Source organism: Anomaloglossus baeobatrachus, chromosome 12, assembly GCF_048569485.1.
Source record: "Anomaloglossus baeobatrachus isolate aAnoBae1 chromosome 12, aAnoBae1.hap1, whole genome shotgun sequence".
Lineage (NCBI taxonomy): Eukaryota > Metazoa > Chordata > Amphibia > Anura > Aromobatidae > Anomaloglossus > Anomaloglossus baeobatrachus.
In genome coordinates this window covers 38,123,424-38,267,602 of record NC_134364.1, presented here as the reverse complement: position 1 = coordinate 38,267,602, position 144,179 = coordinate 38,123,424, and the positions used below count along the sequence as shown (strand labels likewise).

The window sequence follows — 144,179 nt, the reverse complement described above, 5'->3', positions numbered from 1 at the left end:
TGTAACCACTGTAAACATCGGGTAACCAAGGGAAGACCTTTCCCTGGTTACCCGATATTTACCTTCGTTACCAGCCTCCGCCGCTCTTGCTGCTAGTGCCGGCTCCTGCTCTGTGCACATGTAGCTGCAGTACACATCGGATAATTAACCCTATGTGTACTGTAGCTAGGAGAGCAGGGAGCCAGCGCTAAGCAGTGTGCGCGGCTCCCTGCTCTCTGCACTGTGACATGTAGCTGCAGTACACATGGGGTTAATTAACCCGATGTGTACTGTAGCTAGGAGAGCAAGGAGCCAGCGTTAAGCAGTGTGCTCTGCACATGTAGCGACGTTATGATCGCTGCTGCGTCGCTGTGTTTGACAGCTAAGCAGCGATCATAACAGCGACTTACAAGGTCGCTGTTACGTCACAGAAAATGGTGACGTAACAGCGATGTCGTTGTCGCTGTCGCTATGTGTGAACCCAGCTTAAATGGCCCTTCTCCTGCACAGGCGTTAGTCCGACTCCAACACCTCACACCAGCACTGCAGGAGAAGGAGGGAGTGTACTGCTATGGATGTAGATAAGCAGAGCAATTAAAGGGAACCTGTCATCAGAAATTTTGCTTTAAACCTAAAAGTTTCCCCCTCTGCAGCTCGTGGGCTGCATTCTAGCAAGGTCCCTGTACTTTTTGTGCCCCCTTTGAAACCAAATTAAACACTTTATAAAGTTGTACCTTTTTGTCTGAAATTCTTGTAAATTATCCATGGGGGCGGGCTCTCTTGCGTCCGTTGCTGTCCCTCCTGCAGATTGACGCCGTCCCCCATTGCTCCATTTCATATCTCAGGACGCCGCCCACTGTGCCCGAGGTCCCGTGCACGCGAGGGCCGCTGGTGACGTGGTCGCAGGCACGAGATTATGGGCGGCGCTGTGATTGCATCGCAAGTGCCCGCCTATAATCACATGACCGCGATCTCCTCTCTGCCTCCAGTGTTCTGCGCAAGCGCTGGAAGATGACCCGACGTCCCTCCTTCCCATCCTGCCCTGCAGCAGGAAATAGATGGGAGGAGAGGAGCAGCACAGCACAGGTTACAAAAAAAAAACCAAAACGTTTAGTGCTTTTCACTTTTCAGAAGACAATGTGTCTTTGTTTGATTTTACATGTTTTTTTACTGTGTACGTCGCTCAGATCCTCTCCGCGTCTCCTCGTATCCTGTGCTGTGCTGCTTTGCTCCTCCCATCTATTTCCTGCTGCAGGGCAGGATGGGAAGGAGGTGACGTCGGGTCATCTTCCAGCGCTTGCGCAGAACACTGGAGGCAGAGAGGAGATCGCGGTCACGTGATTATGGGCGGGCACCTGCGATGCAATCACAGCACCGCCCATATTCTCGTGCCTGCGACCACGTCACCAGCGGTCCTCGTGTGCACGGGAGCTCGGGCGCAGTGGGCGGCGTCCTGGGATATGAAATGGAGCAATGGGGGACAGTGTCAATCTGCAGGAGGAACATCAACGGACGCCAGAGAGCCCGCCCCCATGGATAATTTACAAGAATGGCAGACAAAAAGGTACAACTTTATAAAGTGTTTAATTTGGTTTCAAAGGGGGCACAAAAAGTACAGGAACCTTGCTAGAATGCAGCCCACGAGCTGCAGAGGGGGGAAACTTTTAGGTTTAAAGCAAAATTTCTGATGACAGGTTCCCTTTAATAGCTGTGCTAGGATAGAAAGGGGAGGAGTCTTCCATCTCCTGTCAGTGATGGCTCTGCAGTGGGGCCCACCGGGAGATTCCCCGATTTCCCGGTGGGCCAGTCCGAACCTGCAGTTGAAATTGATGGGGTAGCCGTTATGTAAAGCATAAATGAGGCAAGCAATGGCAGATACATTAGCAACATATGTCAAATGCATAGATTATTTAGATGCAAATCTCCCCTATTCTCCTCTGCGATGTAAGAGAGCAGTAATGACAATCCATCAGTAACTGTACAGTTTTTTAATGAGATGTTCATGTGGCGCCCCTGAGGCTTCCGTCGCCACAGGTCATTGCACCCCATCTGCGGTGTGATGCCCCATTCTGGGAGAGGAAGAGAGTGAACTCCGGTCCCCTGGTAAATTCACACTACACCCATTGCTAGGGACACACAGGACCAGGGAAAGTGGCAGGCAACCCTCCCATGCTGCATGCTGAGAGGGGCTGTAAGACCCATCCCTGCTCCCATAGGGTGGTAGCTTAGCAACTGGGGAGGTGGGAGGAGCCAAGGAGAGTAGATAGAGAAGGGAAGGTCAAGTTAGTTTCAGTTTACCTCAGGGAGTGAAAGAGTGAGGAGCCAGCATGTAGTTGGAGAAGAAGAACGAGAGCAAGGAGGGAGGAGGAGGCCTGCTGGAGGCAGGCAAGGAGAAAGAAAGAAGAGAAGGAAAGAAAGGGTCGCAGGGCCGCGGGTAGTCCTGTAGGTACCACGAGCTGTCCTTGTTGGGTACCGAAGCCGAGGGCCCAGAGGCGCTACGAGTAGCTGCAGGCTGCGGTGGCCTGGTCCACAGTGATATCGGTGGAGTGATTAGCTGCGACAGGGGACGGTCCCTAGAGACTGGAGGAGTGAAAAGACAATCTCCAAACAGTAAAAACCGAGGCCCAGGGAATTGCAAGCTCCCAGGGCCAGAACCCAGAGCAGACCTTCAGAACAGGGGTAATCAGCCGACAGGTGACCCCCCAGCCTGGAGGCTGTAATGGAGGCCAAGTCAAGTCCATCTAACTAAGGCAAGGCTAGTGAAGACAGCAGAGAAAGAGACACTAAGAGAGAGGGTACCGGATTTCACACTCTGAACCTCCCAGAAGACGGAGGTCCCTGACAGCGGTCCCAGCAGTCCAAGGGTTCTGCCTGCCCTGACAAGAACTGTGAGTAAAAGAACTTGAACTGCACCTCTGAAGTTGCCTCAGTTATTTCATCTGCATAGACATTTACAAGCACCAACTGTGCCCGGGCATTGCTCCACCTGTGGGGAGCAGTACTACCATTGCTGCCATAACATCATCCCGGAGGCCTCACACAGCAGCGGCGGCTTATTAGCCGCATACCACAGGTGGCGTCACGAACACAACCATTAACAAGCAAGCCACATATTCTACTGACACCCACCAGGGCCACGGAGCCGGGCCCAGCCACCACTGACTGCCACCGGACTGGTCCGGCCCGGCACCGGGTGTCCCATAGCCCTGGGGTGGGCGAGTCAAGTTTGGCGTCACGAACAGGATTTCGTGCCCGGTCTAACCGGGTACTGTGCGCCTGAAGAACCGTGTGACAGACTGTGTACTTTACTGAGAAACCGCCGCCATTAGCGCTGCTGAGCGCGGGAAGAAGGGGGGCGTGAAAGAAGAAAGGGCGCGAAGAGAAGCCCCGCCCCCTTGTCCAAGAAAAGAGCGCGAAGCAGTGCCCGCCATGGAAGGCGGAGGAAGAAGAAATGGCGACTAGATAAGCTGGCAGGCTGGCAGAGAGAGTCTAAATGCCAGACCAGCAGATAAAGAAAATGTACCTTATCGCAGCGAAGGTGATGCAGCAGATCCGGCAAGCGACGCGCGGAGCAGCGACCGCCAGAACACCGGAGATGCTACTGAGGGGTGAGTCATTTAATGCCCCTGCCGGCGCGGGTGCCCCAACCCCCGCTGCCATGCCCGCGGTCCCTGGAGAGACGCCCGGCACGGCGACGCCGATCCAGGCCGCAGCCACGCCAGGTGCGGCCCGCCAAGATTTTGCCGCCGGAGCGGCGCCCATCCACACCGCAGCAGCGACTCCAATACAGGCCGCCGCCATGCCAGGCGCGGCCCGCCAAGACCAGAAGACGCAGACTGTGCTGACCGCTGTCTACCTGCTGCCAGGTGGGGAGCCAGAGAAGAATCCCTACATGTAAAGAAGTAAGAAGCAGCTGAACTGTACATAGCCCCTAATTCTTTTTGAAGAAGTCCCTCGTGTTTTGCCCCTTATTCTTTTCGAAGATGACACCCTTTCCTGCTGTACTGCCCCTGATGTTTTTTGAAGACGTCACCCCCCCCATGTTATGTGCTACCGGGCCACTGAACTGGAATGTGGGCCCCGGTGAATGTTTAGGTGTCCTGTCATACCAAGCCACTGGACTTAGTGGCTGGTGTGTGGTGTATGTGTTTTATGTCCTACCAGGCCATTGGACTTAATGGCTGGTATGTTGTTGATCTGTCTGATGCAACCAGGCCATTGGACTTAATGGCTGGTCGAAGATGTTACTTTGTTTGTTTGAAACGAACTGACGGGCTACTGGACTTGTAGTAGCCAAAAATGTAATTAGTTGCACCCGTTGTGCCCCCTACCAGAATTATGGGGGATTTGCCTGAACCGTGCAATGGACTGGAAGTGCACACTTAGAGTTTTCTTTATAAGAAGTTCGCAACGTTCATGATATGTGCCTCCCATAAAGGGAAGAAATGTTTTACAGTTTATGTTATTGCATACCAAAAATGTTTTGCAGTGGTCCATATGTTTTTGTTGTTTTTCAGCCCGAGGACGTGCTGGGATTTGCTGTGGGGGAGTGTGGCGCCCCTGAGGCTTCCGTCGCCACAGGTCATTGCACCCCATCTGCGGTGTGATGCCCCATTCTGGGAGAGGAAGAGAGTGAACTCCGGTCCCCTGGTAAATTCACACTACACCCATTGCTAGGGACACACAGGACCAGGGAAAGTGGCAGGCAACCCTCCCATGCTGCATGCTGAGAGGGGCTGTAAGACCCATCCCTGCTCCCATAGGGTGGTAGCTTAGCAACTGGGGAGGTGGGAGGAGCCAAGGAGAGTAGATAGAGAAGGGAAGGTCAAGTTAGTTTCAGTTTACCTCAGGGAGTGAAAGAGTGAGGAGCCAGCATGTAGTTGGAGAAGAAGAACGAGAGCAAGGAGGGAGGAGGAGGCCTGCTGGAGGCAGGCAAGGAGAAAGAAAGAAGAGAAGGAAAGAAAGGGTCGCAGGGCCGCGGGTAGTCCTGTAGGTACCACGAGCTGTCCTTGTTGGGTACCGAAGCCGAGGGCCCAGAGGCGCTACGAGTAGCTGCAGGCTGCGGTGGCCTGGTCCACAGTGATATCGGTGGAGTGATTAGCTGCGACAGGGGACGGTCCCTAGAGACTGGAGGAGTGAAAAGACAATCTCCAAACAGTAAAAACCGAGGCCCAGGGAATTGCAAGCTCCCAGGGCCAGAACCCAGAGCAGACCTTCAGAACAGGGGTAATCAGCCGACAGGTGACCCCCCAGCCTGGAGGCTGTAATGGAGGCCAAGTCAAGTCCATCTAACTAAGGCAAGGCTAGTGAAGACAGCAGAGAAAGAGACACTAAGAGAGAGGGTACCGGATTTCACACTCTGAACCTCCCAGAAGACGGAGGTCCCTGACAGCGGTCCCAGCAGTCCAAGGGTTCTGCCTGCCCTGACAAGAACTGTGAGTAAAAGAACTTGAACTGCACCTCTGAAGTTGCCTCAGTTATTTCATCTGCATAGACATTTACAAGCACCAACTGTGCCCCGGGCATTGCTCCACCTGTGGGGAGCAGTACTACCATTGCTGCCATAACATCATCCCGGAGGCCTCACACAGCAGCGGCGGCTTATTAGCCGCATACCACAGGTGGCGTCACGAACACAACCATTAACAAGCAAGCCACATATTCTACTGACACCCACCAGGGCCACGGAGCCGGGCCCAGCCACCACTGACTGCCACCGGACTGGTCCGGCCCGGCACCGGGTGTCCCATAGCCCTGGGGTGGGCGAGTCATTCATACTTTATGTTCCAAGATCTGCTCACTTCCAGGCTTCGCTGCTCATGAGAAGTAAAACCTGGCAAACATTAGAGAGCACTGGCACCAGAACAAGGAACGTGTCAGTAATGGATTCCATTAGCAATCATTGTGATGCAGAAGTGCTACATTACACAGTACAGTATGGAGGCATTTTAAAGTAAATGAAATCTGAAATTTTAAGAATTGTTCTCAGGAACAGGAAACACAAAGACTCTTCTCCTTCGGAGATTTCTTGTTTTTGTCTGTTGAGGTATTGCACAAGAAATCTAGGAATCACAGATTTAAGTTCCCATAGGGACAATAATAAAATAAAATGTAAAACACAGTTAAAAAAATACCCCAATTATTTGAAATTATCCTCTTTCCCAACATGAAAATAAATAAAATCTTCAAAATAAAAAAATTACGAAGGAGGCAAAACTGAGGATTCCCTGGGGGAAGGGGGGGGGCCTTAGATTACAATGTATTGTTACCCTGTGAGGCACGCCCTCTTGGTAAAGACCATAAAAATCTGCACTAAGTTAAAAGGCCCATATATCTGGGACCATATGAAGGATTTAAAAAAAAAAGCTGAATATTAGGCTAGTTTCATACTTGCGTTGGACGGGATCCGTAGCATTGCGTTGTGTGACGGATGCAACGGATGCGTTGCATATAGTGGCACAACGCAATGCTACGGATCTTACAAAATAACGGAAAGCTTTTTTTTTTTTTTTTTCTTTTCTTCTTACAGTTTACCGGCAGCCGACTATTGTGAACGATCAGCTGATCGCTCTAAATAGCCGGCGGCCGAGCGCTCTCACATGCCGGCGGCTGAGCGCTCAGCTGAGTGCCCTGACATGCCGGCGGCCGAGCGCTCAGCTGGGCGCCCTGACATGCCGGCGGCTGAGCGCTCAGCTGGGCGCCCTGACATGCCGGCGGCCGAGCGCTCAGCTGAGTGCCCTGACATGCCGGCGGCCGAGCACTCAGCTGGGCGCCCTGACATGCCGGCGGCTGAGCGCTCAGCTGGGCGCCCTGACATGCCGGCGGCCGAGCGCTCAGCTGGGCGTCCTGACATGCCGGCGGATCAGCTGAGCGTCCTGACATGCCGACGGCCGAGCGCTCAGCTGGGCGCACAGACATGCCGGCGGCCGAACGCTCAGCTGGGCGCACAAACATGCCGGTGGCCGAGCGCTCAGCTGGGCGCCCTGACATGCCGGCGGCCGAGCGCTCAGCTGGGCGCACAGACATGCCGGCGGCCGAGCGCTCAGGCGGCCAAGCGCTCAGCTGGGCGCACAGACATGCCGGCGGCTGAGCGCTCAGCTGGGCGCCCTGACATGCCAGCGGCCGAGCGCTCAGCTGGGCGCACAGACATGCCGGCGGCTGATCGCTCAGCTGGGCGCCCTGACATGCCGGCGAGCGCTCAGCTGGGTGCACAGACATGCCGGCGGCCGAGCGCTCAGCTGGGCGCCCTGACATGCCGGCGGCCGAGCTCTCAGCTGAGTGCCCTGACATGCCGGCGGATCAGCTGAGCGCCCTGACATGCCGGCGGCCGAGCGCTCAGCTGAACGTTCGGCCACCGAGAAATAAAATAAAGTTTGTGATAAAAAAAAAAAAAAAAAAAGAGCATGCGCAGTGAAAAATAAAGGTTTCCGCTGCTCAAAAAAACGTTACATGCAGCGTTCCATCCGCCCGACGCTCACTGACGGTCAGCGTCAAAACAATTGATGCGCTGCGGGGCGGATGCAATGCAAGACCATCCGTTGCTATCCGTAGCTAATAGAAGTCTATGAGGAACATAACGGTTTCCTGTAACGGTTACCGTAATTCCTCAAGGCTGCGGATAGCAACGGATCCCGTCCAACGCAAGTGTGAAACTAGCCTTATTGGAACAATCCGACCTCAACAAGAGTAAAGACTGGACACTTTTGACCTTATTTGTTTCTTCAAGTTTGAGAATTTTTGCTGGAAGAAAAGGCCCAACATAATGGACTCCCAAACAAACACCATAAAGACCCCATCAATATATGATTTATAAATGCAGTCTGCAAATATGGTTATATGAGGCTCCTAAAGGATAGTACAGTGTTCAGCATAAATATGTACACCCCACCTTTAGTTTCCTTTCAGAATTAACATTTTCTATGGGATACCATACTACAGAATACGGTACTCCCACAAAAGTGGGCCATTGATTGCAAACAAGATTTCTTATTTTGCACACCCAACAAACTTAATTTTCTGAACAAATTAATTCAAGACCATGTTGCAAAACTGACTACACCCCAATGAAAGTCTTAAGGGTGCTTTACATGCTGCGACATCGCTAACAATATATCGTCGGGGTCCCGTCGTTCGTGATGCACATCCGGCGCCGTTAGCGACATCGCAGCGTGTGACACCAAGGGGCGATGATCAACGATTGCAAAATCGTTCAAAATCAATGATCGTTATACGAAACTGTCACAAGGGTCTGGGAGACCAAGAGATAGAGCAGATAAACTAGCAAACCCTAAATAAAGTATATATTGGTCTGTAAGTGTATTATGAGGGCTATATATGTACCAAAGGCAGTGGCCCACCTAGGGAAACTGTAGTGGCAAATCCTCTCTTCTCTTTTCTGTATGTATTGTGAGGTAGCACGGTCGGCTGCGCAGCAGAAGACACGGGATCCAGGCATTAAGGTTCACAGCACACGGTTTTAATGTCCAAACAAAAGTCCATAACACAATACATGTGCCTCTCCAGCAGAGAGCTCAGGGAGTTCTGTTCACTCCCCCACACCCGGCACACCTGCCCTTGTTCCTGTTTCCATTTAACCCTTCCTTCAGCCTGTAGGGAAACAGCATTAACCCTAGAGTGGATTTACTTTCTATCATGGAGTGAGCACAACCGGGGTGAGACATACCGGCCGTCATAGATAACCCCGGTCACAGTCTCACATACCCCCCCCCTCAGTTCAAGCGTGCGGGGTTGAACTCCCGCCATTAAACACGGGCCGCGGGACAAGGCATCGGCGTTGCCCTGCAACCCACCGGCCCTATGTTCAACCGTAAACCGGAAGTTCTGCAGAGAAAGGAACCACCGGGTAACCCGGGCATTCCGTTCCTTGGCGGACCTCATCCAGACCAGTGGAGAGTGATCCGTCACCAAGCGAAACTGCCGTCCCAGCAGGTAATAGCGTAGGGACTCCAAGGCCCACTTGATCGCCAGGCACTCCTTCTCCACTACGCTATAATTCCGCTCGGGAGGGGTGAGCTTCCTACTTAAGAAGGTGACGGGGTGTTCCTCCCCCTGAACCACCTGAGACAACACTGCCCCCAGGCCGACCTCTGAGGCGTCAGTCTGTACTATGAACTCCTTCCGGAAATCAGGGTGTACAAGAACGGGCTGTCCGCACAGTACCCCCTTCAGGGCCCGGAAGGAGTCCTCGGCCTGCGGAGTCCAGCGCACCATGACGGACTTCTTGCCTTTGAGAAGGTCCGTCAAGGGGGCTGATAGTCCCGCAAAATCCTTTACAAACCTCCTGTAGTACCCCACGATACCCAGGAAGGCCCTAACCTGCTTCGTGGTCAGGGGTCTAGGCCACTTCTGGATCGCCTCAACCTTGTTAATTTGGGGCTTAATCACTCCTTGGCCTATCACGTAGCCCAAGTAGCGGGCTTCCGTGAGTCCCAACGCACATTTCTTGGGATTGGCTGTCAATCCGGCTGTTCGAAGCGCGTCCACCACCGCTTGTACCTGTTCCAAGTGGGTCTGCCAATCGGAGCTGTAAATAATGATGTCATCAAGGTACGCTGATGCATACGCCTGGTGGGGTTCCAGCACTAAGTCCATCAACCTCTGGAACGTGGCCGGAGCGCCATGTAACCCAAAAGGCAAGACAACATAGTGGAAGAGACCCTCCGGCGTAACAAAAGCGGTTTTCTCCTTGGCGGACTCCGTCAGTGGCACCTGCCAGTACCCCTTGGTCAGGTCAAGCGTGGTAAAATATCGCGCCTGTCCCAGCCTATCAATCAGCTCATCCACCCGGGGCATGGGGTAGAGATCGAACTTGGATATTTCGTTCAATCTCCTAAAGTCATTGCAGAACCTTAAGGAGCCATCGGGTTTTGGTATTAGGACAATCGGACTAGCCCATTCACTCCAGGATTTTTCGATGACCCCCAGGCGTAACATTGTCTTTACTTCCTCCGATATGGCTTGTCGTCGAGCCTCCGGTACCCGATATGACTTCAGGCGTACCTTCAGGTGGGGCTCGGTGACAATATCATGTCGTATCAGACTGGTCCTACCGGGCAGCTCGGAGAAGACATCGGGGTTCTGCTGAACCAACCGTCTGGCCTCTCGCCTCTGAATCTTGGTGAGGGCTTCTCCAATCCTTACTTCCGGTTCGTCCTCTCCGGAGGTCGCTGGAGCCGGAGGTGAACGACCTGAAGAGGAGGGAGATGGGGAAAAACAGCCATCAGCCTTTCCCGTTCCTGCCAAGGTTTTAATAGGTTGACATGGTATATTTGTTCAGGTTTCCGCCTACCGGGCTGCAATACTTTATAGTTAACCACCCCGACTCTTTCCTTTATCTCGTAGGGGCCTTGCCACTGAGCCAGGAATTTACTCTCCGCCGTGGGGATTAATACCAACACCCGATCCCCGGGTTTAAAGGTCCGCACGGTGGCTTGTCTATTGTAGCGGCCGCTTTGCGCGGCCTGAGCCTCCTGTAAATGCTCCTTCACAATTGACATGACCGCGCTTATGCGGTTCTGCATACCCAAAATGTGTTCAATCACACTTTTATGGGGGGTGGGCTCTTGCTCCCATGTTTCCTTTGCCAGGTCCAACAATCCCCGGGGATGTCGCCCGTATAACAATTCAAAAGGCGAAAACCCCGTGGAAGCCTGTGGCACCTCACGGATGGCAAACATCAAATAGGGAAGCATCATATCCCAGTCTTTCCCGTCTTTTGAAATTACCCTTTTGAGCATGGTTTTCAGGGTTTTATTGAAACGCTCGACTAAACCGTCCGTTTGAGGATGATACACAGACGTACGCAACTGCTTGATCTGGAGTAGCCGGCATAGCTCTTTGGTCACTTTAGACATGAATGGGGTCCCCTGATCCGTAAGGATCTCCTTGGGCAACCCCACCCGGCAGAACACAGCAAACAACTCCCGAGCTATAAGCTTTGCTGCAGTATGTCTGAGAGGTATCGCCTCGGGATACCGGGTGGCATAGTCAACGATCACTAGGATGTGTTGGTGCCCTCGAGCGGACTTTACGAGGGGCCCCACCAGATCCATCCCTATCCGTTCAAAAGGGACTTCTATAATGGGTAACGGCACCAACGGACTGCGAAAATGGGTCAGGGGTGCGGTAAGCTGACACTCCGGGCAGGTTTCGCAGAACCGTTTTACCTCCCCAAAGACTCCGGGCCAATAGAACCTTTGCAATATTCGCTCCTGCGTTTTCTTGACCCCTAGGTGGCCACTCATCAGGTGTTTATGAGCCAAGTCGAGGACCCGCCGACGATGCGGCTGGGGCACCACCAACTGCTCTACCCCCACGCCCCGTATTTCATCTACCCGGTAGAGTAAATCCTGCTTAAGAGCGAAATGGGGGTACCTTACCTGGGCACCGGGCAGCTGTGCCACCCCGTCAATTACTGTCACCCGACTCCGGGCATGTATTAATGTAGGGTCCTGGAGTTGGGCAGTCCCAAACGTATCCGGGGACGCCTCCAACTCCGGGATGGGTTCTACCATCTCAGCCTCTCCTGCCAATACCTCTAGGGGCGACCTATCGGGTTCACATTCTGTCCCTATCATGGGGACCCCTACGGCAGGTGTCCCGGATTCAGGATTGTAGGGCTCAGGTCCCGGACTGACCAATATCTGAGGAGACTTAGGGGGTCCCTTCCATAAAGTCCAAAAATAGGGCAGATCCCTTCCTAGGATCACGTCATAGGGAAGAGTGTTAATAAGTCCCACCTCATGTTGCACCTGACCGCAAGGTGCTGTGATGGTGACAATCCCCGTGGGATAGTCTCGGCGGTCCCCATGTATGCAAACCACCCCCACGGTACGTCCTGTGTCCTTTACTTTAGCCCTCAAGGTGGATCGCACAAGGGTCACTAAGCTTCCGGAATCCAACAATCCTGTAACCGGACATCCATTCACCTGTATTTGGCACAAGTGGGGCTCCGTCTCTGGGGAGACCAGGTCAGTGGTATACACCACCTGAGCATACATTGAACCCCGCCGGGTAACCCCACAATCCATGGGCTCCGTGGTGAGTGGACACTGGGCTTCCATATGTCCCACCCGCTGGCACCGCCAACATCTAATGGAGACGGAAACCCCCTTGATGGGTTGTCGTTTAGGGTACAGAACCTTCCGGACCTCAGGAATGGCGGCCGCGGCCTCAGACGGGACGGTAGGGGACTCCTGCACCGGTGTCAGCGGTGGGTCCTTGGCCCTAGGCTTGGAGGGGCCGGACCGACGGGCGGTACGCAAAGTCTCAGTGTCCCGTATCAAGTCCTGCGTAGCCACATGCCGCTCTACCAGGGACACTAATTGGTCCAGGGTACTCGGGTCACCCTGTCCTACCCACCGTTGAACGGTGACGGGTAAAGTGCGCACAAAACGATCCACTACTACCCTTTCCACCATTTGCGCCGGGCTCAGAGTGTCAGGCTGCAACCATTTTTTTACAAGATGCAACAAGTCATAGGCCTGGGAGCGTACGGGTTTGGCTTCCTCATAGAACCACTGATTTACCCGCTGAGCCCGTACATAGGTATTTACCCCCAACCGAGCCAGTATTTCGGCTTTCAGGGTCACATAGTCAATGGCGTCCTCGGTACAGAGGTCCAGGTACGCTTTTTGGGGTTCCCCCGTCAGATAGGGCGACAATACCTCAGCCCACTGGGGGGTCGGCAGCTTTTCCCGCTTGGCCACTCGCTCAAACACCGCCAGGAACGCTTCCACATCATCCCCCGGGGTCATCTTTTGTAATGCTTGTCTCACCGCTTTCCGGACGCTGCCGTCGTCACCCGGTCCCGGGGTTGTTGCTGCCGGTCCGGCACGGATCGACTTGGCCAGGAGAACCATCTGTTCTTGGTGCCTTTTTTCCTGCGCTTGTAAGGATTGCTGCTGACGTTCCAATGCCCGGAGCAGGTGTGCATTGGTTTGTTGCTGCTGTGCATTAGCCTCTTTTTGCTGTGCATTAGCTTGTTGTAGCTGTGCATTAGTCTGTTGCTGCTGCCTTAGTATGTCCTCCATGGCGTCGCCGGGTTTGGGCTGTAGTATAGCCGCTCGAATCCAGGACATGTGCTGCTGGGTCACCAGGGATGGATGCTACACCTCACCGGCTGTCATGCCCGCCGATTCTCCACCATATGTGAGGTAGCACGGTCGGCTGCGCAGCAGAAGACACGGGATCCAGGCATTAAGGTTCACAGCACACGGTTTTAATGTCCAAACAAAAGTCCACAACAAAATACATGTGCCTCTCCAGCAGAGAGCTCAGGGAGTTCTGTTCACTCCCCCACACCCGGCACCCCTGCCCTTGTTCCTGATTCTATTTATCCCTACCTTCAGCCTGTAGGGAAACAGCATTAACCCTAGAGTGGATTTACTTTCTATCATAGAGTGAGCACAACCGGGGTGAGACATACCGGCCGTCATAGATAACCCCGGTCACAGTCTCACAGTATGTTATATATTCTTCTTTTGAAAAATTTCAATAAAAACGGATTGGTTAAAAAAAACCATTAATGGTCGTTGACACGTCGCTCCTTTCCTTAATATCGTTGCTGCTGCAGGTACAATGTTGTTCGTCGCTCCTGTGGCAGCACACATCGCTATGTGTGACGCTGCAGGTACGACAAACATGTCCTTACCTGCGTCCACCGGTTATGCGGAAGGAAGGAGGTGGGCGGGATATTCCGCCCGCTCATCTCTGCCCCTCTGCTTCCATTGGACGCCTGCCGTGTGACGTCGCTATGACGCCGCTCGAACCGCCCCCTTAGAAAGGAGGCGGATCGCCGGCCAGAGCAATGTCGCAGGGCAGGTAAGTCCGTGTGACTGGTGTAAGCGATGTTGTGCGGCACGGGCAGTGATTTGCCCGTGTCGCACAATCGACGGGGGCAGGTACGCTCGCTAGCGAGATCGCAGCGTGTAAAGCACCCTTTAGGAGCAAAGATAAAGATTGACTGCAAAATTCTAATTAGCAAAAATTCAACTACAGGTAAGTCTAATTATTCATTAGCCCCTTCACGACCAAGGATGTTCTGGTATGTCCTTGGCTGTGTCTGTCCCGTTACCGCCGGCAATCTCCGCACGTGTCGGCTGATCTGATGAGCAGACATGTGTGGCTAACAGGTGTTGGTGGATCAGAGATCCACCTGTGTCTGATAACCCCTTAGATCGCGCTGTCAAACTCTGATAGTGCGATCTCATGCACTCTGGAGGGGATCGTGTTATTCTCCGCTGCCATCAGTGGCCCAGTGACGCGATCCTGGGGCACCAATGTGTTGCCATGGCAGCGTGGGGTCAGATGATGACCCCTGTCGCTGCCATGACTTACTTCCTGTGAATGCAGGCAGATCACCGGCTGTGATGGTGGGATATTGTGGGTCATGTACCATTTTGTGTGGTTTCATGTTTTGGGCGTGGTGGTCTGCCTATTCGATGTATTGTTTATCCTATCTGCAGAGTTATAGCTTCTTGAAGCGCTTCTGTCCCTAGGTCTGGGGGAGGGGGCCTGGAATCGACCTAAACTCTCTGCTTATGGGGGGGGGGGATTGGTGATAGTGATTCTGGGTGAGACTTACAAGAGAAAAGAAGCAAAATTGATCCTCTGAGGACAGGCTGACACCCCAGAGAGACTGAGACACCTCGATTTCCCTGGAAAAGGACTGCTGGAGGATTGTGACTCATCCCCGGGACATTTATGCCATTACTGGAATATTTTACCCTCTGTGTGGTGGATTATTTGATGGTCATTCTGTACTGCATAGAATAAATATGCTTTGGATTGTTCACTCATCTCTCGCTCTGTTGATCGTGTGATATTGGAGGACCCCGTCACCCCAGCACTCACAGGAGAGCAGCATTTTTGCTGATCAGAGCGATGCTAAAGAACTTAGGAAATTAACTTTTTTCCTACCAACAGCATTCGGCTTTCACTCACTGTGGTGGCACCAGCGCGGCTTCAGTCACCACTCTGTGAATGGGGTGCGGCGATTGTAACCGCACCCCTGACACACTGACAACTGGCTTTGCATTAGATCTGGCTGTCAGTCAGTGCCGGGGGCGCGGTTATAGCCGCCAGTCACTATACACTTAGCGGTGACTGAACCTTCGTTGGCACCATCTCGGTGATTGGAAGATGCTGGGGGGGGGGGGGGATTAATTTACTCCTGACAGCAGGGCACTAAGTGCGGGCGCCAGACATGTTAACATTATTTCTTGACAGGTTCATTTGAAAGTCTGTGTGGCACACAAGAAAAACATGCTGCAGATCCAAACTGAAAATCTGCAGTGAAGTTGAAGCAAAGCGAGAAATGAGTTATATGCTGATTTTGCTGTGGAATTACTTTGGTTTTGAGATCTGCTGCAATAAAGGGAATTTGTCAGCAGGTTTTTGCTGCCTCATCTGAGAGCAGCATGATGTAGGCAAAGAGATCCTGAATCCAATAATGTATCACTTACATTACTGGATGCATATGTTCTGACACAATCAAAGGTTTTAGATTTAGCATGCAGAAGAAAACTGCCTCTGCCCACCCCAGGCTCTCTATATACAATGTCTATACACATAGATCTGCAAATCCAAAAAGGTTGAAGTCGTACAAGTGCCTGTGCTTAGCTAGTCACAGCAATGACAGTCCTAAAACAAACGTTGCAAATAAAGAATAAATTGGACATTGATAAGAGACACATTCTTTAATTCTGTGTTAGCCCTTACAGCATTCTGTCTTTAAATTACTTAGAAACTACCTGATAACAGCTTCCCTTTTTTTCAGGCATTTCTGGAGACATTATTTGTCACACACTTTCAGTGAGTTGCTTTTTTTCAGTTTTTAGTTTTTTCCCTTTACAGGAATCTATGGATGCCTAAAAAATGCCACACCAATATGGATACTCAAGTTATTATTATGACGCTTCGGCCATACACTCTTGGCCTTTATCAAATAAATGTACTGTAAGAACAAAAGAAAAAATACAATATCAAATCACATATATATGTACAATCGATTTTAAACATGGCGCATAGAACAAAAACATGGCGATTTGTCTTTAACATTGAACAAATAAGAGAAGACATAAACAAAAACCTTAATGCACACTTGTGTGAATAATCAATGATTAATAGATTGAGAGACCCTTGTATTTATTATACATATGTACAAAGTAGTCACAATGTAAAAATACATACCACAGGAAACATATACGAAGTTAGACTGGTGAAATTAGGTTCACATGTGCTGACCAATGGTACATTAGTGATCAACCTGAAGTAGAAAACAAACTCATCTTGAGAAAATTATATATACTTCATGTATAGGTGTATGCAGGGGACCATAGGGGAACTTAACGTCAGAGACGAAAGGTGTGTAGACTACAGAGAATTTTCTGTGAGATTTACCTTTGCTACTGTCTATATGGTATATCACATGAAGACCCAACGTTCATTGGAATACTGCGGTGTATAGTCCGCTGAATGGCATAAGATACAGAGAAAGCGGTAAGAGTTAGGTTATACCATCTATCCAGCGGAGGGGGAGGGAGAGGGGGGAAAAAGAGAGAGAGAGGAAGGGGGGAAAAAGAGAGACGGGGCAACCTACAGATTAGGTTACCATATAAGGTAAAAGGAGCAATATTACCTTAATTATTGTCTATGGAATAGACTTTGCAGAGGGCTTATGTTCAATAAGTGGCTGTATTGTGGGACCCACCAAGTTACTTCAAATATAAGAAATAAAAGTCAAACTGAGCAACATGGAAGAGATGAAACATGTGCAAAGAATGAGACATTTGTCACTCGCCACTATGTGTGTCAGAATAAATACAGCTTGTCGTCCTTTTTATACTGTTAAAGATTCCTTAGGTTATGACGGCCCTGTGTCTATTACCCCCTTGTGAAATTACGTTAGCTTTTACTAAAGGGATATATATAGGTCCTTATAGATTACCTGGATATGCCAGATGCAGTGGTGATTCAGTGGGGATTACACTGTCAGTGTTCTCATTATGGTATAAATACCCTGTGTCTCTATTTGATTCCTTCTTTTCTAAGCTTATATCTGTTCTTTTTTTTTTTCTAGTTTTCTACTTTTTCTTAAATGTTTATTCAATAACTTAAAAGGGGATTGTTTTATGCTGAGAGTGGTCTTGTCAATTATCAGGAAGACATGTTTAGCTGGAACTCTGATTTCTAGTGTATGGTTTGTCATGGAGTGTTAGCATAAGGATAGTTTATAGAGTTCCAATGAAATATACAATGTGATGTTATTTTTGTCATTCTGAAACTGAGAGATCACTGTTTATGTTTTATAATCTTTATAAATGTTCAAGATGTAAATACCCTGTGTCAGCGTTAGCTTTTACAAAAGGAATATAGATAGGTCCTTATAGATTACCTGGGTGAGCCAGATGCAGTGGTGATTCAGTGGGGATTACACTGTCAGTGTTCTCCTTAGGGTATAGATACCCTATGTCTACAGCCCCCCTATGAGGATCTATAGGATTAACATAATCAATAACGATATCACATAGATCATTCTAAGAGGGATAAATCCCTTGTTTGTTACCTGAGTATGCAAATGCAGTGGTGATTCCGTGGGGATGAAGGCTGCGTGGTGACCGGAGGTGCCGGTGAGTGTATGGCGGCCTCCATTTAAAGCTATGGCACATGTACAGGAAATCCTGTGAGTGGAACGCAGCGCCGTCCGTGGAACGCACCAACGCGCACGCGCAGGGGGAACCCCGGCTAGGAACGCCCCCCGCGCATGCGCACAGGCGGACCACAGGCGGCGTGACGCCGGCCGTGGAATGCGAGCGCGCGCACACGCAGGAGAACCCACACGCGCGCGCGCCCGCGCCCCACACACGGCGTAAGGAGGTGAGGGACGTGACTCCCGCGTGTGGCTGACGCAGGCGCGGGCACGGGTCTAGAATCCCCGCGGCCGCGCACGCATGCGCACACACATAGGATAAGTGCACTAGGTGATACAAAGGTGATCCCAAGGTAAACGTGATGTGATGGTGTTGTGACTTCCGTGCTGACGTTTTAAGGTGCCTAGGGAATAAAGAAGAAAAATAATTAGTCCTATGGAAGATCAAAATAATACGTCCACAATATTATTGGGCTAATAATATCTATATACCATCAGTCTTAACTGTTTAGGTGCCCCTTATAATCTCAATAAGTTTAAGTTCCCTTTGTCCCCTGACATATACATGAATTTACTGCATAAAATATTATTATTCTAGTATGATACCTCATATTCCCGATTGAGGCCATTAGGCTCGAGTGTCTGTAGGGTATAAATCCAGAAGGATTCCCTTTCCTTTAATTTCAAGACCCTATTGCCTCCCCTCCTACTTAATGGGATGTGCTCAATTACTTGATAGCGTAGTTGTGAAACAGAGTGGCCTGCCTTCATGAAATGTGCTGGGATGGGTAGAAGCTCATATTTACATCGGATAGTAGACTTATGTTTACTTATCCGGTCTCGGATATGTTGGGTGGTCTCCCCAACATACCCGAGACCGCAAGGACACTTTATGAGATAAATCACGTAAGATGAATCACATGTATAGAAATCCTGAAGATGAAAAATTCTACCAGTACGTGGATGGGAAAAAGAGCTACCTTTCGTCATATTCGAACACTGCATGCAATGTAAGCACGGGAAATTGCCCTTACGTGCAGTGTGGAGGAATGTTTGACGGGGCTCCTTCTTTTGGGAACCCACATCTGCTCTAATTAATGAATCCCGCAAATTTCTCGGTCGTTTGTCACAAAACAATGGTGGATTCTGGAAGGCTGGCACCTCGGGGTAAGATTTACCCAGCAAAGACCAGTGGCCAAGGATAGCCTTCTTTATCTGGGATTGGAAGGGATGGTATGTAGAAACATACGCAACCCTAGGGCCCTTAATCACCGGTTTTTCTCTATCAGAGGGGCAAGGGACTGCAATACTTTGTGGGTAACCTCTATTGACAAATTTTTGGCTAATTTCTGCACAACGTTCCATTTGGGTGGCCGGATCAGACACTATGCGTTGTACCCTTCTGATCTGTGACAATGGTAAAGCCTTTTTCACGTGTTTTGGATGTGCACTTGTAAAATGCAAAAGGCTATTTTTGTCCGTTGGTTTCACGTATAGATCAGTAATTAGTTTGCCATCCGGGCATTTTGTTACCATAGTGTCTAAAAAACTAATGTTATGCAGGTCATAATGCAGTGTAAACCGTAAGCCTTCCAAGCAGCTATTGAGATCATTGTGAAAAGAAAGTAATGAGTCCAAATCGCCGTGCCAAATCAGGAATATGTCATCTATATATCTGCCCCAAGTGGTGACATGGGAAGCATATAGATGATGACTGTAGACAAAATTGTCCTCGAAATGTGCCATGAATAGATTAGCATACGGCGGCGCCATATTAGAGCCCATTGCGGTTCCTTTCTTCTGTATAAAAAATTGATCCTCAAAGAGGAAAAAGTTATTATACAATATAGTCTCAAGAAGGTCTAAACTGAATTTCCTTTGGTGTGGTGAAAGTACAGTTTGCTTATCTAGAAATGTGGTGACGGCCTCTATACCCCGCTGGTGACTGATGCTTGTATAGAGACTATTTACGTCAAGAGTTACTAAAATGTCATCTGGAGAACTGTTCTGTGTTGTTCCGAGGAGTCGAAGAAAATCAGTTAAGACTGATGGTATATAGATATTATTAGCCCAATAATATTGTGGACGTATTATTTTGATCTTCCATAGGACTAATTATTTTTCTTCTTTATTCCCTAGGCACCTTAAAACGTCAGCACGGAAGTCACAACACCATCACATCACGTTTACCTTGGGATCACCTTTGTATCACCTAGTGCACTTATCCTATGTGTGTGCGCATGCGTGCGCGGCCGCGGGGATTCTAGACCCGTGCCCGCGCCTGCGTCAGCCACACGCGGGAGTCACGTCCCTCACCTCCTTACGCCGTGTGTGGGGCGCGGGCGCGCGCGCGTTCTCCTGCGTGTGCGCGCGCTCGCATTCCACGGCCGGCGTCACGCCGCCTGTGGTCCACCTGTGCGCATGCGCGGGGGGCGTTCCTAGCCGGGGTGCCCCCTGCGCGTGCGCGTTGGTGCGTTCCACGGACGGCGCTGCGTTCCACTCACAGGATTTCCTGTACATGTGCCATAGCTTTAAATGGCGGCCGCCATACACTCACCGGCACCTCCGGTCACCACGCAGCCTTCATCCCCACGGAATCACCACTGCATTTGCGTACTCAGGTAACAAACAAGGGATTTATCCCTCTTAGAATGATCTATGTGATATCGTTATTGATTATGTTAATCCTATAGATCCTCATAGGGGGGCTGTAGACATAGGGTATCTATACCCTAAGGAGAACACTGACAGTGTAATCCCCACTGAATCACCACTGCATCTGGCTCACCCAGGTAATCTATAAGGACCTATCTATATTCCTTTTGTAAAAGCTAACGCTGACACAGGGTATTTATACCATAATGAGAACACTGACAGTATAATCCCCACTGAATCACCACTGCATCTGGCATATCCAGGTAATCTATAAGGACATATATATATCCCTTTAGTAAAAGCTAACGTAATTTCACAAGGGGGTAATAGACACAGGGCCGTCATAACCTAAGGAATCTTTAACAGTATAAAAAGGACGACAAGCTGTATTTATTCTGACACACATAGTGGCGAGTGACAAATGTCTCATTCTTTGCACATGTTTCATCTCTTCCATGTTGCTCAGTTTGACTTTTATTTCTTATATTTGAAGTAACTTGGTGGGTCCCACAAAAAAGCCACTTATTGAACATAAGCCCTCTGCAAAGTCTATTCCATAGACAATAATTAAGGTAATATTGCTCCTTTTACCTTATATGGTAACCTAATCTGTAGGTTGCCCCGTCTCTCTTTTTCCCCCCTTCCTCTCTCTCTCTTTTTCCCCCCTCTCCCTCCCCCTCCGCTGGATAGATGGTATAACCTAACTCTTACCGCTTTCTCTGTATCTTATGCCATTCAGCGGACTATACACCGCAGTATTCCAATGAACGTTGGGTCTTCATGTGATATACCATATAGACAGTAGCAAAGGTAAATCTCACAGAAAATTCTCTGTAGTCTACACACCTTTCGTCTCTGACGTTAAGTTCCCCTATGGTCCCCTGCATACACCTATACATGAAGTATATATAATTTTCTCAAGATGAGTTTGTTTTCTACTTCAGGTTGATCACTAATGTACCATTGGTCAGCACATGTGAACCTAATTTCACCAGTCTAACTTCGTATATGTTTCCTGTGGTATGTATTTTTACATTGTGACTACTTTGTACATATGTATAATAAATACAAGGGTCTCTCAATCTATTAATCATTGATTATTCACACAAGTGTGCATTAAGGTTTTTGTTTATGTCTTCTCTTATTTGTTCAATGTTAAAGACAAATCGCCATGTTTTTGTTCTATGCGCCATGTTTAAAATCGATTGTACATATATATGTGATTTGATATTGTATTTTTTCTTTTGTTCTTACAGTACATTTATTTGATAAAGGCCAAGAGTGTATGGCCGAAACGTCATAATAATAACTTGAGTGCCCGAGTTGACTTTTTACACAATTGACTCTTTTCTCGGTGGCACCTAACCTATATTTGTGAGCCAGATTCTATTCTATATATTACACCAATATGGATGCCTAAAATACCATACAGGTGTGTCAATTTTTAGGTATCCATATAGGTGTGGCAATTTTTAGGTATCCATATAGTTGTTCTATTTTTAGGCATCCATATAGGTGTGGCAATTTTTAGGCTTCCTATATGGATGCCTAAAAATTGCCACAGCTATATGGATGCCTAAACAATGCTACGTCTCTATGGATGCCTAAAAAATACCACACCTATATGGATGCCTAAAAAATGTCACACCTATATGGATGCCTAAAAAATGTTACACCTATATGGATGCTTAACAAATTCCACACCTATATGGATGCCTAAAAAAATGCTACACCTATATGGATGTCTAAAAAATGCTACACCTATATGGATGCCTAAAAATTGCCACACCTATATGGATGCCTAAAAATGCCACACCTATATGGATGCCTAAAAATGCCACACCTATATGGATGCCTAAAAAAATGCTACACCTATATGGATGCCTAAAAATGCCACACCTATATGGATGCCTAAAAATGCCACACCTATATGGATGCCTAAAAATGCTACACCTATATGGATGCCTAAAAAAATGCTACACCTATATGGATGTCTAAAAATGCTACACCTATATGGATGCCTAAAAATGCCACACCTATATGGATGCCTAAAAATGCTACACCTATATGGATGCCTAAAAATGCTACACCTATATGGATGCCTAAAAATGCTACACCTATATGGATGCCTAAAAAAATGCTACACCTATATGGATGCCTAAAAATGCCACACCTATATGGATGCCTAAAAATGCCACACCTATATGGATGCCTAAAAATGCTACACCTATATGGATGCCTAAAAAAATGCTACACCTATATAGATGTCTAAAAATGCTACACCTATATGGATGCCTAAAAATGCTACACCTATATGGATGCCTAAAAATGCTACACCTATATGGATGCCTAAAAAAATGCTACACCTATATGGATGTCTAAAAAATACCACACCTATATGGATGCCTAAAAATTGCCACACCTATATGGATGCCTAAAAATTGCCACACCTATATGGATGCCTAAAAATTGCCACACCTAAAGCATTGTATGTTTTGAAAAAAAAAAAAAAAGCAAAAATGTTGACAATTTAGGATGCATGGAAAGAAAAACAATTGTATTTGGCCCTTTATTAATTATTTAATTGTTCATATAAAAACTGGATGTTGTACAGATGCACACACCGGACATTTGGGCTACAGATGGCTGACAATACAGATAAACATAATTGTCCTATTTGTGGCCGTTGTCTGCTGCCATTGTTCCATAAGTTAGAGATGAAGCTATCGAGGGTATAGAGGTAATAGAAGCACTGTAGCTCTGGGGGTGTCACCCTTGCTGGGTAAGACAAGTGTGGTGGGAGAGTTGAGACCTACATGCATCTGACGCGCAACAAAACACATCTAAGAAAGGGCACACCGGGGGACACAATAATAGTGGGGGTCCTAAAACTAGTGAGAGGGGTCAGTGGGACACCTCCTATCCCTACCTGTAGCTGTCCCTACTCTCCTAGCCAGTCCCTATACAGTCTCTGCAACTGTCGCCGAACAGGAACCTGAAACCCTGAAAAGACTCTATAGGTGCCCTGATTAGTGGAGGGCAGGTGAGGTACACTAGACCTCACCGCTGCACTAACAAGACACAAGGTAAGGTAAAAGAAATGGGGAAAAAGCAACAAATATGATACAGCCTGAGAGCAGGAGCCTTCCACAGCAGAACCTTCCTCCAAGGTGGCCAGAGACGAAATGAGTTTGTATCTTCAGCAGGGATTGCTGGGTAACACCACTATTTAAGCCTGAAGGGTGTGACTACAAAGTAAGTGCAGCTGAGCATTCAGCAAGGAGCTGCTTGGAAAAGCTGCAAGAGAAAAACTGACATTTAACCATTTCAGTGCTAAGACAAACAAAACCCATTTAAATGTAAAGAGCCAGATGAGAGGCTCCAGTCCAAGGACTGTCACTAAAAACAGGGAGACGAATGTTACAGGGGGTCCTAAACACAGTTATAGACATTAGATATCTGATGGCTCAACTATCATTTGGGTGATCGCTATCTTTCCCCACTCCCCCATACATAGGAACCCTTGCCTTGGTCAAGCATCATCTGGCAGTGGTTTCTTTACCGACCAAACAGAAGGATCAAGCAATTCAATTCCAACATAATCTGTTGGGGATCAGTCATGAGACCCTCATAAATAGTAGATGTTTAGTCAATCCCGTTGACGTCATCGGATTCGGACAGATATCAGTATAATAAATGATTCACCACAATGGGGGTGGGGGTCCCTGTAACAGATTTTGCACTGGGACCCTGGAGCTTCATGACTATACTCTTTTATGTTCAGTATTTGCTGCTTTCTCTGGTATTTTCAATCTCCTTTGAGGTTGCTGCCCATGCCGGTTACCATGTCTAGAGTCATACCGCAAGTAATCACATCTGAACTGCTCTCCATCTTACAGGCTCATTGGAAGTGACAGTGGATGTCAGGACACATATCATCAGTTTACCTGACTCTGAGCAGCAGCTGCATGGACACCACATGTGGCAAAACCAGCGACCACAAAGATCAGATGATTGTTGTGGGGATCGGAAACTGTGACTAATCTGTGGTTTAACGGGGTGATCCCCAAATGAACATTAATAAGAAAATGCCCAAAACTGAAAAAGCCCTAGTAGCAGTGTTTACAATGATAGGTGGACTTTAGGGGGGACGTGAATGTGTCAGGTTTCAATGCAAAGCAGCCTCCTTATTTATTCTTTATATACGGAGCGTGAAATAAGTATTGGACATGTCATTAATTTTCAAAGTAAATACTGTATATTTGTAAACAGGGCTGTGGAGTCGGTAAGCCAAACCTGCGACTCCGACTCCTCATTTTCCCTTGCACCAACTCCGACTCCCACATATATTGCTTATATTTAAGTGAAAAATGTATTGTAGTACAATGTGAACATCAGACATTTAATCATTTTTATGATACAATATTCAAGATATTTAGATAGAACATAAAATATATTTATTGGAATACAACTTTAGAACACCAAAAACTGTAATAAATTGTAAATATGTAATACACTATGTAATATAGATTACACACATATATATTGTGTGTATATATATATATATATATATATATATATATATATATATATATATATATATATACACTAGCTGTATTACCCGGCTTCGCCCGGGTTAATAACTGTTAACAAAATAGAATGTATTAACAAAAATGTATTCTGCACACAAACACCACAAAACAAATAGATAGAAATGTAATTATAGTGTCTGTCTTCCCTCTGTATATACAGTCATATGAAAAAGTTTGGGCACCCCTATTAATGTTAACCTTTTTTCTTTATAACAACTTGGGTTTTTGCAACAGCTGTTTCATTTTATATCTAATAACTGATGGACTGAGTAATATTTCTGGATTGAAATGAGGTTTATTGTACTAACAGAAAATGTGCAGTCTGCATTTAAACTAAATTTGACAGGTGCATAAGTATGGGCACCTGAACATAAAAGTGACATTAATATTTTGTAGATCCTCCTTTTGCAAAAATCACAGCCTCTAGTCGCTTTCTGTAGCTTTTAATGAGTTCCTGGATCCTGGATGAAGGTATCTTTGTAGGGGTGCCCAAACTTTTTCATATGACTGTATCTCTCTCTCTATTTCTTTGTCTGTCTGTCTCTTTCCCTGTCTGTCTCTGACTGTCTCTGTCTCTTTCTCCGTCTGTCTCAATCTCTTTCCCTGTCTATCTATCTCTGTCACTTTCCCTGCCTGTCTCTTTCCATGTCTGTCTCTTTCCCTGTCTTTCCCTGTCTGTCTCTTTCCCTATGTCTGTCTCTTTGCTGTCTCTTTACCCCTGTCTTTGTCTGTCTCTTGCCCTGTCTGTCTCTTTCCCTCTCTTTCCCTGTCTGTCTGTGTCCCTGTCTGTCTCTTTACCTGTCTGTGTCTGTCTCTTTCCCTGTCTCTCTCTTTCCCTGTCAGTCTCTTACCCTGTCTATGTCTGTTTCTTACCCTGTCTGTGTCTGCCTCTTTCCCTGTCTGTCTCTTTCCCTGGTGCATTGTGACATGCCAACATTCCATTTAAGGGCGTGGCTGCGCATTCTTCTGAAGTTCTGGCTGCACTGTGGCTCCCAGCTCCATTCACTTTAATGGAGGCAGGTTTTTTGGTGAATAACTGTAAAGCGTGGGGTTAAAATTTCCCCTCAAAACATAGCCTATGACGCTCTCAGGGTCCAGAAGTGTGAGTGTGCAAAATTTTGTGGCTGTAGCTGCGACGGTACAGATGCCAATCCCGGACATACACACACACATACACACACATTTGTCAGGGCCGGGAGGACTGGTAGGCCCAGGAGGTGGATCCACTGGACCTTGCACCCCACCGGAGGGCAGGGTACACGGCAGCCGGAGCACTGACGAGGCAGGGACAAGTATAAGCAGGTCACCAGAGTCACAGAGTTCTTTAGGACAGTAATGTAATCAGGCACAGGTACCAAGGACAAGAAGTCCGCAGGACACGGTACCAGGGGACCTGAGCACCTAGCTCATAAGACTAGCTACAAGACACGTTGATCAGGCCTCGCCCACATGGAAAGGCAAGTCTTATATACCCAGCACAGCCCTATGTCATTTCCTGCTTCAGGTGTGCTGGGCCTATAAGACCAGGAGAGTGGGCGCGGCCTGGTCCTATACAGAACCATGAGGCCAAGACTCAGAGTCAGACTCCTGAGACCAGGAACAGGACTCAGGGGAGCAAGAGCGGGAGCGGCAGCCATGACTGGTGATCACATGGACTGGATCAGTGGGTAAGGAGTGGTGCTGGGACACGGGGAGCGTGACAACATTCAGCTTTATATATTAGATTATATATATATATATATATATATATATATATATATAATCTAACACTGTGTAATGAACTATGCAAGTGGCAAAAAACAGTTTTCAACAAAAACATACTAAATAACATTTGTGCAGTCTATGAATTTGTTGTAAGAAATAGAATTGCCTCCATCAGATCCTCCTTCGCAGATGACCTCAAATCTGACCTAATAATTTTAAGGCTGGAGAACAAACTCTCTACAGTAACTTGGGTTGGAGGCAAAGCCGTAACCACATGGGCAACAGCTCTAACAATTTCCGGGTATAAAGGAATTGTCTCATGCACAGTCAGTTTTGATGAACGGTGGAAGTTTTCTATTTCTTTGAGAGCAAGTGAAACATTTTGCTGAAATCTGGTCAATCTGCTGCTATAGGAGACGGAGTGAAATCTTTTTCCTTGCGGCAACGCTTTGCCTGCTCCATGTCATCCAAATACTTGTCAAAGTTAAACTCCTTATCTGATGAGGATGATGATATGGCAGCAGTAGCACTGTCAGGCCCCAAGTCCTATTGCGCCTGGCAGTCCTGTAGGCCGCTCATCCTAACTGCTACCTCACTCAAAGCTTCTTTTCCTTTAGTAAGTTGTTGATCATCAAGCAGTGTACGATGACTTGGGTCCACATAAACAGCTGCCAGAAGAATGTTATTTTCCAATAGCTGTGTCTCTCTCCGTTTCATTTAAGCAGAAATGCCATCTGCGATTAAACCTCCTCTTTGGGACAGGCAAAATAGCAAGATCTTCAACTCGCTTATGAAAATGCCAGGAGTTAAATCCTCAGCCTGTAATTTTTTAGTCACGGTAAATGGGTGATTAAGCAAATCCTTCAATTCAGCCACCTGTGTCCATTGACCTTCATTTAGGGTTACCTGAGTATTCGCCATATCTATAAGAAACGGTTTTAGTTCAAGCAATCGCTCAATCATTAAATAAGTGCTGCCCCACCGAGTGGCTTGATCGACAATTGCCCCTTTCCCAGCACATCTCTTCTAGATGGAATCAATTTTAGGGGTTCTGGCGGCAATAACCAATTTCCTCACTTTTCCAATCAGATTTCCAGCATGTCCCTCTTGCAGACTATCTCTTATTGCCAGCTGCAGCGTGTGCACAACACAGCGCGTGTGATGAATATGAAAGTGTTTTGAAGCAGCTTCAGCAAGATCATCTAATTCTAAAGTATCATTTTGCTGTTCTTCTGTTGTAATATCTGTTTGTTCCTCAGTTACATGAGCAGCGCTGTGGCTCCATCTCCCACATATGAATCCTAAATTTTCGTCTAGCTGTTGTTCATTACTCTTATTCATCAGTTTAATTGTAGTTATCATGTTTGAAGCATTGTCCGTTATTTTTCTAATGTGCTTTTGCTATTGAAAACATTATCTATGAGCTCAAAAACCTTTCAGGTGATGCGGTTTTCTAAAAAGCTGATCTGCTTTTGCAGCTGAAAAGCGTATCCTCAAAAAACGCTGCAAAAATGCTGTGTGTGAACGTAGCCTTAGATCAGGAATAGAACAGCCATTTATAGGACATTTCATAAATTTCTATGAAAAAATATTCATTACATTCTGCATTGAACTACTGTATCCAATTTATTATACACCGTGTGCAGAATTTTTAGGCAAGTTGTATTTTAGAGGGTTTTTTTTATTATTGATCAACAACTATGTTCTCAATCAACCCAAAAGACTCATAAATATCAAAGCTTAATAATTTTGGAAGTTGGAGTGTTTTGTTTTTTTTAGATTTGGCTATCTTAGGAGGATATCTGTTTGTGCAGGTAACTATTACTGTGCAGAATTATTAGGCAACTTAATAAAAACTAAATTTATTCCCATCTCACTTGTTTATTTTCACCAGGTAAAACAATATAACTGCACAAAATTTAGAAATAAACATTTCTGACATGCAAAAACAAAACCCCAAAACCTTCATGACCAATATAGCCACCTTTCTTTATGATGACACTCAGCAGCCGACCATCCATAGATTCTGTCACTTGCTTGATCTGTTTACGATCAACATTGTGTGCAGCAGCCACCACAGCCTCCAGACACTGTTCCCAGAGGTGTACTGTTTTCCCTCCCTGTAGATCTTACATTTTATGAGGGACCACAGGTTCTCTATGGGGTTTAGATCAGGTGAACAAGGGGGCCATGTCATTATTTTTCATCTTTTAGACCTTTACTGGCCAGCCACGCTGTGCAGTAGTTATCCAACTACTGCACAGCGTGGCTGGCCAGTAAAGGTCTAAAAGATGAAAAATAATGACATGGCCCCCTTGTTCACCTGATCTGCATGTGATGGAGCATTGTCCTGCATGAAAATCATGTTTTTCTTGAACGATACCGACTTCTTCCTGTACCACTACTTGAAGAAGTTGTCATCCAGAAACTGGCAGTAGGTCTGGGAGTTGAGCTTCACTCCATCCTCAACCCGAAAAGGTCCCACAAGTTGATCTTTGATGATCCCAGCCCATACCAGTACCCCACCTCCACCTTGCTGGCGTCTGAGTCGGAGTGGAGCTCTCTGCCCTTTACTGATCCAGCCTCTGGCCCATCCATCTGGCCCATCAAGAGTCACTCTCATTTCATCAGTCCATAAAACCTTTGAAAAATCAGTCTTAAGATATTTCTTGGCCCAGTCTTGACGTTTTATCTTATGTTTCTTGTTCAAAGGTGGTGGTTTTTCAGCCTTCCTTACCTTGGCCATGTCCCTGAGTATGGCACACCTTGTGCTTTTTGATACTCCAGTAATATTACAGCTCTGAAATATGGCCAAACTGGTGGCAAATGGCATCTTGGCAGCTTCACGCTTGATTTTCCGCAATTCATGGGCAGTTATTTTGCACTTTTTTGCCCAACACGCTTCTTGCGACCTTGTTGGCCATTTGCCATGAAACGCTTGATTGTTCGGTGATCACGCTGCAAAAGTTTGGCAATTTCAAGACCGCTGCATCCCTCTGCAAGACATCTGTTAGGGCCAGGTGGACGGCAGACCCAGGAGGTGCATCCACTGGGCTGAACACCTCACCGAAGGCAAGGTGCCCGGTAGCCGGAGCACTACGGGTTGTAGGACAGTCCGTTCAGAGGAGTGGAGAAGTCCCTGGGACCACGGAGTCACTGAAGGTAGTCCGGGTGACGGAGCTCAGGTTCGGAGGCCGAGATGACGTCAGGCAGAGTCCGGAACCGACGGAGCGAGAAGACGGATCACCACAGGGATCGGAGATGGTATGAACTGACGGGATGGCAGACTGTCACCGTTCGGGGTTCGGGTATCGTCAGGACCGGTTGGCGAGGCAGGAGCGGCTCTAGGAGAGAGATAGGTAAGTATACCACAAGACACAAGGAGACCTGACTCCTAGCTTAGCAAAACACGAAGAAGAGGCCCCGCCCACTTGGAAAGGATCTCCCTATATACCCTGTACCTGATTCTTCAATATCCTGTTGGAGTACACTGGCCCTTTAAGAGAGGGTCAATGACCGCGCGCGCGCCCTAATGCGCATGCGCGAGGCCTGGGTGCCAGAAGCCAGAGCAGGGAGCGGTGAACAGGAGGCAGGAGAGCCGGGCTGGAGCAGAGTTGCCGACGGGCGCCGGGAGCGGGGACCGGGCTGCCTGGGGACCGCAGGTGATGGGGCATGGAGGCCGTGGAGCGGGGGACGCCTGGCAGAGGAGCCGGGGAGCGAGGCAGGAGAGCCGGGGAGCGTGGCAGGGGAGCCGGGGAGCGTGGCAGGGGAGCCGGGGAGCGTGGCAGGGGAGCCGGGGCGCGTGACAGGGGAGCCGGGGAGCGTGACAGTACCCCCTCCCCCACGCCCCCCTCCCCGCAACCGGGTCAGGAAGGCACGGATCAGGGGAGTACCCACATTCTCCCGGGGTTCCCAGGACCTATCCTCAGGACCATACCCAGCCCAGTCCACCAGGAAGAACTGTCGGCCCCGCACGGTTTTCATGGCCACGATATCCCTTACCGCATAGATGTCATCATCAGCAATAGGAGGAGGAGCAGAACTGGCAGCAGCGGAGAAGGGACCAAGGACAACCGGCTTGAGCAGGGAGACGTGGAAGGAGTTGGGTATTCTCATCGTGGCCGGGAGCTGCAGCTTGTAGGAGACCTCATTTATTTTGCCAATGACTTTAAACGGCCCGATGTAGCGAGGACCCAGCTTGTATGATGGCAGCTTCAATCGGACGTACTTGGAAGCAAGCCAGACCAGATCTCCTGGAGAGAAACACGGAGGATCCAGACGCCTCTTGTCTGCGTGTCTCTTCATCCGCAGGGAAGCACGTCCAATGGACGTCTTGACAGAGTCCCAAATTGTTGTAAAGTCACGGACTACAGCATCAGCAGCAGGGACATCCAAGGAAGAGGATACAGGTAATGGGACGGAAGGCTGAAGTCCGTAAACGACATGGAAGGGAGAGCTGGAGGAGGACTCACTGACGTGGTGGTTATGGGAGAATTCAGCCCAAGGAAGAAGCGTGGACCAGTCGTCGTGATGGGCGTTAACGTAGTGACGTAAGAAGGAGGTCAAGATCTGATTGACTCGTTCCACTTGGCCATTCGACTGAGGATGGTGGGCTGAAGAAAAGTCCAGAGTCACTCCCAGATGTCTGCAGAGAGCCCTCCAGAAGCGGGAGGTAAACTGAGTTCCTCTGTCGGACACAATGTGTGATGGAAAGCCATGCAACCGGAAGATGTGCTGTATGTAGGCGTCAGCGAGTTCCTGGGCAGAGGGCAGTCCAGCCATAGGGACGAAATGAGCCATTTTGGAGAACCGATCCACCACGACCCATATGACTGTGTGTCCGGAGGACAGGGGCAAGTCTGTAATGAAGTCCATTGCAATGTGTTGCCACGGAACGGAGGGTATAGGCAGAGGCAGAAGACGACCATATGGCAGGTGTTTGGGCGTCTTGTTCCTGGCACAAGAGGAGCAGGCTGAGACAAAAGAAGCGACGTCCGTGCGAAAGGATGGCCACCAGTAGTGACGTACAATTGTACTCCATGTTTTCTTCTGACCAGCATGGCCGGCTATTTTCGAGGCATGGCCCCAGTGCAACACTTTTTGCCTGTCAGTCTCAGAGACATAGGTCTTCCCGGGCGGTATCTGGGCCAGGGTGACAGGAGCCACCGGAATGATTTTACTTGGGCAGATGATGGGCTGGGATGCCTCCTCCTCCTGTTCCATGGGCATGAATGACCTGGACAAGGCATCTGCTCGCACATTCTTGTCCGCGGGTCGAAAATGGAGCTGAAAATCGAACCTGGCAAAGAACAAGGACCACCTGGCTTGCCGTGGGTTCAGTCGCTGAGCGGACCGCAGGTATTCCAGGTTCTTGTGGTCCGTGTAAATGATCACGGGGTACACTGCTCCCTCCAGAAGCTAGCGCCATTCCTCCAGAGCCAGTTTGACTGCTAAGAGCTCTCGTCACCGATGGTGTAGTTGCGTTCAGGCGCTGAAAAGCCCTTGGAGTAGAAACCGCAAGTAACCATCTTCCCGGAGGAGGACTTCTGCATGAGCACTGCTCCGGCTCCCGAGGAGGAGGCATCCACCTCCAAGGTGAACTGTCGGTTTAACTCAGGACGGTGGAGCACAGGGGAGGAAGCAAATGCCTGTTTCAGGGAGCCAAACGCGGCGTCGGCCGCAGGTGACCAGTCCTTTGGATTAGCCCCCTTCTTGGTCAAGGCGGAGAGAGGTGCAGTCAGGGCAGAGAAGTGAGGGATGAACTGACGGTAATAGTTTGCGAATCCAAGAAAGCGTTGGATTGCCTTCAGTCCGGAAGGAGGGGGCCAGTTGAGAATGGAAGAGACCTTCTCCGGGTCCATCTGCAGGACGGTATCGGAGATTACGTAACCCAGGAAGGGAAGAGAAGACTGCTCGAAGACACACTTCTCTTGGCGTACAGCCGATTCTCTCTCAGTCTTTGTAGTACCAGCTGCACGTTCTCTCTGTGGGTCTGGAGGTCTGGAGAGTAGAGATGAGCGAACCGGTCCCGGTTCGGCTCGAGGCCGGTTCGCCGAACGGGGGTCCCGTTCGAGTTCGGTTCGTCGAACGTTCGACGAACCGAACTCGAACGTATAGGCTATAATGGGAGGCAATCACAAACACATAAAAATGCATTATAAATGTACACAAACAGTTAATAAACATTGCCATAACACTTACCGGTCCTCGCGATCCCTTCTGCACTCTGTCTCCTGCCGCTATTCCATCCGATGATCGCTGAATCCTCCCGGTGACCTGCACTGCCAGCAGAGAAGCAGGACCTATCGTGACGTCAAAATAGCCATGTGACCAGTCACGTGGCTATTATCTCATTGGCTACAGACTGGTCACATGACTATGACACGTCATGTAGGACCTGCGAGTGCATCTCTCCGGTACACGGTGCACATATGTGTATCGCCGTGTACCGGCGACATGCTCTAGCACACGGTCGACTCCCCGTTCCGTTAGGGACCGGCTGACACAGCCGGTCATTAACGGAGATCACCGTTGCCATAGCAACGCAGTTAGCGGTGACGTCACCGCTAACCGCGGCTCCGGGAGCACCGTTGCTATGGTAACGGGTCTGTCAGCGTTACCGCTAGCAGCCAGCACTGATCACTCACAGAGTGAAGGCTGCACGCTGCTTCCTGATTGTAGTGAGCATTGTAGTTAGGATGGAGGTTCCCCAGCCCCAAGTGATGCCCCTCACTACAATCGTCACTACTACTACACTAGAAAGAAAGAAGACAGAAGAGCAGGATCGTGGAGGGCTGACAGGGGTAATAAAGATGGAGTCTCTAATGTGTCTGTGTATTTATTTCTATTAAAGTATTTTTTCTCTGTGTGGTGTCTTTTTTTAACCCTTTATTGGAGATTCTTAATGGCCGGGTCAAACGTGCCTGACATTAAGAATCTCTGGCTTAATACTGGCTGGTAAAACAAAGCCAGTATTAACTCATGATTACCCAACAAGCCACCCGGCTCCAGGGCTGTTGGAAGAGTTGGATACAGCGCCAGATGATGGCGCTTCTATGAGAGCGCCATTTTCTGGGACGGCTGCGGACTGAAATCCGCAGCAGAGGCGCCCACAAACCTCGGGCTAACCTGTGCTGCGGATTCCAATCCCCAGCTGCCTAGTTGTACCCGGCTGGACACAAAAATAGGGCGAAGCCCACGTCATTTGTTTTTTAATTATTTCATGAAATAAGTGAAATAATTAAAAAAAACGGGCTTCCCTATATTTTTGGTTCCCAGCCGGGTACAAATAGGCAACTGGGGGTTGGAGGCAGCCCGTGGCTGCCAGCTGTACCTGGCTAGCATACAAAAATATGGCGAAGCCCACGTCATTTTTTTGGTGGGCAAAAAACTTCTGCATACAGTCCTGGATGGAGTATGCTGAGCCTTGTAGTTCTGCAGCTGCTGTCTGCTCTTCTCCATACAGACAGACAGCAGCTGCAGAACTACAAGGCTCAGCATACTCCATCCAGGACTGTATGCAGAAGTTTTTTGCCCCCTGAAAAAATTATGTGGCTTCGCCATATTTTTGTATGCTAGCCAGGTACAGCAGGCAGGTACGGCTGCCCCCAACCCCCAGTTGCCTATTTGTACCCGGCTGGGAACCAAAAATAAAGGGAAGCCCTTTTTTTATTATTTCATGAATTTCATGAAATAATTAGAAAACAAATGACGTAGGCTTTGCCCCATTTTTGTGTCCAGCCAGGTACAACTAGGCAGCTGGGATTGGAATCCGCACCACCGGTTGGCCTGAGCTTTCTGGGCCCCACTGCTGCGAATTGCAGTCTGCAGCCACCTCAGAAAATGGCATTTTCATAGAAGCGCCATCTTCTGGCGCTGTATCCAACTCTTCCAGCACCTGCCTGCTATACCTGGCTAGCATACAAAAATATGGCGAAGCTCACGTCCTTTTTTTGTAGCTTTTTGGCAAAAAAAATAAAAATGCTTCCCTGGATTTTCCATTGCCAGTGAAGGTAACACCAAGCAGTGGGGGTTAGCAGCCAGTAGCTGCTTGGATTACCCTTAGCTAGCAATACAAAAAATGCAGTGGGAGCTAACATATATTTTTTTAATTATTTATTTAAATAACTAAAAATAAAATGGGCTTCCCTGTATTTTGATTGCTGGACATCACAGTGCTGTAAAAATAAATCTTTAAAAAAATGACGTAGCGCTCCGCGGTATTTTTGATTCTCAGCGCAGATAAAGCAGACAGCTATGGGTTGCCACCCCCATCTGCCTGCCGTTACCTTGGTTGGCAATCAAAATACAGGGAAGCCCATTAATTTTTTCTATTTAAAAAATAGTTAAAAAAAAAAAATTACGTTGGGTCCCCCCATTTTTGATAGCCAGCTAGGGTAAAGCAGACGGCTGTAGCCTGAAAACCACAGCTGGCAGCTTTACCGTGGTTGGGGATCCAATGTGGAGGTCCCCTCAGGCTCTTTTTTATAATTATTTTATAAATATTAATAATTACACAATAAAAGTAGGGGACCCCCCAAATTGGATCACCAGCCAAGGTAAAGCGGACAGCTGTGGTCTGGTATTCTCAGGGTGGGAAGGTCCATAGTTATTGGGCCTTCACAGCCTAAAAATAGCAGGCCGCAGGCACCCCAGACGTGGCGCATCCACTAGATGCGCCAATCCTGGCGCTTCACCCCAGCTCATCCCGTGCCCTGGTGCAGTGGCAAACGGGGTAATAAATCGGGTTGATACTAGCTGTAAAGTCACCTGAGATCAAGCCCAGCAGTTTGTGATGTCATGGCGTCTATTAGATACCCAACATCATAAACTGTCAGTACTAACAAAAACAAAAAATCGACAAAAGAAATTTATTTGAAAAAACAGTCCCCAAAACATTTCCTCTTTCACCAATTTATTGTAAGAAAAAAAATAAAGGGGTCCCACGACGACTCTGGACCGTCTAGAATATGGGGGGAGACACTCAGGGAACGTATCCCCCATTTTCTAGGAGTGCGGACCCTTCATGTGAGGAGTGTGGGTGCAATGAATCTGCACTCACTCTCCCCGGGTCCACAGCAGCAGAGTCCATGTCGTAATGGTTGCTACCAAAGCTGCAATGCCCTGCTCATGAGGTAAGGGCATGCCTAATCAGGAGAACTACTGTAGAGGAAGCTCTGCTCACTGGTATATAGGTGCTCAGAGGTAATAATAGATAAAAGTAGTGAGTAACCTCGGCACTCTAAATCTCCCAGACTAAGTCAGTAAGTCACAACGGATAGTAATGCAAAATCACTCTTTATTGGTCCGTATTAAGAAAATTTTTTTTTCATAAGCATATATGTTTTTGTCCAAAACAAGTTACAAATGACGTTTCGGCCTGAGCCTTCGTCAGATTGGACTTATCTGCATGTAATCATGAAAAATGACAATAATCAGTATCACATAAGAGTGAGAGAACAATAACATAAACTCGAACAATGTAGAGGTACAATTGGGATGCAGCAAAAAAATTGCAACACAGCAAGAAATGAAACACATGATACAAATGTCATAATACAGTACAAGGACAATATAGTAATGACAAATATGGGGTCAGAGTAGACTTAGACAGCTCTGGTACGAAAGAGATGTCAATCATAAAGTAACATGTGCAGTAGGTGTAGAGCTACACTATGCATGGCAGAGCTAATGGGTAGACCGACCATAGAAAAAGTAGAGAAAAAGTGGAGAAAAAGTGGAGAATAAGTGGAACATAAGAGGAGAAAAAGTGGAGAAAAAGTGGAGAAAAAAGTGGAGAAAAAGTGGAGAAAAAGTGGAGAAAAAGTGGAGAAAAAAGTGGAGAAAAAGTGGAGAAAAAGTGGAGAAAAAGTGGAGCATAAGAGGAGAAAAAGTGGAGAAAAAGTGGAGAAAAAAGTGGAGAAAAAAGTGGAGAAAAAGTGGAGAAAAAGTGGAGAAAAAGTGGAGAAAAAGTGGAGAAAAAGTGGAGATTAAGAGGAGAAAAAGTGGAGAAAAAGTGGAGAAAAAGTGGAGCATAAGAGGAGAAAAAGTGGAGAAAAAAGTGGAGAAAACGTGGAGAAAACGTGGAGAAAAAGTGGAGAAAAAGTGGAGCATAAGAGGAGAAAAAGTGGAGAAAAAGTGGAGAAAAAGTGGAGCATAAGAGGAGAAAAAGTGGAGAAAAAGTGGAGAAAAAGTGGAGAAAAAGTGGAGCATAAGAGGAGAAAAAGTGGAGAAAAAGTGGAGAAAAAAGTGGAGAAAAAGTGGAGAAAAAGTGGAGAAAAAGTGGAGAAAAAGTGGAGAAAAAGTGGAGATTAAGAGGAGAAAAAGTGGAGAAAAAGTGGAGAAAAAGTGGAGCATAAGAGGAGAAAAAGTGGAGAAAAAAGTGGAGAAAACGTGGAGAAAACGTGGAGAAAAAGTGGAGAAAAAGTGGAGCATAAGAGGAGAAAAAGTGGAGAAAAAGTGGAGAAAAAAGTGGAGAAAAAAGTGGAGAAAAAGTGGAGAAAAAGTGGAGAAAAAGTGGAGATTAAGAGGAGAAAAAGTGGAGAAAAAGTGGAGAAAAAGTGGAGCATAAGAGGAGAAAAAGTGGAGAAAAAAGTGGAGAAAACGTGGAGAAAAAGTGGAGAAAAAGTGGAGAAAAAGTGGAGAAAAAGTGGAGCATAAGAGGAGAAAAAGTGGAGAAAAAAGTGGAGAAAACGTGGAGAAAAAGTGGAGAAAAAGTGGAGAAAAAGTGGAGCATAAGAGGAGAAAAAGTGGAGAAAAAAGTGGAGAAAAAGTGGAGAAAAAGTGGAGATTAAGAGGAGAAAAAGTGGAGCATAAGAGGAGAAAAAGTGGAGAAAAAAGTGGAGAAAAAGTGGAGAAAAAGTGGAGCATAAGCGGAGAAAAAGTGGAGAAAAAGTGGAGAAAAAGTGGAGCATAAGAGGAGAAAAAGTGGAGAAAAAGTGGAGAAAAAGTGGAGCATAAAAGGAGAAAAAGTGGAGAAAAAAGTGGAGAAAAAGTGGAGAAAAAGTGGAGCATAAGAGGAGAAAAAGTGGAGAAAAAAGTGGAGAAAAAGTGGAGAAAAAGTGGAGAAAAAGTGGAGCATAAGAGGAGAAAAAGTGGAGAAAAAAGTGGAGAAAAAGTGGAGAAAAAGTGGAGATTAAGAGGAGAAAAAGTGGAGCATAAGAGGAGAAAAAGTGGAGAAAAAAGTGGAGAAAAAGTGGAGAAAAAGTGGAGCATAAGCGGAGAAAAAGTGGAGAAAAAGTGGAGAAAAAGTGGAGCATAAGAGGAGAAAAAGTGGAGAAAAAGTGGAGAAAAAGTGGAGCATAAGAGGAGAAAAAGTGGAGAAAAAGTGGAGAAAAAAGTGGAGAAAAAGTGGAGAAAAAGTGGAGAAAAAGTGGAGAAAAAGTGGAGAAAAAGTGGAGATTAAGAGGAGAAAAAGTGGAGAAAAAGTGGAGCATAAGAGGAGAAAAAGTGGAGAAAAAAGTGGAGAAAACGTGGAGAAAACGTGGAGAAAAAGTGGAGAAAAAGTGGAGCATAAGAGGAGAAAAAGTGGAGAAAAAGTGGAGAAAAAGTGGAGCATAAGAGGAGAAAAAGTGGAGAAAAAAGTGGAGAAAAAGTGGAGAAAAAGTGGAGAAAAAGTGGAGATTAAGAGGAGAAAAAGTGGAGCATAAGAGGAGAAAAAGTGGAGAAAAAAGTGGAGAAAAAGTGGAGAAAGTGGAGAAAAAAATGGAGAAAAAGTGGAGAAAAAGTGGAGAATAAGAAGAGAAAAAGTGGAGAAAAAGTGGAGAAAAAGTGGAGAATAAGAGGAGAAAAAGTGGAGAATAAGTGGAGAAAAAAATGGAGAAAAAGTGGAGAAAAAGTGGAGCATAAGAGGAGAAAAAGTGGAGAAAAAGTGGAGAAAAAGTGGAGAAAAAGTGGAGCATAAGAGGAGAAAAAGTGGAGAAAAAAGTGGAGAAAAAGTGGAGAAAAAGTGGAGCATAAGAGGAGAAAAAGTGGAGAAAAAGTGGAGAAAAAGTGGAGCATAAGAGGAGAAAAAGTGGAGAAAAAGTGGAGAAAAAGTGGAGAAAAAGTGGAGCATAAGAGGAGAAAAAGTGGAGAAAAAGTGGAGAAAAAAGTGGAGAAAAAGTGGAGAAAAAGTGGAGAAAAAGTGGAGAAAAAGTGGAGAAAAAGTGGAGAAAAAGTGGAGCATAAGAGGAGAAAAAGTGGAGAAAAAAGTGGAGAAAACGTGGAGAAAACGTGGAGAAAAAGTGGAGAAAAAGTGGAGAAAAAGTGGAGAAAAAGTGGAGCATAAGAGGAGAAAAAGTGGAGAAAAAAGTGGAGAAAACGTGGAGAAAAAGTGGAGAAAAAGTGGAGAAAAAGTGGAGCATAAGAGGAGAAAAAGTGGAGATTAAGAGGAGAAAAAGTGGAGAAAAAGTGGAGAAAAAGTGGAGAAAAAGTGGAGCATAAGAGGAGAAAAAGTGGAGAAAAAAGTGGAGAAAAAGTGGAGAAAAAGTGGAGAAAAAGTGGAGATTAAGAGGAGAAAAAGTGGAGCATAAGAGGAGAAAAAGTGGAGAAAAAAGTGGAGAAAAAGTGGAGAAAGTGGAGAAAAAAATGGAGAAAAAGTGGAGAAAAAGTGGAGAAAAAGTGGAGAATAAGAGGAGAAAAAGTGGAGAAAAAGTGGAGAAAAAGTGGAGAATAAGAGGAGAAAAAGTGGAGAATAAGTGGAGAAAAAAATGGAGAAAAAGTGGAGAAAAAGTGGAGAAAAAGTGGAGCATAAGAGGAGAAAAAGTGGAGAAAAAGTGGAGAAAAAGTGGAGAAAAAGTGGAGCATAAGAGGAGAAAAAGTGGAGAAAAAAGTGGAGAAAAAGTGGAGCATAAGAGGAGAAAAAGTGGAGAAAAAGTGGAGCATAAGAGGAGAAAAAGTGGAGAAAAAGTGGAGAAAAAGTGGAGAAAAAGTGGAGCATAAGAGGAGAAAAAGTGGAGAAAAAGTGGAGAAAAAAGTGGAGAAAAAGTGGAGAAAAAGTGGAGAAAAAGTGGAGAAAAAGTGGAGATTAAGAGGAGAAAAAGTGGAGAAAAAGTGGAGAAAAAGTGGAGCATAAGAGGAGAAAAAGTGGAGAAAAAAGTGGAGAAAACGTGGAGAAAACGTGGAGAAAAAGTGGAGAAAAAGTGGAGAAAAAGTGGAGAAAAAGTGGAGCATAAGAGGAGAAAAAGTGGAGAAAAAAGTGGAGAAAACGTGGAGAAAAAGTGGAGAAAAAGTGGAGCATAAGAGGAGAAAAAGTGGAGATTAAGAGGAGAAAAAGTGGAGAAAAAGTGGAGAAAAAGTGGAGAAAAAGTGGAGAAAAAGTGGAGAAAAAGTGGAGCATAAGAGGAGAAAAAGTGGAGAAAAAAGTGGAGAAAAAGTGGAGAAAAAGTGGAGAAAAAGTGGAGATTAAGAGGAGAAAAAGTGGAGCATAAGAGGAGAAAAAGTGGAGAAAAAAGTGGAGAAAAAGTGGAGAAAGTGGAGAAAAAAATGGAGAAAAAGTGGAGAAAAAGTGGAGAATAAGAGGAGAAAAAGTGGAGAAAAAGTGGAGAAAAAGTGGAGAATAAGAGGAGAAAAAGTGGAGAATAAGTGGAGAAAAAAATGGAGAAAAAGTGGAGAGAAAGTGGAGAAAAAAATGGAGAAAAAGTGGAACACCCTTTGGTACCTTTCATGTGGCACTAAGGGGTGCTTAGCTTTGTATTTAGCCAAAAAAATGAAAAAAAAAATGACATAGGGTTCCCCCTAGTTTTGTAGCCAGCTAGGGTAAAGCAGACGGCTGCAGCCTGCAGACCACAGCTGGCAACCTCACCTTGGCTGGTAATCCAAAACTGAGGGCACCCCACGCTGTTATTTTAAATTAAATAAATAATTAAAAAAAAAAACACGTAGGGGTCCCCCAAAATTGGATCACCAGCCAAGGTAAAGCAGACAGCTGGGGCCTGATATTCTCAGACTAGGGAGGTCCATGGTTATTGGAATCTCCCCAGCCTAAAAATAGCAGGCCGCAGCCGCCCCAGAAGTGGCGCATCCATTAGATGCGCCAATCCTGGTGCTTCGCCCCAGCTCATCCCGCGCCCTGGTGCGGTGGCAAACGGGGTAATATTTGGGGTTAATACCAGATGTGTAATGTCACCTGGCATCAAGCCCTGGGGTTGGTGAGGTCAGGCGTCTATCAGATACCCAACATCACCAACCCAGTCAGTAATAAAAAAAAAAATACACGACAAACACATTTTTATTTGAAAAAACACTCCCCAAAACATTCCCTCTTTAACCAATTTATTAGATTGAAAAACAAATCCAGGTCTGGTGTAATCCAAGGGGTTGCCATGACGATGCACACTGTCCCAGTCAATGAAGAGCAGGATGTTCCCCATTGGCTGGGAGAGCAATGCAGTGACCTGAGCTAACATCAATGGGTCAGCCCAGGTCACTGCAGGGGGGTGACAAGTGCTGCTGTCAGTGAGGTACATTACCTGCGCTGATCTCCAGCACACTGACAGCCCCTGTCACTGAGGTCAATGACCGGCGCCTTCACATCAAGTATTGCGAGAGGTCCGTGACGTCACCGCTAGTCAGTCTCGGGTCGGAAGCGATAGGTGATGTGACAAGCGGCGGCCATGGAGGACAGTGACAGCGCTGAGGTCGGGATGGCGGGACTTCATCACCGCAGGTAAGCCGAGCGAGCGAGCGGGCGGGCGGGCGGGCGGGCGGGGGGGGGGGGGGGACGGGGGGTTGATGTGTGTGTGTGTGTGTGTTTGTGTATGTGTATGTATGTGTACATGCCGCGGGCAGGAGGGGGTGGAGCGAGCTGAGCGGGAAAGTGTGGGCTTCCTGCACGTAACTAAGATAAACATCGGGTTACTAACCAAAGCGCTTTGCTTGGATACCCGATGTTTATCTTGGTTACCAGCTTGTGGCAGGCTACCAGCGATGGCTCCTGCTCACTGTAGCTGTAAAAAGCCCTGCTTTTTGCTGCTAGAACCGTTCTCGAACGTATCTAGAACTATCGAGCTTTTAGCAAAAAGCTCGAGTTCTAGTTCGATCTCGAACAGCCCAAAAATCACTCGAGCCGCGAACTGGAGAACCACGAACCACGAACCGCGCTCAACTCTACTGGAGAGAAGACCAGGATATCATCAAGATACACCACCACACAGAAGTAGAGAAGGTCCCGGAACACGTCGTTCACCAATTCCTGAAAGACTGCTGGTGCGTTACACAGGCCGAAGGGCATCACACAGTATTCATAGTGCCCATCGCGAGTATTGAATGCGGTCTTCCATTCGTCCCCAGAGCGGATGCGGACCAGGTTGTAAGCACCCCGAAGATCCAACTTGGTAAACACACGAGGTCCTCTAAGCCGATCAAACAATTCAGGGATGAGCGGCAGGGGGTATTTATTTTTCACGGTGATTTGGTTCAATCCCCGGTAGTCAATGCATGGGCGTAGGTCGCCCTCTTTCTTCTTAACGAAGAAGAAGCCTGCTCCAGCAGGAGAGGAGGATCTCCGAATGAATCCCCTTGCCAGGTTCTCCGTGATGTAGGCAGACATGGCCCTTGTTTCAGCAGGAGACAGAGGATATATCCGTCCTGAGGTGGTGTAGTTCCCGGGAGTAGGTCGATGGCACAGTCATAAGGACGATGTGGCGGCAGTACCTCTGACTCCTTTTTATCAAAGACGTCCGCGAAGGACCAATATGCCGAGGGCAGTCCCGGTAGGGACTCCGGAACCGGAGGTCGTCGGATGGGCTGTATAGTCTTCAGACAGTTCTCGTGGCAAGAGGAGCCCCATCGGGTGATTTCACCAGTACACCAGCTGACTGACGGTTCGTGTGTCCGTAACCAGGGGAGTCCCAGCAGGATTTGATGAGACATGTGTGGGAGGACGTAGAGAGCGATGTTCTCGGTGTGCAGGGCACCGATACGTAGTTCCACCGGCTTGGTGATCCACGAGATGGTGTCAGAGAGGGGTCTCCCATCTACAGAGGCAATCACGAGGGGTTTGTCGAGTGGAGTAACAGGCACATGGTACTTGTCCACCGTGGCCTGCTGGATGAAATTGCCTGCTGCCCCGGAATCGAGGTACGCCTCAGCCATGAACCACGTCTCTCCCGTTGTTACTTGAACAGTCCACGTAACCGGGTCTGAGAGAGTCCCAGCACCTAGGGTGGCCTCTCCTACCAACCCTAGTCTTTGGAGTTTCCCGGCCTCTCTGGACAGGAACGTAGTAGGTGTGTGCCCTCTCCGCAGTAGAAGCAGAGGCCATTGGAGAGCCGTTCTGCTCGGCGTTGTTCGGACTGCCGCAAACGGTCAATCTGCATGGGCTCGTGGACAGAGACACCAGACGACGCTGACTGAAGTACGGCGGGCTTCTGCGGAGGAGAGGAATGCCGTATCGGACGTCTCTCACAGGACACCTCTTTGGATCGTTCCTGGAATCGGAGGTCCACGCGGGTGGCCAGTGCGATCAGGGCATCCAGGGTGGAAGGAACATCGCGGCCTGCCAGCTCGTCCTTAATACGACTGGAGAGTCCTTCCCAGAAGGCAGCGGTGAGGGCTTCATTGTTCCACCCCAATTCTGAGGCCACAGTGCGGAAGCGGATGGCATACTGCCCCACCGTCATGGTCCCCTGACGTAGCCTGAGGAGTGATGAGGCGGATGCGGCGGCACGTCCGGGTTCGTCAAAGGTGGTTCTAAACGCCTGCAGGAAGTCCTGGATGTTAGTGGTCACAGGGTCCTCCTTCTCCCACAAGGGGTTCATCCAGGCCAGTGCCTCACCCTCTAGATGGGACATCACAAACGCCACCTTGGCTTGGTCGGAGGCAAACAGGTGCGGAAGCAGCTTGAAATGGAGGGAGCACTGGATTAAGAACCCTCTGCAGGTCTTGGGATCTCCGGCATATCGGGGTGGAGAGGCCAAGCGGAGTTTAGAAGCTTCCGAGGTAGCCGCCACGGGAACCGTGGCCGTGGACTGTGCAGTAGTAACCTGAGATGCCAGGGACGTGGCAGTTGCTTGCAGCGTGTTCAGGTATCCACCGAGGACATGAAGGCCAGCATGCGGGACTGGGTCTCGCGCTGTCGTACGAGTTCCTGCTGCAAGGTGCCCAGCTGGGTTGCTAGTGCTTCGGCGGGATCCATGGCCTGTTCTTACTGTTAGGGCCAGGTAGACGGGCAGACCCAGGAGGTGGATCCACTGGGCTGAACACCTCACCGAAGGCAAGGTGCCCGGTAGCCGGAGCACTACGGGTTGTAGGACAGTCCGTTCAGAGGAGTGGAGAAGTCCCTGGGACCACGGAGTCACTGAAGGTAGTCCGGGTGACGGAGCTCAGGTTCGGAGGCCGAGATGACGTCAGGCAGAGTCCGGACGGAGCGAGAAGACGGGTCACCACAGGGATCGGAGATGGTATGAACTGACGGGATGGCAGACCGTCACCGTTCGGGGTTCGGGTATCGTCAGGACCGGTTGGCGAGGCAGGAGCGGCTCTAGGAGAGAGATAGGTAATTATACCACAAGACACAAGGAGACCTGACTCCTAGCTTAGCAAAACACGAAGAACAGGCCCCGCCCACTTGGAAAGGATCTCCCTATATACCCTGTACCTGATTCTTCAATATTCTGTTGGAGGACACTGGCCCTTTAAGAGAGGGTCAATGACCGCGCGCGCGCCCTAATGCGCATGCGCGAGGCCCAGAGCAGGGAGCGGTGAACAGGAGGCAGGAGAGCCGGGCTGGAGCAGAGTTGCCGACGGGCGCCGGGAGCGGGGACCGGGCTGCCTGGGGACCGCAGGTGATGGGGCATGGAGGCCGTGGAGCGGGGGGACGCCTGGCAGAGGAGCCGGGGAGCGAGGCAGGAGAGCCGGGGAGCATGGCAGGGGAGCCGGGGAGCGTGGCAGGGGAGCCGGGGAGCGTGACAACATCTCACAATTTTGGACTTTTCAGAGCCCGTCAAATCTCTCTTCTGACCCATTTTGCTCAAGGAAAGGAAGTTACCTAATAATTAAGCACACCTTATATAGGGTGTTGATGTCATTACACTGCACTCCTCCTCATTACAGAGATGCACATCACCTGATTTACTTAATTGGTAGTTGGCTCTCAGCCTATACAGCTTGGAGTAGGACAACATGTATAAAAAACATCATGGGATCAAAATACTCATTTGCCTAATAATTCTGCACACAGTGTATATTTTAGGAGTCAGAGTCGGTCCATTTTATACCGACGCCACCAAAATGAACACCGACTCCACCACTCCGACTCCACAGCCCTGTTTGTAAAGATGCTATTGTCATGAATTTCTCACCAGAGGTCAGTAAAAACCCATCCATTCTACACAGGCAAAGACATCAATCCATAGACGTACATAAATTTAGTGATGTGTAATAATGTGGAATGACACAGGGAAAAAGTATAGAACATATGAAGAAAAAGAGGTGCAAAAGCCATGGAAAATCCTGACACCAGCTGAAATCTATCAGTAATTATAAAGTCATCCCGCCACTGAGTGAAAAATTTAATATCAGAAGGTTCAACTGATGACCTATAAAAAGGTGCTCATTTCCAAGGTGCCACATAAGAAACATCTCATGATGGGTAAAACCAGTGAGCTGTCTCAAGACCTTTACAACATTATTGTTGTAAAACATACTGATGACATTGGTTACAGAAGAATTTTTAAACTACTGAAGGTTCCAGTGAGCACTGGTTGGGCTATAATCTAGAAGTGGAAAGAACATCATTTCACTATAAACTAGCGATGACCAGGTGCCCCCCGCAAGATTTCACAGAGGAGTGAAATTAATTACCAGAAAAGCTGTCCAAGAGTAATGGACCATCTGTGGAGAGCTACAGAAAGACCTGGTATCAGCAGGTGCAATTGTTTTAAAGAAAACAATAAGTAATGCCCTCACCCTCATTGTCCTGTATACACGCTCACCACGCAAGACTCCATTCCTGAACAAAAAGCAGGTTCAAGACTGTTTAAAATTTGATCAGAAGAGACCAAAACTGAACGTTTTGGATGTCATAATACACACCATGTATTGAGGCCAAAAGGCATAAAATCCCCAAAACACCAACAACAGTGAAGTTTGGAGGTGGGAACATCATAGCGTGAGGCTGTTTTTCAGCATACGGCACTGGCAAACTTTATGTAATTGATGGAAGGATGAATGGACAAATGTACCGAGATTTTCTTGATAAAAATCTGCTGCCATCTACTTGGATAATGATGAAATCAGGGTGGACATTTCAGCAAGACAATGATCCCAAACACACAGCCAGGGAAACTCTCAATTGGTTTAGAGAAAATAAAGCTGCTACAATGGCCGAGGCGATCACCTGACCTGAATCCAACAGAAAATTTATGGTAGGAACTAAACCTCAGAGTTTATATATAGAACCCACAGGACCTTAAGGATTTGAAGACTGATTATGTGGAAGAATGGGCCAAAATCACACCTGAGCAAGGCATGCGACTAGTTTCTCCATGCAGGAGGTGTCTTGAGGCTTCACCACCAACAAAGGTTTTTGTACGAATGGATTGGTTAGGTTGTTACCGACATCTGGTGAGAAATTCATGTCAATAAATTTAGTTAGAAAATTGGTAACGTGCTCAATACTAAATTCACCTGCTTTATATAACTGTTAGGTCCTGGTGGTGGATCCTCTGGGCCGTGTACCGGACTCCTCCAGTGAGGCAACCCGGAGCTAACCCCTGTACAGGGACTGTCCAGTCACCCCACCAGAGGGCTTAGATGCACGGTAGCTGGAGCACTAGTGGTACAAGGTCAGCGTCCTTCAGGGGACTGGTAGCAAGATGTCTCTAGAGTCACAGAGTTCCTGGAGGCAATGCAGATGACGGAGACCAGGTTCAGGTACTGGATAGGAACATCAGGCGAGATCTGGATCCTGCTGGACGTAAGGGCCGAGATCACAAGGTGAAGTCGGGGATCGGAGACAGGGTCAGGCTGAAGGCAGATGATGGGAGTCACAGCCGACAGTCACCGGAGGACTTCCTGGGCAATCCGCAGTCAGGACCAGGTTAAGGTAGCAGGGCTGGCTCTGTGGAAGACACAGGATTAGAGAGAGGCAAGGCACTAGGAGACCTGAACACCTAGCTTACAGAACACGTTGATCAGGCCCCACCCATATGGGAAGGGGAGTCTTATATACTCTGCACCTGTCTCAGCCATATCCTGTTTCAGGAGTGCTGGGCCTATAAGACAAGGTGAGTGGGCGCGGCCCCGCCCTATACACATGCATGTGCCTAAGAATCAGAGTCAGACTCAAGAGACCAGGAACAGGACGCAGGAGAGCACGAGCGGGAGCAGCAGCCATGACCGGTGGGCACGTTGACCGGATCAGTGGGTAAGTAGTGATGCCGTGACGATGAGACTGGATCAGTGGGTAAGGAGTGGTGCCGTGACATAGAGACTGGATCAGTGGGTAAGAAGCGGTGCCGGTACACCGGGGGCGTGACAATAACACGCCTCAACGATTCTTGAGCACTGGCCCCTATTAGGATTGCTACTGTGCTCCTGTGACAAATGAGACCATATTACTAGGTTAGGGTTTTAGCATCAGCAATAATATCAAAAGCGAGGCACATTGCTCCTATCATAATGCCATCCACAGTACAGGAGACTCAGCAACACTGCCCTCATCACAGTGCCAACCACAGTATGATCATTAGAGTCCAAGCGTCTATGCCCACATCACAATGACGGCAACACTAACCCAAAAGAGAGACCCAGTAACACTGCCCTGACCATGCCAGGCATAGTAAGCCTATTAGACCCAGTAACACTGCCCTGACCATGCCAGGCATAGTAAGCCTATTAGACCCAGTAACACTGCCCTGACCACAGTGCCAGGCATAGTAAGCCTATTAGACCCATCAACACTGCTCTGACCATGGTGCCAGGCATAGTAAGCCTATTAGACCCAGTGTCACTGCCCTGACCACAGAGCCGGGCATAGTAAGCCTATTAGACTCAGCACCACTGCCCACGTCACAGTGCCAATCACAGTACCTTTATTAGTCCCAATGGGGAAAGTGTAGTAAGTTGCTGCCAAACACTGGAGACAAAAGGATCAGATGAGGTAATTCATAGTAACAGATAACTCCTCTGGTATCATGTGGTGGGACGTGGGAAGGTGCCTGTGCACACTCTTACACTGCCAACACCTACCTCTGACAGCAGTGGCACTAAGTGGTGCGGCGGCAGGGGCGGACTGGCCCACCAGGAGGTCGGGAGAACCCCCGGTGGGCCCCTGGTATTGATGGCCACGCCCCCTAGGCCCCGCCCCCTACCCCACCTGGGCCCCTATGGATGTGTGTGAGAGGCCCCCCCTGGCCGGTAATTTCACTAATCATATCGGCACATTGCCGATATGATTAGTGACAATCCCATTCCCTCTGGAGCGGCAAGCAGGGAGAGCGATCTCCCCGCTCTCCCTGCTGTCACTGTCAGTGCCGCGCGGCTCTGACTCATCTGCGCAGCGACACTGCAGGAGGAGGCAGTCTCAGAGTGATGACTGCTTCCTTCCTGTGCAGGTGCTGGCAGCATCGCGCTGTGTGCTGCGGAGGATGGACCGGCGTCACCCCACTGGCTGCAGCAGCATGTGAGTATAGAAGGCGGGGGCCCCGGGGGAGGGTGCGGGGGCCCGGGGAGCGAGCAGGGGCCCCAGGGGGGGGGATGAGGGGCCCGGAGAGCGAGCAGGGGCCCCGGGGGTGGTGCGGGGGCCCGGGGAGCGAGCAGGGGCCCCGGGGGGGGGGTGCGGGGGCCCGGAGAGTGAGCAGGGGCCCCGGGGTGGGAGTGCAGGGGCCCAGGAAGGGTGTATGGGGGCCCCGAAGGGGGGGTGCGGGGTCCTGGGGAGTGAGCAGGAGCCCCTCATACTCACCTGTCTGCAGCCTCCCGGTGCCATGTCCGCTCCCGGTACCGCGGCTCCAGCTGTGTGCAGACGGCCGGGACACCTCCGATAGCTGCAGGACCTGGTGCTGATCACCTGATGCGGTCACCTGACGGAATCAGCTGACAGTGATAGTGACAGCGGTGACGCCGTCTTTTTACTACCCGGCCGGCTAAACTATCAGCTGATGCCGTCAGGAGACTTTATCAGCTGATTACCGCCGGGTCCTGCATTGATCGGTCTGACAGGAGTCTGCACTGAAGTGTGTAGTTTGTTTTTGTTTTGCACTGATGCATCAGCTGATTGTATAAACGGCTTTTATACAATCAGCTGATGTGTGATGTGATTCACATCCTTGATCCTGACACATCATCTGATCGCTCTGCCTTCCAGCAAACGATCAGATGATATTGGATCCTGATTGGACGGCGTGGGACCCTGACCCAGGATTACTGCGGAGGGGGGTTCTTTATTTCAATAAAGATGGAGTCACTAATTGTGTTATGTTTTATTTCTAATAAAAATATTTTTCTGTGTGTTGCGTTTTTTTTTTTATCTTTACTAGAAATTCATGGTGGCCATGTCTAATATTGGCGTGACACCATGAATTTCGGGCTTAGGGCCAGCTGATAATATACAGCTAGCTCTAACCCCATTATTACCCAGCGAGCCACCCGACATCAGGGCAGCTGGAAGAGTTGGATACAGCGCCAGAAGATGGCGCTTCTATGAAAGCGCCATTTTCTTAGGTGGCTGCGGACTGCAATTCGCAGAGGGGGTGCCCAGAAAGCTTGGGCACCCTGCACTGCGGATTCCAATCCCCAGCTGCCTAGTTGTACATGGCTGGACTCAAAAATATGGCGAAGCCCACGTCATTTTTTTTTTAATTATTTAATGAAATTCATGAAATAAAAAAAAAAGGGCTTCCCTATATTTTTGGTTCACAGTTGGGTACAAATAGGCAGCTGGGGGTTGGGGGCAGCCCGTACCTGCCTGCTGTACCTGGCTAGCATACAAAAATATGGCGAAGCCCACGTCATTTTTTTGGAGGGCAAAAAACTCCTGCATACAGTCCTGGATGGAGCATGCTGAGCCTTGTAGTTCTGCAGCTGTCTGCTCTCCTGCATACACTAGTGGAGAATGAAGAACATATTGAAGAAGGAAATGACATCAGATCTTTTTTTTCAACAATCTTTAATGGCATTGTTCACTGATAAAAAACGCATAAAAAAGCAGTGAGCAAAAACGCAGCCAAAAACGTAAAAACGCATCGCGTTTTTACCGCGGGTGCATTTTTGTGCGTTTTTCTGCAGCCAAAAACGCACAAAAAACTCCTAGTGCGCACATACCTTTAGTGTGCAGAGAGCTGCGGAGGAAGACGGAAGACAAAGGAGAGGCCACCGGTGCTTGGAGCAGATAAGCGCTCAGTGACCCGAAGATGCATGGAGAGGGGCCACATAAGATGGCAGCTATATGTGGCTATATGGGGAGAGGGGCCACATTAAGATGGCAGCTATATGTGGCTATATGGGGAGAGGGGCCACATTAAGATGGCAGCTATATGTGGCTATATGGGGAGAGGGGCCACATTAAGATGGCAGCTATATGTGGCTATATGTGGAGAGGGGCCACATTAAGATGGCAGCTATATGTGGCTATATGGGGAGAGGGGCCACATTAAGATGGCAGCTATATGTGGCTATATGGGGAGAGGGGCCACATTAAGATTGCAGCTATATGTGGCTATATGAGGAGAGGCCACATAAGATGGGAGCTATATGTGGCTATATGGGGAGAGGGGCCACATTAAGATGGCAGCTATATGTGGCTATATGGGGAGAGGGGCCACAAGATGGCAGCTATATGTGGCTATATGGGGAGAGGAGCCGCATTAAGATGGCAGCTATATGTGGCTATATGGGGAGAGGAGCCGCATTAAGATGGCAGCTATATGGGGAGAGGGACCACATAAGATGGGAGCTATATGGGAAAAGGAGCACATGGGATGTGATCTGCTGGGGAAAGGGGCCATAATGGGATGGGATCTGCAGGGGAAAGAGGCCATAATGGGATGGGATCTGCAGGGGAAAGAGGCCATAATGGGATGGGATCTGTATGGGGAAGGTCGTCCATTCCAATTTTAGCAGGGCTCCTTTAGTAATAATTTTTAAAAACTGTAGAAAAATCATTTAATACAATAAGACTGACAGTGACTGGAACAACTGGTGCTGGACAGGAGAGGAAGGGGAAGGAGATTTTACTTTAAATTACTTGTATTTTTTGGTTGAGGAAATTGCGTGAAAATGGGTGTGGCTAACAGAATGGATGTGGTTACAGAATGGGTGTGGTTTTCAAATGGGCGGGGTTTACAGATAACATGTTAAAAATTTGAATCCCACCCCTGCTATATACAGTACGGTAACTGCATGGTGCTGGTGGGCCCCAAGATTGATTTTTCCTGGTGGGCCCCAGGTACTCCAGTCCGCCGCTGTGCGGCGGTGATGGGGCATCCGATCTGGTGCCCATAGTTGGTGCAAATGGGTTGACATGGCAGCTGGGCTGTCTACTGAAGGTCCAGACTGCTGACATCTTTGTGCTCCCATGAGCCCTCGTCTTTGGCTGTGATTCATTGATTTTGACTATATCCCGCCATACTGATGATGAGGGTCACTGATCCTGCAGGTTCAAGCACGAGTTTGGTATTGCTGTAACCGCACTGACCTGGAGCATCGTGCTGCCGCGTCATCATTACCACAGAATGACCCCTAATAAACCACGTGATGATAAATGCTGTCTATAATAACAGCTACAACTCATTCAAAAACAAGCCCTCGTGCAGACGCATCATTTGTTTCCATAGTTCAGGAGTTACTGTAATGCAGTCCTCCTACACGCAGAGGGCGCCATGCCCGCACCGAAACAGCCGCTGACACTGGAGCGGTAGAGGTAAAGACACTGGTGTCCTCATTACCTGCCCGCCATTGCTGCGCTCTGCTAGGAGGGGGATGGTCTCCGACAAAATGGCCGCTAACTACTGCACCGGAAACACTTATGTCCTTATACGATTTTGATACCACATCGTCTGCGTTCCGGAAGCCTGTGTGTGCGTTTCACCATGGCGGCGGTGGATATCAGAGGTTAGTGACTGTCTGCGGGGTGCTTTCTGCTTGTGGCGGCGGATACATACGAGGAGGCGCACAGACCAGGGTTGTGCCCTGTAATGAAGCCTTCTGCTTCTCTGTGTGAAGCCCCCAGCTGCAGGATATTACGGGATCCCCTAGTTCTATCGTGATAGGGGAGGATCGAGTGGATTCCAGGAGCTGATAAAGCTTTATGCATAGTAGATACTGTCCTAAAGAGCGGCCAGGCTGCCTGCAATGCATTACTGTGGCTATAATAATCAAATCATACTCCTATTCACTGACAGCAAGCAGAGATCGCGGACCAGACCATTATAGGAACGGGTTGTTCTTCAAATTATCACTCATCTATCACCACTGATCTGTCGTCACCTCTATCACCACTGATCCGTCGTCACCTCTATCACCACTGATCCGTCGTCACCTCTCTATCACCACTGATCCGTCGTCGCCTCTCTATCACCACTGATCCGTCGTCGCCTCTCTATCACCACTGATCCGTCGTCGCCTCTCTATCACCACTGATCCGTCGTCGCCTCTCTATCACCACTGATCCGTCGTCGCCTCTCTATCACCACTGATCCGTCGTCGCCTCTCTATCACCACTGATCCGTCGTCGCCTCTCTATCACCACTGATCCGTCGTCGCCTCTCTATCACCACTGATCCGTCGTCGCCTCTCTATCACCACTGATCCGTCGTCGCCTCTCTATCACCACTGATCCGTCGTCGCCTCTCTATCACCACTGATCCGTCGTCGCCTCTCTATCACCACTGATCCGTCGTCGCCTCTCTATCACCACTGATCCGTCGTCGCCTCTCTATCACCACTGATCCGTCGTCGCCTCTCTATCACCACTGATCCGTCGTCGCCTCTCTATCACCACTGATCCGTCGTCGCCTCTCTATCACCACTGATCCGTCGTCGCCTCTCTATCACCACTGATCCGTCGTCGCCTCTCTATCACCACTGATCCGTCGTCGCCTCTCTATCACCACTGATCCGTCGTCGCCTCTCTATCACCACTGATCCGTCGTCGCCTCTCTATCACCACTGATCCGTCGTCGCCTCTCTATCACCACTGATCCGTCGTCGCCTCTCTATCACCACTGATCCGTCGTCGCCTCTCTATCACCACTGATCCGTCGTCGCCTCTCTATCACCACTGATCCGTCGTCGCCTCTCTATCACCACTGATCCGTCGTCGCCTCTCTATCACCACTGATCCGTCGTCGCCTCTCTATCACCACTGATCCGTCGTCGCCTCTCTCTCTCTCACTTTTGATTTGTTGCAGATAACTTGCTCAGCATCTCGTGGGTGGACAGCTCCTGGATCCCCATCTTAAATACTGGCACCGTCCTTGACTATTTCTCGGAGCGGAGTAACCCTTTCTATGACAGGACTTGCAATAATGAAGTGGTTAAAATGCAGCGGCTAACCCTTGATCACCTGAAGTAAGTTCTGCGGGGATTGCTATATCGTTGATGGAGTAAGTGGCTAACGGCTATATCTGTTATCACTCGTCCCTGGGCAAAGAAGGGAATCAGCTGAAAAGATTCCCCCTCTCCAGAGAATGGCGGGGTGCTGTGATGTGGTGAGGCTCATACAGGGACCGTCATTAGGTCCCACTACTGTCAAAGGGAGCCTGATAGGAGAGTCACACTGCCTGGACCACATGAAGCTACCGGAGCCGTGTGTGTTATTCGGAAATGCGTTTCACAGTAAAACATACTTTAGAATGTGGGTTGGACACTGAGCTTCTCGGATGAGTAATCAGAGTGCGGTCTCCAGCAGATGCTCCCCTTGACTCTGTGAGTGTGTATGGGGAGAGAGCTGTCAGTCCAGCTGAGTGGGGAGAAGCTGCCTTGGACTTGTTATGGCCGGGTACATATATCCGGTTTTTGACGGTTTGACGGATGCGGCACACTCCAGTACAGTGTGTACAGTACACTGGCAGCGCAACAAGCGCCGGTCACATGCTGTCATGTGACTGGAGCATGTGACCTGGAAGTTGCGGTGCGGCCGCTGTACTGTATCATACTATACTGGCGTGCGCCGCATCCGTCAAACCGGCGAAAAGCCGGATATGTGTACCCGGCCTATCCGAGACACACAGGCCCTGCAGCTGGTAACACACAGTTGTAGTTTTCTTTTCTACTTTTCCAGGAGGAGTAATAGAGGAATGGCAGGTGAGGATTTTTTTCCCCCCATAAAATTGGATGTCTCTGGAGAGCGGACTACTCCTCTTTATGACTGTTGTAAAGTATTAGCCCAGCTATAGGCCAGATTCACACAGTTTATGTTCAGGGTCCATACTCAGATCAATGTAATCAACCTGATCACTGGATCTCCTAATCTGATCGCAGTGCCTCATTTATGTAGATGAGGCAGTCGCCCAGGCCAGGAGAGGCGCGGTCAGGCCGGGTATACTGATCGGAGCACGGATCGTGTTTCTTGGACACATGAACCGGCCCTTACTAGAAGAAATGCCAGGCAAACCTGATAGACTGTATTAGGCCCCCTTCACACGTCCGTGTCTCCGGTATGTGTTTGTCCGTTTGCTCACGTACCAGAGACACGGGCACACGTACCCCATTAAAATCAATGGGTCTGCGTTCACGTGCGTATTCTGTCATGGACCGTGTGCCCGTGTGCTCCACACGTAGACATGTCCGTTTTCTCTCTGGCATCACGGGTGTCACACGGAACGCAAATGGGTTACACGTAACACAAACGGACCTCACGGATGTGTTCCGTGTGACACGCACCGGAGAAAATACATGTGTCTGCGAGAAAAAAAAAAACTTTACTCCCCTTCTCCAGCCCTGCTGTCTCTGCCTCTGCTGTCACTTGCTTCTGACCGCCGCTCATTACATATTCACTTCACTGCGGCCGGAAGCAGCAGCAGCGGGGAGTCGGCAGGACCGGAGACCGAAGATCAGCACCACGGACAGGGATGCCAGGGACAGGTGAGTAGAAAGTTCCCATTCTCTGTGTGTTATCACGGATAACACACAGAGAACGCACGTGTGCCATAAACACGGCTCACTGAGGGCAAAACGCACCTCTGACACGTCCGTGAAAAACATGCGTGGTTTTTCACGGACGTGTGAAAGAGGCCTTATGTGTAGTGCCGGACTGGAGGAGCAGGATGCCATTAGAGACCCTGTATTATGCCCTCATTGCTGCGCTCCTATAAGGTGGAGCCATAGTTTAATTCGTAAATATAACCCCCATAGGAATTACTGTAAGGGAATGCCTCAAGTTCTAAAATGGTTAAAACTCCTCTAAAAATCCTCTGTTCTCAAGAATTAAGAGCGTTTTAATTCTATTGAGAGCCGCTTGTTGCCTCTGTGACCAGCCACTACTGCAGCTGTCATCGTGGCCGGTTATCTAGGGAAGGAGTGCAAGCGCTGCTCTGAGGCTGGGCATATCGCTGGATCCGGACAGCGTCAGGCCCTGTGCGCTTCTCTGAGGCTGGGCATATCGCTGGATCCGGACAGCGTCAGGCCCTGTGCGCTTCTCTGAGGCTGGGCATATCGCTGGATCCGGACAGCGTCAGGCCCTGTGCGCTTCTCTGAGGCTGGGCATATCGCTGGATCCGGACAGCGTCAGGCCCTGTGCGCTTCTCTGAGGCTGGGCATATCGCTGGATCCGGACAGCGTCAGGCCCTGTGCGCTTCTCTTATGCTATAGAGACAAAGCTGCTAGGAGGGCGCTCACATCAGGCAGACAGTATGGCCGTGCTGCTCGTTACATGTGTCAGTGTTCAGAAGTGCACTGCCACTGGCATCCAGTACTGATGAGCGGGCACTACCATGCTCGGGCGCTCGGTCCACTTAGCAAGCATTTGAATGCTCGGCCTGGTGCGACTCATGTACACAATGTAATGGAAGTCAATGGGGAACTTGAGCACTTTTCCAGAAGATTGTCTGGAAAAATGCTTGCGTACCCCAGGGCTGCTCTGGGGAGTGGGTAAGCCAAAGCTGCAACTCCTCAATTTCCCTGACTCCGATCTGTAAAGGAGGAGCTTCACTACTGATCATATACATAAAGTGCAGCACAGATTCAGCTCGACTGATAGCCTAGATCAGACATTTATAGGATATTTCATAATTTTCCCATATTATTATGAAAACATATTCAGCCCATTCTGCATTGAACCGCTGTACCCAATTTATTATATATTTTAGGAGTCAATCCATTTTATACCGACTCCACATGACTGTTTGCACGTCTAGTTGGTATGTGGCTGAAAGTGTCACGGTCACATGACCGCCAGGACTTTGCACCCGAGAATCCTGACAGCGAGGATTCACAAGTCTGCAGTCTTGTAGGACGACTGTAGACTTTCATACCAAACCTAGACAACCCCTTTAAGCTATTCCCCAGGAGCACGGTCCTGTAACTGCCCATGAGACTATCATACAGTGCAATCCCAGTGCACTTACCCGTTATACTATAGTGACTGGGATTGCTCCTGTCAGTAAACTGGAGAGATGTGGGGGTCTCATATTCCCTGCTGAGCTGTCAGTAGTGTATATACACACACTGCGAGCCATGGCCTGTGATCTCGATCTTCTCTGCCCATAGTGTGCCGTGCAGGGTCCAATAAATGTGCCGGGAACATGACCCCTCCACCATGGTCAGCGAGTGCTTCAGGTGGTGTATTATTACCTATATAAACCACTAAGAAAACTCGGGATGGGGCATTTCCTTAATATCAATCTTTATTAAACACACTATTAAAATGTCTTTTTTACATACATTTGTGTAAACAAAAGGTCACTGTACTCTCACTAGACATGCCATTACACCAGCGGTTGAGGTCTATTGCTGCACATCCAAGATTCACCCTATTTAAACTAGATAACTCTATATAGTATTATGGGAACAAGATATTAGGTTATACTATGTGTTTATGTTAATGTATCTTTTAGGATATACTATATTGTATTCACTGTGATCCTCATTAACTTACATTTAGTATGTCTATAGTTAACCCAATCCCATATCCTTTTCAATCTCTAGATATATGTACACCATTTCGGGCAATCTACTTAAAGAGTTACATAGTCATATGGTATTCAGTGTGTAGCAAGTACTGACCTGACAATTGTAGTTACTTGGCTTGGCTGTCCTTAGTCCCGACGCGCGTTTCCCACTTCTTCAAGGGATGTGTGTATGTAAGATCGAAAAGTGCGCCTTTGTATAGCGGTGCATGTGATCCGTAATTCATGTCACATGAGTAGTGACGTGTATTTGGTGTTTCCCTTCTGTCGACGCGAGATTTTGCAAAAAGAAGGTTTTATAATACACACATATGACAGTAGCTATATGAGATATAGCCGGTGCGGAAATTGTAATAGACAGGAAGAATAGTATTGCAATAGTGTTAATGTTGAGGGCTTGACAGGAGGTATAAGGTAGGACATAATTATTAATTATAAGTAGATTGCCCGAAAAGGTGTACATATATCTAGAGATTGACAAGGATATGGGATTGGGTTAACTATAGACATACGAAGTGTAAGTTAATGAGGATCACAGTGAATACAATGGCATGTCTAGACTAGAGTACATAGTGACCTTTTGTTTACACAAATGTATGTAAAAAAGAAATTTTAATACTGTGTTTAATAAAGATTGATATTAAGGAAACGTGACTTGCCAACCCCAGGGCCTTAGGTGACTCTGTGTCGGGCCGGACTAGTCCAGGGTAGTCAGCGGTGGCGGGGCCCGATTCCGTGACCCTGGTGGAGTCAATTAATGTGGTGGTATTGGGGAGGTGATGATAGTGTTAAAGTTTATATAAGATTCGTGACGCCACCTGTGGTAATTTGCAGCTATGGAGCCGCAGCTGCTGGAAGGGACCTCCGGGGCTGATGTTATGGCAGCTGAGGTGTTTCTTGCTCTCCACAGGTAGAGCAGGTACCCCAGGGCAACCTTTGGTGCTTGGTAAAGTCTATGGTGTTGGTGGACGCAGTGCAGGATAAAACAGACGACACAGGGCTTGCAGTTCAGATGGTTTTACTCACTGTTCAGTTCAATTCGGCCGCGGACCGGTTGCCCATGGCGTGCCAGGATCCACTGTCAGGGGCCGCCGCCAATCCCGGTGCACCACTCCTGTGTCTCTTTCCTGACTGACTTATCATCCTTGACCGTTGTAGCTGTGCTGGTCTTGGCCTCCACCACAGAGCCTGTACAAAGGGGGCTGACCGCAGTTGTATCTTGCCCCCTTCACCGGGGGTCTGTGGCAGGTTGTGGCCCTGGGCGCTTGCAACCACCCCCAGGCCTTCGGTGTTACTTTTGAGGAATTGTCTTTCTTCCCTCTGTCTGGGGACCGTCCCTGAATGCAGCCAGATCCCTCCACCCAATCTTCCAGTGGAACAGGCCACGAGCCAATATGCCCTTCCGTGGCCCTGGGATCCTTTCTTTCTTTAGGTGTCACCTGGGCCTAACTAGACCCCAGGATCTCCACCAGGAACTTCCTTCTGTCACTTTCTCCTGAGGTAACTACCTCCCTCTCCTCCTCCCTCTCCTCCTCCCTCTCCTCCTCCCTCTCCTCCTCCCTCTCCTCCTCCCTCTCCTCCTCCCTCTCCTCCTCCCTCTCCTCCTCCCTCTCCTCCTCCCTCTCCTCCTCCCTCTCCTCCTCCCTCTCCTCCTCCCTCTCCTCCTCCCTCTCCTCCTCCCTCTCCAGACTCAGTGCCCTTGAACTTCCTGGTTGCCTTGTCTACTCTCACTTGCTGACCCCTCCCACACACCCACTGACTAGGCCCCACCCACACTATTGGGACCAGAAATGGGACTTATGGCCCCATGAATACATCTATGGGGGTTGCTGCCACTATCCCTGACCCAGTGTATGCCTACCAATTGGTGTGTGCAAGTTTAGTCTGTGGAACGGCATATGACCTCATTCTTACCCAGGATGGGACATCACACCTCTGGGTGAGGTGCAATATCTCTGTGGCGACAGAAGCCTCAGGGGCGCCACAAATGCACCATCCCAAGTTTTCTTAGTGGTTTATATATGCAATAGGTGTGGTCCTCATGCTACAATGGCTAGGATATAAGGACAAATAATGCAATTAATTTGGTGTATTATTACCTGTAGTGTCTGTAATAAAGTGTCTCGGGGCCCAAGATTTCCTGCGCTGATATTAACCCTGTGACGTTTCTGTCTTCTCTCAGTCAGATGGTCGGTGTGGAGTATATCCTGCTGCATGCACAGGAGCCCATACTGTTCATAATAAGGAAGCAGCAGCGGCAGTCGCCTGCACAGGGTGAGCATTATACAGCAGGACTGTAAGTATCGGATCGTGGATATAAACACCGGATCTTGCTTCTATCTGTTTCTGGGAAAGCTGGATGAGGGGCAGAGTAGTCCCCCTTACACTTCCCAGGCCACGCACGCCTAGGTGCACAGTGATAAAATAGATTGGACCCTGGAAAACATATCCTTGGTCCATTATTGGGAGAAGGGTCTCCATGTGCCGACCTGAATCCGGTGTGTCCCGCTGCTGGGAGCCGATGCCATGATATCCTAGGAAGTGAGATCAAACCTATACAAAACTACAGAAAGCGGCCATACTGACCGGCACCATGGATGCCAGAAGGATGCGGAAACCATAATGCTACCTGTGGTGGTGCCATAACCTGCTGAACAGCGAAATTCAGGGGGGTAGATGTTTAATCCATTAGTGACCACACCAAAGTTGTGAAATCTGACGTCACTTGGCTTTGCAAATGTAAACATTTTTTATATAATATACTTTATCTTATTTTGAGTCCTTTTTTCCAAAATGCCATGCTGAACGTCTTTCAATTGCTGCTCAGCAAGATCTTAACACTGCATGTAAAGAACCTGTGGGCAGGGCTTTCAATTATTCAGTAAAGGAGAGAGCAGAGAAGGAACGAAACCGGTACACTGATGGGTTGCAATATTATCTAGGGATCTTGCTGAGCAGCAGTTGAAAGCAGCTTCTGAAGGAGCATGAACTTCAATACTGCAACACAACCGCAATAATGTTTGGGAAAGTAAGGTAGAATATATATATATATACACTGCTCAAAAAAAATGAAGGGAACACTTATACAACAAGATGATGTTCCCTTTATTTTTATATGTCTCGTATTGTACGCAGCCTCTGCTTTCCTCTTTATACCAGCCGCTGTATACTCTTTAGGCCTTCATTTAAGCTGGGAGTTATCAGACAGATTTGGTAAATGTAATGTGAACAGAGTCTAGCACGGCAATATCTTGGTGTCCATAGAAGTAAAGCCCACATTTGCTGACCTGTTGCCGTTCTCTCCGCAGCTATTCCATTGGCCGACTACTACATCATAGCAGGGGTGATCTACCAGGCTCCAGACCTCGGATCGGTGATCAACTCCAGAGCGGTAGGATCCATTTTGGGCACAATCTATGCATAAATGGGGAGCTATATACTGATGTGTGTGTGTGTGATTGCAGCTGCCTCGCACTTCTTGCCGGTCGGGCACATGACTATTGAAGTTGCGCACTCTCCTCGCCTGCATTGCTTTGCTAGTTCCTGTAGACGTAGTTTATCATTTAGGGTTTTATAGAGTTGTCTTTGTCAGATTGATTTGGTGAAATAGTTTCTTTTACGATGATTTTCCAATCCGATTATAACATTAACCCTTACCTTGTTCTTTGATTTCTTTAACGTTCCTATGGGAGACCCAGACCATGGGTGTATAGCTACTGCCTCCGGAGGACACACAAAGTACTACACTCAAAACGTGTAGCTCCTCCCTCCTAGCATATACACCCCCTGCTAGCCAGTCCTAGCCAGTTCAATGCTTTGTGTTTCAGGAGGTCACACACACACATGCATTCTCTGATTTTGAGATTTTTCCTTCTGGATCAAAGATTTGGAAGAAAAGCGGGTCCAGTCTGGACTCCCGGCATGTCCCTTCTCACCCCACTCTGTCGGCGGTGCTGTTAAGGTTGACTTTACAAGGCTGGAGCCTTCACATGCCGCGCTCCTTCACATCCTCTGAGAGGCTCTGGGTTGAAGTGGGAGCCAACACGGTTCTCACTGCTTTGCAGGAGACCGGTCTCCATCCACAGCCCTGTTCAGGATCCTGCTGGACGGAGCTATCACCCCCCAGGGACCTGGCAACCTGCGTCTCACAAGCTAAGTATATGAGACGTTATTACCACAGAAAGTGGTCTTTCCAGGGGTCCTTTATATTTATTTATTGGGGGAGTGTGTTTTCTGTTTTGTGTTAACGTTTCCGGCCGGTTCTCCAGTTTTCACTGGAGAACCGCGCCGATGGTGCCTGCACGCTGGCCGCATGTTTTACTCTAGGCCCCGGCTTTCCCTGAGGCCTAGTTTCGGTTTCCACTGCCTCTGCTTGTCAGTCACGCAGAGAGACAGGATGGCTCCGCCCAGCGGCTGCGCAGCACAGGGAAGGGACACTCCTCACTGAGGAAGGATTCCCTCCCCTGGCTACCTCATTTGCCGCTCTCAGAGCAGGCCCCGCCCCTCTCCTCGCTACGGTCGCCATTTTCTCAGCTTTCCCTGTGCCTGCATAGGCACAGAGATTCCCCGTTGTGACAAGTGGGGGCCTGGGCTGAGGGCTAGAGGGCACAGACATGTCTGTTTAAACGATCTGGGAGCCACAACCTCCGGTTTGTGCAGCTGCTTATTTTATCTGTTTATATATGCTGGGGGCCATTCTAGACAGAGCCCCCACCTCTGCAGCATGTCTCACAGAGCGAGGCTGCAGGCTGTTTTTATTCTCCACTGCAGGTAGTCTCGTACGGCCGAGCTCATAACCACTGTGGCCCCTCAGCTTGGAGGCTCATTAGTGGGGGCGTTTTCTGCTAAGAGGAGATGCATTCTCTCAGCTCGCTCAGCAAAGCTCACAGAGGACTCTCCTTCTGGTCTCAGACCCCGTCCTCCTGACAGGAGACGCAGGGTCCCCTGTCCTCCCCGTCCCGCAGCTCTGATTACGAGCTGACTCACTGGACGAGGAGGATGTCTCTACCAGGGGCTCGGACGCTTCTTTATGTACCATTGATCCGTCCGTAGGTGACGCAGATGCTAATGATTGGATTGCGTCCATTATACTTGTACTGGACCTCCATCCGCCTGTATCAGGGGAGTATTCCCCGCTAGCAGAAAGGCATCAGTATACCTTTAACAGGACAAGGAGTGTGTTCCTTAACCACTCTAGTTTTCAGCCCACTATGTCCAAGCCCACAGCCTGTCCTGTCAGACCCCAAAGCGGGGTTCTGCTGCCTGTTTCCCCCTCCCATCAGAGGTGGTTAAGGAGTGAGCTCATTCGCCAAGGGTGGTCCCTCCGGTGTCTAGACTTTCAGCCCGGATAGTTGTATCAGTGGCTGACGGCACCTCTATAAGGATCCCACGGTACATTAATTTTGTACTGGACCTCAATCCACCGGAGTTACCTTGCCTAGGAGAACACAATGTGTGTTCCTTAACCACTCCAGTTTTCAGGCCACTGTGACCAAGCCCAGGGTCCGCTCTCACAGTCGCTTCCCATGAAGCGTGATTCTGAGGACTGTTTTTTTCCCTGTCCACCAATGGTGGTCAAGAAGTGGGCTCATTCACCTCAGGTGGCTCAGCCCGGACCGTTATGTCAGTGGTTGATGGCTCCTCACTTAAGGTTTTGCGGTCCGCCCGGTTGTCCTTCTGGCCAAATCTGTATGGGGGCGGCAGGAGCTTCGTTCTCCTCAGCTTTACAGCAGTGCGGTTTTTTTGTAGCCTTCTCTGCTTCTCTGGAGGAGATGCATTCCCTCACAGGGACTCTATGCCGAAACGGTTGCCTGAACTTCCAGACTTCAGTCCTTTCATCCTATGCCATGTCTGCCATGCTGGACACCGCACGGCGGTGGCCTTGGCTACTTCCACGCTATCTGCAGGCTCCTGTGGCTTCGGAAATGGAAGGCAGATGCCTCTATAGAAGTTCCTTGCTGGGTCCCTTTTGTGGGACCAGTCTCTTCGGAACCAACTGGATGAAATTCAGGAAGCTCTTGGCGGGGAGAGTTCTTCCTTGCCACAAACCTAAACCAGGGAACCTGTCCAGGGCAGGAATCAGTTGAGGTTTCGGTTGTTTCCGTTCCTCATCTGATCGTTCTCTAAGCCCTCGTCCTCGTCCTCTAGCTCTGCCAAGGTTCATAGACCCAAATGGCGCTCGAAGCTGCGTCTTCATAGACCGCAGGAGATGCTGCCACTGAGTCAGCTTCCTCCGAGCTATCTAGCCACGCCAACAACGTCCTTGGTCGGTGGACAGGCTCTCTCCACTTGGCGACGTATGGTTTTAACACGTCTCCGTTCAGTGGGGGCGGGATTATATCTCCCATGGCTACGGGATGGAATTCTATCCACCCGCCAAACAGATTTTTTCTGTCAACCCCCCCCGGCTCCAAGGCCGCCGCCTTCTCACAGGCCGTGGCATTTCTTGCAGGCCAATGGAGTAATTGTACCGGTTCCCGACTGGGAACGGTTCTGAGATTTCTGCTTAAATCTATTCCTAGTCCCCGAAGAGGGCGGTGCCTTCCGACCTGGATCTTTAGCTTTTCAAGCATGATCAGGTGTGGCGTTTTCACATGGAGTCTCGGTCTTGTTCCGTGTGTTTGTCACCGGATCAATCAAGAACCCAAGGAGATTCCCTAGCAGCCATCGGCATCAGAGATGCCTATCTGCAGGTGTCAATCGCAGTTTCACACCAGCGTTGGCTACGTTTTGCAATCGGAGTGGTCCAATTCGTGGCTCTTCCCTTGGGGTTAGCCACGACCCCTCGAGTATTCTCATTGGGGCAGCTGTGATTAGGGTCCTGCACCTCTAGGGATTAGCAGTGATCTTTTGCCCTGGACGGTCTTCTTGTCGGGGCTTCATCCAGTGCAGACTCTTAGCAGAGTGCTTTGCTCACTCTCGCCACTCTAACCAATTCGGGTGGCTTGTCATTCTGTCCAAGTCCACTCTGACTTCGAACCAGAGGTTCCCAGGGACGCAATTCGAGACTCTGTCGGCACTTGTGAAGCTGCTCTTAGTCGAACAGTAGTTCCTCCGCTGGCGGTCGACGTCGTTCTATCAGACACCGAATACAGGTGCTGGTCAGATGGTGGCGTCAATGGAAGCGATTCCTTGCCCAGTTTCTCCTGCGTCCTCTGAGACTGGATGTTTTCCGCTGTACAAGCGAACTTCCTCCTTCCACGGGGTAGTGGCTTCGCCACTGACCAGGGGCTCGTTTCAGTGGTGGCTTCGGCCACTCTGTCTCAGGGACGCTCCTTCCTGGCCCCGTCCCGGGTGATCCTCACCAGGATGCTGGTCTTTCCGCCTTGGGAGCAGTATATCTCCACCGTGGAGCGCAGGGCGCTTGGACTCTGTCCGAATCAGCCCTCTGGATCAATGTGCTGGAGATCAGAGCTGTATTTCTAGCTCTCTAAGCCTTTCACCATCTGTTGGCGGCTAGGCACATTCGAGTCCAGTCGGACAACGTGACAGCGTTTTCCTACATCAACTTCCAGGGCGGGACACTCAGCCGCCTGGCAATGTTGGCGGCTCAACGCATTCTTCAGTGGACGAGGGACTCCTAGTCCACCGTATCCGCAGCCCACATCCTAGATGTGAAAACTGCGAGGCAGACTATTTCAGCTGTCCAACCGTGGTCCACGATCCTCAGGTTTTGCGGCAGACGCACTGGTTCATGTTTGGTCCCAGTTTCGTCTCTTTTACGTATTTCACCCTCTAGCTCTTGTCCAGAGTCCTGCGCAAGATCAGTAAAGAGGGCCATCGGGTCATTCTCATTCTCCAGACTGACCCAGGCAGGCTTGGTACCCTGACCTGCTCCTTCTGTCCGTTGGGTTGCCATGGCATCTTCCGGACCGTCCAGACCTTTTCTCAAAAGGTCCGTTTTTTCCGCCAGAATTCTGGACTCTCAGATTGACGGCGTAGCTCTTGAGTCCTGGATCTTGTCGTCTTCTGGTATCCTTCCTGAAGTCATCTCCACTATGACTCGAGCTCCAAAGTGTCCTTTGACCTTTTTGGCCTTGCCGACCCTCCTGTCCCTTCCACAGTCCGGTCTACAGCTAGGACTATCCCTCATTAAGGGACAGGTCTCGGCTCTGTCAGTATGTGCCAGCGGCGTATCGTCCGGCTGGCTCCGGTGCGCTCCTTTAAGGGCGCATCTCACATCATTCCGCCTTTCCGGCGGTCTATGGAGCCCTGGGACCTTAATCCGGTCCTCACGGTTCCCGGAAATCCCCCTTTGCGCCTCTTAGGGAGTTTTCTTTGTTTCATCTTTCACAGAAAGTAGTCTTTCTAGTGGCCATAATTTCCCGCCAGAGAGTTTTGGCTGCACTCTCTTCGGAGTCACCCCCTTTTTTGGTCTTTTGCATCAAGACAAGGTGGTCTCCGTCCGACTCAGGACTTTTTTCCCTAAGGTGGTTACTGCTTCCACCTTATCCGGGGCAATTTTCCTGCCTTCCTTTTGTCCGGCTCCTGTTCATCGCTTTGAGGAAGCGTTGCATATCCAGGATCTGGTGTGGGCGCTCCGGATCTATGTGTCTCGCACCGCCGTTATTAGGCGGTGCACCTCTCTCTGGTGCTGACCGCTAGTCAGCGTAGCGGTCTCTCGGCATCTAAGCCGACCCTGGTTCGTTGGCTTAGGTCGGCCATTGCCGATGCCTACAAGTGTACTCTAGTGCCTTCCCCGCCGGGGATCAGGGCACACTTGATCAGACCTGTCGGTGCCTTTTGGGCTTTCAAGCACCAGGCTACGGCTCAGTAGGTCTGTCAGACTGCAGCTCGAATTAGTCTGCATACTTTTTCGAAGCACTACCCAAGACATGCTCATGCTTTGGCAGACGCGGGCTTGGGCAGACGCATCTTTCAGGCGTCTGTCGCCCATTTGTGAAGTTAGGTTTCGCCTGCTTCTCAGTTGTCTGTTTATTCCCACCCATGGACTGCTTTAGAACGTCCCATGGTCTGGGTCTCCCATAGGAACGTTAAAGAAAAAGAGAATTTTGTTACTTACCGTAAATTCTTTTTCTTGTAGTTCCGTCATGGGAGACCCAGCACCCTCCCTATTGCCTGTTGGCAGGTTTCTTGTTCCGTGTGTCTTCACCGGCTGTTGTTGTTGTAGACAGAGGTTCCGGTTCTTCCGGGTTTTACTCTGTCTCTTCTTGTGGGTGGATGTCCTCCTTCAGCTTTTGCACTAAACTGGCTAGGACTGGCTAGCAGGGGGTGTATATGCTAGAAGGGAGGAGCTACACGTTTTGAGTGTAGTACTTTGTGTGTCCTCCGGAGGCAGTAGCTATACACCCATGGTCTGGGTCTCCCATGACGGAACTACAAGAAAAAGAATTTACGGTAAGTAACAAAATTCTCTTTTTTTCAGCTCACTGCCATTCATGGGATTCAGTCCGCATTTGATGAGGCCATGTCTTACTGCCGCTATCATCCCTCTAAAGGCTACTGGTGGCACTTTAAAGACCAGGAGGAGAGAGGTATGGGACATTCATACGCCAGGAGTAAGCCATAGAGGTGTCTTACTACTAACAATGAGTAATGAGCGGGCACTACCATGCTCAGGTACTCATTAAGAGCAGTTGGACGCTTGGATGGGCATGACCCGAGTATAATAAAAGTCAATGGGGGACTCGAACATTTTTCTGGGAAATCTTCCAGAAAAATGCTTGTGTTAGGCACTGACTTCCATTATACTCGGTATACAAGTCGCACCTATCCAAGCGTCCAACTGCTCTTTACATGTTCGAGCACCCGAGCATGGTAGTGCCCGCTCATCACTAGTTACCAGTACCGAGCACCCGAGCATGGTAGTGCCCGCTCATCACTAGTTACGAGTACAGAGCACCTGAGCATGGTAGTGCCCGCTCATCACTAGTTACGAGTACAAAGCACCCAAGCATGGTAGTGCCCGCTCATCACTAGTTACGAGTACAGAGCATGGTAGTGCCCGCTCATCACTAGTTACGAGTACAGAGCATGGTAGTGCCCGCTCATCACTAGTTACGAGTACAGAGCATGGTAGTGCTCGCTCATCACTAGTTACGAGTACAGAGCACCCAAGCATGGTAGTGCCCGCTCATCACTAGTTACCAGTACTGAGCACCTGAGCATGGTAGTGCCCGCTCATCACTAGTTACCAGTACCGAGCACCCGAGCATGGTAGTGCCCGCTCATCACTAGTTACCAGTACTGAGCACCCGAGCATGGTAGTGCCCGCTCATCACTAGTTACCAGTACTGAGCACCCGAGCATGGTAGTGCCCGCTCATCACTAGTTACCAGTACTGAGCACCCGAGCATGGTAGTGCCCGCTCATCACTAGTTACGAGTACTGAGCACCTGAGCATGGTAGTGCCCGCTCATCACTAGTTACCAGTACTGAGTACTCGAGCATGGTAGTGCCCGCTCATCACTAGTTACGAGTACAGAGCACCCGAGCATGGTAGTGCCCGCTCATCACTAGTTACCAGTACTGAGTACTCGAGCATGGTAGTGCCCGCTCATCACTAGTTACGAGTACAGAGCATGGTAGTGCCCGCTCATCACTAGTTACCAGTACTGAGCACCCGAGCATGGTAGTGCCCGCTCATCACTAGTTACCAGTACTGAGCACCCGAGCATGGTAGTGCCCGCTCATCACTAGTTACCAGTACTGAGCACCCGAGCATGGTAGTGCCCGCTCATCACTAGTTACGAGTACTGAGCACCTGAGCATGGTAGTGCCCGCTCATCACTAGTTACCAGTACTGAGTACTCGAGCATGGTAGTGCCCGCTCATCACTAGTTACGAGTACAGAGCACCCGAGCATGGTAGTGCCCGCTCATCACTAGTTACCAGTACTGAGTACTCGAGCATGGTAGTGCCCGCTCATCACTAGTTACGAGTACAGAGCATGGTAGTGCCCGCTCATCACTAGTTACGAGTACAGAGCACCCGAGCATGGTAGTGCCCGCTCATCACTAGTTACGAGTACAGAGCACCCGAGCATGGTAGTGCCCGCTCATCACTAGTTACGAGTACAGAGCACTCGAGCATGGTAGTGGCCGCTCATCACTGGTTATGAGTACAGAGCATGGTAGTGCCCGCTCATCACTGGTTATGAGTACAGAGTATGGTAGTGGCCGCTCATCACTAGTTACGAGTACAGAGCATGGTAGTGCTCGCTCATCACTAGTTACGAGTACAGAGCACCTGAGCATGGTAGTGCCCGCTCATCACTAGTTACGAGTACAGAGCATGGTAGTGCCCGCTCATCACTAGTTACGAGTACAGAGCATGGTAGTGCTCGCTCATCACTAGTTACGAGTACAGAGCATGGTAGTGCTCGCTCATCACTAGTTACGAGTACAGAGCATGGTAGTGCTCGCTCATCACTAGTTACGAGTACAGAGCATGGTAGTGCTCGCTCATCACTAGTTACGAGTACAGAGCATGGTAGTGCTCGCTCATCACTAGTTACGAGTACAGAGCATGGTAGTGCTCGCTCATCACTAGTTACGAGTACAGAGCATGGTAGTGCTCGCTCATCACTAGTTACGAGTACAGAGCATGGTAGTGCTCGCTCATCACTAGTAACTACTTATAATAAAAAAAACAAAAAAATACGGAAGCCACCATGCAGATGGGACACTCGCTGTAGTCTAAAGCGGGCTTTACACGCTACGATATCGTTAATGAATTATCGTCGGGGTCATGTTGTTTGTGACGCACATCCAGCATTAACGATATCGCAGCGTGTGACACTTATGAGGGACCTTAAATGATCGCAAAAGCGGTCAAAATCGTTTGCCACGGAGAGGTCGTCCCGAAACAAAAAAATCGTTTTCTTTTTTTTTTTAGCAATGTTCGTCGTTCCTGCGGCAGCACACATCGCTATGTGTGACACTGCAGGAGCAACAAACATCTCCTTACCTGCGTCCACCGCCAATGAGGAAGGAAGGAGGTGGGCGGGATGAAACGTCCCGCTCATCTCCGCCCCTCCGCTTCTATTGGCCGCCTGCCGTGTGACGTCGCTGTGACGCTGCACGAACCACCCCCTTAGAAAGGAGGCAGATCGTCGGCCAGAGCGACGTCGCAGGGCAGGTATGTGCGTGTGACGCTGTTGTAGCGATATTGTTCGCTACGGCAGCGACCACACAATATCGCACGTACGACGGGGGCGGGGACTATCGCGCTTGACATCGCTAGCCAATGCTAGCGATGTTGTAGCGTGTAAACCCCGCTTTACAATACTTAAGGACAATCTTCCGATGAACTACAATATAGCTATTTTGGGGGAGAAACGCGCTGTATGGTGATGAGATATTTTGCATCTAGCACTTTATTGTTGGATGCAGCATTTCATGTACTGTCTGTGGAGGATATCCTACACCAGATGTGATTCCATTCGATCATTTAGCGTTATTGACACGTTATTTTTCGGTCACTAGTTCACAATAAATGCCTTTTTGATCAGAGGAGTACAAATATCCGAAGGGCATTTATTAACAGTAGTTCTGGACTAAACAAACCCTGCACTGAGACTGACTTACACATTGCACTTTGCGGTGTTGGTGGCTTTGAAGGGGGTCTCTTAAGGTGTATATAGGGACAGTCGACGTGGAGCAGGGGCACCAAAAACTAGGGTGTTACCCCTCCTATGTCAGGTAGGGGTCGTGTCTTGAGGGAGAGAACAACTACCCTTTTTTAAGTTTGGGGTTCTAACCCTATTCGTCTCACCCCTATCACACACATCTGCGGTCATCAACATCAGATTGGTGTGGGGGCGCTGGGAGTCGGACCCCTCATTTTCTGCTCTGTTAGCGACTGGTTGTATAAAGAGAAGGAACATCACAACGCCCTGCTCTGTAGTGACCGTCCCCAAATATTGCATCTCCGCTCCCATTCACTTCAAAAAGAGCTGAGCTGCTGTACCCTGGCAGGCTGATCGGACCCCAACGGTCTGATATCAGTGACCTAATGACTTAATAGACAACCCCTTTAATACAGAGTCCTACATAGTGTCAGGAATTTGGAGTCCTTCAGTCACAGAATCTCACCTGATTCTACTCTGATAATACAAGTGTATTAGAGATCCGCTCTGAAATGATTCTACAATATAGGTATCCCATAGAAGCTGAAGCTGGAAAACCCTTGTACACAAAGCCCCATGGCCCTGCCCAGATGTGGCCGCGTCTGTACTAATGACACAAGGGGGCATTATGCAGGGTGTAAGCATGCAGGATAAGAATATAAACTATTTCTTGTGTTCATGTCGGACATTGTATTTCTCATCACAGATAAAGCCAAACCAAAGACTAAAAAGAAGGAAGAAGCCAGCTCCTTCTTCCAGAGACAGCGGGTGGACGCTTTACTCCTAGACCTGCGGCAGAAGTTTCCACCCAAATTTATTCAGGTGAGACCTAATGGCATCAGACAGAAGAAACCTGTCCTGTTTAGAAGTGTAAGGCTATGTGCCCACGCTACAGGATTTATCGCGGATTTGACGCGGATTTTGACGCAGATTTAGCGCGGATTTGCCGAAAATCTGCAGCACAGCTACTCCCCAGCCATTTCAATGGCATTTTGGAAATGCTGTGCCCATGCTGCGGATTTTTCCGCTGCGGATTTTGCCGCGGATTTTGATGCGGAACAAACTGCAGCATGTCAATTGTTTGGTGCGGATTTGGTGCGGATTTTCTGTTTTGAATGGGGAAAAAAAAAAAAATAAAATCCGCATCAAAATCCGCGGCAAATCCGCGGTAAATCCGCGGTAAATCCGCGGCAAATCCGCGGGTGCGGATTTGCCGCGAAAGTTGCGGATTTTCAGGCAAAAAAATCCGCAGGGACCTTTTACTGTGGACACATAGCCTAACGGTCCTGCTTACCAGACCACCCCGCGTACCACCCTACACACCACCCCGCGTACCACCCTACACACCACCCCGCGTACCACCCTACACACACCACCCCGCGTACCACCCTACACACCACCCCGCGTACCACCCTACACACCACCCTACACACAACCCTACACACCACCCCGCGTACCACCCCACACACCACCCCGCGTACCACCCCGCGTACCACCCCACGTACCACCCTACACACCAACCCGCGTACCACCCTACACACCACCCCGCGTACCACCCTACACACCACCCTACACACCACCCTACACACACCACCCCGCGTACCACCCTACACACCACCCCGCGTACCACCCTACACACCACCCCGCGTACCACCCTACACACCACCCCGCGTACCACCCTACACACCACCCCGCGTACCACCCTACACACCACCCCGCGTACCACCCTACACACCACCCCGCGTACCACCCCACACACCACCCCGCGTACCACCCCGCGTACCACCCTACACACCACCCCGCGTACCACCCTACACACCACCCCGCGTACCACCCCGCGTACCACCCTACACACCACCCCGCGTACCACCCTACACACCACCCCGCGTACCACCCTACACACCACCCCGCGTACCACCCTACACTCTACTCCACTTACCACCCTACCCCACATACCACCCTGCTTAGGACCCTACACACCACCCCGCATACTACCCCACACATGACCATACACACCACCCTACCCTTAATACCACCCCGCGTCCCACCCTTCACACCACCCTGAGTACCCGCTGCATGGCATCGAATGCATTGTTCTAGCTTCCATTTTGTATCCGGCACTGTGACATTTCCTTCTTGCTCCCCTCTGTGTGAGATGTGCAGGCACAGCAGATATTTCCTGCACAGCACTAAGCCGGGCATCGTACAAATACATCACATGATGGATGTCCCCATTACACACGTGCTGTTACAGCTTTTTCTCTAGCAGTTTACTCTCAGCTCAGGATAAACTGAATATGGTTTCATTAGAATCCTAGGAAGCAATAGCTTGTGTGTAGATCAGGCTGCTCCACTCCTGTGATGGCGCCCCCCGGTGTCCTTTTTATTCCCTTTCACATGATCCGCCAGATGTGTGCAGTGTTAGTGACAGATTCCCACTGGCCGGTGTATACAATAGAAGGAATCGCTCCACACCCACATGCAGGAGTCGGCAGGAGCTGCCGGGCAAATGTGACCACTGGCACTGGAGTCCATAGAACACTAGGGGGCGCCTTCACAAGAATGGAGCAGTGATGAATACACACAACAACATGTTTAGAAATTATTTCATATTAAAACTTTTTGTTCTGTTTTTTTACTGATGTAACAGAGTAATGTGACCCCTTTTTACCGTGTGTGTGTGTATATATATATATATATGTATATATATATATATATATATATATATATATATATATATATATATATATATATATATATATATATATATATATATATATATATATATATATATATATATATATATATATATATAATATATATATATATCTCTCTTGATATATATTCTAGGTATCTGCAAGACCAAGGAGTCATTTTAATTCTGTTTGTCAAGTGTTGGGCATTCCTTTTGTGAGGAAAGCTGTGGCTATCTTTTTTGCCTCCTATCCTGAGAGCAGCATAGTGGAGGTGCAGAGATCCTGATTCCAGCAATTTGTCACTTCCTGTAGTTTTGATTAAAATCAGTGTTTTATCGGCAGGAGATTATCAGTAGAGGACTAGTAAACCTGCTGCTGTGTGATCATCCTGCAGTGTATAACCTGCCCCCACCTCTGATTGGCAGCCTTTTATGTACACTGTGCATAGGCAGAAATCTGCAATTCAGTGGTGTGGGTGGGCTTATAAAGAACTCTGCATTCAGAGAACTGGTAGATGTGCAGCAGATAAGTGATTTTATCAAAACTACAACAGGCAGCCCAGTAAGTGACACATTGCTGCAATCAGAATCTCCACCCCTACATCATGCTGCTCTCTGATTTGGGAAGGGGGGGGGAACCTAGTGACTAATTCCCTTTTCTTTTTCGCTCCTAATTGGGAGACCCAGACAATTGGGTGTATAGCTACTGCCTCCGGAGGCCGCACAAAGTACTACACTTAAAAGTGTAAGGCCCCTCCCCTTCTGGCTATACACCCCCCCGTGGGAGCACGGGTCCCTCAGTTTTTTGCTTTGTGCGAAGGAGGTCAGACACGCACGCATAGCTCCACTATTTAGTCAGCAGCAGCTGCTGACTATGTCGGATGGAAGAAAAGAGGGCCCATATAGGGCCCCCAGCATGCTCCCTTCTCACCCCACTTTCTGTCGGTGGTGCTTGTTAAGGTTGAGGTACCCATTGTGGGTACGGAGGCTGGAGCCCACATGCTGATTCCTTCCCCACCCCCATTAGGGCTCTGGGTGAAGTGGGATTTACCGGTCTCCAGGCACAGAGACCGTGCTCCATCCGCAGCCCCTGGAGAAGCCGCTGGATATGGAGCTGAGTATCGTCAGGGACATGGCCCTGCTCCGTCAAGGTACTCTGTGTCCCCGTGCATACGCGCGCACACCGCAGCATTGCTGGGTGTGTTAGTGCGCCGGGGACAACAGCGCTGCTGCGCTTGTGCCATTTCCTCACTTCAGCTTAGCTGAGTGGGTAGACTCAGGGAGAACGGTCGCGCCGGCCGCTGGGACTGCGACGCGGCTGGGACTTGTGGTGCGCCGGGGACTTCCGCGCTGGCCGTGCATATATCACGGCCGCGCTTATTACTACAGTCCCCGGCTTTTGCGGCCTAGTTCGTTCGTTCCCGCCTCCGCACCTGCCAGTCAGGAGGAGGGCGGGACGCTGTACAGAGCATCAGCGCTGAGGGCTGGAGTCTGTTTTACATACTCCAGCCCTCACACCAGGCACAGTAGGACGCAGTTTCCCGCACTTTGTTTGTGGCACGCCCACGGTCCGCCCCTCTTCACAGAACGCCGGCAGCCATTCCTGCCTGCACGCTGAGCTGCAGAGGGGAGACGGGGAGACCCAGACACGGGATTCTACGGCCTCATACCCGCTGTTCAGCGGGCGGTAAGCAGCCCTCAAGGGCTCACCCCCACTTGTGCCGTTTGTATACTGAGTATTTTGTGTTTGCAAATACTTTGTACTGTACGGTCGCTGGTGATTCTCGGCTATATACCCTCCTAGATTACAAGGAGGCAACAGCATGTCGTCCGCAAAACGCAAGGGTGCCAAGGCACAGACATTATATGCTGCCTGTACCGCATGTGGGGCTGCTCTACCGGCAGGTTCCACTGACCCCCATTGTGTGCAGTGCTCGGCCCCTGTGCAACTTGCACAGCCGGGGCCTCTGCTGGACGTGACCCAGGGTGTACCACCTGTGAATGCTGTCCAGGTGACAGGAACTGAGTTTGCAGCTTTTGCTGACAGATTGTCTATGACCATGTCAAAGATTCTTGAAACATTGCAGTCTAGACCAGTAACTCAGACCATGGACACTGTGGCATCATTGCTCCCTGGTCCCCCTCAGCTGGAACACTTCCAAGCTCCGGGGGTGTCACATGCACCCCAGGGTGACGATTCTGACTCAGACAACAGTCCCAGACAACCTAAGCGGGCTCGTTATGAGGGGCCCTCAACTTCGTCTCACTGGTCAGGATCCCAGCGGGACGAATCTATGGGTGATGAGGCGGATGTAACTGATCAAGATTCTGATCCTGGGACCGCTCTCAATCTGGATACACCGGATGGTGACGCCATAGTGAATGATCTTATAGCGTCCATCAATAGGATGTTAGATATTTCCCCGCCAGCTCCTCCTGCGGAGGAGGCAGCTTCACAGCAGGAGAAATTCCATTTCAGATATCCCAAGCGTAAATTAAGCACTTTTCTGGACCACTCTGACTTTAGAGATGCAATCCAGAAACACCACGCTTATCCAGATAAGCGTTTTTCCAAACGGCTTAAAGATACACGCTATCCTTTTCCCCCTGATGTGGTCAAGGGTTGGACCCAGTGTCCCAAGGTGGACCCTCCAATCTCCAGGCTTGCAGCTAGATCTTTAGTTGCAGTAGAAGATGGGGCGGCACTTAAAGATGCCACTGACAGGCAGATGGAGCTCTGGCTGAAATCCATCTATGAAGCTATTGGAGCGTCGTTGGCGCCAGCATTCGCAGCCGTATGGGCACTCCAAGCCATTTCAGCTGGGCTTATACAAGTCGACTCGGTCACACGTACATCTGCCCCGCAGGTGGCACCATTGACCTCTCAAATGTCTGCATTCGCGTCTTACGCGATCAATGCTGTCCTGGACTCTACGAGCCGTACGGCGGTGGCGTCAGCCAACTCCGTGGTTTTGCGCAGAGCCCTGTGGTTGAGAGAATGGAAGGCAGATTCTGCTTCCAAGAAGTGCTTAACCAGTTTGCCTTTTTCTCGTGACCGATTGTTTGGGGAGCGTTTGGATGAAATCATTAAACACTCCAAGGGTAAGGACTCATCCTTACCTCAACACAGACAAAACAAGCCCCAACAAAGGAGGGGTCAGTCTGGTTTTCGGTCCTTTCGAGGCTCAGGCAGGTCCCAATTCTCCTCGTCCAAAAGGACTCAAAAGGATCAGAGAGGCTCAGATTCTTGGCGGACTCAGTCACGCCCAAAAAAGACAGCAGGAAGAACCGTTACCAAGACGGCTTCCTCATGACTTTCAGCCTCCTCTCTCCGCATCCTCGGTCGGTGGCAGGCTCTCCCGCTTTGGCGACATTTGGCTGTCACAGGTCAAAGACCGTTGGGTGAGGGATATTCTGTCTCACGGGTACAGGATAGAGTTCAGCTCTCGTCCTCCAACTCGTTTCTTCAGAACTTCCCCACCGCCCGACCGAGCCGATGCTCTGCTGCAGGCGGTGGCCGCTCTAAAGGCGGAAGGAGTGGTGACTTCCGTTCCTCTTCAGGAACAAGGTCACGGTTTTTACTCCAATCTGTTTGTGGTGCCAAAGAAGGACGGGTCCTTTCGGCCCGTCCTGGATCTAAAGTTGCTCAACAAACACGTAAAAACCAGGAGGTTCCGGATGGAATCTCTACGCTCCGTCATAGTCTCAATGTCTCAAGGAGATTTCTTAGCATCAATAGACATCAAAGATGCTTATCTTCACGTGCCGATTGCGCCAGAGCATCAGCGTTTTCTACGCTTCGTTATAGAAAGCGAACACCTGCAGTTCGTAGCGTTACCTTTCGGGCTGGCAACAGCCCCTCGGGTCTTCACCAAGGTCATGGCAGCAGTAGTAGCTGTCCTGCACTCGCAGGGTCACTCCGTGATCCCGTATTTGGACGATCTACTTATAAAGGCACCCTCTCAAGAGGCATGCCAACACAGTCTGGACGTGGCACTGAAGACTCTCCAGAGTTTCGGGTGGATTATCAACTTTTCAAAGTCAAATCTAACCCCGACCCAATCACTAACATATCTTGGCATGGAGTTTCATACTCTCTCAGCGATAGTGAAGCTTCCACTGGACAAGCAGTGCTCTCTGCAGACAGGGGTGCAATCTCTCCTGCAGAACCAGTCCCACTCCTTGAGGCGCCTCATGCATTTCCTAGGGAAGATGGTGGCAGCAATGGAAGCAGTCCCTTTCGCGCAGTTTCATCTGCGCCCTCTACAATGGGACATTCTCCGCCAATGGGACGGGAAGTCGACGTCCCTCGACAGGGATGTCTCCCTCTCTCAGGCAGCCAAGGACTCTCTCCGATGGTGGCTTCTTCCCACCTCATTGTCAAAAGGAAAGTCGTTCCTACCCCCATCCTGGGCGGTGGTCACGACAGATGCGAGCCTATCAGGGTGGGGAGCAGTGTTTCTTCACCACAGGGCTCAGGGTACGTGGACTCAGAGAGAGTCCACCCTTCAGATCAATGTTCTGGAAATCAGAGCAGTCTATCTTGCTCTGCGAGCCTTCCAACAGTGGCTGGAGGGCAAGCAGATCCGGATTCAGTCGGACAATTCCACAGCGGTGGCGTACATCAACCACCAAGGGGGAACACGCAGTCAGCAAGCCTTTCAAGAAGTCCGGCGGATTCTGACGTGGGTGGAAAACACAGCATCCACCATATCCGCAGTTCACATCCCAGGCGTGGAAAACTGGGAAGCAGACTTTCTCAGTCGCCAGGGCATGGACGCAGGGGAATGGTCCCTTCACCAGGACGTGTTTCAGGAGATCTGTCGCCGCTGGGGGATGCCGGACGTCGACCTGATGGCGTCACGGCACAACAACAAGGTCCCGGTTTTCATGGCACGGTCTCACGATCACCGAGCTCTGGCGGCAGACGCCTTAGTTCAGGATTGGTCGCAGTTCCGACTACCTTATGTGTTCCCACCTCTGGCACTGTTGCCCAGAGTGCTCCGCAAAATCAGGTCCGACTGCCGTTGCGCCATTCTCGTCGCTCCAGACTGGCCAAGGAGGTCGTGGTACCCGGATCTGTGGCATCTCACGGTAGGACAGCCGTGGGCGCTACCAGGCCGTCCAGACTTGCTGTCTCAAGGGCCGTTTTTCCATCTGAATTCTGCGGCCCTGAACCTGACTGTGTGGCCATTGAGTCCTGGATCCTAGGGACCTCAGGTTTATCTCATGATGTTGTTGTCACCATGAGACAGGCTAGGAAACCATCCTCCGCCAAGATCTACCACAGAACGTGGAAGATATTCTTATCTTGGTGCTCTGCTCAGGGAGTTTCTCCCTGGCCATTTGCATTGCCTATTTTTCTTTCCTTCCTGCAGTCTGGGTTGGAAAAAGGTTTGTCGCTTGGCTCCCTTAAAGGACAAGTCTCTGCGCTATCCGTATTCTTTCAGAAGCGCCTGGCGCGACTTCCTAAGGTACGCACGTTCCTGCAAGGGGTTTGTCATATCGTTCCCCCTTACAAGCGGCCATTGGAACCCTGGGATCTGAACAAGGTTCTAATTGCTCTCCAGAAGCCGCCTTTCGAGCCTATGAAGGAGATTTCCTTTTCTCGGCTTTCACAGAAAGTGGCTTTTCTGGTGGCGGTCACGTCTCTTCGGAGAGTGTCAGAGCTGGCGGCGTTATCTTGCAAATCTCCCTTCCTGGTGTTTCACCAAGACAAGGTAGTACTGCGTCCAATTCCAGAGTTTCTTCCCAAGGTGGTATCCTCCTTTCATCTCAATCAGGATATCACTTTACCATCTTTGTGTCCGCATCCAGTTCACCAATTTGAAAAGGGTTTGCATCTGTTGGACCTGGTGAGAGCACTCAGGATCTACATTTCCCGCACGGCGCCTCTGCGCCGTTCGGATGCACTCTTTATCCTGGTCGCTGGTCAGCATAAAGGGTCGCAAGCTTCCAAATCCACCCTTGCGCGGTGGATCAAGGAACCAATTCTTCACACCTACCGTTCTGCTGGGCTTCCGACTCCTTCTGGACTGAAGGCCCATTCTACCAGAGCCGTGGGTGCGTCCTGGGCATTACGGCACCAGGCTACGGCTCAGCAGGTGTGCCAGGCGGCTACCTGGTCGAGTCTGCACACTTTTACCAAGCATTATCAGGTGCATACCTACGCTTCGGCGGATGCCAGCCTAGGTAGACAAGTCCTGCAGGCGGCGGTGGCCCACCTGTAAGAAAGGGCTGCCTGACAGCCCGATCACGAGGTATTCTTTTACCCACCCAGGGACTGCTTTTGGACGTCCCAATTGTCTGGGTCTCCCAATTAGGAGCGAAAAAGAAGGGAATTTTGTTTACTTACCGTAAATTCCTTTTCTTCTAGCTCCAATTGGGAGACCCAGCACCCGCCCTGTTTTTTCTTAGGGTATTTGTTTTTCGGGTGCACATGTTGTTCATGTTGATAAGTTACGTTCTCCGATATTGTTTATCGGATTGAATTTGTTTTTGAAACAGTTATTGGCTTTCCTCCTTCTTGCTTTTGCACTAAAACTGAGGGACCCGTGCTCCCACGGGGGGGTGTATAGCCAGAAGGGGAGGGGCCTTACACTTTTAAGTGTAGTACTTTGTGCGGCCTCCGGAGGCAGTAGCTATACACCCAATTGTCTGGGTCTCCCAATTGGAGCTAGAAGAAAAGGAATTTACGGTAAGTAAACAAAATTCCCTTCTTTAATGAGTGTTAGCCTTTTTCTGGATGTCCTGTACACCTGTCACTCAAGGGGAGTGGCTGTGGATGCTGCACATGTAATGCCAACCAGGACCAGTTAAAACGTCACCTTCTCTGTCTTGCTGCTTCTAAAACCATGCACCAGGGTATGTTTTAATAAATCTCCTGGACTCCTGTCAAGCAGTATGTCAGCAGCTATTATCCCTTGAAAATAGAAATTGTGAAATGGCTGAAATACCTTTTAAAGCAACACTAGTGATGAGCAGGCACTACCATGCTCTGGTGCTCAATACTTGTAACTAGTGATGAGCGGGCACTACCATGTTCGGGTGCTCAGTACTGGTAACTAGTGATGAGTGGGCACTACCATGCTCGGGTGCTCAGTACTCGTAACTATTGATGAGCGGGCACTACCATGCTCAGGTGCTCAGTACTCGTAACTAGTGATGAGTGGGCACTACCATGCTCGGGTGCTCAGTACTCGTAACTATTGATGAGTGAGCACTACCATGCTCGGGTGCTCAGTACTCGTAACTAGTAATGAGCGGGCACTACCATGCTCGGGTGCTCAGTACTGGTAACTAGTGATGAGCGGGCACTACCATGCTCGGGTGCTCAGTACTGGTAACTAGTGATGAGCGGGCACTACCATGCTCAGGTGCTCAGTACTCGTAACTAGTGATGAGCGGGCACTACCATGCTCAGGTGCTCAGTACTCGTAACTAGTGATGAGTGGGCACTACCATGCTCGGGTGCTCAGTACTCGTAACTATTGATGAGCAGGCACTACCATGCTCGGGTGCTCTGTACTCGTAACTAGTGATGAGCGGGCACTACCATGCTCGGGTGCTCAGTACTCGTAACTAGTGATGAGCGGACACTACCATGCTCAGGTGCTCAGTACTCGTAACTAGTGATGAGCGAGCACTACCATGCTCGGGTGCTCGGTACTGGTAACTAGTGATGAGCGGGCACTACCATGCTCGGGTGCTCGGTACTGGTAACTAGTGATGAGCGGGCACTACTGTACACTTGTAATGAGTAGTTGGATGCTCAGATGGGTATGACTTGTGTACTTGAGTGTAATGGAAGTCAGTAGGGAACTTAATCATTTTTCTGGAAGATATCCTGGAAAAATGCTCCAGTTTCCCATTGACTTCCATTATTCTCAGATGCTCAAGTCTTGCCCGTCTGAGCGTCCGACTGCTGGTTACTAGTACCGAGCATGGTAGTGCCCGCTCATCACTAGTTACCAGTACTGAGCACCTGAGCATGGTAGTGCCCACTCATCACTAGTTACCAGTACTGAGCACCTGAGCATGGTAGTGCCCGCTCATCACTAGTTACCAGTACTGAGCACCCGAGCATGGTAGTGCCCACTCATCACTAGTTACCAGTACTGAGCACCCGAGCATGGTAGTGCCCGCTCATTACTAGTTACGAGTACTGAGCACCCGAGCATGGTAGTGCTCACTCATCAATAGTTACGAGTACTGAGCACCCGAGCATGGTAGTGCCCACTCATCACTAGTTACGAGTACTGAGCACCTGAGCATGGTAGTGCCCGCTCATCAATAGTTACGAGTACTGAGCACCCGAGCATGGTAGTGCCCACTCATCACTAGTTACGAGTACTGAGCACCCGAGCATGGTAGTGCCCACTCATCACTAGTTTCCAGTACTGAGCACCCGAGCATGGTAGTGCCCGCTCATCACTAGTTTCCAGTACTGAGCACCCGAGCATGGTAGTGCCCGCTCATCACTAGTTACCAGTATAGAGCACTCGAGCATGGTAGTGCTCGCTCATCACTAGTTACGAGTACAGAGCCCCTGAGCATGGTAGTGCCTGCTCATCACTAGGTACGAGTACATAGTACCCGAGCATGATAGTGCCCGCTCATCACTAGGTACGAGTACATAGTACCCGAGCATGATAGTGCCCGCTTATCACTAGCACACACCACATTGCATCGTCTGTTCTAATGTCTGCTGATGAGGAGAATGACTTCTATGCAGAAAGGAAATAACCGTTTTTTTATTAATCCCTGATATGTTTTTATATTTTGCAGCAAAAATCTGGGGAGAAGCCGGTAGCTGGTGAGTGTCCATACTGTCCCTGATGTGTGGGGGTGTAATATATACCTAACCTTTTATTACCGGGGTCTAGATTTGGAGTGTTGCGACCTCCAGTGACTCTTGGATTGGGATTTGTTATCAGTCTGGAGGGAGGGGGAGATGCATGACTGCCTCTGCCCATGACATGACTTGTGCCTGGCACGGAGCCACTGATATAACACATTATCTATGCTATGTGTAGGTTATGAATGCATAAGGTATTAACATCAGTTGTAATTTTTTATTTTTTTTTGCAGTTGATCAAATAAAGAAAGAACCAGAGCAACCAACCGAAACCATAAAACAAGAGGAAAAGGAACCGGTGAAAGCCCCTCAGGGAGCAGCCCCCAAAGGCCCGCCAGAGAAGAGAATGAGGCTGCAATAGACCGGACGGGGGATCCTGCCGTTACATGTGGACATTGTACATAGCTGTATACATGGTCATTACTTATAGGGCTTGTAAAGGGAACGTTTCCATCGAGGAGACTGTGACAAGGGGAATATATTGCTTTTCTAACTTTTATAATTACATAATGTGACTGTGCCTGGGACATGTCTGGTTTATCTGTACACGCGTCTGATCACGTGAAGAGAAGGCTGCGAGCGTCATCCTATATACTGATCGGAAAAATTGTATAATTTCCATGTTATCCCCCTATAGCAAAACGGGAAGCAAGTGGTCATTTATGGATACATCCATCAATCTTTTGATGTTGGTGCAGCCCCTGCGGACAGCGCATCATAGGTTACCAGACGGCCCACCCAAGACCGCCGTCCTACAGCCTGTGCAGCGCATACAGTACGTTCAGTGACTGATTCATGACTATATGCGCACCCACCCAAGGCCTGTACGACCACCTACTGACCGCACAGGGGGCTTGTCTGGCTACCAGATATTGCAGACCTATCCTTTTATAGGTCATGAATCAGATCGGTGGACGTCTGACACCGCGCACACTCACCGGTCACCAGTTACAATCCAACGAAGGCCTAATTCAGACTTTTATTTTTTGCACACAAGAGAAAAACTGACTGTTTTGGATCAGATTCTTATGCATTTTTTTTTTTTGTGCATGTCCATTTGTTCTATTTGTGTAGTATCTGAAGTTAAAAAAAAAACAAAACAAAAAACACCAAACAAACATGTCCAGCCTATTCAACCCATTAAAGAGAATCTGTCACTAGGTGTTTGCCTGTGATGTGTCACTTGGTATACTGGGGGCAGCAGTTGTAATAGAATCACAGCTTTCTCTGCTGCAAATGTAACAAGACAAAACAATCACTGATCTCGGGGAAACCAGCCAGAGAAAACACTGCCGGCAGCCAACGAGGGCGCTCAACACAGTGAAATCCTAGGTGCACTGTTCCCTGATAAGTATGCAAATCAAAAAGTCCGTGGAGCCTCTGTTAGGAGTCTCGACACAGAAAATAGCCAGATATCCCTCCGGGAAGGACCTAGCCAAGGAGTGGCTCTTTTTAGGAGACCACCATAATATTAAGTGGCCCTTTTAGTCAATATCTAACTCTTTTTAACAAGTTTAAAGATATGACAAGGGAAGTACCAAAGCCAGGTATCCATCCACAGACAGCTGTTTCGGGGTATTGCCCCTCTTCAGTGTGGAGTAGGATTCTGGCCAGGTGGGAGCAATGCCTAGTAGACCAGCAAGACAAAAATCACTGATCTCAGGCAGACCAGCCAGAGCAAACACTGCCAGCAGCCAACGAGGGCGCTCAACACAGTGAAATCCTAGGTGCATTGCTTCCTGGGAAGTATGCAAATCAAAAAAGTCTGTGGAGCCTCTGTTAGGAGTCTCGACACAGAAACTAGCCCGATATCCCTCCGGGATTGTCATATCTCTAAACTCGTCAAAGAGTTGGATATTGACTAAAAGGGCCACTTAATATGGTGGTTATGGTGGTCTCCCAAAAAGAGCCACTCCTTGGCTAGGTTCTTCCCGGAGGGATATCTGGCTATTTTCTGTGTCGAGACTCCTGACAGAGGCTCCACAGACCTTTTTTGATCTGCTGCAGATGTATCAGAGCTCAGAATGTAGATACCTGTGTAACCTGCTCACAAAACTCATTGTCAATATAGTGTCCACAGAAAGCTGCCAATGAGTTTTGTGGATGGGGTTGGACTAGGAGGTACGTGATATCTAGCCCTGTAGCGATAATCTCCTGCTGATAAAACACTGATTTTATTGTAAGAAAAGCACACACCCTAGTAAGCAACAGATCTCTGAAATCAGGGATCAGCCTCTACAGAATACTGCTCTCAGATTACATAGCAAAAATCTGCTGACAGATTCCCTTTAAACAGCTAAATACAGGCATCATTCTGATGACATGTGGATAGTGTCTGTGTGCCGTCTGTTTTGTCACAGACCCATTTATTTGAATGGAAGAGTTTGATTCATGAATTGGATCATAAATGGACATTTTTTTTTTTACTTGACACTCCACAAAAAACACGGACATGTGAAGACTATGTAAGCTACAGTGGGAATGAGTCCTATCTGTGAATATGCTGAAAGGATTGCATATGTGGTATACGGATGTCTGAATGAGGCCTAAGGCTATGCTCCTATGAGCTGACGTCCCCTCCATGTGCTCCATTGTGCACAGTTTATAGGTGCAGGCGCTGCCAACTATTTACATGCACTAGGCCAGTCCGAAAATTGAACATTCCATGATTTTTTATTTTTTTTTTGCACTTGGAGCTGAAGACTACCCTAAACATCCTAAGGCCTCCTTCACACGCCCGTGTCTCCGGTACGTGTATGGTCCGTTTTCTCACGTGCTGGAGACACAGGCACACGTACACACATTAAAATCAATGGGTCTGCACACACATGCGTGTTTTGACATGGACTGTGTGCCCGTGTGCTCCTCACGTAGACATGTCCATTTTTCTCTGACATCACGGGTGTCACATGGACCGCACGGATGTGATCCGTGTAACACGCACCAGAGAAAACACAAGTGTCTGTGAAATAAAAAGAATTTCTATACTCACCTCCTCCAGTGCTGCAGTCTCTGCCGCTGCTGTCACTTGGTTCCGGTCCCCGCTCATTATGCTCATTGCATATTCACTACACTGCGGGCCGGAAGCTGCAGCAGCAGGGAGTCAGCAGGACCGGAGACCAAAGATCAGCACCACGGACAGCAACGCCAGGGACAGGTGAGTAGAAAGTTCCCGTTCTCCGTGTGTTATCACGGATACCACACGGAGAACACACGTGTGCCATAAACACGGCTCACGGAGGACAATGCGCACCTTTGACACGTACGTGAAAAACGTGCGTGATTTTCACGGATGTGTGAAAGAGGCCCAACACTTGTCCATGTGCTCGTGCACACAGGGCCATAGGTCTGCTTGGGAGAAATATGCAGCAGACTGGTGTAAGTAAATGGCAGCTCCGGCTCCCGTCCGCTATGTGGATGAGCTGATTGCTCCACAGTGGTCATCAATTCTGTGACTTCAGTCTAAGGGCAGGTGCAGACGGCCGTAGATTTTCTAATCCGAGAAAATCCAACCAATTCTGCTAATGACACCCCAATCTGAGTGTCAGCATAGTGTGGTCCAATGCTCTCTAAGGCCTCCTTCACACATCTGTGTCACCGGTACATATGATGATCGTATTCACACGTACCGGAGACGCGGACAGACGTAGACCCATTAAAATCAATGGGTCTACGCACATGTGTGTGTTTTCACATGGACCGTCTGTCCATGTGGAGCATAGGCAAGTTTCACACATCCGGCTTTTTGCCGGTTCCAGTGCACGCCAATACAGTGGCAGCACAACAAGCTCCGGTCACATGCTGTCATGTGACCGGAGCATGTGCCCCGGAAGTTACAGCGCTGCCACTGAACTGGCATGCGCCAGAACCAGCAAACCGGCGAAAAGCCAAACGTGTGAAACCGGCCCTACACGTGTCCTCCACACGGCAACATGTCCGTTTTCTGTGGCAGCACGGGTGTCACATAGCTTGCCCACTGATGTGATCAGTGTGACATGTACCGGAGAAAACGTGTCTTTGAAATAAAATGATTTTCTATATTTACCTGTCTTCGGCGCTCATGTCACTTTCTTCACCTGCTCATTATTCTCATGAATATTCACTGCACTGTGGACCCAGAAGCAGCAGTGGACAGCACAGCCGGAGACATATGAGTATACAAGTAGATGCTGTCTTTGTGCTCTGTGGATGTCACATTTATAGCACACTGACAGCACACATACACACCATGGACTGTGCAAAACGGTTGTTTTGCATGGATGTGTGAAAGAGGCCTTATGACTATGAGCCCTGTAAGAAGGAGACTAAACTTTCTCCATCTTCTCTATTCTGAGTCTTTGATAATCAGTCTGCACTCCGATGTCAGCCGAGCGCGGACCGATGATTTCCACAGACTTATTGACTTGCATAGCCGAGTGCGATCTGATCCGATTATTGAATCATACTCGGGCACACTGCAATTCCTTTCCTCGGATCACCTCAACCTGAGAAAAAAAGCGCAGCCACATAGGCTAACATTGGTCCTAGGCGCGATCTGATATCTTGTCGGTTCACACTTGGACACAAAATATGGTGGCGTGAGCGAACGCTTAGAAGCTCAGACATCACTTATGGTTTTTATCAGTGTGCTGGATCTATCTTTGACTGGTTGCGCTGTTTTTACCATTAGTAAATGAAAATTAAAAAAAAAAAATATATATAAAAAAATAAAGTTGGATTTTCCCAAAGCTCCTAGGAAGTAGTCAGGAAAAATTAAAAATGAGCCGTTCACGTGCTGTGTTCATAGACTTCAATGGAGTCACCCGAAGGCTAAAAGCAGAGTTGTCTGTTTTAAGTTCAGAAAAAATTTGCTCTCTTTTATTTGTGTCCGGGCTTTATTTTACATGAACAATTTAAATAATTTAATTGTGACGTATCCAAGAAAAACGCCTGACCTATGGATGAGAGCGGGCAGCGGAGCTGTGCTTTACACCACCACTGAGTGATCCAGAATACAGGCAGAGGTGCACGCTGGGACCTATTACATGCAGATCCCCCTATTATCCTGCACTGGGCAGTGTGCGCTCCGTGCTGTCAGTTTTGCATATGGACAGCGCACAGATATGTAATACATTCATCTGAACAAGGCCTAATGCAGTGATCACAGCACAGACACCCCAGTGGTCATTATATACACCGGGGCCATGGCATCTCCTGGGCACCAGCGACCCCTTATATATCGTACAGCAGCAGCATCCATGGCATCTCCAGTGCAACGGTGGTCTCTTATATACAGTGGTGGCCATGGCATTTGCTGGGTATTAGTGGTCTCATATACGGCAGTTGCCATGGCATCTCCTGGGCACTAGTGGTCCCTTATATACAGCGGCAGCCATGGCATCTCCTGGGCATTAGTGGTCCCTTATATATGGCGGCGGCCATGGCATCTCCTGGGCATTAGTGGTCCCTTATATATGGCGGCGGCCATGGCATCTCCTGGGCATTAGTGGTCTCATATGGTGTAAGCTATTGCATCTCCTGGGCACTGGTGGTCCCTTATATTCGGTGGTGGCCATGGCATCTCCTGTTCATTAGTGGTCCCTTATATATGGCAGTTGCCATGGCATCTCCTGGGCATTAGTTGTCCCTTATATACGGCGGTTGCCATGGCATCTCCTGGGCACTAGTGGTCCCTTATATACCGTGGTGGCCATTGCATCTCCTGTGCATTAGTGGTTTCATATATGGTGGAAGCCATGGCATCTCCTGGGCATTAGTCGTTTCATATATGGTGGAAGCCATGGCATTTCCTGGGCATTAGTCGTTTCATATATGATGGAAGCCATGGCATCTCCTGGGCATTAGTCGTTTCATATATGATGGAAGCCATGGCATCTCCTGGGCATTAGTGGTCTTATATATGGTGTAAGCTATTGCATCTCCTGGGCACTGGTGGTCCCTCCTTATATTCGGTGGTGGCCATGGCATCTTCTGTTCATTAGTGATCCCTTATATACGGCAGTCGCCATGGCATCTCCTGGGCATTAGTGGTCCCTAATAATAATAATAATAATAAATCTTTATTTCTATAGAGCCAACATATTCCGCAGCGCTTTACAATTCATTAGGTTCATATTCAAGCAAGTAACAGTTATAGAAGATAAAATAATTAGATAAAAAAAAAGGCAACCCTGCTCGTGAGAGCTTACAATCTACAAGGAGGTGGGGGGGGGGGGGCAAGGTGCAAGTGCTTATTTACAATGACAATCCAGCCATCTCAAGAAAATGGGGGATAGATAAAGGCTGCCAGGACCAGTCAGCCAAAACTTTGAGATGCATTTGGATGCGGTGGAGTTTGATGGAGAGTTATGTTCTGAGAGGTTGTAGAGGGTCTATGTGAATTTAGTTTGGCTAGGGAGTGTGATAGGCCGCCCTAAAAAGATGTGTTTTTAGTGAGTGTCTGAAGCTGAGTAAGTTGTGATTCGTCCTAGCTTCTTGGGGTAGAGCGTTCCAGAGGGTTGGGGCAGCTCAGAAGAAGTCTTGGATCCGGGAGTGGAAGGTTCGGATTAGTGTGGATGCGGCGATGGCCATGCCATTTCCTGGGTCACTTATCTATGGCGGCCATGGCATATTCTGGGCACCAGCCAACAGGTGACGCCGTGGTAACACTGTCACTACATTTTGCACTGCCAACCACAGCCACAGCAGTAATGCATGGCGGCATCCTACAGAAATAGGCTGTTCCCTGTCTTATCGGACCATGTATACTATATATAATACAGACTCACTACCCCCCATGACTATGTGGCTGCTCTCGCCGGGGCACAGCACCTGCAGCCTCCCCCTCCATGACTGTGCAGCGCTGCACTCTGTGGGCTCCAGGACTACAAGTCCCGTGATGCCGCGCGGCGTGCTCCCCACGTGGGGCCTGGCTGCAGGAACAGACAGTGCTGGGGTTGCGTTCACCTTCAGCCTCTTGTGATCTCAGTGTGCGGGGGCAGCGGCCGACATGAGCGCAGGATCGAGGGCGGCGGTGGAGGAGATCGAGCTGATCCGGGGCCCCTCAGGTACCGGTGCTGGGCGGAGGAGGGGGCTGCCCCCAGGACGGGGCACGGTACGGGCAGCCATATCATGGGGCCGCGCAGGCCGCGCTGGGCTCTCCAGCCGGTGCAGAACTACAACTTCCAGCAGGTCCTGAGAGCTGTGGGATGGGGCTGGCTGCACTGTGGACCCCCAGCAGGTGCTTAGAGGGGCTCTCCATATAGAAGCGGTGTGTGGGGTATACATGGGGGGTGAGCGCAGACCCTCTCGCTGTGAAGCCCCTCTTTGTGGATCAGTAAAGTGTTGGTCAGGGGAAGGTCACAGGGTCACATCACTGCAGTATCCTCCCCCCCCCCCCCCCCCTCCCCCCTTCCCCGGGATACAGGAGCTGGGGACCCGTCTAACCGTCCCGTCCTGAGGTCTAGACTGGGGCGACTAATGGCCACGAGGCTGGAGCTGACCGCATGCCCCGCTATATCGCAGGTGAGGGGTCCCATTGCACCGCGTAAGGAACAGTCGTCAGCAAGTAACAAAAATCCAGAATAGGGACAGAGTAGTGAGCCTGTCAGACTCCTCTGTCCCCATTAGGAGAAGCCTCAGCAATGCTAAAATGCAGACTGGTCCTCCACATCCCTGTAAATCTGATAGGGAAGGTTTTTTCTTAACACCGTGTTCAGTAAATCCTGCCTCTGAGTGGCGCTATTGCGGTCCGCTCATCCCCATCACGTGACCCCAGGCTCCATGACCACTGAGATCTTCCAGTTGACCTGACATCACCATGGCTGGCCCCAGGCTCCCTGAGTGACTGGGCTGTGGGCAGAGTTTCACCACTAGTCACAGCCCAGCATTGCTCCTGCTTGCGGTGCTCTGCAGTGAAGGACAGAGCACGCGACATGCTGAGCTGTGACGAGCCATGAAACGCTGCCCACAGCTCAGTCACTCAGGGAGACTGGGGCCAGCCATGGTGATGTCAGGTCAACTGGAAGTTGATGTGATATTATCGGATCCCAGAGGTTAGGGAGCCGGGGGGGTCACTTCATGGGGATGAGCGGACCGCAATATCACCGCTCAGGCAGAATTGGCTGAACAAGATACAAGCCTTCCCTATCAGTCTTGCAGGGACTTGGCCACTAAAGCAGAGTAGTGAACCACCCCTTTAACTAGCCTGTGGGGGTTATGGCTTGTCTACGAACATCGTTAGGAAAGGCCAAGTGATGCAGATTTCACAGGTTTATAGAAACCCAGCCTCCTTTAACCTTGTGCCAAAAAAACAGCAGCTGCAGGTTCTTCTAAGCAGCTGCCTAGCACTCTGAAAATCGTAGAGGCCCATACAGCAGGAGAAGGCTATAAGAAGATAGGGAAACATTTTCAAGTTGCCCTTTCCTCAAGTTCAAAATGTAATAAGGAAATGGCAGTTACCAGGAACAGTGGAGGTCAAGATAAGGTCTGAAAGACCAAGCAAAACGTCTGTGAGAGCTGCTTGTAGGATTGCAAGTGAGGCAGATTAGAGCCCCTGCTTGACTGCAAAAGACCATCAGGAAGATAATAATAATATTTATTCATTTATATAGTGCTGTTAATTCCACAGCGCTTTACATACAATGGCATTTTTAGCAGATTCCTGAGTTGTGGTACATTGCTCTACTGTTCAGAGACACCTGCCAAATATGTTCTTCATGGGAGAGTCATCAGAATAAAACCTCTCATATGTCTTGACAATAAAATTCAGAGTCAGAAGTATGCAAAAGAATATTTAAACAAGCCTGATGCAGTTTGGAAACAAGTCCTGTGCACCGATGAGGGAAAATAGAACTTTATGGCCACAATAATCAAAGGTATGTGTGGAGAAAAAAGGCCTAGAATTTCAGGAAAAGAACATCTTGCCAACCATTAAGCATGGGGTGGATCAATCATGCTTTGGAGTTGTGTTGCAGCAAATGGCACGGAGAACATTTCACGGGTAGAGGAAACAATGGATTCAATGTCATTTAAAAAAATTCTTGATGCAAGTGTGGCGCCCCTGAGGCTGCCATCCCCGCAAAGGTACTTCACCTCAGTCAGAGATGTGGTGTCTCATCCTGGGTAAGAAAGAGGCCATCTGCCTTTGAAGGTCCCCAGAGGGAGCCAGGCAGGCAGAAGTCCCATTGCAGGTCCCCAGAGGGAGCCAGGCAGGCAGAAGTCCCATTGCAGGTCCCCAGAGGGAGCCAGGCAGGCAGAAGTCCCATTGCTGGTCCCCAGAGGGAGCCAGGCAGGCAGAAGTCCCATTGCAGGCCCCCAGAGGGAGCCAGGCAGGCAGAAGTCCCATTGCTGGTCCATGGCTCCTGGCTCAGGGTACTGTATGTGGAGGCGCAGGACAGGAGGAAGAAAGTCAAAGCAGAGAGACGGCCAGGAAAGGCAAACAAAGGGTGTACCGGTACTGGCCTCGGACTTATTCAGGATCGGTGGTTGCCCATCACTGGGAATCCCAGCATACTGTGGATGGACTAAAATGGCTGTCAAGCTTGAACCAGTACAGTGGGTAAAAGACTGTTATTGCAAAGCCCTGGTGTCGTCTCCTTTCCTCCGGTGTCACAGCCTGCCCTCATAGACCTTTCATATTATCAACGGTTATCACGAGGCCTCACTCCACCTGTGGGGAGTAAACACCTCACCTGGCCCCTCATCACCTGTCCCGGGAAACCTACAGCGCAGCGATGGCTGACATAGCCGCGAAACCACATGTGGCGTCATGAACTTTATTCCACTGTAATATAATCATCATCCCCCCCTTTATTTATAAGACACCACCAGAGTCATGGAGCTGGACCCCCGCCACCGCTGACGTCCCCGGACTAGTCCGGCCCGGTTTCGAGTACTCCCGGCCCTGAGGCGGGCGTGTCATTAACGTAACACCATCTGTAAAAAAGCTGAAGGAGGAAAGAGGAGGGCTTCTACAAATGAATAATGATCCTAAACACACATCAAAATCCACAATAGATGACCTCAAAAGGCACAAGCTGAAGGTTTTACAATGGCCCTCACAGTCCCCTGATCTGAACATCATTGAAAATCTGTGGCTAGACCTGAAAAGAAGAGTGCATTCAAGACGAGCCGGGCATCTCGCGGACCTGGAAGACGAGCCGGGCATCTCGCGGACCTGGAAGACGAGCCGGGCATCTCGCGGACCTGGAAGACGAGCCGGGCATCTCGCGGACCTGGAAGACGAGCCGGGCATCTCGCGGACCTGGAAGACGAGCCGGGCATCTCGCGGACCTGGAAGACGAGCCGGGCATCTCGCGGACCTGGAAGACGAGCCGGGCATCTCGCGGACCTGGGAGACGAGGCGGGCATCTCTCGGAGCTGGGAGACGAGGCGGGCATCTCTCGGAGCTGGGAGACGAGGCGGGCATCTCTCGGAGCTGGGAGACGAGGCGGGCATCTCTCGGAGCTGGGAGACGAGGCGGGCATCTCTCGGAGCTGGGAGACGAGGCGGGCATCTCTCGGAGCTGGGAGACGAGGCGGGCATCTCTCGGAGCTGGGAGACGAGGCGGGCATCTCTCGGAGCTGGGAGACGAGGCGGGCATCTCGCGGACCTGGGAGACGAGGCGGGCATCTCGCGGACCTGGGAGACGAGGCGGGCATCTCGCGGACCTGGGAGACGAGGCGGGCATCTCTCGGAGCTGGGAGACGAGGCGGGCATCTCTCGGAGCTGGGAGACGAGGCGGGCATCTCTCGGAGCTGGGAGACGAGGCGGGCATCTCTCGGAGCTGGGAGACGAGGCGGGCATCTCTCGGAGCTGGGAGACGAGGCGGGCATCTCTCGGAGCTGGGAGACGAGGCGGGCATCTCTCGGAGCTGGGAGACGAGGCGGGCATCTCTCGGAGCTGGGAGACTTTTCCAAGGAAGAATGGATGAAAATCCCTCAAAGAAGAATTGAAAAACTCTTGGCTGCTACAAGAATCATTTACAAGCTGTAATATTTGCCAAAGGGGGTACTACTAGGTACTAACAATGCAGGGTGCCCAAACTTTAGCATCGGCCCATTATCCTTTTTTGGTAATTTTTTTTATTTTTTTTTTCGGCCTGTAATACAAAGGAAATGTCATGTTTAACTTGATGCCTTTTAGAGATTATTTAATCTTCACCTTGCTTAAGGGTACCTTCACATTTTAGCGATGCAGCAGCCATCCGACCAGCGATCTGACCTGGTCAGGATCGCTGCTGCATCGCTACACGGGTTGCTGGTAAGCTGTCAAACAGGCAGATCTCACCAGCAACCAGTGACCAGCCCCCAGCCAGCAGCGACGTGCAAGCGACGCTGCGCTTGCACGGAGCCGGCGTCTGGAAGCTGCGGACACTGGTAACTAAGGTAAACATCGGGTATGGTTACCCGATGTTTACATTAGTTACCAGCGCACACCGCTTAGCGCTGGCTCCTTGCTCTCCTAGCTACAGTACACATCGGGTTAATTAACCCGATGTGTACAGCAGCTACATGTGCAGAGAGCCGGAGCCGGCAGCACAGGCAGCGTGAGAGCTGCGGAGGCTGGTAACTAAGGTAAATATCGGGTAACCACCTTGGTTACCCGATGTTTACCCTGGTTACAGCTTACCGCAGCTGCCAGATGCCGGCTCCTGCTCCCTGCTCGCTTCATTTGTCGCTCTCTCGCTGTCACACACAGCGATCTGTGTGTCACAGTGGGAGAGCGCCTTTGAAGAAAACGAACCAGGGCTGTGTGTAACGAGCAGTGATCTCGCAGCAGGGGCCAGATCGCTGCTCAGTGTCACACACAGCGAGATCGCTAATGACTTCACTGCTGCGTCACAAAAAGCGTGACTCAGCAGCAATCTCGGCAGCGAGCTCGCTGTGTGTGAAGCACCCCTAACTGTTCGCAATTAGTCATTTTTACCAGGGGTGCCAAACCTTCTGCATGCCACTGTATAGCCGTGTAGAGCAGCGGTCACTCGTGTACGATAGCCCCATTTATGCAGGGAACCTTGGGATCCCCATTTGTGGGATCATACACACGCACATCGCCGATCCTGTGGATTCGTGGACTGCCCCTGACGTCCGATGATTACAGAAATTTACTGATTCTGCAAATTTCACATCCACAGCTTGTCCCTTTTGTGCTGCCCATTTCTCCAGAAAAATGTGTGACCACTCCCAGCATGTCCGCAGCGAAATCTGCCACTTTATTTTGCCGTTGCTGGTACTCTAGGGCAGGGAAGATATAAATGATACAGGACCAGGTGCCCCATACAGAACAGTCGTGGCCAAAAGTTTTGAAACTGATAAAAGTTTACTTTTCACAAAGTTTGCTGCTTCCGTGTTCTTAGATCTTTTTGTCAGATGTTTTTATGGTGTAATTATTAGAATTTTTTTGCCCTTTAACTAAATACATCAAGTTTATAGAATGACTCAATATTTACAGTGTCGACCCTTATTTTTGAAGACGTCTGCCCCTCGTCCCTGGATTCCAGCTTCTGGGCCAAATCCTGACTGATGACCCATTCTTGTCTCATTAGTGTTTGGAGATTATCACAATTTCTGTTTTGTTTGTCCACCTGCTTTTTGAGGATTGACAAGATTTTCAATGGGATTTCTGTCAATGGACCCAAAATTACAATGTTTTGCTCACTGAGCCCTTGGTTATCAATTTTGCCTTGTGACATGGTCTCCGTCTCATCATCAGTCTGCTCCTAAATAATTGGGGGAAGATGCTCTTGGAGGATGTTTACATCCTGTTCTTTAGCCATGGCTAAATCGTTGAGTGACCCCCTTTCCCCCCTCCATGGTGAGAAGCTCTCACACATGAAGGGTCTCCAGATCTTCACAGTTGGCAGACACAGGACTCATGGTAGCCCTCACCCTTTCCTCTCCATACAGTTATTCTTCTAAATGTCACAAACTGTCTGGAGTGGGCTTCATCAGAGTAATAACTTTACCCCGGTCCTCTGCAATCCTTGTACTTCCTGCAAAGTTATTTTGCCATTATGAAGCCCTATGTCCCAAGAAAAAAGTGATAGCGAACTGGCTCGGTGAACAAAAACATTGACATTTTGGGTTCATGAGCAGGAAATACCTCAGTTTCCCATTGATACACTTGTGGTCAAGCCTCAAAGGAGGACAAACGAAAGCCTCAAAGGAGGACAAGGGAAAGCCTCAAAGGAGGACAAGGGAAAGCCTCAAAGGAGGACAAGGGAAAGCCTCAAAGGAGGACAAGGGAAAGCCTCAAAGGAGGACAAGGGAAAGCCTCAAAGGAGGACAAGGGAAAGCCTCAAAGGAGGACAAGGGAAAGCCTCAAAGGAGGACAAGGGAAAGCCTCAAAGGAGGACAAGGGAAAGCCTCAAAGGAGGACAAGGGAAAGCCTCAAAGGAGGACAAGGGAAAGCCTCAAAGGTGGACAAGGGAAAGCCTCAAAGGTGGACAAGGGAAAGCCTCAAAGGTGGACAAGGGAAAGCCTCAAAGGAGGACCAGGGAAAGCCTCAAAGGAGGACCAGGGAAAGCCTCAAAGGAGGACCAGGGATAGCCTCAAAGGTGGACAAGGGATAGCCTCAAAGGTGGACAAGGGATAGCCTCAAAGGTGGACAAGGGATAGCCTCAAAGGTGGACAAGGGATAGCCTCAAAGGTGGACAAGGGAAAGCCTCAAAGGTGGACAAGGGAAAGCCTCAAAGGTGGACAAAGAAAATAAAATTGTGATAAATTCCAAGCCCTGATTAGACAAGGATCTGCTGCTGTCAGTCAGGATTTGGCCCAGAGGCTGAGCTACAAGTTACCCTGCCATGCTGGATACAACTTAAAAAATAAGCGTCGTCACTATGAATATTTAGTCTTTACATAACTTACTGTAGGTTTCAATAAAAGTGTAAAAACGTCAAATGTATACCGTATTTTTCGTTTTATAAGACACACCAGATTGAGACGCACCCCAAAATTAGAGAAGGTAAAAAAAAAAAAAAAAAGGGGGGGTCCGTTTTATAATCCGGTGGTGTCTTACTGGGGAGGTGGGGTGGCAGCAGTGGTGGAGTGGGGTCACAGGAGGCAGGGGCGATGCTGGTGTACGGCGGTGCAGAGGGTGCCCCAGATGCTCACTATGGGCTGCGGCGCTGTGCTGGGGCAGCCGGCACTGCTGGGTTGGGGCAGCGGGCTCTGCTCGGTGTTGGTGCTCACTGCAGGTGGTGAGGCTGGGGCCATTCTGAAGATGTCAGCGGTGCAGGCTTCAAAGCAATGGTGGCTGGAGTTGGCGTGTGCGCAGATGAGAGCTGGAGCAGAGAGCTCCAACTGCACATGCGCCGACTCTGGGCACCATTATTTGATGCCCTTACAGCCAACATATTCAGAATGGCCCGTGCCTCGCTGCACAGAGCTTCTCCGCCCGCTGCACAGAACAGCGCTTCTCGCCACACAGAGCAGCGCCGCAGAGATCACCGCCCGCAGCACAGCATTGTGCTGCCCCCATGACCCGTCTCCACCACCCCCCGGTGAGCTACATTTGGATTTTAAGCTGCACTCCTCATATTCCTCAAACTTTTGGGAGGAAAAGTGCGTCTTATAATCCGAAAAATACGGTAATTGTATTTCCGGACTAAAAGATTTAAAAGCACTAAAGCGGCAGACTTCACAAAAAACAGAATTTGTGCCGGTCTTGAAAGTTTGTTCACCCAGTTTTTTTTAATGTGGATTTGCTGCAACAGCCACGTCAGGATGAGGTGTGAATATGCTCTGATGTCATCACTGCATATAAGAAAAGACCCATACGTCACCTTTTCCAGACTGTTTTCTATCGCCGTTACTAATCCAGGTTACATATTAAGCTAGTTTAACACTTACGTTGAACGGCATCCGTTGCATTGTGTTGTGTGATGGATGCAATGTATGCGTTGCATATAGTGGCACAACGGATCGTACAAAACAATGCTGTTTTTTTTTTATACAGTTTTACTGGCGGCAGACTATTGTAAACGATCAGCTGATAACCCAGCTGCCAGGTGATCAGCTGATCGCTCACAGCAGCCGGCCACCGGGTGATCAGCTGATCGTTTGGCCGCCGAGAATGTGTGCGGGGGGTGGAGCCGAGCGGGGCCATGGCGCTGAGGACGTCAGTGTCGGGGACTGCATGGTTGGGGACAGGTGTGTGTGTGTGTGTGTGTGTGCGCGCGCGCCTGTGCGTGTGTACATGCGGAGTGGAGTGCGGGAGGGGGTGGAGCTGAGCAGGGAAGTGTCGGGCTTCCTGCACACGTAGCCAGGGTAAATATCGGGTAACTAAGCAAAGCACTTTGCTTAGTATTCCGATGTGTACCCTGGTTACGTGTGCAGGGAGCCAGAGAGAGCATGCGCAGCGAAATCCTAAGGATTCCACTGCTCAAAAAACATTCCATGCTGCGTTCTGTCCGCCCGGCAGAAGCAACGCAGCGTCGGCCAGCAGAAGCAACGCAGGTCCATTAGTCTCAATCCGTCGTCCATACAAGTCTATGGGAAGCAGCGGAATCCGTTAACGGATTCCGCTGGTTTCCAAAACGGCGGATCGCGATTGAAGGAAAAACCGCAAGTGTGAAAATAGCTTTAGCTGTGATATGGGATGTAAGGTGATGGAGTTTGCAGAGCACTGTATCGCGGCTTATGTGCAGCTACCAGGTATACCTGTGATGTCAGTGGGTGCTCAGATATAAGGGTTTGTTCACATGCGGCATCTTTTTGGTCCTAAAAAACGCATCAAAAACATCAACCTCTTCAAAAACGCAGCCAAAAAAAGATGCGCAATCGAAATCTCATAGTTTGCTGGGAGAAGGAAATGCGTGCACTTTGGTGCATCTTTGTGACCTCAAAAATGCAGCAAAAGGATACAGTGTGTGAACTTGGCCTAAAGGTGGCACCTGGCAGACAGGCAAAAGTCACAATGTGCTGTGTTTTATCCCATAAACAGTTAACATTTGGAATTGGGCAGAAAGTGCTGACGCTTTGTTTCATCGTGAAGCCGAAATCTCATGTATCAGATCGCAGTCCATCACCAGCATTGTGTTAGGCCATGATTTCCATAATATACAAATCCTGCACCTGTCCTCACCACGCTCGCCTAACACCGTGCAGTGTCACAAGATGGCACATGTGTATACTGGATGATCCGTGGGACATCCTTACTGCTTCCATGTGTCGGCAGCTCGCGGTCACAGTTTCTCGCTAGTCTTTCCTTTCTTCTAACTGCTGACGGAAGCAATATGAAGAGCCGCGGGAACACAATGACCTCATTTCTCAAGGCTATGGATACTTGTCCTTTTCTCGGTGACCCCCTATTGTGATCTCTAGACAGAGTGGCGTACAGTATACTTTTTTAGGTGGGTGCTGATTGACGCTCCATCTCCTTTACAACATGGCACCCGCTGAACGTTGCGTCTGTTAGGCTCTATAGGACCATATAATCAAGGCTCCACCTCTTGGCTCTATGGTGCAAAGGCCTCGATCAGTTATTGAAAGCACTCTACAGAAAGGCGTTCGGGGTGATGCTGTTTTCTAACATTTAATGATTCTGGAAGTTACAACACTGTGCCGTTTGTGATGACAAGAAATGCCTTTATCCCTGGGGATGCATTCCCTTTTTCTGTCCTGAGCAGTTGTGATTTGCGCACGCTCCGTGTTCCCTTAAAGTCAATAGAGTCCATAAAAGAGTAAATCCAAAAACAATCCAGAAAGGAAAGAGACCGCACTCTCCACTGTGCCGAAACGTTCTTTTTTATTGGAACAGGTGCAGGGTAAAAGGCAGGAGAGGAGCTAGGTGCAGGCTCCTCACAAGGACGACGGCCGTTTCGCGTCTGATTACGCTTCGACTGGTCCAATAAAAGAGTCCATAAAAGCCTTCAGATGCTACTGAGCATGTGCAGTAAATTCTTATTATGCATGCTCATCCACGCCTTACAACCTCTGTGGCCTCCATAGACTTAATTAGAACCCATAGAAGTCTACGAAAGCTATGAATGTCTAAAACATAGCAGAACGCTAGTAATAAGTCACAACACGGACTTAGGGAAGATCCGGGCTGAGGTAAAAGACACGACAGGGGTTTTACCAAGGTAAGCAAGGGGTACATCGGGGCCACATTAACAACGGTGGTCCCTGATGCTAATGAGAGGGCAGATGGACACCTCCTAAACTTATCTGCCACTGTACCCTGCACGCCTAGCCAGTCCCTATACAGGTTCCCCACCTGTCGCCGAGCAGGAACCTGAAGCCATGAGAGACCCTGCAGTAAGCCCTGGCTAGTGAGCTGGCAGGTGAGGATCGCTAGTCCCACCACTGCAGTAGTACAACAGAAGCACAGGTTATATAAATGGACTGCAACTGGGTCCCAAACTGGAAACACCAGACTAGGAGTCAGAAGCTGCTGACGAGGAAAACTTACATTAACCCTTGCCACACCCAAAGAAAGAAAATACGTTTCAGATGACAATAAGAGACTCTAGTCCTGATCCTGTCACTAGTCTCAAAATACAAAAAGATGGTCGTGCCATAATGGAGAGTCAAGCATCTGTATGAGGATAGGAGAGAATATGACGATTTATGTTGTCTGCGTGCATGATACATGTGACTTGATCTGTATCGCATAGGTAGGGGGCGCACAAAAAAATGCGATAGAACCGGTAATTCAAGAATATTTTGATTTTTCTAACTTCTCTTTAGGATATGTCATTAATATTAGATTGGTGGGGGTCAGACCTCAGGCACCCCTGAGGAACCCCCCCAGCTAATTTCGGCTCCGGCGGCTGGATGTACATAGTGAATGGAACGGTGCAGCCAGATGTCGGACCCCCACCGATCTGATATCAATGGCTTATCCTAAGGATAGGACATGATCAACATAAGTCTGGCTGCCCAGCAAAAGCATAAGTGTATGTTCACATGTGCCATATAAATGTGACTGCAGCTTATATAAAGAAGCAAATCCTAGCAGGCAGAATTTTCACAGATTGACATATTAACGCCAGTGCATTTTCTGTAGCATAGCCATGTTCCCAAAGGCGGCCTCCGGAGGCCTGACCTTTATTAGTGTATGTGGAAACCGTGGGAGAAAATAGTTTTTGTGATCTCTGGGGGTTGTGTACAAATTTCTGCAATTTGGATGAAAGCATTCGGAAAGTGTGACCTGCTGGCTATAATATTATACAGCCATGGGCGAAAGTGTTGGCACCCTTGAAATTGTTCCAATAAAATGCAGTGTTTCTCCCCAAATATTATTGCAACTACACGTTTTGTTATGTTAAACACGTTTATTTCCTTTCTGTGTATTGGAACAAAACAAAATTGGCAAATTGGACAGAATTTCACAGAAAACCTTAAAATTGAGCTGGACTAAATTGTTTTCATCTTTCCAAAATTGTGGGTAAACAACTTTTTTTTTTGTGATTGTCACTCAAACTCACCCGTGGCAAGGTGTGGGCAATATGAAAATCACACCTGAAACCAGATAAAAAAAAAAAGGGAGAAGTTGACTCAATCTTAGCATTTGTGACTGTGTGTGCCACACTAAGCATGGAAAACAGAAAGAACAAGAGAACTGTTTAAAGGGAACCTTCACCAGAATTTTCGCTATGAAACTAAAAGACTCCCCTTCTGCAGCTCCTGGGCTGCATTCTATAAAGGTTCCTCTTGCTCCTGGCCCCCCTTTCATACCTAAATAACAACTTTATAAAATATTACCTTTTGCTATGGTAATGAGGTTTGTTGGCCCCGGGGGCGGGCGGTATTTCATCTGTTATCCCCCCTCCTGCCACTGTTCGCTGTCCCCCAGTGTTCATTTACATAGATAAGGCCGCCGCCCTCATCTTCCGCAGTGCTCCGGAGGTCTCGCGTATGCGCAGTGGCACTATCGCGGGACTGAGTACTATTTTCAAAACGCGAGCGCCGGTGATGTTGTTGCGCAGGCGTGAGATTATGAATGTGATATGAATGTCATCACCAGCGTCATCCAAGTACCCGTCCATAATCTCGTGCCCGCGCTCTGCCTCTACAGTTATGCGCTTGCGATGCCCATTGCTTATTTTTATCATGCCCGTTTACCTTTTTTTTTTTTTTTAAAACAGTGCTCAGTCTTGCGATACTGCCACTGCGCATGTGCGAGACCTCCTGGAGCACTGCGGGGGATGAGGGCGGCGGCCTCATCTATGTAAATGAACACTGGGGGACGGCGAACAGCGGCAGGAGGGAGGATAACAGACAAAATACAGCCCGCCCCCGGGGCCAGCAAACCTCATTACCATAGCAAAAGGTAATATTTTAGAAAGTTATTTAGGTCTGAAAGGGGGGCGAGAAGCAAGAGGAACCTTTCTAGAATGCAGCCCAGGAGCTGCAGAAGGGGAGTCTTTTAGTTTAATAGCGAAAATTCTGGTGACAGGTTCCCTTTAAGGATTTGAGAACCAAAATTGTTGAAAAATATCAACACTCTCAAGGTTACAAAGTCCATATCCAGAGATCTTTGATGTTCCTTTGTGCACGGTGCGCAACATCATCAGGAAGTTTACAACCCATGGCTCTGTAGCTAATTTCACTGGACGTGGACGGCAGAGAAAAATTGATGAAAGGTTGCAATGCAGGATAGTCCGGATGGTGCATAAGCAGCCCTAAACAAATTCTCAAGAAATTCAGGCTGTCCTGCAGGCTCAGAATGCATGTGTCAGCACCAACTATCTGTCCACATTTGAATGAAATTAAACTCTATGGGGGAGACCCAGGAGGATCCCACTGCTGACAGTCAGCAAAAAGCTAGACTGCAGCTTGCCAAAATCCTTCTGGGAAAGCGTCTTGTGGACAGATGAGACCAAGATAGAGCTGTTCGCTAAAGCAAATCATTCTACTGTTTACCGAAAACGGAATGAAGCCTATAAAGGAAAGAGCACAGCACCTACAGTCAAATATGGTGGCCAGAGATATTTTGGGGTTGTTTTGATGCCTCTGGCACTTGATGCCTTGACTGTGTGCAAAGCGTCAGGAAATCTGAAGATTACCAAAGGATTTTGGATTGCAGATTAGTGGGAGAAAGTTGAGTTTGGGTCATAGGTCATGGGATTTCCAGTAGGACAATAACCCCAAACATACTACAAGAAGCCCCCAGAAATGGCTGGAAACAAAGCACTGGAGAGTTCAGAAGTGGCAGCAATGAGTCCAGATCTAAATCCGATTGACACCTGTGGAGAGATCATAAAATTGCTGCTGGGAGAAGACGTCTTCACATATGAGAGACCTGGAGCAGTTTATAAAGAAGAGTCTGAAATTCCAGGTGAGAGGAGGAAGAAGCTTGTGGACGCTTATAGGAAGGGATTGATTTCAGTTATTTATTCTAAAGAGTGTGCAACTAAAGATTAAGTTGAGGGGGACAACAATTTTGTCCGGCCCATTTTTGGGGCTTGTGTGACACTTATGTCTATTTGCCTTTTTTACCTTTTTGGTTTTTTGTTTTTTTTTGTTGTTGTTCCAATATACACCGTAAATGTGTATAATAAAACGTGTAATTGCAATTATTTTCTGTGCGAAATACTTTCATGGGTGCCAACACTTTTGGCCATCACTGTGTATGTACATTCCTTAAATTAGACATTTCTACAGCAAAAATGATAACCTGTGGAATTATGAATAGAGATTTCACAGGATGTGATGATGAAAAAAATGGAAACCACATTGTCAAAACCTCTGTGTAGCACAAGCAACATGCAACCTGGCATTATCAAGTTGGAAAACGGGACATTTTGGAGAAATATCCTTACCACTGACTCCACCAGCAAATTAATGTAATGCCCAGCTGTTAAAGGGATTGATTTCCCCAAACCGGTGTCACCGCCGGCTCCTGGAAATCTTGCGTATGTGCGCAGCTTTGTTCACTCACATTAGGCCACATTTGAAGCAGGGTGTATGTGTCCCTCAGTGAGGCGAACTGCGCGTGATCGGAAGAACAACTTCTGCACTTTGGATCATCCTATTTAAACAGGAGAACCAAGAGTTTGTTGGTCATTATCCCCATGCCCATGATTAAGCAAAACGCGCGTCGGGGTCTTGAGCTGTCCTTTTTTGGGCTGGCACCTGCACTTTGGGTATGTTCATTTATCTTTGCATCATTGTCTATGGTGATGCCTGATGGTATGTATTGTGCACTGTTGCATCTGATAGTGATATACTATAAGGCGTTCTCCGATAGACTTTGCAGCTCTCAGTATTAAGTTTTTCTACCCACTACCTTTTGTGTGTTTTTTATTGGTGTTTTTTGCACATAACTATGTTTTGTCATATGTTTTGAATGTGTCTTTGTATTTAATAAAATTTATTTAATAATGACCAACAAACCTCTGGTTCTCGTGTTGAATTGTTACTTATGGAGTGGTTCTTTAGCTGTGCTGGTTTCAGCCGACATTATCTCCCGGTACTAATATTCTGATATATGGTGTATAATACTTCGGATCATACGTAGTGCGCCTCTGTGAAGCCAGGATGTGTACACCCGACTTCAGAAGAGGCTCAATGTGAGTGAACACAGCTGTGCTCAAGATTTCCAGGGGCTGGTGGTAATGGTGATTATGGTATTGGGTACCATAATATACGGTAGCCGGACCCCTCTAGACTTCATTCCAGGTACACTAACAGCTCAGCGTTACATTGGTGGACCCGTAGAAGCCTAATTACAGGCGAAACGGCCATCGTCCTCAGTGAGGGGCCGGTATCCAGGTCTCCTCCCGCCGCTGTTTTAATCCTGCACTAAGCTTGAATAAAGAATATCCGGTATAGCAGCTGTTTTGCGGTCATTTTCGTCTCACCCTGATGATTACATTATTTGGTGGTGGAACGCGTAATATGACCATTTATCCAAAGTATCCAAGGTACTGTTTTTCAACACTTTGCAGGCTGCATGTTGCTCATGATACTGTGAGCAGTCTGTGTGGCCTGCAGTGTCTCTGGACTTGTCTCCAATGGGGTGGCATTGGTTGGGAATCGCAGAATGAGCTGCCAGCAGAGGATCTTGATTTGTCATTCAGTGCGACAGAACATTCTATAGATAACCATTATCTTCAGCGTGGCATGTAATGGTGTGTATGTGCAGGGATTTCTGCACGCGTTGCCCATACTCAATACTGCATACATTCCGATTAGCGATGGGCGAGAGCGCTCGCCACAGTTCATTACTCGATCGAGCCTCGAGCATGAGAGTCTAAAAATGCTTGAGTTTCCCACTGACTTACGTTATGCTCGGTACTCAAGTCGTGTTGGTGCAACATGGAGGGAAAAATGGGCAAGCAAGAAGGATTTGATGGCCAAATTGTGATGGCTGGGTCCGAAAATCTCCAAAACGGAGCATCTTCAAGTATCTGAAGGCTGGATCACCAGTGAACCAGGAATGAGGACGTGCGCCCAAGGTTCATTGATGCATAGGCTGGTCGAAAGACTCAACTCTAGCACAAATTGTTGTTATATGCAGCCTGCTCATTTTGGTTTCTTTTCTCTCCGTAGGTTTGGGGTTTAATATTGTAGGTGGCACAGACCAACAATATGTCTCGCATGACAGCAGCATCTATGTCAGCAGCATCAAGGAGGGTGGTGCTGCCGCGGTCGATGGCCGGCTGCAGGAGGGAGACCGGATTCTGGAGGTGAGGCGCCTGAACGGTTTATACTTACTTAAGCAAGTGTATTCTCATGAAAAAGGCCTTGGCCCGGATACGTTCCCCCTCCACCGGCCCCCCACATACCACAATATGGATGAATGCATTTGTATCACCTAGGTGTGCACTACAGGCAAGAATGTACATGGGTCTCATAAGAGATGTGTGTGGCTCATTCACTTAGCAAACGAATATCTCCCGCCATGGAAACTCTGTCCATTTTTTTTTTTTTTTCTTTTTAAACCGTGGAGGGTGCGGATTGCAAATTGTATTGTTAGTAATAATAAATATCTTTTTTTTATATATATATATATATAGATATAGATATAGAGATTATATATATATATATATATATATATATATATATATATATATTATATATACACACACCGTATTTTTCGCTTTATAAGGCACACCTGATTATAAGACGCACCCCCAAATTTGGTGAAGGAAAAGAGAATTTTTTTTAATGTTAAATAGGGTCCATCTTATAATGCCAGTGTCCGTCTAACAAATCATATAGGGTATATGTCCATCATAGCCCCCCATCCTAAAATTAGCCCCCCTTAATCTGGATATGGCCCCCTTATATTGAATATAGCCCCCTTGTGCTGGGACACGTCCCCCTGTGCTGCCCATGGCCCCTATAGATGGCACACCTCCCCTGTGTTTGATATGGCCCCCATGTGTGCTGCCCATGGCCACTATAGATGGCACATCTCCCCTGTGTTAAGCTGGGTTCACACATAGCGACAACGACATCGCTGTTACGTCACCATTTTCTGTGACGTAGCAGCGACCTTGTAAGTCGCTGTTATGATCGCTGCTTAGCTGTCAAACACAGCGACGCAGCAGCGATCATAACGTCGCTACATGTGCAGAGAGCAGGGAGCCGCGCACACTGCTTAGCGCTGGCTCCTTGCTCTCCTAGCTACAGTACACATCGGGTTAATTAACCCGATGTGTACTGCAGCTACATGTCACAGTGCAGAGAGCAGGGAGCCGCGCACACTGCTTAGCGCTGGCTCCTTGCTCTCCTAGCTACAGTACACATCGGGTTAATTAACCCGATGTGTACTGCAGCTACATGTCACAGTGCAGAGAGCAGGGAGCCGCGCACACTGCTTAGCGCTGGCTCCTTGCTCTCCTAGCTACAGTATACATCGGGTTAATTACCTGATGTGTACTGCAGCTACATGTGCAGAGAGCAGGGAGCCGGCACTGGCAGCGTGAGAGCGGCGGAGGCTGGTAACGAAGGTAAATATCGGGTAACCAGGGAAAGGTCTTCCCTTGGTTACCTGATGTTTACAGTGGTTACAGCTTTCCGCAGCTGCCAGACGCCGGCTCCTGCTCCCTGCTCGCTTCATTTCGTCGCTCTCTCGCTGTCACACACAGCGATGTGTGCTTCACAGCGGGAGAGCGACGATGAAAAAATGAAGCAGGACATTCAGCAACGAGCAACGACCTCACAGCAGGGTCCAGCTCGTTGCTGGATGTCACACACAGCGACAGCGACGGGACGTCGCTGCAAGGTCACAGAAAATGGTGACGTAGCAGCGACGTCGTTGTCGTCGCGGTGTGTGACACCACCTTTAGATATGCCCCCATGCTGCTGCCCATAATAAAATAAAACACTCTTTCCTTATCTTCTCAGCGCTGTCCCTCCTCGTGTCTCCCTCCTCGCAGTTGAGCTCCGGCTTCCTTACTTCCTGGTTCTTGCTGTCGGTCATGTGATCGGCACGGCAGAGTGATATCATCTCTGCGTGCCTTATCACACACAGCAGCAGCAGGAGACCGGAGATCAGCGCTGGAGGAGGTGAGTAAAGCTTTTTTTATTTTACTATGGGCAGCAGCATGGGGGCCATATCTAACACAGGGGGATCATGTGCGATCAAAGGGAGCACAGGCAGATATAATATGCCCCGCTGCCCCAGCCCCTCAGCGCGTGATGCAGTTTCAGCACCACGCTGATGTGGACAGCGGCTGTGCATATTATATGAGCGTGAGCAGGAGATTAAGGCTATGTGCGCACACTGCGTCTTTTTGATGCTGCGTTTTTGTGCGTTTTTGGCCGCTAAAAACGCACCTGCGTCGAAAACGCGGCAAGAAACGCATGCGTTTTTGCCGCGATTTGGTGCGTTTTTGGCTGCGTTTTGCTGCGTTTTTTATCAGTGAACAAAAAAAAAAAAGGTCTGATGTCATTTCCTTCTGCAATGTGTTCTTCATTCTCCACTAGTGTATGCAGAAGAGCAGACAGCTGCAGAACTACAAGGCTCAGCATGCTCCATCCAGGACTGAATGCTTGAGGGAGAGTCAGGGGGAGCAGACCTACAAGGCTCAGCATCCTCCATCCAATAGTGTATGCAGGAGAGCAGACAGCAGCTGTCGAACTACAAGGCTCAGCATCCTCCTTCCAGGACTGTATGCAGGATTTCTTTGCCCCCCCAAACAAAAAAAATGACGTGGGCTTCGCCATATTTTTGTATGCTAGCCGGGTACAGCAGGCAGGTACGGGCTGCCCCCAACCCCCAGCTGCCTATTTGTACCCGGCTGGGAACCAAAAATATAGGGAAGCCCTTTTTTTTTAAATTATTTCATGAATTTCATGAAATAATTTAAAAAAAAAAATGACGTGAGCTTCGCCCAATTTTTGAGTCCAGCCGGGTACAACTAGGCAGCTGGGGATTGGAATCCACAGTGCAGGGTGCCCATTCTTTCTGGGCACCCCCGCTGTGAATTGCAGTCCCGCAGCCACCCCAGAAAATGGCGCTTTCATAGAAGCGCCATCTTCTGGCGCTGTATCCAGCTCTTCCAGCTGCCCTGATGCCGGGTGGCTAGCTAGGTAATAATGGAGTTAGGGCTAGCTGTATATTATCAGCTAGCCCTAAGCCCGAAATTCATGGTGTCATGCCAATATTAGACATGGCCACCATGAATTTCTAGTAAAGATAAAAAAAAAACACAACACAGAAAAATATTTTTATTAGAAATAAAACACAACACAATTAGTGACTCCATCTTTATTGAAATAAAGAACCCCCCCTCCGCAGTAATCCTGGGTCAGGGTCCCGTGCCGTCCAATCCGGATCCAATATCATCTGATCGGTTTGCTGGAAGGCAAAGCGATCAGATGATGTGTCAGGATCAAGTGCCTGAATCCCATCACACATCAGCTGATTGTATAAAAGCCGATTATACAATCAGCTGATGCATCGGTGAAAAAAAAAAAAAAAATTACTCACTTATGTCCTGATTACTGGCAGCTCCTGCAGCGATGGGACGGGAGTCTGATCCCGTCCGATCGCTGCAGCAGCTGCCGGTAATCAGGAAAGAAGTCTCCTGACGCATCCGCTGATGCCGGGCGCCCGCGTCACCGCGATACTTACGATCACCTGATGCATCAGGTGACTGCATCAGGTGATCCATCGCCAGGTCCTGCATCCATCGGAGGTTTCCCGGCCGTCTGCACACAGCCGGAGCGGCGATACCGTGAGAGGAGATGGGAGCGGGCATGGCACCGGGACCCTGCAGACAGGTGAGTATAACTTTTTTTTTTTTCTACTGTTAACTTTTGTTTTCGCAGCTGCTTCCACCTCCTGCCTGTACATGGCGCCGCACGGCAGCTGACAAGCACAGGACGGGAGGTGGAAGCGGTGGTGACGGTACCGGGAGGATTCACGCTTCTGTATATACTGACAGAAGGAATCCTCTTCCTGTACACGTCACTTTACTACCCACCTCCTGCGTTTATAGCTTCGTTTTTGGTGTTAGAAACGCACCAAAACGCACCAAAACGCAGCTATTTGCGTTTCTCATTGCGTCTTTCAACATCCCATTGAACTCAATGGATGAAAAGCGCAGTGAAAAACGCGGGAATAATTGACATGCTGCGTTTTTGTGGCAGCACAAAAACGCAGCTGAAAAAAACAGATGTGTGCGGACAGCAAAAATGAAAACTCATAGACTTTGCTGGGGAAGCAAAGTCATGCAGTTTTCTGAGCAAAAACGCACCCGAAAAACACGCAAAACGCACTGTGCGCACATAGCCTAACGCTGCCGCCCGCAGCTGTCACCTGCCCCCAGCACCGCTCCTGAGCGGACCCTGCAGTGTGTGTGTGTGGTGTGTGTGTGTATATATATGTATGTATGTATATATATATATATATATATATATATATATATATATATATATATATATATATATATATATATATATATATATATATATATATATATATATATATATATATATATATATATATATATATATATTATTTTCACATTATATATATATATAATATACTAATAGTGTGTATGTATATATATATATATATATATATATATATATATATATATATATATATATATATATATATATATATATATATATTAGTGTGTGTATATATATATATATACACTAATATATATATATATATATATATATATATATATATATATATATATATATATATATATATATATATATATATATATATATATACTAATATATATATATATTAGTGTGTATATATATATATATATATTAGTGTGTATATGTGTATATATATATATATATTAGTGTGTGTGTGTATGTATGTATATATATATATATATATATATATATATATATATATATATATATATATATATATATATATATATATATATATATATAATTAGTGTATATATATATATATATAATTAGTGTGTATATATATATATATTAGTGTGTATATATATATATATATACTAATATATATATATATATATATATATATATATACTAATATATATATAATATATATATATATATATATATATATATACTAATATATATATATATATATATATATATATATATATATATATAATGTGTATATGTGTGTGTATGTATGTGTGTGTATGTATATATGTATATAATATATGTATGTGTGTGTGTGTATATACATACATACACACACATACATATACATACATACATACATACATACATACATACATACATACATACATACATACATACATACATACATACACACACACACACACACACACACACACACACACACACACACACACACACACACACACACACACACACACACACACACACACATAGATAGATATATATAGATATATATCTATCTATATGTGTGTGTATATATATATATATAATATACCCCCCCGCACCCCCTAATTATTTTTTTTATTTTGGTTTCTTGCTCAGGTCCAAGACTTTAGCATAAAATCAAAATGCTCTTTTTTATTTTTTTTTTATTATTTTTAACCTTTTAGTGCAAAAAGTCACATGTTCAGCTAAAATGTTGCAAAAATTTGCTGGCGTTTATGGGGATTGGAGTATATGTTTGTAAGATGCTTTGCAACTTTTTTTTTTTAAAAAAAAAAAAGTTGCAATTGATGAATCGGTCAATAATATCTGAAAAGACACAAATCAAAAGGAGAATAAAACGCAAATTAAAAACCTCAAAACCTAAAAAGGAAAAGATTGCTAATGCAATAATGAATCTGGTCTAAAAAATGCTGCTGGGCTTCTCTACTGTACAGTAGATATTCAAATCCTGTTTGGATGATTTTCAAGGTTCTAAGTTGAACTACTTTTCTTAAAGGGAATCTGTCAGCAGCATGACATAGGGTTAGAGAAGTGTGTGTAGCGCCGATGTCCCTGAAGTGACATACTTACTCACCACCCAGCCGGGTTGCGTTCTTCCCTGATACCTCTGGCCGTCTAAGAATGCTGCTGCCTTTTTCCCTTTTTGTGGCCTGTGCAAGCAGCCCAGGAGTCCCGGAAGTGTGTTTTAGGGCGCATGCGCACACAGCAGGCTTCCTCTTAAAGGGCTGGTGCTTTGCCTATAGCTGAGAGGCACTATGTATTTAAGGCACCCTCCTATTAGGGGAGGTGCCTGCACAACGTGTTCAGTTACCAGTATACCAATCTGCTAGCTAGTTGTTAGGTGTCCGTGCTCCTGTCCCATTACACCTGTACCTGCCTTACCATACCTATCTGTCCCTGCCATATCCACCATTCCTGTCCATATCCCCTCTCCACCTTGCATCAGTCATCCCATTTGTACCCGACTGTGTCACCTGCCCTGGGAGTCAGCTTCCACAGTCCCGGTCACTGCTCTGGGAGTTGTACCTGGTGTCCGCCTCGCATAGGGCACTTAGTTACACCCCTCCCACTAAAGGGTAAGCCTGAGTCCCCCTTGTGGTCCAGTGAGTCCACTAACCCCACTCGTCGCCCCTAAACCGGTCACGAGCTAATGCAATGTATCACTTAATTTACTGGGTGCAGCAGTCATGATCAAATCAGTTTTCTCTGCTGCAAATCTAGCAGAGCTGGGAATGCTGAGCTCTGTGTAGCCCTATCCACACCATTGATCAGCAGCTTTCTATAAATATACAATGTATACAGAAAACTGCCAATTGGTGGTGGAGTTGGGGTTGGACTATGAAGCATGAGACACCTAGTCCTGTAGTGATAATCTTCTGCTTATAAAACATTGATTTTATTGAAACAGCAATAATCGGGGTCTTTGCCCCTATATCAAGGTGCTCTCACATTACATAGCAGAAACCTGCTGACATATTCCATTTACATTTTTGCCACAATGTAAGCAATATACATTGCTGTCCTAACTTAATTTAATAATTATTTTTTTTTTTAGGATTTTTAACATTGAGTTTAGCTACATGTGCAGATTGATGTGGCCTTTCATGTAAAGGCTGAAGACACTCATGAAAAATATCAAAGACGTCAGGAACCCCTTTTTATTCCCCGTCTCGGCAATATCCTCACTGACTCCCCCTAATCATTCATGTTTTTTTTCTAATGGGGATAGAGGATATTTGCCACTGGCAGACTTTTTGGGCAAGAGTTTATATTTCACAGGAACAAGAAGGATTAGACATGTTGACGACAAAACATGCCCCATCCTTAGTTGGAAAACCCAAATACACATTAGGTTAATACTAAAAATCTCCAATAATGAATGTCTGTCAGTAAAGATGTGACGAGGCTTTCATTAATTTGGAACACAATTTCAGCGTACTTATATATCTCTGAATCCCCTGACTAAGCCACAGTGTCATTTCCCCCTTTGCTATTCGCCTAAAGACACTTATCAATAAGGACCTTACAAGGTGGTTACATTTTGGTATGGACGATTGTCTTAAACAGTACATTTTGCATAATTACTTTTCCTTTTTATCCCTCTCTGCTCAGGTAAATGGTATTAAACTCGAAAATCTCTTGCACAAGACGGCTGTGGACCTCTTCAGGAGCTCGAGTGACCCTGTGGTGCTAAAAGTCCAACACCAGGTCTGTGACCCTTACTGCTCCACGTCATGGTCTTCACGTGATCTATGTAGATATGGGTTGTGCAGCTCTGGACATAAATTGGAGAAAAGACACTTTATATGCCCACAAAGTCCAGGAATTGGGGGTCTGTAGTGTCCTGGGCTGTGACATCTGAGTATGGTCACTGGTTAGGGCAATAGTGATGGGTATGGCATCTCCAGCCGGACGCAGTGGCCAGATTGAATCATGGCCCTGGGGTAGTTTTAGATAAAGTTGCCTTACTTGAGTTGGCTGTAAGACACCATTATTCTGTATTTGTAAACTTTGTACAACTACCGTATTTTTCGGCTTATAAGACGCACCCCAATTTTAGAGGGGGAAAAAGAGAGAGAAAAAAAAAGAGAGGGTCTGTCTTATAATCCGGAGGGGGGGGGCGACAGCGGTGGTGAAGCGCAGTCACGGGAGGCGGGGGTGGAGGAGCGGGGTCACGGGAGGCGGGGGTGGAGGAGCGGGGTCACGGGAGGCGGGGGTGGAGGAGCGGGGTCACGGGAGGCGGGGGTGGAGGAGCGGGGTCACGGGAGGCGGGGGTGGAGGAGCGGGGTCACGGGAGGCGGGGGGTGGAGGAGCGGGGTCACGGGAGGCGGGGGTGGAGGAGCGGGGTCACGGGAGGCGGGGGTGGAGGAGCGGGGTCACAGCGGTGGGGGAGCAGGGTCACAGGAGGCAGGGGTGGGGATGGAGCAGGGCGTTGCTGCAGGAGGTGCAGAGGGTTCCAAGATGCTGTCCCAAAAACTGTCGGCAGTTGTGCTGGGGTTTCAAATAAATAGCGCCCACAGTCGGCGCGTTGCCAGATTGAGCTATCGGCTCATTGACAAGCCTAGATCTCATCTGCGCATGCGCCACCTCCAGGTGCCATTTTCCTTAAAGAAAAAACAAAAAGCCAGCACTAAATGTGCACTTCAGCACTAAAAATTCCAAACTGTACTTATTATAAAAATTTTGAGATTTTTGGCAAAAAATTGCAATTTCTTGAGCTGCCTCGCCACGTCACGGCAAATCTCATTTGGGGCAGTCATAGCCTAAAATATTTTTATAAAATGTGCCATACGGCCTCACATATGAATAGTAGAACTGCTCTTAGCAGCACTCACCTGGTCTATTTCAATCCCGTACCCATGACTGAGTCATGGCTGTGGGCGGGACAGGTCCAAGCAAATGCTGCATGAAATAAATAGCCTGTGGACAGTCACCAACCACCAAAATCCCCCACCATGCTATGCACCCCAATTTGAGATGTATTCCACCAGTCTAGATTTTGGCAGTTGGTGACTGTTCACATTCAGTGGTGGCTAAAGGACAGTGCAAGGCTGTATGTCTGGAAGAGGGACTAGTAGAACACCGCATACCCACTGTTCTCACCTCAGGCCCCGTAGCTGGCGTGGACTGCCTTTATGCTAAGTGCCACTGACTCACATCAGCTCCTCTTCCCAGGTCTGGATTTAACCTGCTGACCACCAGTTTTGTACCCCTGGTTTATTATCTAAAACTGCCACAAGTGAATCCAGCTTTAAAAAACAAACAAAAAAGACCGTGCAAATCCACAACACTATACGTGGTCTTAAAAACTGGATTTCATCTGCTTTGTTTTAAATAAGATTTTTAAAAACCTCACGGTAAATATGGGGGTTATCTAATATTTTTCATTGAGGCTATGTATTTCTCCCTGTATGAATTGCCCAATCATAAGCAGGCAGCAACACAGCAAAAAAAATAACACACCCCAACTATAATCGGGATACAGCCCTGATCTCCAGGTCTAACCTCCTGCATGATTAGAAAGTGCAGCTGAGTTTAGCTGTGTGATATTACAAACCCTTCTCTCACCTCTCTTCCTCTCATAGTGCTGTACCACCACACTGCATGTCTGGAGCTGTGTCACTATTCACACGTCTGTTGTGCTAAAAAGTTACTTTAACACTAGAAGTCCCAGAGAGGGGTCATTTAACATTTCTACCTTTTGGAATCCATGGAGCTCGAAATTTCTGGGACTGTGTTAAGCACAGTATACACAAGTGTGACTAGTGACACAGCTCCAGACAGTGTGAGGGGAGAGGCGGTACAGCAGAGATGACAGAGCCATGAAAAGAGCTGATAGAAGGGTTTGTAATGTGCCACTGCTAAACTCGGCCATGCTGCCCCTCTCCCCCACACAGACCTTATTCTGAAAGGTGTTAGTTATCTGTGCTCTAATCTTCCAACCCTTAATAATGCACAAGGTTAGGCCAGAAAATCAGAGCTGCATCCTTACATCTCAGAAAATAACAAACCTAAGCTATTGAGGGGTGTGTTCTTTTTCTGCTCTGTTGCTGCCTGCTTATGATTGGTCAGTATCATACAGGGAGAAGAAGTCCACGCCCCCAGTGGAAAAAAAAACATGTAACTTCTGTTAAGTCCCAGTGGGTGTTAACTCATTAAATGCGAAATGCTTTGATTGGTAATATATCCGCATCAGAGAGAAAAAAATAAAAAACATTCTCCAAGCCCTGCACCAAGTATCTGCAGCTGCTGTCTGTTTTCTGCAGATACTTAATGCAGTGGGGAAAAAATGCTGCTGATGTCTTTGCAAAAATGTTGTAGCTTTGCCTGCATGCCGATGTGGAGGTGAGTGGTGCTGGAGGACCCGTTTAATACAAGGAGAAATTGTATGTGTCTAGTTCTTTACTCCACTCATAGTCATGATTGAAAAACAAAGGATGTACGCTTGGTATAAATATGTAGCCATATAGAGGTAGCCCTTAAAGGGAATCTGTCACCAGGTTTTTGCTCCCCCATCTGAGAGCAGCATAATGTAGAGACAGAGACCCTGATTCCTTCAATGTGTCACTTACTGAGCTGTTTGCCGTCATTTTGATAAAAACACTGTTTTCTCTGCTGCAGGTTTAGCAGTTATACAGAGCTCATGAATATGCTGGACTACCTGCAGCACGTCAAGTAGTCCTGTAATGATAATCTACTGCTGATTAAGCAGTGATTTTATCAAAACTACACTAGGCAGCCCAGTAAGGCACCGCTTACATCAGCGGTATTTTGCTGGATCCGGCACAAATGCGTTTCAGTTCCATTAATTTCCAATAGAATCGCGGCAAGATGCGGTCACATGCGGACCGACTTTCCGGCAAAATACCGCTGATGTGAGCGGCGCCTAAGTGACACATTGCTGGAATAGGGGCCTCTGTCCCTACGATATGCTGCTCTCAGATTAGGTGGCAAAAACCTGGCGACAGATTCCCTTTAAATGTAGGTATCTACCATTTATGAGTCTGGAAGGGCTGGTGACAACCACTGTGTGGTCTCTATTGTCATTTTCTCATTGATTTGGATGAGGGAAAAAACCCAGAGTACCTAATTTTACATGTAAGCGCCTATAATAAGTACATAGTGACTGGTGTTACTCCAGAATAACTTCTGCACACTCATGATTTTTAGTTGTAGCCATAGAAACAGATTTGATCTGGGTTTATCCATTAAAGATGGATGGCAGCAGATGTGTTCTACCTCCCGTGTCGGCCATTGTTCTCGGCAGACAAATGCGAGCTGTCAGGACTCATTCTTTACCCTGTTCTTGCCTCGTGAATTCCCCCAACAGCTGAGCAGGACGCCTGTTCCCTTATAACCCCGGCGGAGGCGCTCGGCTGCAGGATCTGCACAGACAGATCTATAGAAGCCGCTAACCGGGATGTAAATGAGTCGGTATAAGATGCAGCAGATGAACTCGGAGAAACTGCCGGTTTGCTCTGTAATAATGGTGGTCAGCGCCACGCCTCGCATGGGATCGCAAGCGCGACTCCACAACAGGGTCTCACCATGAAGGATCACATGGATCCCCGCTGATCTGTATAGGATATGCTACCACCTAACGGTATAAGAGTTCACATGTCCAGTAATCATCCATTAAAACGGATCCATTGATAAAAAAAAAAAGTTGTGGAAAAACAACTTTTTTGTCCGTTTTGAAAATATCGATTTTTTTTTTTTTTTTTTTTTTTTTTTTTTTTTTTTTTTTTGCACGATCGTTTTTTTTAACATGGGAGTCAATGGAAAATGGTTCTGGCAACTGATAGTCATTTACCATGTTTTTCCAAAAATAAGTCACTGTCTTATACTTTTTTTTGCCTCAAACAGTGCTAGGGCTTATTCTTGGAAACACAGTTAGGTGTACCGTATTTTTCGGACTATAAGACGCACCCTGATGTTAGAGGAGGAAAATAAAATTTTAAGCAAAAAATGTGGTCATGACACACTGTTATGGGGTGAGGATCTGCTGCTGATACTGTTATGGGGGTAATGTCCCCAAATTCTCTGCTAGGGTACCCAATCCTGGTATATGCCCTCATCTTGCTATATACCCCCATCCTGGAATATGCCCTCATACTGCCATCCTGCTATATGGCCCCCATCCTGCTATATGGCCCCCATCCTGCTATATGGCCCCCATCCTGCTATATGGCCCCCATCCTGCTATATGGCCTCCATCCTGCTATATGGCCCCCATCCTGCTATATGGCCCCCATCCTGCTATATGGCCCCCATCCTGCTATATGGCCCCCATCCTGCTATATGGCCCCCATCCTGCTATATGGCCCCCATCCTGCTATATGGCCCCCATCCTGCTATATGGCCCCCATCCTGCTATATGGCCCCATCCTGCTATATGGCCCCCATCCTGCTATATGGCCCCCATCCTGCTATATGGCCCCCATCCTGCTATATGGCCCCCATCCTGCTATATGGCCCCCATCCTGCTATATGGCCCCCATCCTGCTATATGGCCCCCATCCTGCTATATGGCCCCCATCCTGCTATATGGCCCCCATCCTGCTATATGGCCCCCATCCTGCTATATGGCCCCCATCCTGCTATATGGCCCCCATCCTGCTATATGGCCCCATCCTGCTATATACTGCCATCCTGCTATATGGCCCCATCCTGCTATATACCCTCATCCTGCTATATGGCATGTATCCTGAATCCCACAAAAAATAATAAACGTTTATACTCACCTTTCCTTGCTCAATGCAGCATCGCTCCTCCCCCATCTGTGGCGGCAGCAGTGCCGCTGATCTGTGTGGAGCCGTCACCGGTCACTTCCCTGCAGCATCGCGATCTCCTCCAGTCTGCCGGTCAGCTGACTTGCGTGGAGACTGGCTGCACGCACAGTGATGACGTCATCGCTGTGCTCACCGCTGTCTACACAGATCAGCTGACCGGCAGACTGGAGGAGATCGCGATGCTGCACAGAAGTGGCCGGTGAGTGTACCGTACTTCACTGCCCCCCTAGCAGATGGTGATACATGGGGGGCAGTGAATACAGCCGCACATGATCACTCCAGGCTGTACTTGCCAGGGGTGATCACGGCCGGCTGTTAATTATGTGCGCACCCCCCGCCCATCATTCCGCCCACCTGTCAGCGCAGACTTCAGCGCTGAGGGATGATGGGCGGGAGGATGGGAGTGCATATGTAATGAGCGGGCCCACATGGTCACGGCAGGCACTGCTACAGCCTGCTCGTGCCCCCGATGACCCTCTCCACCGCAGCACCCTCAGTCCCAGCCGCGGCCCTATATTCAGACCATAAGAAGCACCCCCAACTTTCCCCCAAAAATTTGTGTGGGAAAAAAGTGCGTCTTATAGTCCGAAAAATACGCTAAGTTCACCCCTCAAAAAACTTCAGGAGAATCCTACTAACCAGATCCCGAGCATCTGCATCGCTCCCAGGTCCTCCTGCAATCCTCGGCGAGCGCTCCCAGCAGGTATGTTTCACAGCGCCCTCCCCTACTTCGGGCTGACACACTCGCATACATCAGATCGTGCACACACACATCAGGTCGCACACTCCTATACACACATCGCACATCAGGTCGCACACAAAATCACAAATCAGATCGCACACACACACACACACACACACACTCACCACATCCAGTAATACGGATTGCTTCCGGCCAGCAGGGAAAGAGGGGAAGCAGTGCAATGGAGCGTGAGGACCTGCGATGGAACACATGGAGGTCTTTGCTCTAGAACGCATCGATGCGTTCCACCGCAGGTTCTCTATAGGTTCCACCACACTGCGTCCCAGGATTCTCTGCCGGCCAGAAGCAATCGGTATCGCCTGATGTGTGATTGTGTGAGCAATCTGATGTATGTGGGTGTACGTTCCACTGCAGGTCCTCAGCGTCTGGAGAGTATGATTGCGCTGCGTTCTAAGTAGTAACATGTCACTTCTTTCCTGCGCTTTGCCGGCAGCTCCTGCTCTGTCTATGGCAGGAGCTGCAGGCAGAGCGCATGGAATCTGCTTCTTTTTTTTTTCTCTACGGACATTTTCTGCAGCGATTTGAAGCGCACGTGTGCTCTTCAGAACGCTGCAGAAATTTCAGCAGGGCTAGTACGCAACGTGCGCACATAGCCTTACACCGAAAATTCCTGCTAGGGCTTATTTTTGGAAAAACACGGTAATCATCCGTTTTTATTTCGCTTGTAACTGATCTGTTTTTTGCTTATTGGATCCTGTTCAAATTGAAGCTATAGCAATCCGTTAACGGATCTGTTTTCCATAGACTCCCATGATAAAAAAAAACAACAAAACGGATCCAGTAAGAATCAATATTTTCAAAACTGACAAAAACGTTGCATTTGCAGAACTTTATTATTTACCAATGGATCAGTTCTAATGGATGATTCCTGGGCATGTGGACTCGGCCTAGATCTCGGTAAGGCAGAAGCCATGTCCAGTCGATCCGATACAGTACCAGGAACCTCCGCTAAATCCTGGATATTTGTCATGGGGTTATAGAGTAGAGAGCCACACACAAGCATGCGAGCCACACCGTGGCCACTCTGATAATGGCTTATGTTTAGGATGCAGTTTGTTGATTTTTGAGCATTGTTTTTTGAAATCTGCATTTTATGTTAATTTGCACCATTTATGTTTTTGTGTTTTTTTTTGTTTTTTATTTTCAGAATCATCTAAATGGCCCTTTGGGAAGTAGAAGTGATAGAGACTCTGAAGGGATGTCGCTGGCGGTGATAGTGGTGCCCATAATTGTAGCAGCGGTGGCCATCTATGCATTTGTCAAACTTCGACAACGCGCAGCGCGATTCTAATCCAAAGCCAAAGTGTGAATGTACTAAGAAGACAAACTAATACGACTCTCTACACATACGCGATCTCCCGAGATACCTCCACAGTGTACGCTGCCTATATAATCGCTTGGAGTGGCACCAACCACAGGAATATTTTGAGTACAATCATTCTGACAATATACGGCATCTGGCATTATACTACACGTCCTAATAATTCATTTGAAAAAAAGTTATTTTTTTTTTAATAGGTCACATCTATATATACAGTTTGGGGGGGGGGTCTTTTATAATAAGAGGTACAGTAGTATGTGCTTTTATTTCTTTGGACTACAAAGGAAAGGATAGAAGATATCTTTTATTGGAAGGTGATAGAGCAGTATTGCATCCAAAGGCCAGACATAAGCTCCGCCCCCAGGACTCCTAATTTTAAGAGTCCCGATTACTGGAAGATGTGACTGTCTCGGTTTTGTTCTTTATATGTGGCCAATTAGGTTCAAGTGTCCTTGAGGAAGATAATTATTGGTAGAACATGTAGGCCTGTCCTGGTGATGGGTCCCCCTTATTACACTACTGTGCCATACAGGATTTCTGGTGTAACTCCCCCCTATATAGAGGCTGCAGGCAGCTTTCACTCATTGTACTGGCCCTAGATTTAGTTTTTCAATGTGCTATAGGGGTATTTGTTACCCTGGACTGTAAGCCGCTCAACTATGTGGTTATTCAGTAGCTTCCGCTCTTAAGAGGGGCAGTAAGGAGAGTGTCCGACGCATTTTAAGCTTAAAGGGAACCTGTCATTAGATTCGGGCAGCTTAGCTGCTCGATTGTAGCCAGGTATGCTCAGAGAAAACCTAGTTTGTGAACCAGCCGGAGACTATAGGGAGAGACCTGACTAGTCAGTTGCGGGCCCTCTCCAGTCTTTCCCATGTGTGCACATAAGGAGACATGTGTCAATCACCGGCCCCGGCCGGCAACGTGGCACGGAGAAACTGGACATTTCAGAGTAAAACGTACCAGGCTGCAATTGATCAGTCTCCGATTTGTAGATCGGGCACCATGAATCTACCCACAGGTTCACGGTCACTCATCTGTCACCACGCCTCATGTCTGTTTCACTAAACACTTGTTTTCTCCCCACAATTCTGTATATTTTTCTTTTTATTGTGCCGATCCTCCTAGAAATTTATGAATAAACTGATGAGTACCGCGTGAAGAGGGCGTGTATCTGAGAATTTAGTTGCCAGCACTGATTGGACTGTTTGGACACACCTCTCAACATGCACCGCCCAGTTGTCAAAGTAGTTGTACATTTCAAGGAGGAATAACTGAGGAGCGTCACATCGCGGTGTTATAAGATGAGTAATACAAGCATTTACGTGTACAGACATGACAGCCGTGGTAACATTTCTTCTTCCTAATACACTATTAGTCTTATTTATTTCTAACCGTGAACCCAATAAAAGATAAATAATCTTTGTTATTTTAACATACTCTCTTGACGCCCTTCTCTATCTGAATAGGGCCTCATTCACACTAACATAATATTAGTCAGTATTTTTGTACAAGGAAAGATTGGGACCTGCCTCTTGATTTTTTTCCTCCCCACTAGTGACGCAAAAGACTGACCGAAACCTGCCGGTGTATACGAGGCTCAATGAGATTGACCCTTTATTTTTTTCACTTTTGTAACCTAGCCATCCGAATGGTTCCAGTAGTTCTGGGAGTTTTTGCATTGTAATATCACATGGATGATCATTAAGGGGTACTCTAGCCTTACCAAGTGTTGGGGCTGACTTGTAATACTACAACAGTAATGCACAAGTCCTAGCTTGGCCGCCACTTGCTATGACCGGAATACCCCTTTACGCGAATAAGCCCTTACTAGTCTACACTGATTAGCGACATTCCTCTTTGTTTTATTGCTCTTTTATTTCATTGTAGCATTATCCAGCCTGGTCTTCACCATGCTAGTACTATTCCTAGACTTGATATAATGGCTGCCCAGTGGGCTTCATGCCTCCGGGCACCACTAGACTGCAGAAGACACCCCTGTTGGTGATAAACTCGTGAATGTTCTCCCCACTCCCTCTTTGGGCTCTTTTAGTGGTTCGTGCAACATGGTCCGTGCACAGACAAGAATACACGGAGTGGCTGGGGAGGGGAGAGGATCTCCAGATCAGAGTATGACCGCTTCATATATTTCTATGAGGATGTCGCGCTCAGCACAGGAGACCCCCGGACACTTCATGCACAGATAGCAGTGCAATAGACTGCCCGGAGGTCCCCTGTTCCGAGCGTGATAGCCTATAGTATTATATGAAGCTGCCACACTCTGGTCGGGAGAGCAATGGCCAGTCCATGTACAGACCGCAATGCAACACACTGAGCGGGGGTCTCCTGACCTGAACATGACAGCTTCCTTCATATATTTCTATGAGGATGTTGCGCTCGGCACAGGAGACCCCCGGACACTTCATGCACAGATAGCAATGCAATAGACTGCCCAGGGGTCCCCTGTGTCGAGCATGACAGCCTATAGTAATATATGAAGCTGCCACACTCTGGTCGGGAGAGCCATGGCCAGTCTATGTACAGACCACAATGCAACAGACTGACCGGGGGTCTCCTGACCTGAACGTGACAGCTTCATATATTTTTAAAAGGGTGTCCCACGCGGCACAGAAGACACCCCCCCCTTCCCCCTTCCCCCTTCCCAGCCACTCCATGCACAGACTGGCCGGGGGTCTCCTGACCGGAGCAGGACAGCCTCATAAAACTATATGAAGCTGTCACTCTCTGGGTGGGAGACTCCCGGCTGCTCCGTGCATTCTGGTCTGTGCACAGACATCTGAGAGACCCCTTACATGGGTTTATCTCCCCAATAATACTTTGTGCCTTTTTTCCTGATAATTGGTGATAGTGCCTTGTAACAGGTGTATGAACACCTGAAGCTTTATTCTGTTCTCTGCGTTTAAAGGCGCTGATACAATGTTCCTTCTAGTTTTTTTTGGTTGGTGCTTCAAGGGTTAGTCCACTCTTATATAAATACAGTTTGACCATTGAAGAATGAAAAGTTATATACTTCTCTACTATAATATTTCATTCACTGTCAGCAAGCAGAGATCTTTCCAGTGGTGACTGTTTAAAAACAAATGTATGTTACAAGACTTGCATGGACTTGTTTTACAATGATGAAGCCACATTTGTGTATAATTGGGCCATCCTGGAAACAGATCCCATGCAGTGCCTAGTGGAGCTAAGAACAACGGAGTTTAAAGCCAAATTTAGACACGTGTACATGTGGTCCGAGTACAGACTGGCCGCCGGTCCCCTGATCTGCTTATGAGGCCATCAAATTCAGGTCAGGAGACTCCCGATCGGTCGGTGCATTGCGGTCCATACATATGCGTTGCATATGCCTGAAGGTAATAGGGATACAGCGGCTAAGATTCCTGAATTTTGCCTAAGGAGACATTGGGTGACGCGCCACGTCATAGGATGGTGGAGGAAACTGTTATACACCAGTATCATGTAATCTAACCCTTAAAGGTTTACCTGTCATTTCATCAAAATAAATACATAGGTTTGTAGTTATTTTGATGCAGACAGCCATTAAGCTGCTGCTGCTGCAAAGTTACAAGTCATCCACTCTCTGCTCAGGACAGGTACAGTCACTCTGAAAATCTGCCAGGACTATTCATGTTATAACATTCGCCTTTACTGTAGTCACCAATACCCCTCCACTCTGTATACTTGTATGTACTAGAGATGGGAGAGATGGAGATAACAGCCAACAGCACAGTGAAAGCCATAGAGATTGAGGTAACAGCAGTATAGTGAGAACCAGAGAGATTGAGATAATAGCCAGCAGTGAGAACCAGAGACCTTGAGATAACAGCCAACAGGGAGAACCAGAGAGATTGAGATAACAGCTAACAGGGAGAACCAGAGAGATTGAGATAACCACCAACAGGGAGAACAAGAGAGATTGAGATTACCACCAACAGGGAGAACCAGAGAGATTGAGATTACCACCAACAGGGAGAACCAGAGAGATTGAGATAATAGCCAGCAGTGAGAACCAGAGACCTTGAGATAACAGCCAACAGGGAGAACCAGAGAGATTGAGATTACCACCAACAGGGAGAACAAGAGAGATTGAGATTACCACCAACAGGGAGAACCAGAGAGATTGAGATTACCACCAACAGGGAGAACAAGAGAGATTGAGATTACCACCAACAGGGAGAACCAGAGAGATTGAGATTACCACCAACAGGGAGAACCAGAGAGATTGAGATTACCACCAACAGGGAGAACCAGAAAGATTGAGATAATAGCCAGCAGTGAGAACCAGAGACCTTGAGATAACAGCCAACAGGGAGAACCAGAGAGATTGAGATAACCGTCAACAAGGAGAACCAGAGAGATTGAGATACCCGTCAACAAGGAGAACAAGAGAGATTGAGATAACCACCAACAGGGAGAACCAGAGAGATTGAGATTACCACCAACAGGGAGAACCAGAGAGATTGAGATTACCACCAACAGGGAGAACCAGAGAGATTGAGATTACCACCAACAGGGAGAACCAGAGAGATTGAGATTACCACCAACAGGGAGAACCAGAGAGATTGAGATTACCACCAACAGGGAGAACCAGAGAGATTGAGGTAACAGCCAAAAGGGAGAACCAGAGAGATTGAGGTAACAGCCACCAGGGAGAACTAGAGATGAAATTTGGAGGTATCAGGATAGTGAGAGAGGAAAAATTGATCACGAAAAGTTATGGTATACGTATGTTGTGTGTTATTAGGCACAGGAGCTGGCAGTCAGTAAAATCTTCAGGAAGCTAATGCTACGAGTAGCTTACATCTAGACTGGGAAATATGAATAGAAGAGTTTAATATGATGGTCCAGCAGAGCCAACTTGCAGGGGCAGAGGACAAGGATTTCACAATTACTGTGCGGGGTGTAAGGAATGTGGACAGAGCCGAGAACGAGGAGCGTGGATTGTAGATGTGCATGAAAACCAGGGCCCCGGCTCTAGCTGCTCCGCATGCGGTAGCTCACGTCCCGCAATCTGTTGCTGCTTCTCTAATAGAGATTAATTTGAGGCCATAAACAGCAAGTTACAGAGGAGAGGAGTGTCCCAGCCTTTATGGCATTTTTACCAGGGTAAATACAGCTATGCAACATTTTTTTGACCGTAGTAGCCATATAGACCCAGTTTGAGGAATTGGTGTTGGCGGAGTTTCAGAGTGGAGGACTCTCAAATCTTACCTCCTCTAGGGACAGATTTTGGGGATAGTATTCGGATTTATTGTTCTCTGGGGGTTTGTATATCAGATATACAGTATTTCTAGCACGCTGGCACTTTCAGATAGTTTCCACACTACTGTTTAAGCGAAGATACCACGTTTTTGCCACTGAGGCTTGTACAAAGGTGCTGTATGTATGCTCAACACAGGAGAACTGTGTCGTGAAGTCTATCCTATTGTACAACAATGGCTCTTAAAGGGAATTTGTCAGCAGGTTTTTGCATGTAATCTGAGAGAACAATGATGTGAGGACAAAAAGCACGATTCCACCTATGTGTCACTTACTGGGCTGTTGGTGCAGTTTTCATAGAATACCAGCTTTGTCTAATACAGCTGTAGCACAGGAAAAACGTCTGGGCTGTGTATAACCCCACCCACATCCCTGACTGGCATTGTCAGCAAGCTGCCAATTGGTGGTGGGCGTGTGGTTACACAGCTTAGCCTGGCTGCTTTGCATGTGACACCTAGTCCTGCAGTGATAATCTTCTGCTGATAAAACACTGATTGTATTGAAAGTACAACACATCCCTGGAATCAGGCTCTCTTGCTCTACAATATATGGCTCTCAGAATGAATTTCAAAAACTTGCTAAGAGATTCTCTTTAAAGTAAGTTCAAAAAGCAAATTAATGCTTCCTTCTCTCATCCATGTTGATTTTTCCTAATCTTAGGTACCAGAGAGAAATAGACGAATGTATATCTGTACTAAAATCTGAATGTACCAATCCACTAAATCTAGACCCCCACTCCCCCCACGATTGATCAGAAGCTGCCTGACAACTGTAAATGGATCCCAATGATCTAATTCCGAACTATTTTATTTTACTTTGATATCTTGATTATGATCTAGGCGTTATTTATCTATATTCTATAAGTATTATGTAAGACTTGTTAGCTGTGAAGCATCTAAAACTAAAGGGCAGAGGGATTATGGCTCATCTATTGAGTCTCCTAATGGAGGTTTAAAACGGATTCTTCATCTTGGATAACATTGCAATTGCTGTTTCTACTTGTTTCAGCTCCAATGTACTGTACAGTATAATAAAAAAAAAATGGAAACTGTCAGCAAGCTGCTTTTGACTGATCTGACATGAAGGCGAATGGGAAACCGATAACGGAGAATGTTACGGAATGTTGGAATGTTACGGAATGTTGGAATGTTACGGAATGTTGGAATGTTGTCACTTCCCTTGAATATTGACATACTTCGCATAGATGCTAACTCTTACATTTGGTGGCTATATGTAGCCAAGAAATTAAATGGATAGCTTCTTATAATTTATGACTGTAAAATATCTGTGATCAAGGAACTGTACTATTAAACTGGGTTCTTTTTAACGGCGAAATTGTGTAGGAAATCTATACTTTGCTTGTATCAAGACTATGCTGGTATGCAAAAATAATAAAATTTTACACAATGAAGTGACCTGTGTATTTCTTGACATCCTTCATTTGAAATTACATTTTCCTAATTTGATAAGGGCTTAGAGCCAAGTCAATATCTCCGTCTGAGACTTCAATCTATACTGTCTTGGACTATTCTCTGTGATTTGTCCAGACATTATTTAGATCAGACTTTCCTTTATGGTTTTGACCATACCCTGAGAGACTGGCTCCATAAAGGACAAGAAACACTTAAGAAGACTTTAAAGGTTATAGACACTTTTGATATAGAAAATATGATTTGCACATATGTCAGTGGCTACCTAGAGTTCAAGTTTATCTTCATTCTTTTATATTTATTTTTTTTTTTAGGCCCCTGATATGACGTTTTCAGCCTGATCCAAGTGTCAGATTTTTTTTTTTTTCGTGGGAATGTCTCTCTCAGTAATACAAAGTAACGAAATCCAGCGGATCACAGGCAGATGAATTAAAAACTTTTATTTTCATCGCTTTAAAAATGGATAGACCGCATCCACAAGGCACAGTTCACCCAACGCGTTTCGACATAACGCAGTTGTCGTTAGTTCTTATTCATGGATATAGTTCAATACCTCTATATAGAATACAAACAGTCTTCCCTTTTGCTAGGGATCCAACCCACAATCAATTAGTTGATTACATCATTAATTACTCTACATGTGTTTGATACCTGCACCAGGGGAATAGAGAGAGAACACAATAAGGTTTAAAAACACAAAAAAAGAAAAAAAAGGTTTTCTTTCTCCTTTTTGCATATAAAACCAGTTCTACATGAATAATAATTTTTCTCAGTTATATTGCATGATCATATCTTGGCGTATGTTGAACCCTGCAGGAGTCCTAGTATTTAATTTAAATATCCAGAAGGATTCACGGTTAAAAACATTCCTCTGGAAATCTCCCCCCCCCCCCCCCCTTTCCAATTTATTAACCTTTTCTATGGCTCTAAAGCGGAAACCTTTCAAATTGCCACCATGGCACATCGCAACATGTTTAGTAACCGCAGAGGAACCGCGTTTATTTTGTTCGTCAGAAATATGGCGCCTAACCCGATTTTTTTTTTTTTTTTTTTTTTTTTTTTTTAGTGGCCCTATCGTGCAACCCACATATTGTTTGCTACAAATAATGCAGTCAATCAAATATATGACCCCTTCACTATTGCAATTCATATATTTTATTAATTTGATAGCAAGTTTTGGTAGAAAAGGAAATAAAGGAATCTCCCTTCACTACATACTGGCATACTTTGCATGGGTAGTGACCACACCTAAAAAAGTCTCTTTGTGTGAGCCAGGTATTATTCAGACTAGTAGGGTTTTTGTAATGACTTGGGCAAAAAATATTTCCCAATGTTGTAGCCCGTTTAGGGACAAATTTAATAGAGTTTTCTTTAAGTGTAGTAGCTAAAATTGGGTTTCTTTGTCGCTCCATTGGGAGACCCAGACAATTGGGTGTATAGCTACTGCCTCCGGAGGCCACACAAAGCACTACACTTAAAAGTGTAAGGCCCCTCCCCTTCTGCCTATACACCCCCCGTGGGATCACGGGCTCCTCAGTTTTCATGCTTTGTGCGAAGGAGGTCAGACATCCACGCATAGCTCCACTGTTTAGTCAGCAGCAGCTGCTGACTATGTCGGATGGAAGAAAAGAGGGCCCATACTAGGGCCCCCAGCATGCTCCCTTCTCACCCCACTTTTGTCGGCGGTGTTTGTTAAGGTTGAGGTACCCATTGCGGGTACGGAGGCTGGAGCCCACATGCTGCATCCTTCCCCATCCCCCTTAGGGCTCTGGGTGAAGTGGGATTTTACCGGTCTCCAGGCACTGAGACCGTGCTCCATCCACAGCCCCTGGAAAATCTGCTGGATATGGAGCTGAGTATCGTCAGGGACATGGCCCTGCTACATCAAGGTACTCTGTGTCCCCATACAGACGCAGACACACTGCAGCATTGCTGAGTGTGTTAGTGCGCCGGGGACAACAGCGCGCGCGCTGGTGCCACTACTCACTACAGCTCTGCTGAGTGAGTCTAAGTATTGCGAACTGCCGCGCCGGCCGCTGCTGTTAGTTTTAAAAAATGCTGCGGCGCGGCTGGGACTTGTGGTGCGCCGGGGACTTCCGCGCTGGCCGTGCATGTATGACGGCCGCGCTTATTAATCGAGTCCCCGGCTTTTGCGGCCTAGTTTCGTTTCGTTCCCGCCCCCAGGCCTGCCAGTCAGGGGAAGGGCGGGACGCTGTACAGAATGTCAGCGCAGAGGGCTGGAGTCTATTTACAAGGTCCAAGACCGTTGGGTGAGAGACATTCTGTCCCACGGGTACAGGATAGAGTTCAGTTCTCGTCCTCCAACTCGATTCTTCAGAACGTCTCCGCCTCCCGACCGAGCCAATGCTCTTCTGCAAGCGGTGTGCACTCTAAAGGCAGAAGGAGTGGTGATCCCGGTTCCTCTTCAGGAGCAAGGTCACGGTTTTTACGCCAATTTGTTTGTGGTACCAAAAAAGGACGGATCTTTCCGTCCCGTTCTGGACCTAAAACTTCTCAACAAGTACGTGAAAACCAGACTATTCCGGATGGAATCCCTCCGCTCCGTCATCGCCGCAATGTCTCAAGGAGATTTCCTAGCATCAATAGACATCAAGGATGCTTATCTCCACGTGCCGATTGCTCCAGAGCATCAGCGTTTTCTACGCTTCGTGATAGGAGACGAACACCTTCAGTTCGTAGCTCTGCCTTTCGGTCTGGCGACAGCCCCACGGGCCTTCACCAAGGTCATGGCAGCAGTAGTAGCAGTCCTGCACTCTCAGGGACACTCTGTGATCCCTTACTTAGACGATCTGCTTGTCAAGGCTCCCTCTCAAGAGGCATGCCAACACAGCCTGAACGTTGCGCTGGAGACTCTCCAGAGTTTCGGGTGGATCATCAACTTTTCCAAGTCAAATCTGACCCCGACCCAATCGCTAACGTATCTTGGCATGGAGTTTCATACTCTCTCAGCGATAGTGAAGCTTCCGCTGGACAAACAGCGTTCACTACAGACAGGGGTGCGATCTCTCCTTCAAGACCAGTTACACCCCTTGAGACGCCTCATGCACTTCCTAGGGAAGATGGTAGCAGCAATGGAGGCAGTCCCTTTCGCGCAGTTTCATCTGCGTCCACTACAATGGGACATTCTCCGCCAATGGGACGGGAAGTCGACGTCCCTCGACAGGAACGTCTCCCTTTCTCAGGCGGCCAAGGAATCTCTTCAGTGGTGGCTTCTTCCCACCTCTTTGTCAAAGGGAAAGTCCTTCCTACCCCCATCCTGGGCGGTGGTCACGACGGACGCGAGTCTGTCAGGGTGGGGAGCGGTTTTTCTCCACCACAGGGCTCAGGGTACGTGGACTCAGCAAGAGTCCACCCTTCAGATCAATGTTCTGGAAATCAGAGCAGTGTATCTTGCCCTACAAGCCTTCCAGCCGTGGCTGGAAGGCAAGCAGATCCGAATTCAGTCGGACAACTCCACAGCGGTGGCATACATCAACCACCAAGGAGGAACACGCAGTCGGCAAGCCTTCCAGGAAGTCCGGCGGATTCTGACGTGGGTGGAAGACACGGCATCCACCATATCCGCAGTTCACATCCCAGGCGTGGACAACTGGGAAGCAGATTTTCTCAGTCGCCAGGGTATGGACGCAGGGGAATGGTCTCTTCACCCGGACGTGTTTCAGGAGATCTGTCGCCGCTGGGGGATGCCGGACGTCGACCTAATGGCGTCCCGGCACAACAACAAGGTCCCAGCTTTCATGGCGCGGTCTCACGATCACCGAGCTCTGGCGGCGGACGCCTTAGTTCAAGATTCGTCGCAGTTCCGGCTACCTTATGTGTTCCCTCCTCTGGCACTGTTGCCCAGAGTGCTGCGCAAGATCAGGTCCGACTGCCGCCGCGCCATCCTCGTCGCTCCAGACTGGCCGAGGAGGTCGTGGTACCCGGATCTGTGGCACCTCACGGTAGGCCAACCGTGGGCGCTACCAGACCGACCAGACTTGCTGTCTCAAGGGCCGTTTTTCCATCGGAATTCTGCGGCCCTGAACCTGACTGTGTGGCCATTGAGTCCTGGATCCTAGCGTATTCAGGGTTATCTCAAGAGGTTATTGCCACCATGAGACAGGCTAGAAAACCAACCTCCGCCAAGATCTACCACAGGACGTGGAAGATATTCTTATCTTGGTGTTCTGCTCAGGGATTTCCTCCCTGGCCATTTGCATTGCCTACTTTTCTTTCCTTCCTACAATCCGGTTTGGAAAAAGGTTTGTCGCTAGGCTCCCTTAAAGGACAGGTCTCAGCGCTATCTGTATTTTTTCAGAAGCGCCTAGCACGACTTCCTCAGGTACGCACGTTCCTGCAAGGGGTTTGTCATATCGTCCCTCCTTACAAGCGGCCGTTAGAGCCCTGGGATCTGAACAGGGTTCTAATTGCTCTCCAGAAGCCGCCTTTCGAGCCTATGAGGGATGTTTCCCTTTCTCGCCTTTCACAGAAAGTGACTTTTCTTGTGGCGGTCACCTCTCTTCGGAGAGTGTCCGAGCTAGCAGCGCTGTCATGCAAATCTCCCTTCCTGGTGATTCACCAGGACAAGGTGGTCCTGCGCCCGATTCCGGAGTTTCTCCCTAAGGTGGTATCCCCCTTTCATCTCAATCAGGATATCTCCTTACCTTCTTTGTGTCCTCATCCAGTTCATCAATGTGAAAAGGATTTGCATTTGTTGGATCTAGTGAGAGCACTCAGAATCTACATTTCCCGCACGGCGCCCCTGCGCCGATCGGATGCACTCTTTGTCCTTGTCGCTGGTCAGCGTAAAGGGTCGCAAGCTTCCAAATCCACCTTGGCTCGGTGGATCAAGGAACCAATTTTTGAAGCCTACCGTTCCGCGGGGCTTCCGGTTCCCTCAGGGCTGAAGGCCCATTCTACCAGAGCCGTGGGTGCGTCCTGGGCATTACGGCACCAGGCTACGGCTCAGCAGGTGTGCCAGGCGGCACACTTTTACCAAGCATTATCAGGTGCATACCTACGCTTCGGCGGACGCCAGCCTAGGTAGACAAGTCCTTCAGGCGGCGGTTGCCCACCTGTAGGAAAGGGCTGTTTTACGGTCCTGTCACGAGGGTTATTTTACCCACCCAGGGACTGCTTTTGAACGTCCCAATTGTCTGGGTCTCCCAATGGAGCGACAAAGAAGAAGGGAATTTTGTTTACTTACCGTAAATTCCTTTTCTTCTAGCTCCAATTGGGAGACCCAGCGCCCGCCCTGTTTTCTTAGGGATTTTTGTTTTTTTCGGGTACACATGTTCATGTTGATTGGTTTCAGTTCTCCGATGTTCCTTCGGATTGAATTTGTTTTTAAACCAGTTATTGGCTTTCCTCCTTCTTGCTTTTGCACTAAAACTGAGGAGCCCGTGATCCCACGGGGGGTGTATAGGCAGAAGGGGAGGGGCCTTACACTTTTAAGTGTAGTGCTTTGTGTGGCCTCCGGAGGCAGTAGCTATACACCCAATTGTCTGGGTCTCCCAATTGGAGCTAGAAGAAAAGGAATTTACGGTAAGTAAACAAAATTCCCTACTTTGATTCAAAAGTGGGATATATTTTTTTTATAATCTGGATTATGTCTTTATATTGAGGGCTAAATTTTGTAGTAAAAACTATTGATGAGGTTGTATATGAATTTCGTTTGTTAGAGTTTTTTCTTTCATTATCCGCCAATAAATCCTGTCTATTTGTGTTCTCAATGAATTTTTCTGCTTTGTCCATAGTCCACCTAGGATAACCCCTGTTCTGAAGTCTATTAAAAACTATATCTTTTTGCTTAATGAAATTTATATTGTCACTACAATTTCTACGGATTCTGATTAGTTCACCTGTGGGAATGTTACCTACCACATGCCGGAGGGTGGCAGGAGCTGGCATGTAGGATGGAGTTATTGTCAGTTGCCTTTCTATATGGACTCATCTCAATTGAACCATTATACACATGGCCTATCAATTTAATATCTAGAAAATTAATTTTGGATTTATGAGTACTAGATGTAAATTTTAGATTACCGTATTTTTCGCTTTACAAGACGCACACACACACACTGCAGGGTCCGCTCTGGAGCGCTGCTGGGGGCAGGTGAAGCTACGGGCTGCAGCCTTTGATCTCCTGCTCCCGCTCATATAATATACACAGCCGCTGTCCACCACCATGGTGCTTAAATCGCACCGCAGTGACGGGCTGGGGCAGCGGTGCATATTATGAGCCTGCGTCCCACTGTGATCGCACATGCCCCCCCCCCTGTGTTAGATATGGCCCCCATGCTGCTGCTCATTCTAAAATAAAAAAGCTTTACTTACCCCCTCCAGCGTTTCTCCCCGGTGTCCCTGCTTCCACTGTGATCAGGCACGCAGCGATGAAGTCACTCTGCTGTGCCGATCACATGACCGGCACCAAGAACCAGGAAGTGGAGGAACAGAAGCATGGAGGGAGACCAGCGCTGGAGGAGGTAAGGAAAGAGTGTTTTATTTTACTATGGGCAGCAGCATGGGGGCGATATCTAACACAGGGGAACGTGTGCAATCCATAGGGGGCCATAGGCAGCACAGGGGAACGTAGGAAGCACAGGGGAACGTATGCAATCCATAGGGGACCATAGGCAGCACAGGGGAACATATGCAATCCATAGGGGACCATAGGCAGCACAGGGGAACGTATGCAATCCATAGGGGGCCATACGCAGCACAGGGGATCGTGTGCCAGCACAAGGGGGCTATAATTAATATAAGGGGGCCACATCCAGATTAAGTTGGCTAATTTTAGGATGGGGGGCTATGAGGGACATATACCCAATATGATTTGTTAGACGGACACTGGCATTATAAGATGGACCCCATTTAACATTAAAAAAAATTCTCTTTTCCTTCACCAAATTTGGGGGTGCGTCTTATAATTAGGTGCGTCTTATAAAGCGAAAAATACGGTGTAATATATATATATATATATATATCTATCTATATATATATATATAATTATTATTCATATATGTGATAAATTGCTCTGGCTGAGAAACTCCTTCTCTCCATATAATTATCAAATCGTCTATGTAACGACCGTAAATTATTATATTGTCTCTAAATGGATTTGACTCACAGAAAATATGATTTTCTTCCCAGACTGCGACTACCAGATTAGCTAATGAGGGGGGAAATTTCCCCCCCATGCTAACTTCCCTGTCTCTGTAAAAATAATTTTTTATTAAACTAAAAAAAATTATGTTTGAGTAAAAATTCTGTTGATAAGAATGAAAACTCTTTAATTTCTGGAGTATAAGAACTATATTTCTGTAAAAAATATGTCAAACTATTCAATATGATATTATGCGGGAGAGAGGGATAAAGGCTCTCTATAGCGCAGGTTAACCATATATAATCTTTTTGCCATGCCACATTGCTCATCCCATTAATTACCGCTTTAGTGTCACGAATATAACCAGGCAGATCTTGAACCAAAGGTTGTAGGTAAAAATCTACCCAAGCTCCCAACTTTTCAGTTATTGATCCGATTCCTGCAATGATCGGTCTAAATGGTGGAGGGAATTTATTTTCTTTGTCGCTCCATTGGGAGACCCAGACAATTGGGTGTATAGCTTCTGCCTCCGGAGGCCACACAAAGTATTACACTTAAAAGTGTAAAGCCCCTCCCCTTCTGCAAATACACCCCCCGTGCATCACGGGCTCCTCAATTCGGTTTTTATGCTTTGTGCGAAGGAGGCTGACATCCACGCATAGCTCCACATCTTAGTCAGCAGCAGCTGCTGACTATGTCGGATGGAAGAAAAGAGGGCCCATAACAGGGCCCCCAGCATGCTCCCTTCTCACCCCACTCTGAGTCGGCGGTGTTGTTAAGGTTGAGGTACCCATTGCGGGTACATAGGCAGGAGCCACATGCTGTTTTCCTTCCCCATCCCTTAATGGGCTCTGGGTGAAGTGGGATCCTAATCGGTCTCCAGGCACATGAGACCGTGCTCCCTCCGCAGCCCGTGGGGAATCTGCTGGACAGGAGCCAGGTATCGACAGGGACAAGGCCCTGCTACTATGAGGTACTCTGTGTCCCCGTGGGGACCGCGCATGGAGCGCTGGTGCCATACACACTGCAGCACTGCTGGGTGTGTTAGTGCGCCGGGGACTACCGCGCCGGCCGCGCTGTGAGGTACTCTGTGTCCCCGTGGGAACCGCGCATGGAGCGCTGGTGGCCATATACACTGCAGCACTGCTGGGTGTGTTTGTGCGCCGGGGACTACCGCGCCGGCCGCGCTTATATGCCGGACGCGCTTATAACTTTAGTCCCCGGCTTTTGCGGCCTAGTATCGCATATTCCCGCCCCCAGGCCTGCCAGTCAGGGGAAGGGCGGGACGCTGCACAGGACGTTAACGCTGAGGGTTGGAGCATACTTTGTATCCTCCTCCCCCTCATGCAGCACAGTGGGGCTCCAGATTCCCGCACTTTCTAGGGCACGCCCACGGCCCCCTCCTCCCCACAGAACGCCGGCAGCCATTCCTGTCAGCACTTCTAACGCTGGAGAGGAGAGACAACAGGCTCTGGGAGGCCCATGCAGGGATTCTGGTGATCACACAACCGCTTTGAGCGGTCGGTAAGCAGCACCTGAGGTGCTGGCCCCACTGAGTGCCGAAGTGTACATAGATATATATGCTTATATGCTATACATTTACACTGTACTGTCGCACTGTTGATTTTTGGCTATATACCCTCCTGGATTGTACTCAGAGGAGACAACAGCATGTCGTCCGCAAATAGCAAGGGTGCCAAAGCACAGGCTTACTTTGCAACCTGTACCTCATGTGCGGCTATACTACCGGCAGGTTCCACGGACCGTCATTGTGTGCAATGCTCGGCCCCTGTGGCACTTACTCAGCCGGAGCCTCTGCTACTGGTGGCCCAGGTGAAACCACCTGCTACCACTGTCCAGGTGACAGGGACGGAGTTTGCAGTATTTGCTGACAAACTGTCTGAGAGTATGGATAAATGGTCTGCTAGGATACTAGACGTCTTACAGTCCAGACCGGTGACTCAGGCCCCGGGCACTGTTCAATCATTGACCCCAGGCCCCCCTCAATTGGAGCTGCAAGGTGCTCCTGGGGTTACCCATGGGTCCCAGGGTGAGGTCTCTGACATGGACCGCAGTCCCAGGCCGCCTAAGCGGTCTCGCTGGGAAATTCCCTCGACTTCATCACACTGTTCAGGGTCTCAGCAGTAGGACTCTCTGGAGGATGAAGCGGAGGTAGCAGATCAGGATTCTGATCCTGAGACCGCGCTCAACCTGGATACACCTGATGGTGACGCCATAGTGAATGACCTTATAGCAACCATCAATCAGGTGTTGGATATTTCTCCACCAGCTCCTACAATTGAGGAGTCAGCTTCTCAGCAGGAGAAATTCCGTTTCAGGTCTCCCAAGCGTACATTGAGTATGTTTCTGGATCACTCTGACTTCAGAGACGCAGTCCAGAAACACCGAGCTTGTCCAGATAAGCGTTTTTCCAAGCGCCTTAAGGATACACGTTATCCCTTCCCCCCTGACGTTGTCAAGGGCTGGGCTCAGTGTCCTAAGGTGGATCCTCCTGTCTCCAGACTGGCGGCTAGATCCATAGTTGCAGTGGAAGATGGGGCTTCACTCAAAGATGCCACTGACAGACAGATGGAACTATGGTTGAAATCCATCTATGAAGCTATCGGCGCGTCTTTTGCTCCAGCATTCGCAGCCATATGGGCACTCCAAGCTATCTCAGCTTGTCATGCGCAGATTAATGCAGTCACACATACATCTGCCCCGCAAGTGGTGTCCTTAACCTCTCAGGCGTCGGCGTTTGCGTCCTACGCCATTAACGCTGTCCTGGACTCTACGAGCCGTACGGCGGTAGCATCCGCCAATTCGGTGGCAGTCCGCAGGGCCATGTGGCTACGTGAATGGAAGGCAGACTCTGCTTCCAAAAAGTTCTTGACCGGGTTGCCATTTTCTGGCGACCGCCTGTTTGGTGAGCGATTGGATGAAATCATTAAACAATCCAAGGGAAAGGACTCATCCTTACCCCAGTCCAAACCAAACAGACCTCAACCACGGAAGGTACAATCCAGGTTTCGGTCCTTTCGGCCCGCGGGCAGGTCTCAGTTCTCCTCGTCCAAAAGGCCTCAAAAGGATCAGAGGAACTCCGATTCATGGCGGTCCAAGTCACGTCCTAAAAAGACCGCCGGAGGAACCGCTCCCAAGGCGGCCTCCTCATGACTTTCGGCCTCCTCACACCGCATCCTCGGTCGGTGGCAGGCTTTCCCGCTTTTGCGACGCCTGGCTGCCACAGGTAAAAGACCGATGGGTGAGAGACATTCTATCCCACGGTTACAGGATAGAGTTCAGCTCTCGTCCTCCGACTCGTTTTTTCAGAACATCTCCGCCCCCCGAGAGAGCCGATGCTCTTCTTCAGGCGGTGTGCACTCTGAAGGCGGAAGGGGTGGTGATCCCTGTGCCTCTTCAGCAACAGAGTCACGGTTTTTACTCCAACTTGTTTGTGGTACCGAAAAAGGACGGATCCTTCCGTCCTGTTCTGGACCTAAAACTGCTCAACAAACACGTAAAAACCAGGCGGTTCCGGATGGAATCGCTCCGCTCCGTCATCGCCTCAATGTCCCAAGGAGATTTCCTAGCATCAATCGACATCAAAGATGCTTATCTCCACGTTCCGATTGCACCAGAGCATCAGCGCTTCCTGCGTTTCGCCATAGGAGACGAACACCTTCAGTTCGTGGCACTGCCTTTCGGCCTGGCGACAGCCCCACGGGTCTTCACCAAGGTCATGGCAGCAGTGGTAGCAGTCCTACACTCTCAGGGACACTCAGTGATCCCTTACTTAGACGATCTGCTTGTCAAGGCACCCACTCAAGTGGCATGCCAACACAGCCTGAACATTGCTCTGGAGACTCTCCAGAGTTTCGGGTGGATCATCAATTTTCCAAAGTCAAATCTGACACCGGCCCAATCTCTGACATATCTTGGCATGGAGTTTCATACTCTTCCAGCGATAGTGAAGCTTCCGCTGGACAAACAGCGTTCACTACAGACAGGGGTGCAATCTCTCCTTCAAGGCCAGTCACACCCCCTGAGGCGCCTCATGCACTTCCTAGGGAAGATGGTAGCAGCAATGGAGGCAGTTCCTTTTGCGCAGTTTCATCTGCGTCCTCTTCAATGGGACATTCTCCGCAAATGGGACAGGAAGTCGACGTCCCTCGACAGGAACGTCTCCCTTTCACGGGCAGCCAAGGCTTCCCTTCAGTGGTGGCTTCTCCCCACTTCTCTGTCGAGGGGGAAATCCTTCCTTCCCCCATCATGGGCTGTGGTCACGACGGACGCGAGCCTGTCCGGGTGGGGAGCGGTCTTTCTCCACCACAGGGCTCAGGGAACCTGGACTCCGACAGAGTCCTCCCTTCAGATCAATGTTCTGGAGATAAGGGCAGTGTATCTTGCCCTAAAGGCGTTCCAGCCGTGGCTGGAAGGTCAGCAGATCCGAATTCAGTCGGACAACTCCACAGCGGTGGCATACATCAACCACCAAGGGGGAACACGCAGTCGGCAAGCCTTCCAGGAAGTCCAGCGGATTCTGATGTGGGTGGAAGCCACGGCCTCCACCATATCCGCAGTTCACATCCCGGGCGTAGAAAACTGGGAAGCAGACTTTCTCAGTCGCCAGGGCATGGACGCAGGGGAATGGTCCCTTCACCCGGACGTGTTTCAGGAGATCTGTTGCCGCTGGGGGATGCCGGACGTCGACCTAATGGCGTCACGGCACAACAAGGTCCCAACATTCATGGCACGGTCTCAAGATCACAGAGCTCTGGCGGCAGACGCCTTAGTTCAGGATTGGTCGCAGTTTCAACTCCCTTATGTGTTTCCTCCTCTGGCACTGTTGCCCAGAGTGTTACGCAAGATCAGGTCAGACTGCCGCCGCGCCATCCTTGTCGCTCCAGACTGGCCGAGGAGGTCGTGGTACCCAGATCTGTGGCATCTCACGGTGGGTCAACCGTGGGCACTACCAGACCGACCAGACTTGCTGTCTCAAGGGCCGTTTTTCCATCTGAATTCTGCGGCCCTCAACCTGACTGTGTGGCCATTGAGTCCTGGATCCTAGCGTCTTCAGGGTTATCTCAAGAGGTCATTGCCACTATGAGACAGGCTAGGAAACCAACGTCCGCCAAGATCTACCACAGGACGTGGAAGATATTCCTATCTTGGTGCTCTGATCAGGGTTTTTCTCCCTGGCCATTTGCCTTGCCCACTTTTCTTTCCTTCCTTCAATCAGGATTGGAAAAAGGGTTGTCGCTCGGCTCTCTTAAGGGACAAGTCTCAGCGCTCTCTGTGTTTTTTCAGAAGCGCCTGGCCAGACTTCCACAGGTACGCACGTTCCTGCAGGGGGTTTGTCACATAGTCCCTCCTTACAAGCGGACGTTAGAACCCTGGGATCTGAACAGGGTACTGATGGCTCTTCAGAAACCACCTTTCGAGCCAATGAAGGATATTTCTCTCTCACGCCTTTCGCAGAAAGTGGTTTTCCTAGTAGCAGTCACATCACTTCGGAGAGTGTCTGAGCTAGCGGCGCTGTCATGCAAAGCCCCTTTCCTGGTGTTTCACCAGGACAAGGTGGTTCTGCGTCCGGTTCCGGAATTTCTCCCTAAGGTGGTATCCTCCTTTCATCTCAATCAGGATATCTCCTTACCCTCTTTTTGTCCTCATCCAGTTCACCAGTGTGAAAAGGATCTGCACTTGTTAGATCTGGTGAGAGCACTCAGACTCTACATTTCTCGTACGGCGCCCCTGCGCCGCTCGGATGCACTCTTTGTCCTTGTCGCTGGCCAGCGTAAAGGGTCACAAGCTTCCAAATCAACCCTGGCTCGGTGGATCAAGGAACCAATTCTCGAAGTTTACCGATCTTCTGGGCTTCCGGTTCCCTCAGGGCTGAAAGCCCATTCTACCAGAGCCGTGGGTGCGTTCTGGGCTTTGCGGCACCAGGCTACGGCTCAGCAGGTGTGTCAGGCAGCTACCTGGTCGAGCCTGCACACTTTCACGAAACACTATCAGGTGCATACCTATGCTTCGGCGGATGCCAGCCTAGGTAGGCGAGTCCTTCAGGCGGCGGTTGCCCACCTGTAGGAAAGGGCCGTTTTACGGCTCTATTACGAGGTATTATTTTACCCACCCAGGGACTGCTTTTGGACGTCCCAATTGTCTGGGTCTCCCAATGGAGCGACAAAGAAGAAGGGAATTTTGTTTACTTACCGTAAATTCCTTTTCTTCTAGCTCCAATTGGGAGACCCAGCACCCGCCCCTGTTCCCTTCGGGCTGTTGTTCTTTGTGTACACATGTTGTTCATGTTGAATGGTTTCAGTTCTCCGAAATTCCTTCGGATTGAATTTACTTTAAACCAATTTATAACTTTTACTCCTTCTTGCTTTTGCACCAAAACTGAGGAGCCCGTGATGCACGGGGGGTGTATAGGCAGAAGGGGAGGGGCTTTACACTTTTAAGTGTAATACTTTGTGTGGCCTCCGGAGGCAGAAGCTATACACCCAATTGTCTGGGTCTCCCAATTGGAGCTAGAAGAAAAGGAATTTTCGGTAAGTAAACAAAATTCCCTTCTTTGTGAATTTTTGGTAATGCATGATATATTGGCACAATGGGATGTTAACTTCCACATATAGATATTTTAGTAAATCCTCATCAATCGCTCCGAGGTGAACACCCTCCTCAAGTAATTTCAATAAACCCACTTTAAAATCTGGGGTGGGATCTCCATGTAGAGGTATGTATATATATATATATATATATATATATATCGCTATTATTTAACATTTTCTGATTTTCTTGTAAATATAGCTCCACATCCAGAACCACTACCCCTCCTCCCTTGTCAGCAGATCTTACTATTAGGTTTTTATTTTCTTTTAATGCATCCACCGCTCTCCTCTCAGAGACATTCAGATTACTGCATTTATTGCTGGATCTAAGATCCAATTCAAGGAGCTCCTTTTCAATGAGATCCTGGAATTGGTCCAGAATTACAGGCCATGACTTTAACGGATAAAAATCTTGTGTTAGGTTTAGGGAAAAATGTATTAAACGTGACCTTGCAGTCAATATTTTCTGATTCTAATTGTCTCAGAGAGCACAGATGTGTCAGCTCTTGAAAATCATATATACCTTCGTGTGCAGAAACACCAGTATCATTAATAGTTTGTATGAAATCACAAAAAGCAGGTTCACATATAGCATCAATAACATGAGTATTAACAGTAGAATCAGTTGCATTATCAGTAACATGAGTTAAGGCCCAGTCACACTAAACAACTTACCAGCGATCCCAACAACGATACAACCTGATAGGGATCGCTGGTAAGTTGCTAGGAGGTCGCTGGTGAGATGTCACACTAAGCGACGCTCCAGCGATCCCACCAGCAACCTGACCTGGCAGGGATCGCTGGAGCATCGTTACACAGGTTGCTGGTGAGCGGTCACACAGGCACATCTCACCAGTGACCAGCCCCCAGCCAGCAGCGACGCGTGGAAGTGATGCTGCGCTTGGTAACTAAGGTAAATATCGGGTAACCAACCCGATATTTACCTTGGTTACCAGCGCACACCGCTTAGCGCTGGTTCCCTGCACACCTAGCCACAGTACACATCGGGTTAATTACCCGATGTGTACTCTGCTATGTGTGCAGGCAGCAGGAGCCGGCTTCTGCGGATGCTGGTAACCACAGTGAACATCGGGTAACCAAGAAGCCCTTACCTTGGTTACCCGATATTTACCTTCGTTACCAGCGTCCGCTGCTCTCAGCTGTCAGTGCCGGCTCCTGTTCTCTGCACTCTTAGCCACAGTACACATCGGGTTAATTACCCGATGTGTACTGTGGCTACGTGTGCAGAGAGCAGGGAGCCAGCACTGACCGCTGAGAGCGGCGGTAAACATCGGGTAACCAAGGTAAGGGCTTCTTGGTTACCCGATGTTTACTGTGGTTACCAGCGTCCGCAGAAGCCGGCTCCCTTTTGCCTGCACATTTAGTTCTTGCTGTCTCGCTGTCACACACAGCGATGTGCGCTTCACAGCAGGACAGCAACAACTAAAAAATGGCCCAGGACATTCAGCAACAACCAACGACCTCACAGCAGGGGCCAGGTTGTTGCTGGATGTCACACACAGCAACATCGCTAGCAACGTCACAAAAGTTGTTCCTTAGCAGCGATGTTGCTAGCGATGTTGCTTAGTGTGACGTGGCCTTTAACAGTAGAATCAGGACCAGCTATAATACCATTCCTATTATCATTGTCATTATTTTTATTGAAGCGGCATCTGAGGGTGAGGCTTCTGGACAATTTGTTTATATCTAGAATCGTTTGAAACCCATCAAATTTTTTATCCGGCGAGAAGCCTAACCCTCTTGATAAAACCTCAATTTGCTCCTGGCTTAGAATCTGACAAGACAAGTTTATCACAGGACAGGATAGGTGTTCTTCTTTAGTCTCGGTGAACTTCTTATTCCCCCCCATGTTTCCTCCCCGCCTTCCTCTTGCGGTTTTTGTGCGATAGTTCAGTGCAAGAGGTGCGAAGTTGTTATCATAGGAGGCGTCTCTGGAGTCTGTGCTCTCTTCAGCAGAGTCTCCTGAAGTGGTTAAAGAAGCCTCTGAGAAGCTTACTCTTCTTTTTCCTTGTCCATGATATTTTAAAACTGATTTTTTAGGACGGAATAACTTCCATGAATAAACATTATTACTCTCAGTAATACAGGCTGGATGTAAGGTTTGTGTGTATCCTTAGTGTTGCCATCACCCATTCCCTGTAGACTGTGAGCCCTCGCGGGCAGGGTCCTCTCTCCTCCTATACCAGTCTGTCTTGTACTGTTAATGATTGTTGTACGTATACCCTCTTTCACTTGTAAAGCGCCATGGAATAAATGGCGCTATAATAATAAATAATAATAATAATAATAATCTACAGACGTTTCTATCCCTTTTTTTTGTTCTTAATTTCCGTCTTATTTGTAGTCTCTGTGTCCTTACTGAGACGGTCTTATTTTTTTTTTCTCCTGCCCATTCCCAATGTAAACTATTCAGAAAGTTGCTTAATTTATATAGCAAGCCAATGAATAATAAGGAAAAAGTGTAAAGGTGTACATTACATGTGATTGGAGGAAGATGTGCCCACCCTTTAAAGGTTATGTACTTATTGTTCATTTGCTTGTTATATAAATTAAGCAACTTTCTGAATAGTTTACATTAAATAACTTCTACCATTTTGCTGGTGCAGAATATCTGCAAGTCCTTAAAGGGGTTGTAAACTACTAGGACAACCCCTTTTGATTTCACGTTACCTGAGAAATACACCTAGTTAGGACAATTTAATCAGCCTGAAGCATTAAGAATAATTTACCAGTAGAGGAAGACTTGTTTAAAAATGTGCAGTTTTGGATAATTTTTGATATCCACCTGTGTCCTGATTATCAAGTGATTACCATATTTTTCGTACTATAAGACGCACCTGACTATAAGACGCACCCTGGTTTTAGAGGAGGAAAATAAAACTTTAACCAAAAAAATGTGGTCATGACACACTGTTATGGGGCGAGGATCTGCTGCTGACACTGTTATGGGGGTAATGTCCCCAAATTCTCTACTAAGGTACCCCATCCTGGTAATGATCCTCCTGCCTTGTATAAGATCCTGCTATAAACCACCATCCTGCTCATATACCCCTATCCTGCTCCTATATCAGCATCCTGCTCATATTCCCCCATCCTGCTCATATACCCCCCATCCTGTTCATATACCCCATCCTGTTCATATACCCCATCCTATTGATATACCCCCCATCCATCCTGCTCATATTCCCCCATCCTGCTATATGCCCCCAGCGTGCTCATATACCATCCTGGTATATGGCCTGTATCCTATAGCACAGAGAAAAAAAAATAAACGTTTGTACCCACCTTTTCCTCACTCCCTCCAGCACCGATCATCTTCCTCTCTGCGCCACTGACCTGCGTGTGTGGAGCCGCTCCCTTGCAGCATCGCGATGTCTTCCTGTCTGTGCCGATCAGCTGACCAGCACAGATCAGCTGACCAGCACAGACAGGAAGACATCGCGTGCTGCAGGGGGACGGCTCCACACACGGGGACGGGTGAGTACACGGATTCACTGCACCCCGCGCTGATGATGACACGCGGGGGGCAGTGAATACAGCTGCACATGATCACTCCAGGCTGTAATTGCCAGGGGTGATCATGCGGACCGGCTCTTTATGCGAGCGTCCCCGCTCGTCCTCCCGCCCACCTGTCAGCGCCGGCTTCTGCGCTGAGAAATGGGCGGGAGGATGGGCGTGCATATGTAATGAGCGGGCCCACGTGGTCACAGCAGGCTGCTACAGCCTGCTCGTGCCCCCGATGACCCGCTCCACCGCAGCACCCTCATTCTCGGCCGCAGCCCTATAGTCAGACCATAAGACGCACCCCCAACTGTCCCCCAACATTTGGGGGGAAAAAAAGTGCGTCTTATGGTCCGAAAAATACGGTAGGTTTCTTTAAAGGGAACCTGTAACTAGATTTGTCCCCTATAAGCTGCGGCCACCACCAGTAAGCTATTAAAGTATATACAGTATTCCAGAATACTGTATATAAGACCCCAGGCCACTCTATATAACATAAGAAACAGCTTTTATTATACTTTACAGATCGGATACAGATTCTAGATTGTTGTATATAACAGCTCACCGGTGGTGGCCTCAGTTTTTTATGGGAAAAACCTGGTGACAGGTTCCCTTTAAATAATTGAGGGACTTTTGGCTTCTACTTTCTCTACCCATCACAGAACATAGCAGATGGCGTAATGAATAAGCAGCCAAACCCATAAGTGAGTAGTCTGATGGAAAGGTATTGTAAGTAATATCTTGCCTTTACTGGACCATCTTCTAAGTTAATTTAGACAAGTAAATGCAAGTTCAACTTTTATGTGGTCATAAACCCACTTAGAATATTATTCAGAAGAAAGGAGATAAGAGTTACAACCTCCACCATCAGATGAACACCCTGACTTCTAAAATAAACCAAATTGTGTGTTAACACTAAAAATCCCAGAGAGGGGTCATTTAACATTTCTACCTTTGGAACCCAGAGAAGGGTCGAATGACCTGAAGGATTTTAGCTAACATCCTATAATCACCGTCTTTTGTTCTGTAATTAAGGCCATTACTGTCGCACCACACGAGGTTGTTGTTTTCCAACCTCCTGTGGTACAACAGTAATGGCCTTTGGACTAAGGGTCATTTGACCCTCTTTCGGGACTTCAGGTGAAAGCTCAAAATTTCTGGGACTTCTAAAGCTTAAAGCTTAGATTCCTCAGAGTACCCACCTTTTACTTTGATGAAAGGTTAATGGGTGACTGCCTGTAAAATGAAGGGGTCATAGAATGGTAGCATTGGAAGGGACCTCAGGGACCTTCGAGCCCAACCTTCAGTGAGTGCTGGGTTTTCTAACTCATCCCAGTTATATCTTTATCCAGTTTCCGGTTGAAGATTTCCATTGATGGAGAGCTCACTACCTCCTGTGGTCGCCTATTCTGCTCGCTGACTGCCCTCACTACCTCCCCTGCTAGCCTGTTCCACTCTCTGACCGCCCTCACTACATCCCATGCTAGCCTGTTCCACACTCTGACTGCCCTCACTACCTCTTGTGGCAGCCTGTTCCACTCTCTGACTGCCCTCATTGCCTCCAGTGGTCGCCTGTTCCACTCACTGACTGCCCTCACTTTCCTAATGTTTAATCTGTATATCCTTCCTTTTAATTTCATACAGTTTACACCTCTTGGCATTCTATTAAGCTATTTCATCAGGTGGTCACCTGGAATGGCTTTCCAGCAGTTCTAAAGACATTACCAGATGTGCTGAGCACTTGTTGGCTGCTTAGCTTTCACTCTATGGTCCAACTTATCCTAAGCCATCTCAATTGGATTGATGTTGGGAGATTGTGGAGACAATCTTATCTGATACTGCACTGTATCCCTCTCTTGGTAACATAGTTCTTACATAGCCTAGAACTGTGTTTTGGGTAAATGTCCTTCTGCAATACAAATACTGTTGCTATTAAGTGCCAATCAGATGGTATGCCGTGGTACCCATCTTGAGTAAGAGTGAATTTGAAATAAATCACCAACAGTCAACAGCAATGCCCCCACACCTCCTCTACATGTGTCAGATTGGGCACCACACATGTAAACTTCATCCACATTTTGTGTCCTACAAAGACAGGGCAGTACCAAAGACATGGTACCAAAAATCTCAAATTTTTACTCAGATTACAGATTTCCAATGTAAATGTCCAGTCTTTGCATTGCTTGACTCAAACAAGTGACTTCTTGTATCTGGTGCTCATTAGTGACTTCTTTGCAGCAATTCATAAAGGCCTGCTTCTCACAGCATCTATTGGACAGTTAATGTTTTCTACTTGATGTCTCTGCATCAT

General features: G+C 48.4%; 2 protein-coding genes across 2 annotated transcripts; both read left to right on the top strand.

The window, feature by feature from the left end:
• Positions 1-51,502: 51,502 nt before the first annotated feature.
• MED6 (mediator complex subunit 6) lies at positions 51,503-81,306 on the top strand. Its single transcript, XM_075331060.1, has 8 exons — positions 51,503-51,630; positions 52,929-53,088; positions 58,828-58,919; positions 59,954-60,036; positions 66,031-66,139; positions 69,941-70,056; positions 80,717-80,744; positions 81,020-81,306. The coding sequence occupies exons 1-8, from the start codon at positions 51,609-51,611 to the stop codon at positions 81,145-81,147; spliced, it is 738 nt and encodes a 245-aa protein (XP_075187175.1). The 5' UTR covers positions 51,503-51,608; the 3' UTR covers positions 81,148-81,306.
• A 6,361-nt stretch (positions 81,307-87,667) lies between these two features.
• SYNJ2BP (synaptojanin 2 binding protein) lies at positions 87,668-124,611 on the top strand. The gene is made up of 4 exons (XM_075331098.1): positions 87,668-87,832; positions 103,268-103,404; positions 110,660-110,755; positions 117,750-124,611. Exons 1-4 carry the CDS (start codon positions 87,775-87,777, stop codon positions 117,891-117,893), a joined length of 435 nt encoding a protein of 144 aa, XP_075187213.1. The 5' UTR covers positions 87,668-87,774; the 3' UTR covers positions 117,894-124,611.
• The last annotated feature ends 19,568 nt before the right edge of the window (positions 124,612-144,179 follow it).

Bases quoted from the DNA above. Each gene is read 5' to 3' on its own strand.
- MED6 (XM_075331060.1), top strand. From the start codon at position 51,609: ATGGCGGCGGTGGATATCAGAG. The intron at 60,037-66,030 runs GTAGGATCCATT...TCTTTTTTTCAG, and splicing joins CGGTGATCAACTCCAGAGCG to CTCACTGCCATTCATGGGAT. The intron at 80,745-81,019 runs GTGAGTGTCCAT...TTTTTTTTGCAG, and splicing joins TGGGGAGAAGCCGGTAGCTG to TTGATCAAATAAAGAAAGAA.
- SYNJ2BP (XM_075331098.1), top strand. From the start codon at position 87,775: ATGAGCGCAGGATCGAGGGCGGCGGTGGAGGAGATCGAGCTGATCCGG. The intron at 103,405-110,659 runs GTGAGGCGCCTG...CTCTCTGCTCAG, and splicing joins AGGGAGACCGGATTCTGGAG to GTAAATGGTATTAAACTCGA. The intron at 110,756-117,749 runs GTCTGTGACCCT...TTTTATTTTCAG, and splicing joins TGCTAAAAGTCCAACACCAG to AATCATCTAAATGGCCCTTT.